The sequence below is a fragment of the Prionailurus bengalensis genome, chromosome X (genome assembly GCF_016509475.1).
Source record: "Prionailurus bengalensis isolate Pbe53 chromosome X, Fcat_Pben_1.1_paternal_pri, whole genome shotgun sequence".
In the NCBI taxonomy this organism is placed as follows: Eukaryota; Metazoa; Chordata; class Mammalia; order Carnivora; family Felidae; genus Prionailurus; species Prionailurus bengalensis.
Window position 1 is genome coordinate 99,978,266 of NC_057361.1, and position 144,179 is coordinate 100,122,444.

The 144,179-nt window shown below is 39.5% G+C and overlaps 1 protein-coding gene, 1 non-coding gene and 1 pseudogene across 2 annotated transcripts; all 3 read right to left on the reverse strand.

Moving 5' to 3' along the window:
• Positions 1–9,830: 9,830 nt before the first annotated feature.
• Positions 9,831–71,493, reverse strand: LOC122477136 (annotated as a pseudogene).
• Positions 71,494–123,067: 51,574 nt separating this feature from the next.
• Positions 123,068–123,171, reverse strand: LOC122478059. Its single transcript, XR_006295826.1, has one exon. It is a non-coding gene; the product is annotated as a U6 spliceosomal RNA (small nuclear RNA).
• Positions 123,172–123,942: 771 nt separating this feature from the next.
• LOC122477252 (non-histone chromosomal protein HMG-17-like) lies at positions 123,943–124,566 on the reverse strand. The gene has a single exon (XM_043570130.1). The coding sequence runs from the start codon at positions 124,549–124,551 to the stop codon at positions 124,072–124,074; it is 480 nt and encodes a 159-aa protein (XP_043426065.1). The 5' UTR covers positions 124,552–124,566; the 3' UTR covers positions 123,943–124,071.
• Between the last annotated feature and the right edge of the window lie 19,613 nt (positions 124,567–144,179).

Sequence of the window (144,179 nt, forward strand, 5' to 3'; positions counted from 1 at the left end):
GTGATATTAGCCACACTTCCTCTAGTCTTCTGTCTGAAGGTAGGAACTCTCAAATTTCCTGACATCCTGAACCTCAGAGCTGGAATTACTCATTTAGTGATTGAGTTGAGTGGTGAGGTGAGTTGAGTGGAGGGTGAAAAAGCCCCCCCCCCCACCTTTTTTTAGTGCAGAGCCAAACTTCTGTGGATTTTTAGATGACAATTCTAGCTAGGGAACATACTCTACCTTCTTTTTATTGCTTCACCCTAGAGAGGAAACAGTGTATCAATGGAGAAATCCAATTACAACTTCCTTTGCCATTTTTGTAATAAAAAGGACAGATTTCTCCCTAATTTATCTATGGAGACACACACATATAGGAGTAAGCAAACAAGTGAGTGAACAAGCAGTGTTTTTAAATTAAGGGGATTTACAATGGAACAGAATAGAAAACCCAGAAAAAACCCCACATATATAGTCAATTAATCTTTGACAAAGCAGGAAGGAATATCCAATTGGAAAAGGACAGTCTCTTCAACAAATGGTGTTTGGGAAACTGGATAGCAACATGCAAGAGAAAGAAACTGGACTACTTTCTTATACCATACACAAAAATAAATTCAACATGGATTAAAGATGTAAATGCGAGGGGCACCTGGGTGGCTCAGTCAGTTGAGTGTCTGACTTTAGCTCAGGTCATGATCTCGTGGTTCATGAGTTTGAGCCCCACATCGGGCTTGCTGTTGTTAGCCTATCAGTGCAGAGCCCTCTTTGAATCCTCTGTCCCCGTCTCTCTCTGCCCCTCCCCTGCTTACGTTCTTTCTCTCAAAAAATAAATAAAACGTTAAAAAATTATTAAATTTAATTTATTAAATTCTAATTTATTAAATTCTACATGTGAGACCTAAAACCATAAAAATCGTAGAAAAGAACATAGGCAGTAATGTCTTTGACATTAGCTGTAGCAAATTATTTCTAGCTATGTTTCCTGAGGCAAGGGAAACAAAAGCAAAAATCAACTATTGTGACTACATAAAAATAAAAATCTTCAGCACAGTGAAGGAAACAATCAACAAGACTAAAAGACAACCTACTGAGTGGGACAAAATATTTGCAAATGACATATCTGATAAAGGGTTAGTATCCAAAATATATAAAGAACTTATCAAACTCAACACCCAAAAAACTAATAATCCAATTAAAAAATGGGAAGAAGACATGAACAGACATTTCTACAAAGAAGACATACAGATGGCCAACAGACACATTAAAAAGATGTTTATCATCATTTACCATCCTGGGAATGCAGATCAAAACTACAATGAATCACCTCACACCTGTCAGGATGGCTAAAATCGGGGTGCCTGGGTGGCTCAGTCGTTTAAGCAGCCACCTTAGCCAGCTTAGGTCATGACCTCGTGGTTTGAGTTTGAGCCCTGCATTGGGCTCTGTGCTGACAGCTCAGAGCCTGGAGTCTGCTTCGGATTCTGTCTCCCTCTCTCTCTGACCATTCCCAGCTCACACTCACGCGCTCTCTCTCTCAAAAATAAATAAACATTATTAAAAAATAATAAAATAAAAAACCCTCTTAAAAAAGTAATGGCTAAAATCAACAACACAAGAAACAACAGGTGTTGGTGGGGATGTGGAGAAAAAGGAACCCTCTTTCACTGTTGGTGGGAACACAAACTGGTGCAGCCACTCTGGAAAACAGTATAGAGGTTCCTCAAAAAAAAAAAAACAAAAAAAAAAAACAAAAAAAAACAACTACCTTACAACCCAGGAATTACGCTATTAGGTATTTACCCAAGGAATACAAAAATACTAATTCAAAAGGATACATGCCCCCCTATGTTTGTAGTAGCATTATTTACAATTGCCAAGATATGGAAGCAGCCCAAGTGTCCATTGATTGATGAATGGATAAAGAAGATGTGGCATATATATACAATGGAATATTATTCAGCCATAAAAAGAATGAAATCTTGCCATTTGCAAGATGTGGATGGAGCTAGAGAGTATAATGTTAAGCAAAATAAGTCAGAGAAAGACAAAAACAATATGATCTCATTCATATGTCTAATTTAAGAAACAAATTAAGCAAGCAAAGAAAAAAAATGAGCTCTCTTGGTCAAGAAACAGACTCTTAATTATGGCGAAGAAACTGATGGTTACCTGAGGGGAGGAGGATGAAAGGATGGGTTAATTAGGTGATGGGGATTAAAAAGTAGATGTGTCCTGATGAGCACCACGTGTTGTATGGAAGTAGTGAATCACTATATTGTGGAATTAAAATAAAAATAAAAAAAAATTAAGGGTATTTAATTAGGAAACCACCAGATGTTACTCATTTTCCCTTAATGAAAATGTAACTCTGTGAACAGAGCTCAGTGACCTTGGTCTACTTTGTTAAAAACAATAATCATAATTTATTAGTATCCTCTGTTTTGGGAAAAAGAACATTTGGATTTCTCATAATACAGAATTTGAACTCATGTCTCTTTGATTCCAGATCCCAGTGAGTCTGGATTGAAGATCTAGCACTGGAGGGAACTGAAAAGGCATGAATGTTGAGGGTAGATAACTTAAGTAATAATTAAGCCTAGGTATATTAAATTCTCCCTTTCCTTCTTTCTTTTTTAATGTTTATTTTTGAGAGAGAGAGAATGTACACAGGCACTGGGAAAGCGGGGAGGCGGGAGGGGCAGAAAGAGAGGGAGACAGAGGATCCCAAGCGGGCTCCGTGCTGACAGCAGAAAGCCTGATGTGGGCTTGAAGTGATGAACCGTGGGATCATGACCTGAGCGAAGTCAGACGGTCAACTGGTTAAGTGAGCCACCCAGGCGCCCCTGGGCTAATGTTCTTATTAAAGATACCCTACAGAGTTCCCTCACCACTTCTGTCATGTGAGGATACAATGAGAAGTATGCGATGCAGAAGAGGACTCTCACCGACCTTACTGGCGCCCTGATCTCAGACTTCTAGCCTCTAGAACTGTGTTAAATAAATTCCAATGGTTTATAAGCTACCCAGTCTGTGATATTTTGTTATGGCAGGCTGAATGTTCTAAGACCGTTTCTTACAAATTCTATTTTTCTTTGGAATTAAAAATGGTCTTATATGTCGTTTAGTTTTCTAAGTAAATCATAAGCTAACTAGAGTTGTAAACTCAATACAAGAAGGCACAGGAGTTATTGGTCAATTCTATTTTTTTTCCCCTTGGGGATCAACCTCCTAGAGTTCCCTATCATGCTATTTCAGTCTGGACTGGTTGCTTTTTACTTCTGCTATACAGCTGTCATCTTAGAGTTTTCCTCACGATCATAAAAACACTTGATTTCTCTACTGGCTCTGTTTTCTGGATCCCATGGTACCATCTTTTTTAGGTTATTCCCCTCTTCTGGAGCTCATCCTTTATTTTTTGAGGCGTTTCATGTTCAAATATCTTTAGTCTTTCTTTACACTTGATTGATATGCATAAGTTATAGCATTTGAGGTAAAAAAAATTCATCTTCCCTCAGAAATTTGAAGGCATTTGTCCTCTTTTACTTCTAGTGTTGCTGTTGAGAAGCTCAATGTTATTCTTTTGTAATCCATTGTATGTTTCATGTTCTTTCTCTGTAGCCGCTTTTATTTTATTTATTTGTTTATTTTTGAGAGAGAGAGGGTGCATGCCCTTGCGTGAGTGGGGGAGGGGCAGAGATAGAGGGAGAGAGATTATATCACAAACAGGCTCTGTAGCACAGAGCCAGAGGCAGAGCTTGAACCCATGAAACTATGAGCTCATGTCCTGAGCCGAATTCAAGAATTCAATGCTTAACCAACTGAGCCACTCAGGAACTCCTGTCTTTGACAGATTTTAGAATCTTCTCTCCATTCTAGGTGTTTCAAACTTTCACAATGATGTGCCTTGTTGTGATCACTGATTGTGTTAGGTCTTTTAAGTCTGTGAAGACATGACCCTTAAATGTACAAATTTTCTTGATTTCTTTTTCTTCTCTTTTCTTCTTTTCTTCTTCCTTCCTTCCTTCCTTCCTTCCTTCCTTCCTTCCTTCCTTCTTTCTTTCTTTCTTTCTTTCTTTCTTTCTTTCTTTCTTTCTTTCTTTCTTTCTTTCTTTCTTTCTTTCTTTCTTTCTTTCTTTCTTTCTTTCTTTCAAGAAAGCACAAAGATGGGGAAGAGGGACAGACAGAGAGGGAGAGAGAGAATCCCAAACAGGCTCCATGCCCAGTGCAGAGAGCCTGACACAGGGCTCGATATCACGACCCGGGTATCACAACCTGAGCTGAAATCAAGAGTCAGATGCTAACTGAGCCACTCAGGCCCCTCTTGATTTCTTTAATATCCTTTTTAATTCCCTGTCTTCCTTGAAAGTACTGTTAATGTTTTGGAATGATCCTATATTTTATTATTTCTCTCCTACTGTCTATCTTTTTGTTTAATTTTTAGGAAAAATTTTCATCTTTCTCCCAGCCTGTATTTTTTATATCATATATATGTATATATACATACATACTCATATGTACATATTTACATATACACATATATTTATATATACATATATGTAACTTCTAAGACTTTTTTCTTATTGCCTGAATTTTCCTGTTCTTACGGCATCCTTTTTCTTGTTTCATAGATGCAACATCTCTCTAAAAATATTAATTATAGTTCTAAAAAATGTTTTCTTCTTTCTGTATTATCAGCTTCTTACAAAATTCTTTTGTTTGTTTGGATCTGTGTTTCATGTTAGAGGATGTCCTCAAATATATGTTGGTTCATGACTATACATTCATATTTAAGAGTGAGGCATTTATGAGGCACCTGTCTGGCTCGTTTAGAGGAGCGTGAAACTCTTGATCTCGGGGTCATGAGTTCAAGCCCCATGTTGTGCATAGATATTACTTAAATAAATAAAACTTTAAAAAAAGAGAGTGAGACATTTAAAGGTAATTGAGAAGTACTTCTGACCATGACGGAATAACTGGAATAGACTCTTGCCATAAACAACTAAAAACTTGTACAAAATTTATGAAATGACTGTTCTTTAGACTTTGGACAACAAGCAGTACAGGTCTGTGATCTCTGACAGAGTAGAAAAAAATCAGGTGATCTTGATGATCTAAGCTTTTTGCCTAGAGGCACTTTCCAGACATCAGCACAGGGAAAGGGTACCTAAGCAAAGTATGGAAATCTCTCTGAGTTGAGAAGCTAAAGATTGTGGTTTGAAGAGTCTGAGGCAGCTGGAATTTATAGTGCAGGGTACTTTGAAATTGAGCACGGTTGGAAAATTTATGCTTTGGCCATCAGTGTATGCTACAAATTAGTGTTTGTTTTTTTGTTTTGTTTTTGTTTTTGTTTTTGTTTTTGTTTATGCCTATGCCGCCAAAGTGCCTGTTGGTAAATGTCTGCCAGGATGCTGCTGGCAATATCCCCTGTCCATAAGTGTAGTTTGACCTAGAGAAATGGGACAGAAGAGAGTCCAGAAATAGACCTACATATATATTTTCAATCAATTTCTTTTTCTTTTCTTTTTTTCTTTTCTTTCTTTCTTTTTTTTAAGTAAGCTCTGCACCCAATGTCGGGCTCTAATTCACAACCCTGAGATCAAGAGTCACATGTTCTACTGACTGAGCCAGCCAGGCACCACATGTTCAATCAATTTTTGATTAAGCAGCCAAGGTAATTAACTAGAGAAAGGATAGCTATTACAGTAAATGGTACCAGAACAACTGGATAACCATGTGGAGGAAAAAAACCAGAATGTTGGCCATTACCTCATATGTCACACAAAACCTGCTCTAAATTGATTATGGAACTAACATAAAAAAACTAAAACTGTAACATTTCTAAAAGAATCTGTGGGAGGAAATTTTTGCAGCTTTGCACTAAATATAAAAGAAAAAAAACTTCTTTTCCTCAAAAAGAAAATTGGAAGGCGAGTCACAGGCAGGGAGAAATTATGTGCAAAACATACATCTGATAAAGGGGTTTTGTCCATAACATATGAAGAACTCTTACATCTTAATAAGACAAGTGATACAATATAAATGGGAAAAAAAAGATTTAAACAGACACTTCACAAAGGCATATATGCATAGCCAGTAAATACATTAAAAGAGGTTTAACATCATCAGTCAACAGAAAGATAAAAACAAAAAACACAGTGAGATGCCACTCTAAAGCTACTAGAATGGCTAAAATTTAAGTGACTGACAATCAGAGTTGGGGGAGGCTGTGGAATCGTTAGGACTTTATACACTGCTGAGGGTTGTGTAAAATGGTACAACTACTTTCAAAACAAGTTGGGCATTTTTTAATAAAGGTCACCATACTCTGGGGTGCCTGGCTGGCTCAGTTAGTAGAGTATATGACTCTTGATCTCAGGGTTGTAAGTTTGAGCCCCATGTTAGGCATAGAGTTTACTTGAAAAAAATAAATAAAACCCAGAATAAATTAAAGATAAAGTCAACATACTCTTTACTATGTTACCCAGGATTTTGGACTTTTACATCTATATTCTAAATAAAATAAAACCTATGTCCACCAAATAACTTTCACATGAATATTCATAGTAGCTTTATTTATTAAAATCCCATAATGAAAATCAGCCAAAATATGTATCAACACTTAACTGGAAAAAAATGTGGTATATTAATAAAATGGAATTTTACTCTGTAATAAAAGGAAGAAATTGACACATGAAACAACGTGAGTTAATTTCAAAACATTACATTGAGCAAAAGAAACCAGACACCAAAGAATACATATTATATGATTCTATTTAGATGAAATATTACAATAAGAAAAATTAATCTACAGTAACAGAAAGTAGATCAATGGTTGTCAGAGACCAGTGATAGGGTAGGGATTGACTGAAAATAGGCTAGAGGGAAATTTTTGTCATATGAAAATGTTCTTTATCTTGACTATGGTATATACTAGTGTACGTATTTGTCAAAACTCATTTAACTATATACCTAAGTGGATGCATTTAGAGCTATACTCCAATAAAGTTGACTTCAAAAGAAAGTAATGCTAATTTGAAGTTATTTATAGGTAAGTGGAATTTGTCTTTTTGTGTACCTCACTTTTGGGTGACAAGTTGATTTTTTTCTTGGGGGACGACCAAATGTCAGTAGCTCTTTCCAAAACAATATAGATTTTATAGAGTCAACTATTTTTTTGTGCAGTAATGTATTATTGTTTTATATATTTTCTTTTTTTAAAAATTTTTTTAACATTTATTTATTTTTGAGAGACAGAGAGAGACAGAGCACGAGCAGGGGAGGGACAGAATCCGAAGCAGGCTCCAGGCTCCGAGCTGTCAGCACAGAGCCTGATGCAGGGCTTGAACTCACAAACTGCGAGTTCATGACCTGAGCCGAAGTCGGGCGCTCAACCAACTGAGCCACCCAGGCGCCCCAGTTTTATATATTTTCTAATTACAGTTGATCCTTGAACCACATAGTTTTATCTGCACAGGTCCACTTATATGTAGATTTTTAAAAATAAATATACAGTACTGTAAATGTATTTTCCTTATGATTTTCTTAATAACATTTTGTTTTCCATAAATTACTTTTTTTCTAGATTACTTTATTGTAAGAATACAGTGTATAATACATATAATGTACAAAATAGGTGTTAACTGTTTATGTGAACAGTAAGGCTTCCAGTTAACAGGAGACAGTAGTTAAGGTTTTGGGGAATCAAATTATATATGGATTTTCAATTACATGGGGGGTTGGCACCCCTAACGCTTATGTTGTTCAAGGGTCAACTGTATATTTTATAATTATAAGCACAAGTGGTATACAACAGATTCAGGAACTAAAATAGTTGACTCTTAAGCATATAATTCAACTGGTGGAAACTAAAGCATGAGGAATCCTGCAGTGTAGTCTATGTGCTATGAACATTAGGCATTCTACAGGCATTAGTGTGTTTTGTAGACGACTGAGAGCTTCACTTAACCTCACTAGTTAATTAGAGTTTGGTTAAGAGCTAAAAAATCTAGGTAGCCATGGAGAAGTCTGCAACAGAGTCCAGCAGGAGATCAGTGTTGCAAGATTTTTGCCACTGGGATTTGAGTGGACTGAGATAAGTGACTGGTGTTGGGGAATAGAATTAAATATAAAATCTCTGCCAATCCAGTAAAATCTCTCCATAAAATGTAGAAAATAATGAAACAGTATTATTCTTTTTTTTTTTTTTAAATTTTTTTTTCCACGTTTTTATTTATTTTTGGGACAGAGAGAGACAGAGCATGAACGGGGGAGGGGCAGAGAGAGAGGGAGACACAGAATCGGAAACAGGCTCCAGGCTCCGAGCCATCAGCCCAGAGCCTGACGCGGGGCTCGAACTCCGGGACCGCGAGATCGTGACCTGGCTGAAGTCGGACGCTTAACCGACTGCGCCACCCAGGCGCCCCCGAAACAGTATTATTCTTAAAGGAAGATAAAAACAGATTGTGATGCATCACAGGTAATCTCTTAAAGAGATTGTAGAGACAAAAAAGATATCTCACCCTATTTACATAACCAGGCAAGTACAATCCATTATATACATGTTAGTTGTCTTTAACCAAAAGGAAAATAAAATTTCCCCTATCTTTTGGCAAGCAGGATGTTACAGCTTAAAGCTAAATTGCCACAGACAAGGAAGCGAGCCACCACCCTTCTTAATTTCCTTTTTCAAAGAGATGGGTCTTTGGTCCCCAAGAATGGTATTTCTGGGATGCGTAACTGGAAAGAAGCTTATTTACTATTTAAATAGATGTACATACATCTCAAAGAGGCAGAGATAGCATTTATAATCTCAAGTTTTCTGAAGGAAATGCTAAAAAAAGAGGGATAAAAGTTCTTTTTTTGCATTATGAAAAATTTTAAATATTTTAGATTTGTACATAATCTTATAATTTCCCCTTTGTTCCTATTTTTTAGTAAATCTGTAGTTTTCTAATTCTCGACATAGCCATTTCTACCTTTCTCTAGCAACAGTCTAAATATCTAGCAAGTCCATAGTATAATACAGGACAAAGCAATTACTAGTATTACAATAGGATGAATTCTAAAGGCTAGTATAGTATTTGCCTTGGAAAAAATGTTTAAGTATACTATATCAGTGGTAATTGATTAAAGCAGATTCTTGATTAACACAAGAGTGCACAAATATTCTCCTTCGTCATTAATTTTACAAACTGTTGTGATGTCTTTATAGTTTGTACTTTCAAATAATTAATTACTTGAAAAAAATTAGCTGAAGTATTAATTTGTAGTATTTTATGTAAATATGTAATATTACAAATATTAATTTGTAATAAATTCAAGCCTAATCAGTAATTTAACTGTGGAGCTTGATAAACTTATTTTTTAATTTAATTTTTTGTTAAAACGAAATTTCTCCTTTATTTACTTTAAAAAAATTTTTTTAATGTTTATTTATTTTTGAGAGAGAAAGAGAGAGACAGAGCATGAGTGGGGGAGGGGCAGAGAGAAAGGGAGACACAGAATCTGAAGCAGGCTCCAGGCTCTGAGTTGTCAGCACAGAGCCGGAGGCGGGGCTCGAACTCACGGACCAAAAGATCATGCCCTGAGCCAAAGTCAGATGCTCAACTGAGCCACCCAAGTGCCCCCGAATTTTCTCCTTTAAATTATATAAACAAATAAATAAAAAGACTGTGCCTTTTCATCAGTCATATAAATAACATTACAATTGAAGGATATTTAGGCCCTTTAGTAATTATTCCACCTTCCCAAATAATTTCTCCCAGATGTAAAACAAAGACTCTAATGGCCATTATCTAGTATTGATACAGCAAATACTCAGTGTCCAGGAAGGAACAAGTTGACACTCAGGGAATCAGAAAAGACTGTTTATTTTGGACCCGTGCCAGGCCAGTGGAGTCACCTCCAAAGGGTGAGCATCCAGCTAGGGTTTTGCTGATCTTTTGTACATATGTGCTTCCGGGATTGGTGGGGCTAGTACAGTCCAGCTTCTGGTTTCTGACAGCAGGCTGATACAAGAGGCAAACAAGATTGCAGAAGCCAAAAGCATGCAAGGGGAGTATCTGGCCTGGGACATCTGGCTGCCCCTTTTAATCTGCTTTTTTTTTTTTACCAGCTTTCCTTCTTAGTATCGAAGCCCTATTATAAGGCACTCAATGTAAGGTACAGATTCAACTTTGTAGGGGAGGAAAAATAACTTTCCCTCTACCCTTCTAGGTTCTTGACTGAGACCCTCCTGTAATAAAAGTCAGATTAATAAGAGAAAAACAAACAGAAGTTTGACAACATGTATACTACCTATATATATGGGAGATACTCAGGAAAACTGAGTAACTCCTGAAATGGCCCAAGATATCACCTCGAGTACTATCTCTAGCTAAAGACAAAAGAAGATATTGAAGGTGGGGGAAACCAGTTTGGGAGGTTATCATGCAAAACACAGTAAATGAGATTATGGTTGTTTTGCAGATTTAAGTCACTACCTTCTCCACTGATAAGAGTTTTTAGAGATTTAGTCATCTTCCTCTTCCTGGTACAGAGAGGGAGACACCCTTACAAATGGAGATTTCCCTTGTATATGTAAGTATTTTGTACAAAAGGGTAACTGGTTTTCAGAGCTTCTCCTATGTCTGCTATTTCTTTCTTAAAAATAACCAGTTAAAGGTAATCCTTATGTCAAAGAGGGATATTTTGGGGTAGCAAATTCTGCTCCCCTTCCACTTCCAGCATTTAGTGTACAAGGCTCTAATCATTTTAAGTGTTGAAAACAGGCCATTTTTCACCTCCATCCAAATCCCAAATCAGTAGTTATCCACGTATATTTAATGAACTATTATAATAATACAACAGGTATGTTTATTATATGTTTCTACTAGGACTAGAAAAAATTTGTATCCCAAAGTAGTTAACTGTCACATTAGATCTATCTTCTGTAGTTTCTATCCATAAATGCCAGATTTCTATTTTTCTATTAATCAGGTCCTTTTCTATACCACCCTTCTAATCAAACTAGTTAACAAAACATCTTTTTGTGTGTGTTAAATTTGGGGCATGAATATCTGGATTCGTATTAGTTTTACTTTGATATTATTAAAAAAACCTTAGTAATGAATATGGTCCTATTTTTATTCTGCCAATAATCAGATTTTTGAATTTATAAGCCCAGGCTGTGTCTATACTGGGAGTGTAATTTAAAGCTGATCAGAAATGTGTGACTTTAGGGATCATTATTGGGAGTAAAGAAAAAAAAGTAATGTAACAAATAATATGTTTGATTTCTAGTAAAATGTATTTCTTATAGTAACTTAAATAACTACTACTGTGAATAAGACACCAAGGCAGTCTGAGAATTATAGGAAGTTCATTAGAATACCCCCTTTCAGCTGAGTTCAGTACAAATATCAGTCACTCAAGAAAATTTAAGTTTCAAATCCCTTGTGAGAACCACAGTCTAGTCCTCCTGAGGAGCTGGCTTCACATGGGAGGCATGAATCCATCTGAGTCATCTTTTACTTTGAGAGCCATATGGGTGATCAGCAGCACCTCAAATGGTCTCTCCATGTGGTGGCTCCTCATCTTCCCTCCAGAACACTTTTATGTAAAATAAATTGCCCAGTCTTCTTCCATTAGGTCCCTCCAGGCCCTTCTGGCTTTATGTCTCAGGGTTTCTAAGGAAGAGAGAAGCCATTTTAAGTATTGAACATGATTATGAGAGAATTCAATTAAACAGACAGAGGAAGTGATTTCAGACACAAATTCACAGTCCTGATGTAGGGGAGGAAAATTTACTTCTACCCTTCAACATTCTTCCAGCTGGCCTAAGAATTAAATTGGCATGAGACAGATTAACAGAAGAAAAAAACTGAAGTTTAATTACATGTGCACAGGGGCCCAATAATGAAATTGAGACACAGAGAAGTCAACGCAGGCAGTTTTTATTCTTTTTAGACAAAAAGACAAATCTGTGAGGAATTGATAGGGCAAAGAAAACTTGACTTTGGGGGCTTCAATTAGGAAGGAATTCCAAAAAGAATTTGGGCTGTGGTAGTAAATTAGTAAAAAGTAACACGCGTTGTTTATACAGTCTTCCTGGCTCTAAATTTCTTATCTGTGGTGATACTGATGTCTCTTTACCTCCTGGTATAGGGAACGTACCTTTCACGTGGAGATTTATTTCTTGCTTTGTGGAGACAAAGGAGGGGTCAGAGAGTTCTTTTTGCACTGGCTGTCTCTTAATAACATTTATTTAAAATGATCAATATGCCGGAGCACCTGGGTGGCTCAGGTGGTTGAGCATCTCACTTTGGATTGAGTCATGACCTTGTGGTTCATGGGTTCGAGCCCTGCATTGGGCTCGCTGAAGTCAGTGTAGCACTCACTTCAGATCCTGTGTCCCCTTCTTTCTTTGTGCCTCTCCCACGTGTGCTCTCTGTCTCAACAGCAAACATATAAGTAAATAAATGAATGAATAAATAAATAATCAGTATACCAAAATGACACATTTTGGGGTGGTCTGTCCTTGGCCCGTTTACTGCCAAACATAAACTCAAAGAGATAACATTATTGTTTTCAAGAATCTCTCTATTTGTGACAAAGCTGGTGGTAATTCTGTAGGCCACTTTAACCCAGTAGATTGCTGAATCTTAGCCAATAAACTTAAGAGTTTGAGTCATCTATTGTACTTGCAGTATGATAGTTTTTAGGAATCTACATACATTTGCATAATTCCTGGACAACAGTGGACATAAAATGATTTCCTCTATCTGATTCCTCAGGGTCCCCAAAATGGTGATTATGTGCATTAAGAGAGCCTTTATCACTGCCTGAACATCTGCTTTTGAAGAGGGAAAGCCTAGGCCATTCAGACGTCATACATACCACAACTAGACAAAAATTTCTTACCTTTCATAGGTGTTAATTTTATGAAATCTAACTGCCATCAGGTTCCTGGTAAAGTTGGTCAGAGAAAAGTTTCTACACCTACCTTTGATGTGGTCTGTAAAGAATTCTGACAAATAATAAAACTCTTTAATATGTTTTGAATAATTTCATCTATTTGATAGGTGTAGTAAAAGTCTAGTGACTTTAAAAATCTCTCTTAGATGATTTTGACAACATAACAATAAACTAATCAAGGAAATAAAGACTGGTATAGGAATTATTTTGTTAGGTAATTTTTATAGTCCAGTCGAATTTTTTTTTAGCTCCTCCCATTTCAATCCATTTGTTCATTTCCCTTTGTGAAGTGTATTTTTGAAAATGAACAAAGGTTTTAGTTATTAAAAGTGGTGCTTCTAAGTTTGGAATCTGTCATGTTTTTACAGCAGCTTTTGTAGTTCTTTCAGCAAAATCATTGCCTTTAGAAATTTTGTCATTTTGCCCTGTGGAAGTTCTACAATGGATACTGATAATTTGAGTAGGCAGTTGTAAACCTTCTAACAAATCAGCTTTTAATTCTTCATGAGATATTTTAGTCTTCACTGAAGTCAACAATCCCCTATTTTTCTAAATTTGCCCTGTTGCATGACAGATACCAAACACATATTTATCATCAGTATATATATTTGCTTTGTGTCCAGAGCCAAGAATTTCAGCTCTAGTAACTGCTACTAACTTATCTGCTTTACCCAACTTAATCCCAGACAAAATACAGGCTTCCAAGATGTTATGATAAGTCACCAAAACATAAAAAGCCTTGAGTTGGCCACTTTTGTCCCAAGCATATGACCCATCAGGAAACGTTATGGAATCTGCATTTTGAAAAGGATTATCAGATATATCAGACTGGGGCCGAATGTTTTCTTTTATTACAGTTGTACAGTTATGATCATCTATTCAATTTCCTAATCTGGTAAACAAGTAGCAGGTTTAGGAAATTGCGTCTTGTGATCATTGTATTAGGATTGGATAATAATACTTATTCCTAGCCAGTCTGACAGTCTACCAACAAATGCTGGGGGTTATTCTTGTGAGATAAGTATCATCACATGTGAGATACTCAGGTAAATCAAGTGACCCAATGCAAAGACTTGAGCCTTTTCATTAAGTGTGGTGGCTGCCACCACAGCTCAGAAACATGCAGGCATTTTCAGGGTGCCATAGCATCCAGATTGGTCTATAGTCGAATCCCAGCTTTAGAAGTTAAAATTCTAGTAGTACCTTTATTTTTAGTACAAAACAAATGGAAAGGGTGGCCTTAAGCCCTTTTGAAGCCATAGTGTCAGTTTTACATTACTGGAATAACTAGGAAGTCATCTACATATTGAATAATTATACATCTTCCTGATGGGACAAATTTCTCTGTTTTCCTGTAAATGACTAGAAAAAATAGTAAGGGAGTCCCCCAAACCCTCTTGGAATTCTTTAACTTCATAAGACTTACTTATGACTCCTTCATAAGTAAAAGCAGACAAGAATATAGACTCATCCACTAGAAGAAAAGCAAAAAGCAAGCAAATACATAAATAAATAAAAGAAGAAAAAAAGGGCAATACAGATCAATTACAGTGAAAAACTTTGCAGACAATGGTACTAAGTCAGAATAGTTGCATGGTTAGGAACTACATAGGTTAAGGAACAGAAAATTTATTTACTTCTCAAAGATACTGTACAAATCTACATAGTAGTCAACCATCTTTATCAAATTTATCTTCCTTCTTTACTAAAGTACGCAACTATTATAGGGTGAATCCACTTTCAAAATTATGCCTCCTTTGCCTAATTTTATCTATTTATATTTTTAAATTAAAATTTTTTTCTCCTAATTTTATTTATGTATGTATGTATGTATGTATGTATGTATTTATTTATTTATTTATTTATTTTAACGTTTATTTATTTTTGAGACACAGAGAGACAGAGCATGAGCAGGGGAGGGTCAGAGAGAGAAGGAGACACAGAATCTGAAACAGGCTCCAGGCTCCAAGCTGTCAGCACAGTGCCCGATGTGAGGCTCGAACCCACGGACCGTGAGATCATGACCTGGGCCGAAGTCGGACACTCAACCGACTGAGCCGCCCAGGCGCCCCTCCTAATTTTAAAATATAACGAGTTTTATTCCTTCAAATTGAGCTCTAAACAAAGGATATTGTTTTACACATGGCCATGGCTTATCCTTTTGGTAAGCTAATTTTACTGGTTTTCTGTCTCAAATTAAACTAGTATCATTATTGCTAAATAATGGCCTAAAGTGATGCATCAATTTGTCTCAGCCCTGGCACATAGTAACCAAATCAGCTGACTTTTTCCAGTGGGGCTCAGCAAAACACTTCATCTGGAGCAGTGATTATGGTAGCCTTTATTTGCACGGTACAGTCGCTTCCCAGTAGGTTTATAAGAGAATCAGGAGAAAGTAAGAAAACATGTTTCTTAGAGGAAAAATCTGAATGGGAACCACTGAGGAAAAGGAACTATGAGACGGCTGACCTTGAAATAGCAACAACCTGTATTGCTGTAGCACCCAGATGCCAAATGAGAAATTTCCAAGTTAATTGCTGAATAAGTAGCACTGGAATCTATTAGAAAAGGTAAGGATAGGTTAACCTGAGAGAAAGTTATTGAAGCATATTACTCTCTAGTTCCCACCCCTAAGATCCTCCCAATCTACCAATTTTTGAGCCATTTGCCAATTATTTCCTAGCTGAAGGTTTTGTCCTTCTGGGTTTTCTTGATTGTCTTGTTGCAATTTTTGTACCCTCTAGAGTCACTTCTTACAATCTCTCTTCCAGTGTCCTGGCTTTTTGTGATATGATATGTAATTTTCCCTTCTTCCTTTGCTCCCTTCATAGGTTGACCAGAGTAGGGTTATTCCCTTTAGTAAATTATTTGAGCAGCTAACACTGTGGGTTTTCATTTTTTCTCTTCTTTGTCTTAGCTGCTGCTAAGATTTGAGTAACGGTCTGTCCTTTTGCCTTTTCAGTCTATCTGATTGCCTTTTCCCTGACTTGAGTTTGGATAGTGGGCAAGAGAGCCAGTACAGCCAAGATGAGTCAGTACTAGAGGGTGATTTTGATCTGCCCCCGCTTCCATACTTGTGAATGCTGAAAAAACAACAAATTGCTAATGGAAATCAACTGGGGACTCACTTAGTTCTGGGTATCTCTTGGCAGTGTCTCCCTGCTCATCATTAGCAGAAAAGCATTAAGTAACCCCTCTTGATGGGTTTCTAAAGCCCTTAGTTCTTCTACAGTTGTAAAGGGTGGCTGATAGCTTCCCTTGGCCACAATACCCATCTTGTGTGTCATTTTCTAGTCCTCAACATCTTTGCTCCATGACTTCAGTGAAGTTTGCTGATTGCAAAATTCCTTGCGGCAGCCAGTGCACATCCCCATATGGGGCTACAAACTGAAAAGCAGCTGTGGAGCACTTCTGTGAGTATTTCTGGGCACAGAAAAAGAAGTCTTTATTTTTTTATTTAAAAAACGTTTTAATGTTTCTTCATTTTTGAGAGACCGGGAGAGACAGAGCATGAGTGGAGGAGGGACAGAGAGAGAGAGGGACACAGAATCCAAAGCAGGCTCCAGGCTCTGAGCTGTCAGCACAGAGCCCGATGTGGGGCTTGAACCCATGAACCACGAGATCATGACCTGAGATCATGACCTGAGCCAAAGTTCGGCACTTAACCAACTGAGCCACACGGGCACCCCGAGAAAGAAGTGTTTAAATGACTAATAGTGAGATGCCTGGTTGGCTCAGTCAGTGGAACATGTGACACTTGACCTTGGGGTTGTGAATTTGAGCCCCACTTTGGGTGTAGAGAGTACTTAAAAACAAAATCTTAAAAAAAAAAAAAAAAGACTAATATCGGCTGGTGAGAAGGCAAGTGGATTACCTGGGAGGCCTGGAAAGCTTCTCAATGGCATCAGCTTCACAGGTGATCTGAATAGGAAGGGCAGGTTCTCCTTACACATGCATATCCTGGAGATATTGTGGATTTGGTTCAGAACACTGCAATAAAGGAAATATCATAATAAAGTGAGTCAAATAAGATTTTTGGTTTCCCAATGCATATAAAAGTTATGTTCACAATATACTGTAGTCCATTAAGTGCACAGTAGCATTGTGTCTAAAAAGACAATGTACATACCTTAATTTTAAAATACTTTACTGATAGAAAATGCTAACCATCATGTGAGCTTTCAGTGAGTTGGAATTTCTTCTGATCACAGATCACCATAAAAATCCAGTATTTCAAATTTTGCATTAATATGAGAATTACCAAAATGTGACACAGAGACACAAAGTGAGCAAATGCTCCTGGAAAAGCGGCACCAATAGGCTTGCTCAAAGAAGGGTTGCCCAAGCAAACCTTCAATTTGTAAAATATGCAGTATCTGTGAAGCACAATAAATAAAGCAAAGCACAATAAAATGAGGTATGCCTATAGAGTCAAAAATATAGGATTATGTAGCACTTTGGTTTCTTTTCTCATGTTGATATTTATCAGGCCTAACACCATTTTTAAAATTTTCCCATATGGCCAATGCAGCCACTCTCTTCTGTTACCTTCATACAGTGACATAGTCTTTCATCCAAATTCCTGATTATTTCTTGATCACATTTCTTTATTATACTCGCTTTCCTAGCTACATGTTGTGCATTTGATAAGGAACTCTTAGAGGTGGATTCCAGGGTTGAGACACGAAGTGGAATCAGGCTAGGACACCAGACATGCAAGCATGTGCCCTCAAACAGGGCAAATGATTAATTACCAGCTGGAGAAGTTGTGCCCTTATCTTTCCTTACAGGGAAATCTAATGAAGCGAACCACCAGCTAAAAGATCATTGCTGGGGCGCCTGGGTGGCTCAGTTGGTTAAGCGTCTGACTTTGGTTTCGGCTCCGGTCATGATCTCATGATTTGTGAGTTCAAGCCCTACATTGGGCTCCGAGCTGATGGCATGGATCCTGCTTGGGATTCTCTCTCTCCCTCTCTGCCCCTCCCCTGCTCATGCTGCCTCTCAAAATAAATAAATAAACTTAAAAAAATTAAAAAATAAAAGATTATTGCTTCCTTCTTCTCAGGACTCAATTTGATGTAGGGAAAGATTAAGAGATGCAGAGGGAGCTTGTACAACAAAGAAAAGAGGATGGTTCTATGAAAGAGTGCTTTAATTTTTCCATTTTCTCTTTCATTGGTCTCAATCTTTCTTTCTGTTTGTCAGATCACTTTCTACATTCTCTCAGTTGACAGTCATCCAGTAAATACCACTAATTCATATGCCTGGAATGAGGCACTTCTAAGAACCCCTGCAAATATGTCCATTTGTCCAAATCAAAGAAACCGTTCCCACCACTGTAAGACTGGATTCTTATATGTATGCCCATTCCAAATGTGACAGAGAGATAGATGTTAGCAATTTAAGAGAAAGCTCTGCATGTAACAATTCTGTCTTTCTATATTTTTCTGCCATCAAAGCTATTGGTGATCCTGATGGGATTTTAAAGCTGGTATCACCAATGCTTACTCAATAATAAATTCTTGAATTTGAGAGCGTAGTTCATCTGGCTAGTATTCCAAAATAGTGGAGAGCAAGAAAGGACACTTTTCTTAATTTAGGGTTTCTTACCTGACTGTTGTGGATTCACAAGACTTTCAGCTGATCCATCCAATTCAGGAATTGCCAGATGAATCCTTATTACCAAATTGTTGGGAAAATATAATTCAATATAACATTTCCTGCCAACCCAATAAAACTTCTCCATAAAATGTAAACAAGAATGGAATAGTTTTATTATTGAATAAGCATTAAACCAAACTGCAGTGTGTATCACAGGCAATCTGCTAAAGAGATTGTATTGACCCCCCCCCCCAATTAAACCTCTTACCCTTTTGTATACATGTTAACCCATGTTGGTGTTCATTTTCAATCTGCTTTTTTTGCCTAGGATAACTTCCTTGTTCTTCTTTCCTTCTACCTATATAAGTCATTTTATTTATTTTACTTATTTATTTACTTATTTACTTGTTTTTTTACTTATCTATCTATTTGAGAGAGCGTGCAAGCCAGGGAAAGGCACAAGGAGTGGAAGAATCTTAAGCAGACTCCACATCCAGTGAGGAGCTCAATGCAGGGCCTGATCTCATGACCCTGAGATCATGACCTGAGCTGAAATCAAGAGTTAGATGCTCAACCAACTGAACCACTCAGGCACCCCTAAGTCTTTCATTTTATATAGCTCATCAGAGTAATTCCTAGCTACAAAACTGGATACTACCTGATTTCCTTTTGCCCCAAATAAACCCTTACAAAGTTTAATATGCCTCAGTTTATCTTTTAAGTTTTTAATTTTTTTTTAGTAATCTCTATACCCAATGTGGGGCCTGAACTCACAACTCTGAGATAAAGAGTCACATGCTGTTCCAACTGAGCCAGCCAGACACCCCATTTATCTTTTAACACAGCAATGCCCCATTATGTGCCCCATTATAAATGGTACATTAGGTCAGGATTGGAGTAGCAAGAGGGATTTGATGCTGGGTTTGACAGATTAGGGCTAGTGCTACTTAGATACTTCTGATTTGTATGGCTTCTAAAATCCAGGGCAGGGGCGCCTGGGTGGCTCAGTTGGTTAAGCTGCCGACCTCGCTCAGGTCACAATCTCGCGGTCCGTGAGTTCGAGCCCCGCGTCGGGCTCTGTGCTGACAGCTCAGAGCCTGGAGCCTGTTTCAGATTCTGTGTCTCCCTCTCTCTGACCCTCCCCCGATCATGCTCTGTCTCTCTCTGTCTCAAAAATAAATAAACATTAAAAAAAAAATTTAAAAAAAAATCCAGGGCAGGGCTCAGCCTGCAGATAGTTTGGGCCATAGAGCCGCAGCTACATTAAAGAAAAAGCATTTTGGGCCTAGAAACAAGAGGATTAGAAGTTATAGAGAAATAGATTTGTGTATAAAGGCATAATTGTTTTTTAAAGTTTATTTATTTTTGAGAGGGAGAGCATGATCAAGGAAAGAGCAGAGAGAGGGAAAGGAGAGGAGAGGAGAGAGAGAGAGAGAGAGAAAGAAAGAAAGGAAGAAAGAAAGGAAGAAAGGAAGAAAGAAAGAATGAGAATATCTTAAGCAGGCTCCATGCTCAGCGAGGAGCCAGACTCAGGGCTTGATCCCACAACCACGAGACCATGACCTGCGCAGAAACCAAGGGTCAGAAGCTCAACCGACTGAGCCACCCAGGTGCCCCAAGGCATTATTGTTTCTTAAACCATATTGAAATTTACTCCTTTTAAGCCAGTTAAGAAAATATATCACAAGACAAACTAAGCATGTTTAACAATAACAACACTTTTGAGAGAAGAATGTTAATTTTCTCTTCTGGAAATAATATTGCAGATGGTCACTTGTGGGTCCACTTTACCACAGTAGAGGAGCAAAGTTGTTGAAGCATAGAAAGCTATGCTCAGCTGAGCCACTTTTCTGTACAATAGTAAAGTACTTGAAATCATTCCTGAGATCAAGGTTTAAAACCATTTTAGGAGACAAGACTTTAAGTGTTTTATAGCCACCTCTGTAAGAGGTCCTTTCCTGCCCCAAATGGTCAAAGCTTAATTAGAAGTTGGATAATACTTAAGTTTTTTTTCTCATATCTTCTGTTCAAAATATTATTATCATTGGTAATATGGTTTGTATCTTGTCTGATCTGGATGATACAGTCCAAAAAATAGGGCTTGAGAAGACAGACCCTACCCTCATGGAAGAACGGGTGGGTGGCCCTCTGGGTACAGGTCACATACCATGACTCATTTCCCCTAGTTTTATAAAGGAGGGCTCTTAGTTCCTTGATTTTCAGTGAATTGGAGTAAAGGGTGTGAATTACAATAGTGATGAGGGTGTGTACTTATAAGTGAACTACCCTGTTGAAAATGGTACGGGTCCTGGAGGAAGATATTTCATATAAGGTAGCATCTGGGCAATAATATGACTATGGGGAAGGCGATGGAGAAGAAGTCATTGGTAGACCTGAAGCCTGAATCAAGTCAGAAGTACCTGCAACCTGGGAAGGATGTGGCATTAGATGGCTTATTGGTGGTAGAGGTGAGAGTATGTACAGAATGTTGCTCTGAGGTATAATATGATGAGAGTTTAATGCCACTGGGTGACCCTGGTATTCAGGATGATGGTGAGTTCATGTATAGAAGCAGGAGGTGGCGGTTCTCAAGTATCTGAATTTGAGCCATTCTGAATAGGAACAGTTATTAAGTTGTTTTCTTGTTCAAATACAAAGGTTTCCTGACTCATGAAGGAGGTTGAGGTGAAGCTGTGTGTAATGAATTCTATTGGGTGAGCACAAATATCTTCTAGTGGGTGATTATATGGCTTGTGCAGCACATGTTGGAAAGGAGGTGGTGATATAATGCACTGCCCTGGAATATTGGTTCGTATGATGCTTGTCTGGAAACCTAATAAAATGATCAGAGATTTCATGTGGTGATGGGGCAATATGTGGGACGAACAGTTTCAAGTTAAGCACGGGCAGCAGGCTTTTCAGCTCTCATAAGGCAGTGGTTGATATGAGCCTCTAAATCTCTTTGAGACAAGTATGTTCTCTTGCATCCTTGAACAGTGCTGCACATGAATAGAGAGTCTTGTGTATGTTCCTCAATTCGCTCCACAAGATTACTACAGCCTGGACACATCTTATCGCCTTGTTTTCCATGTAAAATAGCACATGCATAGCAAAAAGCATGCTTGCATGGAATCAGTGCCCCATAGATTTTAATCAGTAATTTGGATTTGTCACAGAAATGAACTAGAGTATCATCCTTTTCACCCAAGATGTTTATTGGAAAGTCCCCCAAAATATCTTCATTAGATCTTTGCTCATTTCCAAACAATTTGCCCCCCTTGGAGCCATACCATTCCTCCTTGCTATGATGGACTCCTCTAGTGTACTCCATAATTTGGCTTGCAAGGCCTAAGGGGAATGGAAGTTAACGTCACTGACCCCGGAAGCGCATGCATGCTACCCTCTTCAGCCTATGAGGCAAGGTGGAAGTGCAAACGGGTTGCTTCAACTTTGACCTCTTCTTACCTACCCCCATTCCAGTAAGGGAGTTGGGCAGCAGAAAGAGCAAGTGGAGCAAGTGTATCAGAGCTGAGTTTGGTTAGGCTGCTGCTTGTTTTCTGCTTCAAGAAAAAGTAGCCTTTAACTGGAGAAAGAGGCTAATCTGGAATGGGAGTGGGGTGGGGAGAGAGCGCACAGGTGCACAGTAATATCTGAAGACATAGTCTTGAAGCAGGTGAGACAGCTCACCCTTAAAGGGTTGTTGGGTTTTTGTTGTTGTTGTTGTTGTTGTTGTTGTTGTTTTGATAATGCAAGTGCTTTCCTTTTTTGGGTGAAAGCCCGCCCATTATATGAAATGTTCAAATAGAGAGTGGTTAGCTCATTGTCAACATGCTGTAGCTCCGACTTCTCAAACTTTTCTGCCAAAGTACCCCTAATTATAGAGAAAAACAAATGTAACTGTGAGGGTGAGGGGGCAAAATTCTAAGTACCTCTGAAAGCAAGATATTTCTTTGAATAGTTGTACTTTACCTTAAAATTACATGAAGATAGCTTCCTGTTTTAGAATATTGGTTCATTTTAACAAAAAATATTGCTTTTAATTACTTAGTTAAATGACCTGAATCTCTCCCTGCTCCTAAAGTCTTTGAGTAAGTGATATCCCAGGAAGCTGTGCCAGGCAAGGTACGTACCAAATCCTGGTATATCTTGTGTATTTCCCCTCAGTGTTGGTGCACTAGTTCGTGGTGCACTGCACAGACTAACTTATTTATTGAGTACAGGGTTATCCATTAGGACTTAGAAATACTTTTTATACAGAATCCTTTATCATGGTATTTGTAGATAAGAATATTTATCTGTGAATAAAAGTTCAAAGTTAAAAGCCCCAACAAATTAGGGAGATGATTAGTCACATTTTAAAATGCTTTCCCATATCCCCAAATTTCTGATTTTGGTTCTTTAAATATTACATCCTCAAGGTATATTTGATATCCATTTATAGAGCATTAACACCTTGGAGAGAGACCTAAGTGAAATAAAAAATTCAAGACCAAATAATCAGAGATTACTCAAAAATGAATATGAAGCATTTGATAAATGATCGTATTCGTTAATGGAAAGATTAGGCTGGATTTACTGAAATGCCATTTGTGTCCATATTTTGGGGACTTACATCCATTGTAAAGTGAGGCTCACCCTCAGTGTGATAACTTCATTCCGTACTGTCCAGAATAATTGCGCTCATTTTCATTTACAGGGCAACTTTGCAAAGGAAGTGATGAACTACTATAACCAAATATGCCAAATATATGATTAAAAAATAATTAAAGGGTAGGTCAGAGCAGGAAATTGCCCTCATTAAGAGATTATCCATCTCTGCTGCAACACCAATGCGTAGTCAAAGCTGACCTTTGCCAAACAAAAAGACAAAGTCAGCAGGGATGTTGCACCAGGTTGAAAACGCTACAGAGAAAAGAAAAATAAAAGCCATAAAAATATATTTGATCGTCTACATTTAGATCCCGGAATTGCTGAAGCATACAGCCAGATCAGAATATTTTTTGCAATTATACTCCATGATTGATGCTGGGGATTTGGAGAAACTCTGAAATAATGGGGAGTTGGAAAATTTTCATATTTGCTGACGTATTTTATACAAGAAAACATATATAGCCACGTGGGACATTTTACCAGAAAGAGTGAGCAAGAGAGTGAGTGAACAATAGTAGTAGGGTGAAAAAGAATAAGGGACAATCCTCCCTTTTAATGTTGGAAAAGATTATGAAGCTTACAGGTGGTTAAAGAAGGAACCCTCTTTATCCATTTCATTATTGATGAATTCCTGAAAAGTTGCATGTAAGTAGGTACCAGTTTTCTCATCTTGACCTCTGGTGACTATTTTGTCTTTATTTTGAGTTTGTCACCTGTGGGCAGTGGTTATTGGTACCCAAGCCTTTGATTTCAAGGTACCCAAGCCTTCTTCAAATTAACTAATGCCATAGAAATACGTTAAGTATACAAGGGGACCTTGTGACTCAGTGTGCACCCTTCTTTCTGACTGCTTGGGATGAAGTGGTTTTCAATCCTTCTCTATAATGAGAAGGGCACATGTGTTCTGGGTGAAGTTGGAGTTGGGGAGGCCAGAGTTTTACGTCCTTAAGACTCTCCAGCTCTGGCACCCCTTTCATCCACTCAGTGGAACACAGTTTGAATACCACTCCTCTCAAAAAAAAATTGTATATATATATATATATATATATATATATATATACACATATATATATATATATACACACACACATATATATATATATATACACACACACATATATATATATACACACACACACACATATATGTATATATATATATATATAGAGAGAGAGAGAGAGAGAGAGAGCGCACACGCACACCACAGGGGAGTGGGGGAGGGTTAGAGAGAGTGGGAGAGAGAGACTCTCAAGCAGGCTTGGCATTGTCAGCACAAAGACCTGTGTGGGGCTTGAACTCATGAGCCACGAGATCATTACCTGAGCTGAAGTCAAGAGTCAGATGCTCAACTGACTGAGTTACCCAGGTGCCCCTCAAATAAATATTTTTTTCCTCTTTTTTTTTTTAAATGTATCACTTCTTTTTTTTCATGTTTATTTTTCTGAGTGAGAGAGAGAGAGAGAGAGAGAGAGAGAGCCTGCATGCATGTGGGGGAGGGGCATGGAGAATGGGAGACAAGAGTATCCAAAGTGGGCTCTGCACTGACAGCAGAGAGCCTGATGCAGGGCTCAAACTCACGAACCACGAGATCACGACCCGAGCCAAAGTCAGACACTTAACCCACTGAGCCACCAAGGGCCCCTGTTTTCTAAGCTGATATATAAAATAGATGAGCATTCACCTATCTATCATCTAGATTAAGAAATAGAGCACCAGTGTGCCTGAGTGGCTCAGTTGGTTAAGCATCTGACTTGGTTTCGGTTCGGGTCATGATCTCATGGTTTTGTGGGTTTGAGCCCCATGTTGGGCTTTGTGCTGGCATTGCAGAGCCTGCTTGGGATTCTCTCTCTCTTTCTCTCTCTGCTGCTCCTTCATTCATGTGCACGCGTGCTCTCTCTCTCAAAAGAAATAAACTTAAAAAAAAAAGAAATAGAGCACTTATCAGTGCATTTGAAAACTCTGCTACACTCCTCCCTTGTTATCACCCTCACAGGAGGAAAGCACTAAATTGTGTATTCATTGTTCTCTTGGTATTTTCACTTTGAAAAATCACACACACACACACACACACACACACACACACACATATGTCTTTATACAAAATATTAGCTATTTTTGCATGTTTCTCACTTTGTAGGTATGGGATAACACTGTGACTTTCTTTATTCCCTTAACATTATATTTCTAAGATCTTTTCATGTTAATGCACATATTTTATAAATTATCAGTACTGCATCCCATTGTATGACTCTATTATAAAATTTTTTTAACATTTTTTTTGTTTTTTGAGAGACAAAGAGAGACAGAGCATGAGCAGGGGAGGGGCAGAGAGAGAGAGGGAGTCACAGAATCCAAAGCAGGCTCCAGGCTCTGAGCTGTCAGCACAGAGCCCCACGTGGGGCTTGAACTCACGAGCAGTGAGATCATGACCTGAGCCGAAGTCGGACGCTTGACTGAGCCACCCAGGTGCCCCTGTATGACTCTATTATAATTTAAACATTCTCCTATTTTTTTTTTCAAAAATTTTTTTTCAACGTTTATTTATTTTTGGGACAGAGAGAGACAGAGCATGAACGGGGGAGGGGCAGAGAGAGAGGGAGACACAGAATCGGAAACAGGCTCCAGGCTCTGAGCCATCAGCCCAGAGCCCGACATGGGGCTCGAACTCCCGGACCGCGAGATCGTGACCTGGCTGAAGTCGGACGCTTAACTGACTGCGCCACCCAGGCACCCCTAAACATTCTCCTATTGATGAATATTTGTTTTTTTCTTATGCTTTGCAATTATAAGTGCTGCTTTGAAACATTGTTGTACATGTCTCTTGTACCTGTTTAAGAGTTTCTTTAGAGTATGTGTATAGGATTGAAGTACTGGATCATAGACAATGAGCATATTCAACTTTTCCAGTGTTCATATTAATTTATCAGTGGATTATAAAAGTTTTTGTTGCTCACCTTCACCAATACTTGTTATTAACAGCCTCTTAATTTATTACAGATTTAGTGCTTGTAAAATTTATGTTTTCTATTCTTTTTTTTAAGTTTATTTATTTATTTTAAGAGAGGGGGAGGGAAGGGGCAGAGAGAGAAGGAGAGGGAGAGAATCCCAAGGAGGCTTTGCACTGTCAGCACAGAGCCTGATGCAGGACTTGAAATCAGGAGCTGTGAGATCATGACCTGAGCCGAAGTCAGGAGTCGGATGCTTAACCTACTGAACCACCCAGGCACTCCGTATGGGCTTTATTAAAAATAATTTTTATTTTTTATTTTTTTATTAACTAAAAAATGTTTAATATTTCTTTATTTTTGAGAGAGAGCATGAGCTGGGGAGGGGGGCTAGATAGAGGATCCGTAAGATCATGAACTGAGGCAAAGTTGGACGCTTAAACAACTGAGCCACTCAGGTGCCCCTAGATTTTTTTTTTATTTTTAGGGGCTCCTGGTGGCTCCAGTTGAGCATTTGACTCTTGATTTTGGCTCAGGTCATGCTCACACAGTTTATGGGATTGAGCCCTGTGTCAGGTTCTGCATTGACAGCATGAAGCCTGCTTGGGATTCTCTCTCCCTGTCTCTCTGCCCTTCCCTCATTTGTTTGTACACACATACTTTCTATCTCAAAATAACAATAATAAAATAAACTTTGAAAAGAAAGATTTTTAAATTTTTATTTTAAAGTAATCTCTACGCCCATCGTGGGGCTGGAACTCACAATCCTGAGATCAAGAGTCACGTGCTCTGCCAGCTGAGCCTACCAGGTATCCCCAAATGTATGTTTTTATGTTGTGTTTTTCTGATTACAAGTGAGGTTGAGCAGTTTTTCATGTTTAAAAAAATATTTTTGACATTTATAGTTCCTCTTTTGTCAGATAATTGTTTATATCATTGGACCATTATTGAACAATTTGTATTTTTCTTTATTGATTTGTAGGAGTTCTTTATATATCTGATGCTAATTCTTTGCTAGTTCTATGACTTGAAGTTGTCTTCTCTAGCTTTGTAAGCTGCCTTTTAATTTCTTTATGGTAACTTGTGGGAAATAGAAGTTCTCAACTTTTTTTTGCAGTTTTTATTTATTTAAGTTCTCTCTATACCAAATGTGGGGCTTGAACTTATGACTTATAGCAAGAGTCACATGCTATACTGACTGAGCCAACCAGGTGCCCCAGGAGTTCTCAACTTTGATTTATTAGGCTTATCAGTCTTCTTCATTATGATTAGTGCTTTTCTAATATGCTTAAAATGTTTTCCCTACCCTGAGATCATAAAGGGTATTTGCCATGACAATTTTTGTTTTGCTTGGCCTTTCAAATGGAATCATCTTTAATGGATTTGCAATTGATTTTATATGTTGTAATGTCAGGATATGTTTTTTTCTTCCATATAAAAATCTGTGCAGGGGGGTGGGGGCATCTGGGTAGTTCAGCTGGTTGAGTGGCTGACTCTTGATGTTGGCCCAGGTCATGATCTTGCAGCTCATGGGTTCAAGCCCCGAGTCAAGCTTTGTGCTGACAGTGAGGAGCCTGCTTGGGATTCTCTCTCCCATTGTCTCTGCTCCTCCCCCCCCCCCACCCCCGCTGCCCCCACCACTGTTCTCTCTCTCAAAATAAATTAAAAAAACTTAAAAAACATAGTCATGTGGGGCACCTGGGTGGCTCAGTTGGGTAAGTGTTCAGCTCTTGGTTTTGGCTCAGGTCATGATCTTACAGTTTGTGAGTTTTAATCTCACATTGAGTTCTGCACTGGTAGTGCAGAGCCTGCTTGGGATTCTCTCTCTCTCCTTCTCTCTCTACTCCTCCCCCATTCTCTCTCTCTCTCTCTCTCTCTCTCTCTCTCTCTGTCTCTCAAACTAAATAAATGAACTTAAAAAAAATTGTTATGTGAAACTGAGTAAAGGAAACCTCATTTAAAATGGAGTTGGGAGGCCAGGAGGTGGAGCTCTCACAACATAACACTTTTTACAGCCCTTTGCAAACTCAACAGGAAGAGGTATACCTTGCATTCCTGCTAGGAAGAATTCTATATAGTACTTTACTTCTCCAGCAGGAGGAAAGATTTTCTTTTGGCCTGGCAACAGCCCAGCCAATGAGAAACTATCACAACTCAACCAATGAAAAGCCATTATACTTTAAACTCCCAGTGTAGTCCAATGGACCTTTTGTTCATAAAGACCCTCCCAACTCCTCCCTTTCCTTTGTAAAAGAATGTTGCCTGCCTTTAGGGTACCTGGCCGGCTCAGTCTGTGGAGTGTGCTGTTCTTGATCTCAGGGTCATGAGTTTGAGCTCCACATAGGAGGTAGAGATTACTTAAAGAAAAAACAAACATAAAAAAGAAAACAATGTTGCTCTCCTTTGTTCTCTGGACTTGCTTATGATTTTGCCTTAGCTTATACTGTCTGAGTTGCAATTCTCTGCTGTTCCCAAATAAAACCATTTTGCTGGTAAAATAACTGACAGTTTTATATTTTAAGGTTAACAGTCAGTTATCTAGAACAATTTATTAAATAATGCATTCTTTCCCTTCTGATTTTCAGTGGCTAACTCTGTCATATGTCACCTTTTCATATATATAGAAGTGTCTTTTTGGATTCCGTATTCTATTCCACTGGTCTATTTTCTTATTTCATCTTAATTACTGTGGCTTTATAAAGTTTTAGTGTTTTGGAGAGGGGAGCAAGTCTCCCCAAATTACTTTCCAGGATCACCTTGGCCTATTCTTGGCCTATTCTTGTCAAGATATTTTAGGTTGTGTGATATTAGATGCATGAAGGAGTTCTTTTGAAGTCAGGTATTTTCAAAGACCAGAAAAGCTGCTGCCTAAATTTACTGGCATCACTGTTGGTACTCTGTGAGATGAGGTACAGGGTTAACATAATTTTTGCTTCCTTTACTTTTATTTCTCTTTTTCTTTTTAAGTTTTTATTTAAATTCTAGTTAGTAAAAGAAAAAAAAAGAGGTTAGAGAGGGAGGGAGCCAAAACATAAGAGACTCTTAGAAACTGAGAACAAACTGAGGGTTGATGGGGGGTGGGAGGGAGGGGAGGGTGGGGGATGGGTATTGAGGAGGGCACCTGTTGGGATGAGCACTGGGTGTTGTATAGAAACCAATTTGACAATAAATTTCATATTAAAAAAAAAACAAAATAAATAAATAAAAATAAATTCTAGTTAGTTAACATATAGTGTAATATTGGTTTCAGGAATAGAATTTAGTGATTTGTCACTTACATATAATACCCAGTGTGTTTCCTTTACTTTTAAAACTAACTCCCTTGGGATCTTACCATTTTTGGGGATGGGCAGTATGGCATTGTGATAAAAAGCATGGCCTCTGCTGACAGGCATACTTATGGTTCAATTTTTGTTCTGCCTCTTATTACCTGTGTGACCTTAGGCATATTACTTAATTTTTCTGAGTCTTATTATTTTCAATCTTTAAATGGTAATATTAAGGGGCACCTGGGTGGTTCAGTTGGTTAAATCTCTGACCTCAGCTCGGGTCATGATCTCACCATTCGTGGGTTTGAGCCCCATGTTGGGCTCTGTGCTGACAGCTCAGAGCCTGGAGCCTGCTTTGGATTCTGTGTCTCCCTCTGTCTGCTCCTCCCCCACTCACACTCTGTCTGTCTGTCTTTCTCAAAAATAAATAAACATTAAAAAAAATTAAAATAAGTGGTAATGGTAATAATAATAGTAACAATAAAATAATATTATTTACCTAACATGTTAGTTTTTTATTGCTGCATCGCAGATTGCCACAAAATTAGTGCCTTAAAGCAACACAAATTTATTATACAGTTTTGTAGGTCAGAAGTCTGTTGAGGCTCTCACTAGACTAAAATCAAGCTTTCAGCAGGGTGATGCTCCTTCCTAGAGGCTCTAGGGGCGATTCTATTTCCTCATTCTTTCATATTGTTGGTAGAATTCAGTTCCTTGCAGCTGTTGGCCCAAGATCCCTGTTTTCTTGTTGGCTGTTGGCTGAGGGCCATTCCCAGCTTAGAGAGGTCACCTGCATTGTTTGGCTCATGACTCCCTTCCTCCATCTTCAAAGTCAACAATGGTGGGTTGACTCCTTCTCACTCTTCAAATCTTTCTTGCCTCTTTTCCAATCATATCACTCTTTGTCTGTCTGTGTGTTTGTCTTCCTCTTTTCTCTCTTATTCCAGGTTCGAAAAGTTTTCCACTTTTAAGGGCTCATATGATTATATTTTGCCCGCTCAGATGATCCAGGATAATCTCCCCATTTCAAGACCCTTAATTTTAACCAATGTTGCACATGGCTTTTTGTCATGCAAAGTAACATGTTCACAGGTCCTGAGGATTCAGATGTGGACATCTTTTGGGTGGGAGGGAAGACTGCATTATTATGCTTTTTTGTCTACTACACCTACCTCACATGATTCTTGTGAAGTGTGCATGAGCTAATGTATGTAAACAGCTCCATATAGATCTGACATGTAGTAAACAATACGTGTTCATTAATACTTGAACTATCTATTACTGGAAAAATGGGTTTTCCCCTTTGCTTTTTGTTGTTGTTGTTGTTTGTTTTTGTTTTTTTGGTATATTTATGTGGACTCCTCATATAATTTCTCTAAAAGAAGCTATGTAGGGACACCTGGGTGGCTCAGTCAGTTAAGCATCTGATTCTTGGTTTCTGCTCAGGTCATAATCTCAGGGTTTTGTGAGTTCAAGCCCCACGTCAGGCTCTGAGCTGTCAGCGTGGAGCCTGCTTGGGATTCTCTGTCTCTGTCTCATCCCTCCCCCACTTGTGCTGTCTCTCTCAAAATAAATAAGTTTAAAAAAAGCTATGTGATATTTTAAGCATACAGACTTACATAATTTTTTTAAATGTTTATTTATTTTTGAGAGATGGAGACAGAGAATGGTGGGGGGGGAGGGGCAGGGAGAGAGGGAAACAGAATTCAAAGCAGCCTCCAGGCTCTGAGCTGGCAGCACAGAGCCTGATGTGGGGCTCGAACCTATGAACTGTGAGATCATAACCTGAGCTGAAGTCAGACACTTAACTGACTGAGCCACCCAGGCACCCCAGACTTACATAATTTTTGAGAAGACTGGTACCCTACATAGCTGTAGTCGTTTGAATTGTGCTTACACACATACACACACACACACACACACACACAAAATCAAGTCCTAATTCCTGGTATCTGTGAGTGTGACTTTGTTTGGAATAGGGGCTTAGTAGATATAATGCAGTTAGGTTGAGGTTCTCCTACTGCTTTAGGGTGGGCCTCACACCCAGTGACTGTTATCTTCATAAGGGAAAGGAGAGGGGTATTTTGACACAGAGTCACAGAAAAGAATCACAAGGGGGAAAGGCCATATGATAATAGAGGCAGAGAATGGAGTATAAGCAGCCAAGGATGGCTGGAAATCACCAGAAGGTAGGAAGAGGCCAGGAAAGATTCTTCTCTCAAGCCTTCAGAAGGAGCATGGCCCTGATTTTGGATGTCCAGCTTCCAGTGCTGTGAGGGAATGACTTTCTTTTGTTTTCAGCCACCTAGTTTGTGGTATTTTGTTATGGCAGTTTAGGAGTATAATCCAACAGCTTACCATGTTTTCCCAAATTGGTTTTTATTTGAAGTAGCATATTAAACATTGTCTTGTTTATTTTCAGCATATAAGATACCTACATTCAAATATATGCACCAAAATACGGGCAGTACCCTAAAAAAGACTTGCTTGGTGTAGCTCTTAATAGTAGAATTAAGATCGTTTAGTGAAAGTTTTCAGGCAACTGATTTTTTTTTAGTTCAGCATATAGAGCTTTCTAACAGTTACAATAAGAGCATAGCAATAAGAGCTGTCCTAAAAGTCAGACCCTAGACCTTTGGTTGAGGTGGTAGAACTATTTTTTTATATTAATGCTTAAGATAAACATTCATTTTAAAGTTAGATATTGTCATGGTAAACCAGGAAGAAAAATTGTTTACATTGTAACAGAAAAGTCTGAACTGGTGCTTGCTTACTTAGACATATGTAAGAAAAATACAAAAAAGCTCTTACCAACATTTTCTGCGTGAAGTTCAAACAATTGGATGATCCGGAACAAAATGTCATTAAGTGATTAGTCTATAAGACTGCCTCTAAATCAATTGATAGATAAATTTTTGGAGGCACTTGGGTGGCTCATTCGGTTGAGCATCTGACTCTTGGTTTCGGCTTAGGTCACGATCTTGCATTTTGTGAGTATGAGCCCCATGTCTGACTCTGTGCTGATAGCATGGAGCCTGCTTGGTATTCTCTCTTTCTTCCTCTCTTTCTCTGCTCCTCTCCAGCTGGCTCTCTCTAAGAGATAAAGATGATGCCATCACTGCCCTAGTTGATTTTATACTCTTGCTGGGTTGTGTAGCAGACAGTTGCTGGGTGCATTTCTAGGATCCACTCTCTTCCTAATAATATTCACCTTTGCCTCCTGGTATCCTTCCCATTGACTCACAAGCCACTTGCTCCAGGCTACCTAATCGGGGTGAATTTTAGTGTTCTTCTTTGGAATGCTGGTAAGAAGTTCTGTGTATCCCTCTGGATATTAGTAAAAAAAAAATATGGTCTTGATTGTAGCCGGCAGCTATGTTATTGCCAGGATAGAATCCAGTTTTAGGATAAAGTTGACACTGAGGATGGCAAAACAGAAAGATGTGAGGAAATTGAGTCCTCAAAGGTATTCACTGAATTACTGGATCAAATATATATCTGGACGATTTAGTTAAGTGAGAAAATTCCTCTTTTTGTTTAAAGCTAGTTTGCATTGGTTTTTGTGTTTTTTTTCCAGCATAAAGTCTTATCTAATATGTTCATAAATCAACGGAAAAATGATAAATGACAATATATAATCAAGTGCTAGATATACTGAATACAAACCACCAGCAGCATTAGCATTACTGGAGAACTTGATAGAAGTGCAATGTTTCAGCCCCTGGCCCCACACTTACTGGCTTGGTGTGTCTGTGGGTGGCTTCCAGTAACCTGTGTTTTAACATGCCCTGCAGGGGATTCTGTTGCTGGCTAAAGTTTGAAAAACTGTACCCCAGAAGCTGAGAACAGAAAGGAAGACTTCACAGGGAAGGTAAGATGAACTAAATTCAAGAGCAAGATGGACCTTGGAAAAGAAGACTCATGAACCAACAAATAAAGGCACCGAGGTAGGAATGGATGTTATTTAATGGGGCATTATCTGGGTAGTTGTGACTCATAAAATAGTAAAGGATTAAAACTGCATGGATCTGAGGGTATCAGAGAGTTGGCAGCTGAGACTGAGTTTTTATTTTTTTCCCATTACTCTCATTTCTTCTGAACTCATTGAAAACCTGAACAACAGAATGCAATATTGGTATTCTCCATTGTAGGCAATATATGTTGAGATCAACCTGTTTGTAGTCTGGCTATAGAATATTCAGAGCATCAAGTCACAGGAAGAGAATGGTCTGGTCCTATTTGTATTTGTGTCAGGTAGACAAAGAAACCTCCTTCCTGGACTTCAAAAACTTGAAGGGAGTTACTTTTATCTTCTTGTCAAAATCTGACACTAGTAGGTCCACACCAACAGTGAGAATTTAACCCGCCATCGCTTTCCGAGATATTGAGTGGAATTCCTTGTCTTCCTTCTCCTTTCTTTCCATATTTTGTGGGAGAAGTTTCCACCTTAAATATTGATGTCACGGCCAAGGTTGTACATCACCCGCCCACACTGCCTGCTCTGTTTGATAATGTGTGCTTGGATGGAACTGTTTACATTCCACCCTTTTCCCTAAAGCGCTATAAGCCATGCATAATGATGTGGCCTGTGGAATTATGGAATAGGAGCTGACTTTGGCTCAGAGAGAGTGTTGGAAAATGAGAGACAAGCATTTTAAAGCTAACATGCTATTGACTACAAAAAACCAAACACTAGACCTTAAAGTCTAACTCTTTTCCAAACTTGTCTAGATCTGAGTTTATGGTGGTAGTGGGTAGGTGTGTAAGTGACAGTGGGGTTGAGGGAGGAGAGGAAGGGTTTTATTTTAACCTAAAGATGCAGATAAGATAACTTTTCCTTATTGACAGCCAGCTTTTTGCTAAGGAGTCAGAACAGTGAATAAGCATTTCTAAAGCAGAGGCACTGCTCAGTGTATTTAGTTATTATTTAATTAGTCTCGATAATGGGGCTTCATTTTAGAGAGAATTTAATTTAATGGCCTTGATATTGAATGACCTTGGTGTGGCAAAGACACTTGTCTCTGTGTATGTGTGTGTGTAAAATGCAAATAATGGAAGTGGCTTTGGAATTGGGCCAAAAACTCCTTAGCACCAGGCTAAGGTTACTTTAAATCTGCTTGCTTTGCAGGTCAGATTGAAGGATGCCTGAGACAAGCAATAAATTCTTCCCCTCTGCCACTTTGGGAGGACAAATCAGCTGATGAATCACCTCTTGTTTCTTCAGATAGACTGACCCGTCATTTGACTTGCTTTGAGGGTCCAAAGTTTAATTTTTTTCCCTTCTTGGGGGAGAAGGGAGTGACTGTGGGAAGCGAGTGTTCGAATCATGGGCCACTAGTGAGTTGCAGGGCTAGAGAAGTCAGTCATTTTGACCTCACTGCTTGTAGGATCAACTTGGAGCTATGCTATCTTATTCTCTGCTGGGGACAGTTTCTACAGGCAGATGGGTTTCCATGGGCAGAGACTGGTGGAGACTTGGATTTCCAATGCTTATTTCGGGAAAGGTGGTGCTTTGATAACCTTCACACAGGGCTGCTAATCGTTGTACTTTGTCCCATTTCTTCTAGCTTTGGGCTGTGAGGCTTTGGCTGTTGTGGAGATGAATATGTATATTGCTTCCCTTCCTTACTCTGGAGGTTTCAAGCTCTGGTATGTTTCTAATGGACCCTTTTAAATGCTGCACTTCTAGGTTCATTTTCAATCGATGAAATGCATTGCTGGCCTTCAGTGTGAGTTGTTTGAAGCTAAAGGAAGATATATAGTCTGACAAACTCTGCTGTGCCTTTTGTTGAAGTATTTAACAAGAGATAAGGCCCTACTATGGCCAACATACTCCGGAGACAACTGGCAGGTATGTACTACACATCTAAGTATTAGACATGGTGGGATAAAAGTGAAGATACCAAGATGTTAAACATCTCAATTAGGTCTGCATACACCTGGTTTAATGACTTTGTTATTTTGGGGGAAGGAAAATTTGCTCTAGTCTCTCAAGAGTCTACGGGCTGTTCTAAGAATCAAGTTGACATGAAAACAGATAAAAAAGAGGAAATCAGATTTAATTTGGTAGCTACTGGAAATCTACATAAACATGAGATTCCTGAGACAGTCAGACAAAATGAGGTATGTGTCGTCCTGAACTAAGGAGAAGGGGATAGTGTTCTGGGGCTTCAAAGGGAAGGAAATCCATTCAAAGGAAGATGGAAAAAGAGGAAATATTTGGTAAACAAATAATTGCCAGACCACACAGAAACAATGTGACATAAGAGAAGAATTTTAACAAACAGGTTTTGTTAGGTTTCTCCCTGTCTCCAACCCTCATTTCATGTTATAATTTCTTTTTAATTTTTTAATGTTCATTTATTTTTGAGAGAGAGAGAGAGAATAGGGGAGGGACAGAGAGAGAGGGAGACACAGAATCCGAAGCAGGCTCCAGGCTCTGAGCTGTCAGCACAGAGCCCGATGCAGGGCTCTAACTCATGAACCACAAGATCATGACCTGAGCTGAAGTCCGACACTTAAGCAACTGAGCCACCCAGATGCCCTTCATGTTGTAATTTTATGGTGATTGCTGTCTTCCTGGAACAGGTCATCCATCCAGATTATTTTAGGCAGTTGTGGGGAGGTCACAATTTCTTCCTGAGTCTTTTAGGCTTTGATTGTTTTCAGCTCAAAATAATCTGCATGCCAAGTAGCACGTCTTAAAGTGATTCTTTCTGAACCCTTACATTATTGTTTCTTTCGTGAAATTTATTGTTGTTTTTGTTGTTGCTGGTTTCTCTGTTGGTTCTTATGGAGTTCTCTTTGACTGCGGTTCTGCCTCTATATTTATCAGTGTGCCTTTGGGTAAGTCTTACTCCTCTTAGACTCACTTAACTCAACTGTAAAGTAGAGATACCACTTGATCTTCCTTACTCATAGGTTATTATAAGTGTAGCTCATGGTCCCAGTTTGAGTCTAAGGTAGTATTACCCCACTATTTGGACATGTCTGGGCACATCTAGAAGGACTATGAGACAGATTTTCTGGGAGTCAGTTGTTATACAGGGCCACAGAGTCTCTTGGAAAAGAACTAAGCAAAAAAGACTTCCGGCACACGAACTTGCCACAGGAGTACCACTAGGAAGCCACAGTAAAGAAATAGCAGTGTTTTGATAATAAGAGCCCAAAGCGAAATGATAGTTGGAACACTTCAGTCTAAGCAACAGATCAGAACGGCCAATATTGGAAATTTAGGGAAGTGTAGGGGATGAAAATTACCTTTAGGAAGAATAAGCAAAGAGCAGTGGCCAGAGAGACAATGACAGGCACTGGAAGACTGGACTTCAGGGTCCTTCTAATGATCAGGAGAGAGGGAGTATCTGTTACCATTCCTGGACCGTGAGGTTTAGTCTTAGTCATGGATGGTACTCTAGTTTCCCATTTTCTCTTCAATAATTCAGAGACCTTGATATGAAAAAGTTTTGTCAAAAGAAACTGATAGATGTGTACAAGTTCCTAAGGTAAATGGGTATCTCTTAGTTCACTCCTTTCCCAGAAGTTGTGTTCAGGGTGTAGGGATGTATGGTGACTGGCTGGCTAATGAGGGGTCATTGGTTATGGGCAGAGAGAAATGGAGCCAAAAGGGAATCCACTTATTTATTTATTTTTTGAAATTTTATTTTATTTATTTACTTTTTTCATATTTGGGGGAATCCACTTATACTTAGCTCTCCTCTGCACTGTGTTCTTTTTATTTTGTTATTTTTATATATTTTTCTTAGAGCATCTTTTTTTAAAAAATTTATTTATTTTTTAAAAATAATCTCTACACCCAACATGGGGCTTGAACCCACGACTCTTAGATCAAGAGTCTCATGGTTCTTGTGACTGTGCCAGCCAGGTGCCCCCTGTGTTTTTTTTTTCTTTCCATTTACAACGCTTTAGTGGGGCTCTGTTAGTGACCACCCCCCACAGGTTAGTGACCCCATGTTCTTTATAGAAGCATGCATGTGAGCAAGGAACTCACTGGGTTGATCCACAGGCTGAGATGTGAGGGCCTTGAATCAGAATGACCTATGAGAGGGGCGCCTGGGTGACTCAGTTGTTAAGCTTCCACCTCTTGATTTCAGCTCAGGTCATGATCTCACAGTTCTTGAGATCAAGCCCTGGGTCGAGCCCTGGGTGGAGCCCTGTGTTGGCCTCTGCATGACAGCATGGAGCCTGCTTGGTATTTTCTCTCTCCCTCTCCCTTTGGCCCTCCCCTGCTCGTACACACATGCATGCTGTCTCTGTCTCTCTCTCTTTCAAAATAAATAAATAAACTTTAAAAAATAAAAAAAGCACACCTGGGTGGCTCAGTTAGTTGAGGGTCCAACTCTTGGTTTCGGCTCAGGTCATGATCTCACAGTTTTGTGGGTTCGAGCCCCTGCATCAGGCTCTGCACTGACAGTGCAGAACCTGTTTGGGATTCTCTGTCTCCCCCTCTCTCTGCCCCTCCCTGACTCATGCTGCGTCTCTCTCTCAAAAAAGAAAAAAAAAAAGAATGACCTACAAGAATTTGGTGGTGAGCAATTTTACTGGCAATTTTACTTTAGCCTTGTTTTGTGGTGGGGCTGGGAACTTGACCTAATCAGCAAGGGGTCCTGAGTGTGGCATATGCTGCATGGACAGGAGCTTCTCTCTGGCAAAGAAGTTGGCTTTTGCTCTTAGGATAACTGAGGTACATGAGAACAGGCTTCTGCTTCACACAGTGGGATGAGTTGAGGAGGCAGGTAGGTATTAACCTGATTGGAAAGGAGGGTATAGAAAGGTTGACCATATATCACAATCTGCCAAGGATAAATTCAATATGCACCTGTAGTTCTGGTATAATTATTAAGAGAACCTTTTTTTACTCTTAAGTTCTTCTGGTTCGAATGGTAAATTATATGGCAAGGAGCTCGGGCGAGGTTTTTCTGTCCTTTTGAATTCTGCTGCTGCTCTGCTGGCTGGCCCTGCAACTGGCAATTATTGCACTTTTCCTGAGGCATCTGAAGATCCCCTTCTGTTAGGCCCTTCTTCTTCCATCTGCTCCCTTCCTCTTCTCCCTTTTACCATCCTGGGCTCTTGGGAAATTTTCTGTTTGTGGCTCTTTTTTTGACCTTGGGGATGATGTAGCCTGAATCTGCCTTGGACCAAGCTGCAGTGGCCCTGGTGCTGGGTTCATTTTTGTCCTTTTGCCATTTTTGGATTTGATGGCAAATGCAAACATGAGGAATTGCCTCTGTTCCACTGGGGAGTTAGTCTTGCACATCAGTTACATAATGTCTGTAAAGTCAAGGCTTTGTGAAATTCAGTACTACCCACCTGCTACCGTGGTCCTGGCCTCAGGGATGGTTAACCTGCAGTACAGAAAATGCTAATAGCATTTTTTTTTCTCTCAAAACAATGTGTACCATTGTCCCTGAAGGAAATGTAGAAAAATAAAAATAGAAAATAAAAGTTACTTGGAGAACATTCGGAAAGCCTAAGCATACCAACTTCTTTTGGTAGAGCTCAGTTAGCTAATGTCAGGCTTTGGCCTGCTCATATTCTTCCAACAGAGGACAGCGAAACCAATAGTCTTATGAAATCTATAGATTTCCTATTCACCTTCATATCATTCAGTTTTTATATCTCTAGGGTTTGAAGACAGTTAAACACATGAGCAATTTTATAGGTTTATCAGGGCACTGATGTCATCTGGGGAAAACGTACTTCACTTATGCATCATGTATGAAAAACAGAATCAGACACAAATCACAGAGAAATGCAGTTAATGTTTTATGAGTTCATAAATCTGGGGCTGTGACTAACACTGGGACCTCCAATGGAAACCTCCAGCCTTATAATTCAGCAGCTCCAAGGATTAATTTTATCACATAGAACTTGGGCTGGGAGCTAAAATACATCCACATGCAAATCCAGGCCATCGGGGATACCTGAACGCATTTCTGAATGAAGATTTGAGAGTGTGCACTGGTAAAATAACCTTGGAAGACTTTTGAGTTGTCATTTGCTAGTTGCACATATAGTGTGCAGTATCCAGGACAGTATACTTTCCGTTGACATCAATCCTCAATGTTTAATTATAGGAGAACTAGTGGTGTAATATTTAATTGCGATTGAGTCACTATCTCACATGATTATATAAATTTGTGTCCCTATTTTATAGATGAGCAGATTGAGGTCAAGCCATGTTAAATTGCTTAAGGTCATGAAGTCATGAAGTTGTAGAATTGGGTTTTCTGATTCCATGGCCACTTCTCCTCCTTAACATCACACTAAGTATAACAAGAGTTCCATAAAACTCATCCATGTTTACTTGCTCCTGTATACATATGGGCTTCATGGATAGTGACAGACACACCTAGCAAGATACAGGGATGTGGGGTGGTTGTGGGAGAGTGTCCCCATGTAATACATGTTGCATTCAGTAGGAAAGAATTTGACTAGAGTTGGAGCTTCCTGTCAACTACACAGCAATGCTAGAGGAAAATTTAGGCCCCCGTTTTCTATCTAATGGCCTGTTTTGCACAACTACAGTGGATTTCTTGCAGCCAAGGCTGAACTTATGTGGAAGCAGAGTTGACCACCCTTGTGGTGTGTGTGAGTTAAAGGGATTAGGGAACCTGGCTTCTCATCAACAGCAGTAGAGGTTTATTATTATTATTATTAATGTTTATTTTTGAGAGAGCATAGGTGGGGGAGGGGCAGAGAGAGAGAGAGAGAGAGAGAGAGAGAGAGAGGATCTCAAGTGGGCTCTGCACTGACAGCAGTGAGCCCGATGTGGGGCTCCAACTCATGAACCAGGAGATCATGACCTGAGCCCAAGTCGGATACTCAACTGACTGAGCCACCCAGGTGCCCCAGAGGTTTATTCTTAATTTAATTTTATTCACTTCTACTGAGATTTTTTTAACCTTTTGTTTTAAAATAATTGTAGACGATAGGAAATTATAAAAATAGTAGAGTCCCATATACTCTTTACTCTTTCTCTGAAGTTAATATCTTATGTATAGTGCAATATCAAAACCAGGAACTTGGCATTGGTATAATGTTAACTAGACTACAAGACTTACTCAATTTTTTTGAGTTTATATTTTTAATTTATTTTGAGAGAGAGATAGAGAGCATGCAGGGAAGGGGCAGAGAGAGGGAGACAGAATCCCCAGCAGGGTCTGCACTGTGAGCTCAGCGACTGATGTGGGACTTGAACCCATAAATCCTGAGCCAAAGTCAAGAGTCTGATGCTTAAGTGACTGAACCACCCAGGCGCCCCAGGCCTTATTCAAATTTTGCTAGTTTTTATCTACATATGCTTAAACGTGTGTGTGTGTGTGTGTGTGTGTGTGTAGTTCTCTGTCATTTTATCTCTAGGTTGTTCTTTTAGTTTATGGCTCTCATCCCTGTTGCAATACAGACTCTGCCACCTTGGAGAGGTGGTGTGTTGTGCCAGACAGAAAGGGCTTTGGAACCTGACAAGCTTGAGTATAAATCCTAATGCTGCTATTTTTTTTTCAAAAAATTTTTTTCAACGTTTATTTATTTTTTGGGACAGAGAGAGACAGAGCATGAACGGGGGAGAGGCAGAGAGAGAGGGAGACACAGAATCGGAAACAGGCTCCAGGCTCTGAGCCATCAGCCCAGAGAGCCTGATGCGGGGCTCGAACTCACGGACCGCGAGATCGTGACCTGGCTGAAGTCGGACGCTTAACCGACTGCGCCACCCAGGCGCCCCTATGCTGCTATTTTTTAGCTGTGTGAATGTGATTTTGGACAAATCATTTCATCTCTCTGGGCCTCAGTTTTTCCCTGTGTGAAACAGAGATAATAGTTCCTATTTCACATTTAATGATGGGTACATACACAAATACATATATACATACATACATATATACATAAGTGGGACAATATACATAAAGTGCTTGACCCAGTAAATATGCAAATCTTTCCCTTCCTCATTTCTCCTTCCGTGAGTGAGGTAGCACTTTTAAGCTGTTTTCAGTTCTGTATACCTGAGTCTTTCCTGAGAAGAGCAGATTTTAATGGGAGGAGGTGAGAAATGCATGAAAGTATTGGGAGTAGTGGTACCAGTGAAAGATTTCACCAATTTTATAATTTCTCCTGGAACTAATCCTGTTCCAGGTGTTCTGTGGGTTGTTCCTCTATCACATGAATGTTTGTAATATTCTTACCCCTGTACTTTTGCATCTGTCATAAATTAATCTAAAAAATATTTAAAAAATTTTTTTTTATTTTGAGAGAGAGCGTGTGCTCAAGTAAGGGAAGGGCAGAGAAAGAGAGAGAGAGAGAGAGAGAGAGAGAGAGAGAGAGAGAGAAAGAAAGAATCCCAAGCAGGCTCTGTGCTGTCAGTGCTGAGCCTGAAACGGGGCTTAATCCCCTGAACTGTGAGATGATGACCTGAGCCGAAATCAAAACTTGGATGGACACTTAACTGACTGAGCCACTCAGGCAACCCAATAATCTAAAATATTTAATAAACATCATAATCATCACTTCATTTCTGTCTTATCCAGAAATTCTACTCTTAACCATCTTACCATGAACTCGGAGTCACTGTGCTAAGGGGAAGTCTTGAGGGATTGATGATATAAAAGTCATACTTTTCTATAGATTTGACTATTAAACAGTCACTAAAGGATGTGGACGCTAGCCTGGATGTACAATAAGGGTGCGTCTGTTGCTTTTTTCTTGAGTGGAAGGGATGATCACAAAGATGGACAGAACTCTGAGACTGGGAGCCTGATTTTTTTTTTTAATGAAAGGAGAGGAAGGGTGCTAATGATTTTTTAAAAAAATACTTAAGGGTTTGATTCCTTTCATTTATGTTTTTAAAAATCAAGCCTATTGGGGTACCTGGGTGGCTCAGTTGGTTAAACGTCTGACTCTTGATTTCCTCTGAGGTCATGATCTCACAGTTTGTGAGATTAAGCCCCGGGTTGGGCTCTGTCCTGACAGCATGGAGCCTGCTTGGGATTCTCTCTCTTTCTCTCTCTCTCTGCCCCTACCCCACCCTCTCTCTCAAAATAAATAAATAAACTTAAAAAATAAAAGTCAGGATTTATTAATCTTTTCAAAGAACTGGTTTTTGGTTTTGTTGATTCTTTTTATTTTTTTTCTGTTTTCATTGACATTTGTATTTTATTTTCTTCCTTCTTCTTGCATTGGGTTTAATTTCTTTTTCTAGTTTTTTAAAAAAAACTTTTTTTAAATGCTTATTTATTTTTGAGAGAGATCGAGAGACAGAGCATGAATAGGGGAGGGATGGAGAGAGGGAGATACAGAATCTGAAGCAGGCTCCAGGCTCTGAGCTGTCAGCACAGAGCCCAGCGTGGGGCTTGAACTCATGAACTCCAAGATCATGACCTGAGCTGAAGTTGGACCCTTAACTAACTGAGCCGCCTGGCACCCCCTTTCTCTAGTCTTAAGGTGAAGTTTACATCATGGGTTTAATTTTATTTTTTAATTATAGTCATTCAAAGCTATAAATTTCATTCTAAACATGCTTTAGCTGCATCCCACACATTTTGACATGTGCATTTTGTTTAATGAGTTATTCAGAAGTTTGTTGTTTAATATCCAAATATTTGAGGATATCCCTGATTTTGTGTGTGTTGTTGTTAGTTATACTTTAGTACCTTTTCAGTCAGAAAATATACTATAAATGATTTCAATGTTTTTTAAAAAATGGAGGATATTTTTTGATCCAGAATATAGCCTATTTTGATAAATGTTCCCTGTGCAGTTTTGTGTTTGTTGAGTGGAGTGTTCAGGGGTGAGCACATTTTCAATTTTATTTTATTTTTTATTTTTAAAAAATTTTTTTTTTCATTTTCAACGTTTTTATTTATTTTTGGGACAGAGAGAGACAGAGCATGAACGGGGGAGGGGCAGAGAGAGAGGGAGACACAGGATCTGAAACAGGCTCCAGGCTCCGAGCCATCAGCCCAGAGCCTGACGCGGGGCTCGAACTCACGGACCGCGAGATCGTGACCTGGCTGAAGTCGGACGCTTAACTGACTGCGCCACCCAGTCGCCCCAGCACATTTTCAATTTTAAAAGATAATACCTAATTGTTTTCTAAAGCGGTTTTTTTAGGGGCACCTGGATGGCTCAGTTGGTTAAGTGTCCCACCCTTAATTTCTGCTCAGGTCATGATCTCGTGGTTTGTGAGACTGAGCCCCACTTCGGGCTCTGTGCTGATGGCCTGGAGCCTGCTTGGAATTCTCTCTCTCCCTCTCTCTCTCTGCCCCTCTCTGCTCTCTTTCTTTCAAAAATAAATAAATAAACTTAAATAAAGCATTTTTTTAAATTTTACATTTCCATCACAGTAGATGAAAGTTCCTATTCATCTGCATCTTTGCCAACACGTGGAGCTGTCGAAGTTCTCAATTTTTGCTTATTTTGAGTGTTTAAAATAGTATATCATTGTGGTTTTAATTTACATTTCCCTGCTTCCTAATGGAGTTAAGAATCTTTTCTGCTGGTTACTCAAAACTTTTGTTTCCTCTTCTGTGAAATGCTTGTTCATGAGCTTTCATATTGATTTGTAGGAGTTCTGTATCTTTTATGGATACTATTTCTTTATGTAATATATGATGCGCATATATTTTTCCGTTGTCCCACTTTCCTTATGGTGTCTTTTAATGAATAGAAATTCTTAATTTTAGGGGCACTTGGCTGACTCAGTCGGTGGAGCATGTGACTCTTGATCTCAGGGTTGTGAGTCCAAGCTTCATGTTGGGTGTGGAGCCTACTTAAAAAAATTCTTAATTTTAATATGCAATTTATTGAATCTTATTTTCATGATTAGTATTTCCCCCCCCTAATTTTATCACAAGTTTTTAATGGGCTACTTAATAGAATTCTAAATTTAATGCATTTGGTGCTTGACTTACACCAATGATTCTTTTTATTTTTTTTTTTTAAGCTTAAGGGGTGTGTAGCATGATGGTTTGATTTACATATACTGGGAAATGATTACCACAGTAGGTTTTGTTAACATCCATTATCTCATGTAGATACAATAAAAATAAATAAAAGAAAAAGATTCTTTTTGTGCTACTTTCTTAGCATTTCTCCTCTCTATCATATAGCGGTATTTACTATGGTCATCGTGGTGTACATGATACCCTTAGTATTTATTTATCTTATAACTGCAAGTTTGTACCTATTGTCCACCTTCCTCTAATGCCCCCCATGCCCCCAAATTTATGGTTAAGTACTTTTTGTGTTATAAGGTACCTTTCCTTAACTTGAGCATAAAAATATTCTATAATGGAACTGATTTTCTTCTGTTGGAACTGATTTCTATATCTGGTATGCATTAGATTCAGTGTCATCATTTTTCCCCTCTAGGGACACTCATTTGTTCTAGTATCATTTATTAGTTATTTATTTATCCTCTTTTCCTTACTCCTCTGCTATTTTTCCTTTATAAAATGTCAAATGTCTGGATTAGCCTGGTCTGGTTTCTGGGGTCTCTTTCCTCATTTCTCTTTATTGTATTTATTTATTTTTTCCTCTCTTTAATATGTTAATCTTATTTGTTAACATTATATAATCCTATATTAATATTATATAATATTATTGATATTTTTGGGGTGCCTGGGTGGCTCAGTCAAACATCTGACTCTTGATTTCGGCTCAGGTCATGATCTGGTTTGTGAGATCTAGCCCCATATCGGGCTCTGTGCTGATGGCCTGGATCCTGCTTGGGATTCTCTCCTTCTTCCTCTCTCTTTGCCCCTTCTCTGCTCAAAATAAATAAATAAACTTTAAAAATATATGTTATTGTTATATCAATATATCACATCAATATTTATTGTAAATATCAATATATGAATGATAGTTATTAACATTATATAATTATATAGTAATATTAATATAACCCACATTATTGTTATATATTATTATATAATATTTACTTTAATAATAAATACACTTTAGAATCAGAATTTTATTTATTTATTTTTAAGAAATATCCACACCCAAGATAGGGCTCAAACTCATGACTCTGACATCAAGAGTCACATACTCTTCTGACTAAACTGAACTAGCGAGGTGCCCCTAGAATCAGAATTGTATTATTTTATTTTGTTTTTAATTTATTTTAAAAAAATGTTTATTTACTTCTTTTAGAGAGAGACAGAGACAGTGTGAGCAGGCAAGGGGCAGAGAGAGGGAGACACAGAATCTGAAGCAGGCTCCAGGCTCTGAGCTGTCAGCACAGAGCCTGACACAGGGCTTCAGCTCATGAATTGTGAGATCATGACCTGAGCCAAAGTCAGACGCTTAACCATCTGAGCCACTCAGGTGCCCCTAGAATCAGAATTTTAAATTCCATAGACACAGACACACATACTTTCACACTTTCACTCAACAAATAGTGGGTTTTGTATTGAAATTGCATCGAATATATGGATCAAATTGAGAATTGATCTATTTATGACATTAAGTATGGGTTTTGAGGGGCGCCTGGGTGGCTCAGTCGGTTAAATGTCCAACTTTGGCTTAGGTCATGATCTCACTGTTCATGAGTTCGAGCTCCACATTGGGCTCTGTGCTGACAGCTTAGAGTCTGGAGCCTATTTCAGATTCTGTGTCTCCCTCTCTTTCTCTGCCCCTCCCCTGCTCACACTCTGCTTCTCTCTGTCTCCTTCTCTCTCAAAAATAAACATTAAAAAAAATTTTAAAAAGTATAGGTTTTGATCTCCAAAAATTCTTAAGAATATGAAAAATTATACTTCTATTTAGAATATAAAAGGACACAAGACTTCCGTACATATTGATCTGAATCTTATTTGTCAATAACTTTTTCTTTTTATATGTTTTCTTCTCTTTAGTTTTAGCTTTCTGAAATTTTAAGAGGCCATCTCTACTTTTCCCACTTTAAGTGATACTTGGTGACATCTGTCAATATAAAATGTTGTTCTTAAAAGTTCAGGGAAATTTCCTTCTATTCTTTTTGTTTCATTTCTTCTATTCTTTTATTCTGAAACTCATTTATTTCTTTTCTTAAAATTTTTAAAATTTATTTTAAGTAACCTTTCCACTCAGCTTAGGGCTTGAACTCATGACCTCAAGATCCAGAACCACAGGTTTCACTGACTGAACCAGCCAGGTGCCCCCCAGACTCATTTTAAATACATTCTTAGGGGGCTCCTGGGTGGCTCAGTGGGTTAAGAGTCGGACTTCAGCTCAGGTTCGTGGGTTCGAGCCCAGCATCAGGCTCTGTGCTGACAGCTCAGATTTTGGAGCCTGCTTTGGATTCTGTGTCTCCCTCTTTCCGCCCCTCCCCTGCTTGTGCTGTGTCTCTCTCTGTCTCTCAAATATAAATAAAAACATTTAAAAAATAATAAGCAAATGTATCCTCAGTCTTTCAATTCTCTTAACTCTTTTTCTCATAATTTCCATCTTCCTTTTTCCTCTATGTTCTTGGAGATTTCCTTAACTTCATTTTGCAGATTGATGGTTCCAGCCATGACCATATTATTATTCATCCTATCCGTAGATTTAAAAAAATATTTCTGGGGCCATCATAGTTTTAATGTACAAAACTCATTTTTCTTTGCTTTTCTTTTTGTGTATTAGAATGCACTTATTTATGGATGCTGTATTTTAAAAAATGCTTTGAGGATATTAAATATTTTTTTCTGACTTGTGCTGGGTCTATGACCACTGCTGGCCACTCCAGGTCTGGTGGTCTGTTTTCAGAGGCTGTGCACCCCCGGGTTCTAAAAGGCTTCCCAGGAGGGCTGCCTTGGTGAGCCTTGTGTGGTTTTGCAAAAGAGGTGCTTGGCCGCCTCTGCATTCTTTTGTTTTTTTAGTTTTCTTGGTGGCCATATGCAGAAGGAGAGGATATTAATTTTTTAAAATTTGTCTTGGGGCATCTGGCTGGCTCAGTCGGTAGAGCATGTGACTCTTAATCTCAGGGTTGTGAGTTCAAGCCCTATATTGGGTGTGGAGCTTACTTAAAAATGATAAAATTTGTATCTCTGAATTCTTTTTTTAAAATTATTGCAACTTTAGAACAGGCTTTAGTATCTGTTTCAGTTATTCATCTTTCCATCTTTTTTTTATAACAGATAAAAATATTTTCATATGTTCTTCCTTTTTTTTATGTTTCAAGTCTCTGAATTACTTATCTCAGCTTTCTTGTCTCCTATTTCTTTCTCCATTTTTTTTTTGTTGTTTTGGATCTTTTTGTTGATCTTGTTCCTTTTTCTTTGATGCTATCTTTTTCAGATGTCTGGCTGTCTTTAGTTGTCCATTCAGATCTATGAATAAAGGATTATATTGGTTAGTATAGTTACCTTTTCCCCCTTTGTCACGTAGATTTATCAATAAACGTTTTGAAAGGGATGGCTTGACTTGACTGATGGGCAGATCTTCCTATAGCATATGGGGTTAGGGATCAGTCAGGTACATTCACAATGGCTACACACAATTGCCAATATAAGGTGAGATTTACCAGAAGTGTGGTTGAAGTTTTTGAATGTGTATTATTCTTGAGTAGAAACAGTTTTCCTTTATTCACCTTTCCTTTTTTTTAATGTTTGTTTGTTTGTTTATTTATTTATTTATTTATTTTTTGAGAGAGAGAGAGACAGAACATAAGCTAGGGAGGGGCAGAGAGAGAGAGAGAGAGAGAGAGAGAGACAGAATCTGAAACAGGCCCCAGGCTCCTAGCTGATAGCAGAGAGCCTGATGTGGGACTTGAACTCATGAACTGTGAGATCATGACCTGAGCTCAAGTCAGACACTTAACTCACTGAGCCACCCAGGCATCCCTCACCTTTTCCTCCACCAACTATATTACCACGAGCTCTGTGCTATGTTGCTGAGAAGTTCTAACACCCATAGTAGAAGTGATCCCTACATTGACTACTTTTTAAAAGGTAAGATCTTTGGGCTTTATTTTAAGACAGTGGTTTTTATGGTGTGATCCCCAGACCAGTATCTTCAGCATCACCTGAAAACTTGGTAGAAATACAAATTCTCGGGCCCCATCCCAGACATAGTGAATAAGAAATCTGGGGAGATGAATCCCAGAAAGTTATGTTTTAACAACTTCTCCAGGTGATCCTGATATATACTCAAGTTTGAGAACCACTGTCCTAGGAGCAAAAGCTGCCATTGTCAGTTGTTCTTTTTATGTCTGGTGTGTGGGGGTGGTGTGGAACCTCCCTGGTCCAGGTGTTTTAAATGCAATTTTATTTTTTTATTAAAAAATTTTTTAATGTTTATTTTTGAGTGACAGAGAGAGGCAAAGCATGAGCAAGGGAGGGGCAGAGAGAGGGAGAGACGTCGGGGGGCGGGGGGGAGACACAGAATCTGAAGCAAGCTCCAGGCTTTGAGCTGTCAGCACAGAGCCTGATGCAGGGCTTGAGCTCATGAACCATGAGATCATAACCTGAGCCGAAGTTGGATGCTTAACTGACTGAGCCACCCAGGCGCCCCTCATCTCTGCCATTTTGAAGTGCACAGTTCAGTAGTGTTAAGTGCATTCCTATTGTCTGTAGCAGATCTTTACGATTTTTTCATCTTGTGACGCCAAAACTCTACCTGTGAAACACTAATTGCTTCTTCCCCCCATCCTTTGGTAATCATCTTTTGACTTCCTGTTTCTGTGATTTTGACTACTTTAGGTCATATGAGTGGAATCATGCCATACTTCTCTTTTTGTGGCTCATTTCACTTTGCATAATGTCCTTGAGGTTTATGTGTTGTAGTGTGTGACCAGATTTCCTTGTTTGAGGCCATGTAATATTCCATTGTATGTTTATACCAGATTTTGTCTATCCTGGTATGAGTTTTAATGTTGTTTAAATTAGATCTTTTCTAACCCAGGGCCCATTAGGAAATAAAATTGGCTTTTTGACTCTTTTCTATTTATTATGTAGAATTGTGTAAATTCATAGCCCTAGGTAATTATTAAACATTAGAACTATAGAACAAATAATGGCAGCATTGGGCTGAGCTTCAGAGATCATCTTGCCCTGTAGACCCACTTTACACAACAGGAATCAACAATTATAAAGGTGGAGTAGCTTGCCCTCATTCAGACAGCAAGTAATTTTTTTTTTAATTTTTAGAAGATTTTTATTTTTTAGTAATCTCTACACCCAACATGGGGCTCGAACCCATGACCCCGAGATCAAGAGTCGCACACTCCTCTGACTGAGCCAGCCAGGCACCCCTGGTAGCAAGTTATTTTAGAGCTGAGGCTAATACCTAGAGTGCACTGGTGGTTCTGTGTTTCTAGAGGGAGTGCAGAAGGAACAGAAGCAGCAGTATACCTTTCTGGCGTGAGCAGATTTAACTCAGGGATAACTCCATTTTTGAACTTTATTTCTTGGAATAGAGTATCTTCTACATTTACACTGTCCAACTTTCAGAAAATTGGGCTGTTAGAAGTCACAGAGGGAATTAGCAGCTGTTATAAGAAAAAGCAAAAGGATTGTTGCCAGACTTCCTAAATCTTGGCATATTTGAGAAAATGTCCCAATATGTTACATATGCTTATTCATGTGTAGAAACCTGTGGCTATAGTGCGTTGTCTATATAAATATGTTTTGCATTGTAAGTTGGTCCGAGTGCTGGATTGCACGTTTATTAGTCCCTGAGAACCCTTCTTCTGCTAGCTCTTTTTGCTTCATTTCTCCTGCTCTTTTGCACTTCTCATTCCTCTCTGCATAAAACTAAAAGGAGGTGGGGATCCTGGTCAGGGCTGTCAAGAATTTCATTCTAGTTCTTCTTCCAAACCCTGCCAATCCCTTCTAGCCTTAGTGACAATTACTTTTTGATCTCCGCTTTGTCCAGAGTTTTAAGATCAAACCATATAAGCCATGCTTCAGCAGAGTGGAAAAGTAAGTCCTATTTTAAGAACTGGGAAAGTACCAAAAAGTGAGTAGAGGACCAAATGACGAAGTCCACTGCCTCTCTCAAAGCTGGATAGGCACGGACTCTTGTCCTACAGAAACAATCAGTAAACTGAAATACATGTCCTGAAAAATCAATGTATGGGTACAGAGATATCAGTCAGATTGATTTCTTTCCTCACATTTTAGCGTTACCAACTTCTCAGAGAAATCGTGAGAGGAAAATAGAAGCCATGTATACTTGGTAGATGAACTCCTCATAGAGTTTTTTGTTTGGGGTTATAGTCATACCCTAACTCATAGGGTGAGTCATGGGGCACACTGAAGCAGCAAAACAAACCAATGAGGAAAGGGAAAAAAGATAGAATTTAATGGCCATAGAAAGATAGTGAAATATTTGCATTGATAAATTGGTGTATAAAACACCAATTGTTAATCATTCCTTTGGTTTAGGCAGTTTCTGATATGGAAAATGTTGGGGTTTGGAGCCAATGGCCAAGAAAGAATTCTTGAGATGTCTTTGGTGCAGAAAGGTGGTTTTATTGGGAACAGGACCCGTGGGTGGAAAGAGCTACACTGGGGTTGTGAGGGGTTACTGATTATATACTTTTCAAGTTGGGAGGGGGTTTGGGATAATGTAAGCCTCTAAGGAATTTGGAAGCCAAAGTTCCAGGACCTTGAGGGGCTAGCTGCTGTTAGGATAAGGTCATTTACTGCTATCTAGTAAAATCTTAGTCATGAGCCCCTTCAGATGTATATCAGTGGGCCATATGGTTGGAGTATGATTGCCAACATATTTGTTGGGGGGTAGAGAGAAAAAAAGTTTCCAAATGAATTTTTTTTTAATTTTAGAGGCAGAGAGCACAAGTGGGGGAGAGGGGCAGAGGAAGAGAGAATCCTAAGCAGGCTCCCGATGATGGGCTTGATCCCCACAACCCGGTGATCATGACCTAAGCCAAAATCAAGAGCTAGATGCTCAACTGACTGAGCCACCCAGGCACCCCTCCAAAGGAATTTTTTTTAATGTTTATTTTTGAAAGAGAGAATGTGTGAGCTTGAGCCAAGGAGGTGCAGAGAGAGAGGGGAACAGATGATCTGAAGTGGGCTCTGCGCTGACAGCAGAGAATCCTATGTAGGGCTGGAATTCATGAACCTTGAGATCTTGACCTGAGCCAAAGTTGGGTGCTCAACCGGTGGATCCACGCAGGTGCCCCTCCAAAGGAATTTTTAAATGTTAAGGTAGACTTAGAGGATTCTGGGGCGTTGGGTAAGATTGCCTATTGCCTTTAGCAAAGTGTCAACATGGAGGCAGCTGAGGTCCCAGGAGGTTACTCTGCCTATTTCAAGGACTTGTCAATGGGCTGTAAGTAGTATGGAATTTTTTTTTTTTGAGAGAGAGAGAGGACAAGTGAGCAAGGGCAGAGAGAGAGAGAGAGAGAGAGAGAGAAGAGAGAGAAGCAGGATTCACCCAAAGCAGGGTTCGAGCTTACTGGATGTGGGGCACTAGCTCACCTGATGTGGGACTCGGACTCACAAACCATGGGATGCTTAATGACTGAGCCACCCAGGCACCCAGTAGTAGGGAAATTTAACTTTTTTTCTTTTGCCTTTGTTCCCCACATCAGTTTCTAAGCCTTTTTTTAAGTGGATAAACTGATTTGTCAAATGAAAACTTATATGAAATCCTAATATAAAATAAAGGGAAAGAAAAAAACAGGTGAAAATAAAGCTAGTCTGGTTGAAGCATCTCCACAAGGCACAATTTGGAAAACACCCAATCAAGACATTCAAGACTCCTTTGAAATGTAGTAATATTACCTGGGAGTTATACCTATCAAGCTATTGAATAATAACAGTTTGGGGAAAATTAAATCACTTCTGCAATACTGTATTAACTTCTGGGAGTTATACTTTAAGAGGGACATAGAAAACCTGAGAGTCGTTGAATAGGATTTCCAGAATTCAGGGTTTCATAGTGGAACTGGGTTTTTGAATCAGAGATCTTTAATTCAAGTTTGCCTCTGCTATATAGTACCTGTGTGACCTTGGGCAATTCATTTCTCTGAGGCATAATTTTCTTTCTTTTTTTTTTTTAGAGTATTTATTTATTTATTTTGAGAGAGAGAGAAAGTGCAGGCAGGGGAGGAGGGGCAGAGAGAGAGAGAGAGGGAGAGAGTAAGAATCCCAAGCAGGCTCTGCACTGCCAGCACGGAGCCTGATGTGGGGCTCGAATAACGGACCCTGAGATCAGGACCTGAGCTGAAATCATTAGTGGGATGCTTAACTGAGTAAGCCACCCAGGCGCCCCCTCAGGCATAATTTTCTTATCTGTGAGGGGGTCCAGACTAGGTCATTCCCACATATGCATTTTTAGCTTGAGGATTCTTTTGAACTGATTATTTTTTACATTTTTTAAAAAAGTAAACTCTACCCCCAACGTGGCTCTTGAAGTCATGACCCTGAGATCAAGAGTCTTATGTGCTTTACTGACTGAGCCAGCCAAGTGCCTGAGCTGATTATTTTTTAAAAAGAATAGTCACAGGAGAATCTCTTCAAACCAAGTAGGAGTTGCCCTTTTAGATGCATTTACATTTACAAGGGAAATCTCAATTTGTAAGGGTATCTTCCTCTCTCTTCCTGGAAGAGGGGGAGGGATGAGTCAATCTCTAGAAACTCTTCTTAATGGAGGAGGCAAGGACTCAAATCTGTGTAACAACTATACCCTCAGGTTTACTGTGTTTTGCCTGCTAGCCTCCCTGTAACTGGCTTGCCCATCCCCTAAACATCTTCTTTTGTCTTTAACTAGAGATGGTATTTAAGGTGGTTAATGACTTGGGCCATTTTGGGGAGTTATTCAGTTTTCCTGGGTCTCTTCTATGTGTACAGGAAGTTTATTTGCTATTAAACTTCCATTTGCTTTTCTCCAGTGAATTTGTCTTTTGTTACAGGTGGTTGGGGGTGTCTCAGCCAGAAACCTAGAAGGGTAAAGGGAAAATTATTTTTCCTCTTCTACATCTGCTTGTGCCTTCGAGTCTGGTCATTATGGATTGCATTAATGGGCTCCCCTTCCTGCTGGCTTTTGATTGGTTTTAATCAATGGGAGGTACCAACAGGCAGTTGGAGAGTGGAAGAAAAGAGAGGATGGGCAAATATTCCAGACCTTTTTCCTGAAGTAGTTTGGAATTGGCTTTGTTCCTCTACTGAATACCTCAGTGGTAGCTTTCTCCTGAAGTTCTCTGCAGGTTCTGGTTGCTCCTGCCTCCCCTGCACCTTTAGGCAAATGTGGTGTTAAATTAGGTTCCCGGTCTCTCTTCCTAGCCCTGGAATACTTCACTTCCCTTTGCCCTTTTTCCTTAATTTTCCCTACAACATTAGAAATAGTCCTCTTATTAAATTGTCCTTTGAGTATGCCATCTCTTTCCCGATTGGGGGGAACCGTGATATATTCGGTATTAAAAAAATTACCCCATTATTGAAATGTGTTTGCATCTTTGGAAAATATTCCCTGGAAGAAGTATGGGTATGTTGTTTCCTCAGGAACATTTGTTATGTGAATAAGACTGTGGCATTGGTATTTAACTCTCCATTGACTCTTACATTTACCTCTGGGCTTTGGGCTTTCCTTACTTTTTACTGTTTGTGGGCTCCTAAGAATTATGGAGTTTGATTGTGCGCTGTATACACCCAAGATTCACTACTATAGGATTTAGCTACTATAAGGTCAGTCCAGTCAGTGGTTTACTCAGCCTGAGGCTAAGGAAGCCATGGCCAAAGTTTTGTCCTTGTGAGGGACAGTTACCTCATGTTTTGAAGTTAAAGTTTTTTTTTAAATTTATGTTATGTTTATTTATTTTTGAGGGGGGGGGGAGGGAGGGAGAGAGAGAGAGAATGAGCAGGGGAGGAGGGGCAGAGAGAGGCTGAGAGAATCTGAAGCAGGCTCCAGGCTCTGAGCTGTCAGAACAGAGCCTAACCTGGGGCTCGAACTCATGAACTGTGAGATCATGACCCGAGCAAAGTCAGACGCTTAACCAACTGAGCCACCCAGGCACCCCAATGTTTATTCAGTTTTGAGAGAGAGAGAGAGAGAGAGAGAGAGAGAGCGCAAGCGAGAGAGCATTAGGGTGCAATCGGGGAAGGGGCAGAGAGAGAGGAGAGACAGAGAATCTGAAGCAGGCTCTGTACTCTCAGCGCCAAGCCCCATGTAGGGTTCCAACATACGAACCATGAGATCATGACCTGAGCCAAAGTTGGGTGCTCACCAACTGAGCCACCCAGGTGCCCCATGAAGTCTTAGATGGTGCTTGCAACCTTGGTCACAAATGATTATTTTTGAGGGTCAGTTAAGGCAAAATGGCTGGCTCTGATGAAGCAGCAAAATAGTTCATTCTATTAATCTTGGGTCAGTTGTGTCCTCTTTTTTAGGAAGAGCAGTAATCCTGTCTACGAAATGGCAAAGAGCCAACTCAAGTACTAGCCAGACTAATTCTTCTCAAAGAATTTTTATATCCTGTTTTTGGGAGGTGCAACTTGTTACCTTTCCTTTCTGACTTGGTTGTCGGGATATATTTGCTATATATTAAAAACTCAATCGCAGGGGTGCTTGGGTGGCTCAGTCAATTGAGTGTTCCATTCTTAATTTCAGCTCAGGTCATGATCTCAGGGTTGTGGGATTGAGCCCCTCGATGGGCTCCCCACTGAGTGTGGAGTCTGTCCCTGTCCCTGTCCCTCTCCCCCTCCCCTCCCCCTCCCACTCTCCCTCTCCCCTTCCCCTTCCCCCTCTCCCTCTCTCTCCCCCTTTCCCTCTCTCCCCCTCTCCCCCTCTCGCCTTCTTCCTCTCTCCCTCTGCCCCCCTCCCCTGCTCCTGTGTGCTCTCTCTTTCTCTAAATAAAAAATTGAAAAAAAAACCCTCAATTGCAGTAATATCTCATTTTTAGTTTTTTAAATGTTTATTCATTTTTGAGAGAGAGAGCATCAGTGGGGGAGTGGCAGGGAGAGAGGGGGACAGAGGATCCAAAGCAGGCTCTGCGAGCCCAATGCAGTGCTCAGACACACAAACCTTGAGATCGTGACCTGAGCTGAAGTCGGACATGCAACTGACTGAACCACCCAGGTGTCTCTCATTTTTAGTTTCTGTTATAACTCCCTTTCTCATTAATTTGTTTACTCTTTATTGAACTATTAGGTGGATATTTATATATTTTACTGAAGGTATTTTAAATTCATTAGGAAATAGGAAGTATAAGTACTTGGGAGAAGCTTTAATGAGATAGTTCCAAGAATATGGAAAAATAAGGGGAACAGTTTGTCCTCTGAAATCAACATGTAAGTCCAGGTTCATCTATACAACCACCTGAGAGAAGATGGCTTAGAGACCAGAATTAGTGATACATTGTATTCATAGATCTAAATAAAGACCATATCAATTAAGAAAAGAATGTATTCATTGCAGTAAGCATAGAAAAAGGAGACTTAGAGAGGCACATGCTAGCTGTGTCCACCCAAGCCTGCTCAAGGCAAGACAGCCTGATCCAATTTACTTCTGGTACCTTGACCTATTGAGAATATTTGAATGAGTTGGATACATCAGGCTATCCTGATGATTTCAAGCATTTGATCAATTTGATTATTAATCCCTTTTATAATTTCAAGCTCTTTAAATAACATTCTGACTATGATGTGGCTTTCTGTACACCATAACTACAGGGAGAAAAATTCACTATTCATATAAACCATGAATAATCTGGTGCCTGTAACAGTTAATTGTCAGTGTAAAGTTAAAAAAAAACAAACAACTTTTTATTACGATTTGGCCTTACATGTGGTGTGTCTCCAGGGAGAAACTTCACTTGTCATGCTGACTTGGTTACTCCAGTCCATGTGAGGGTCATATTTTGCTTTGTCAAGAAATGAATTGTCATTTCGAGGTCAGTTTTAGTCAGGGAAGCTTAATTAGCATGCATGCATTGCTGAGAGGTAGATTTGCTCTTGGTGACACAATATCTGACTTGAGAGGTTGCAAGGCAGAGGGCCAAACTCAGGACCATGGTTAATTCGCCCACATAATCAGCACCCTCCTGTGAGGCCTCCTGTGTAGGCGTTGTTCCAGAATGGCATGCTCTGTAGCTGAAAGTGAGCATGCTTTTCTTTTATAAAATTATTGGGCTTCTAAATAGTCTCTTATTCAAGGTTTGTCTGCCTAGGATTTATGTATAGGCTTCATTGCAAGCCAGTGGCAAAATGTGATCACATGAACTTCTTTTTAAATTTTTTTCTATGAAGTGTACGATTCACACAAAAGAATATATGTAAGATATATGAAAGTTACTAATCATCATAATAAAACAACTCTAAGCTACTACCTTACCAGAGAACTAGCCAGTTGCAAATACTGTTGAAACTCCCATGTGTTCTTCCCTGATACCTTATCACTGTTGTGTCTCAGAAGGCACTACTGTCCTGTATGCTACATTTAGCATTTCTCTTGAATTCCTTTAGAGCTTTACCATCCATGTAGATATCTCTAAACAATGTATTGCTTATTTTTTGCTAAGGTTTGAGTTTCATAAAAATTGTGTCAGGCTGTATGTATTTTTCTGGGACATACTCTTTTTATACTTTAAATTATAGTCTAAGGTTATTCTATGCTGCATGTATCTGTACTTGATTCATTTTCACTGCAGTATAATATTCCATTATATGACTCTATTACACTTTGTTCTTTTCCCTGTCAATGAACATTAAGAACATTGTTATGAATATTGGTAGAAGTGTGAGATAGCTCTAGGGCAAATACCTAGGAATAGAATTGCTGTACAGTAGGGTATGCATGTCTTCTACTTTTCCAGATAACGAAAAATTTTTTTATTCTGAAGTTATTTAACATATTTATATTTCCAGGCATGTAGGAGACCTTTGCTTGTACTGCATTCTGGCTAACACTTGGTATTATGAAACTCTTATTTATCCTTTATTTTAGTAAGTAAATTATATTAGCTCATTGTGATTTTACTTTTCGTTCTTTGGTTCCTAATGAATTCAAGTACTTTTTTACATGTTTATTGGCCATTCATGTTTTACCTTTTTATATTGTATATTGCTTGTTAGTTTATTTTTATGAGTTACAAATATAATCTTGTACAAGTACTTTGTTGGTTATCTATGTGACGGATGTCTTTCTCTAGTTTGTGGCTTTTTTTTTTTAAAGTTTATTTATTTTGAGAGAGAGAGAGAGAGAGAGAGAGAGAGAGAGCAAGCAGGGGAGGGTCACAGGGAGAGAATCCCAAGCAGGTTCCATGCTGTCATCGTGGAGCCTGACACGGCGCTCGATCTCACCACAATGAGACCTGAGCTGATATTAAAAGTTGGCAGCTTAACCGACCGAGCCACCCAGGCACCCCTGTGGCTTGTTGTTTTATGGGGACCTTTGATCATCAGAATTTATTGATTTAGTGTGTTCATGTTTTTCAATCTTCTTTGATGATTTAAGCTTTTTGAGTCTTCTTTAAGAAATCTGAGGTGCCTGGCTAGCTCAGTCAATAGAGCACACAACTCTTGATCTCGAGGTTATGAGTTTGAGCCCCACATTGGCGTAGAGTTTACTTTTTTAAAAAAAGGAAGAAATCCTTCCCTGAGACTAACATTTAATGCTCGAATTACCATTGTTTGGACTCCCATTGACCTATCTTGACCTTAGTAGCCCTTCTCCTCTACATATCTGGGAGTTCTTGAAAGTCAGCAGTGAATATGTTCAAAATCTATCTGCCTTTTACTGTTACCACATTGCAATTGCCATGCTGTTTTTCTTCTTTTCCACCCTCCCCTCTAGCCAATAGCCACTGCCCTCAGAGTGATTTAGTAGCAGCTCATTGTAGCTTGTATTGGGGTTATCCCTTTATTTTGTTTCTAAATTTTTTTTATTTAGGTTTATTTTGAGAGAGACAGAGACAGTGTGAGTGGGGGAGGGTCAGAGAGAGAGAGGGAGAGAGAAGCCCAAACAGACTTTGCGCTGCCAGCGCAGAGCCCATGTGGGGCTACGAGATCATGACCTGAGCCAAAATCAAGAGTCAGATGGTTAACCAACTGAGCCATGCAGGGCCTTCAGAAGATTATCAGCATTGGGTGCCATCTTCCAAAAGTTCCATTCCTTGGGGTGTCAGAGAGATGCTGGGGCTTTTTGTGGAAGTCGGAAGAATGTGTTGTCTTTGCAGTTATATGTCACAGTTCCTTAGGCACCAAAGACATACTGCTCCACACAAAGTCCCAAAACATCTCCTAATAAAAACAAAAGAAAATTAATAAAAAATCAAAGTTCATGCTCATTTCTATAATCATAATTGGCTGTTCAGGTATAATACTAATTCTGTCATACACAGTGTAGCAGCATTTTTTACCCACCCTTACATCACATAAAACATCAGAAACAGAGTCCTTGCTCAACCACAAACAACAATTTATACTTCAAAACCAAAACACTTAACATGTGCATTTAATTCATTTGCTTTTCACAGCCTTTCTTCTAGTGTGAGGTGAAGAAATGATCAGATCTACATCCTCTTCTTGGCATGGTTTTGTTATCCCAATTTCCTGAGAGAAATATTTGGACAAAAATACCAATTTCAAGTTTCTCTGAACAAAAGATAATTTTCATAGACAATCCAATATAAATTCATATTAAAATATTCTTTAACTCTGCACAGTCCAGCTAAAGATACACCCAATGTATTAAGCAGTGCAGTTGACATTTTAGTCTGTAGTCTCTGTATGCAAGTTAATAATGACTACACATTTTTCCCCCAAGGATAAAATGGACAGTCTGTTGAAAAGCTGAACTGAAATCTTTACGTCTAGAGAGAGAGAGAGAGCTTCTTGGAGTCCTTGAAGTGACAGAAACTTCTATCTACCCCTTTTATTCATCAGAGATTTCAAAAAATATCTTAAGGCCTGAATTTCAGGCCACACACTTCATTTCCATTAGTAATGTGGATACTAAAGTATAAAAGAACCACCCCAGGGGCAAAATGGTGGAATAAACAGTGTGGGAAAGGAGATGATCTGAGTTGGAATAGATTTCCCCTTAGCCATTTTGGTTAAATGTTTATGGAAGATTAAAGATGACTTTCAAATTTTTTGCCCTTTCTCCAGCAAGTGATGGTGTCTATTGCCGCTATACTTGAATCTGGGCCTGATAGTCCCTGTTTGGCTAATAAAGTGTGGTGGAAGTGATGCTGTTCCAGTTCTGGGTCTAGCCAGTAAGGACTGGCAGTTTCCATTTTGGTTTTATGGAGCACTGAGACACCATGTACCAGGTCTCAGGACCCGGGTGAGAGACCCTGTGGAGTAGCCTTGAGACTTCATAGACAGAGCAGGGTAGCCCACCGATACCCGTCTTCCAGCTTTCCTTGGCAGGGCACCACGAATATGAGTAAAGCTACCAGTTGCACGTCACTAAGTGACTCCAGTTCATGTCACATGCAACAGAAGAACCATCCTGTCAAGATTTGCTGAATTCCCTAGCACGTAGTCATGAGATACAATAAAATGGTTGTTGTTTTAAGTCGTTGAGTTTGAGGATAGTTTGTTATGAAGCAAACTGGTAACTGGAACATGGTTGTTACCATGTGAGAAAGGGTTCACAACTCAAATCAGGATCATTTGTATTTGTGATTCAGTACATCCAGGCAGGAGTGTTAAGTGTATATTGTTCTCATAAAATTTGATGTAATCATTTGTTTTTTTTAAATGTTTATTTTTGAGAGAGCACAAGCAGGAGAGGGGCAGACAGAGAGAGACAGAAGGTCCAATGCTGGCTTCATGCTGACAGCAGCAATCCAGACGTGGGGCTCGAAGTCACCAAGCGTGAAATCGTGACCTGAGCTCAAGTCCAATGCTCAACCAAATGAGCCACCCAGGTGCCCCTGGTATGGTCATTCTTAACATATTTTATTCATTTGATAAGTTCTGAGTTAAGTTCTCTAGGCATTGTTTAATATAACCTGGATAAGGCTAATCCACCCACTAAGAAATCCACCCCCTAAGAAAAGCTTTGGCAGCATTGTTTTTAATAATGTTTTTGAAGAGGTAACAAAAAGGGATGAAAATTATAATACAGAATGAAACCTCTTTAAATTCTCATTTCCCACTCTCTTCCAATATCTCACACTGTACAGCACACAGATTGTTCCTTCCTTTTGACTAATGCGAATAATGATGCTATGAACACTGGTGTAAAGTATCTGAGTCCCTGTTTTCAATTCTTTTGGTTATATACCTACGAGTGGATTACTGAGGCATATGAAGCACTAGCCTATTTTCCACAGTGGCTACACCATTTTACATTCTCACGAGCAATGTATAAAGGTTCCAGTTTCTCCATATCTTCACCAATGCTTGTTGATTTTCCTTTTCTTCAAAATTATAGCCATCCCAGTAAATGTGAAGTAATCTTCAATGAGATGGTTTTGATTTGCATTTCCCTACTGACTGATGACATTAAGCATCTTTTTATATGCTTATTGGTCATGTATATCTTCTTTAGATAAATGTTTATTAATGTTCTTTGCCCATTAAAAATTTTTTTGGGAGGGTGTCTGGGTGGCTCAGTCGGGTAAGTGTTTAGCTCTTTAGTTTTGGTTTGGGTCATGATCTCATGGTTTGTGGGATCGAGCCCCACGTAGCGCGCTGCACTGACAGTGTGGACCCTGTTTGGTATTGATATTCTCTCTCTCTGTACCTTCCCCACATGCAACCTTTCTCTCTCTCAAAATAAATAAGTAAACATTAAACATTTTTTTTGTTTTTTTTTTGTTGTTGAGTTTTAAGGGTTATTTATATATTCTGGATATTAAATTGTTGCTAGCCATATGGCTTGCAAATATATTCTCCCATTCTGGGGATTTTTTTTCACTCTCTTGATACTGTCCTTTGCACAAAAGTTTTAACTTTAGGGAAGTCTATTTTTTCTTTTGTTCTGTGTGTTTTCTGTTGTTACATTTAAGAAACCATTATCAACTCAAGATCACACAGACTTGCTTGTATATTTTCTTCTAAGAGTTTTATGATTTTAGGTCTTAAATTTTGGTGTATTTTATTCATTTGAGTTAATTTTTGTATACAGTTTAAGATAAAGGTTCAACTCTGTTCTGTGGCACGTGAACATCTAGTTTCCCCAGCAGTATGTGTTGAAGAGACTATCCTTTCTCAGCACCCCTGTTGAAAATCAGTTGAACCATACATGTGAGGGTTTGTTTCCAGGCTGTCAATTCAATTTCATTGGTCTATATATCTATCCTTATGCCAGTACCACGCTGGTTTGAGTACTGTAGGATTTTTTTAATTTTGAGAGAGAGTGAGAGAGAGAGAGAGTGCCAGCAGGGAGGGGACAGAGAAAGAGGGAGACAAAGGATCTGAAGGAAGCCCTGCACTGACAGCAGAGAGCTCAACGTGGAGCTTGAACTCATGAACCATGAGATCATGACCTGAGCTGAAGTTGGATGCTTAACCAACTGAGCTACTCTGGTGCCTCATAGTATTTTATTGAGGATTTTGCATCTATATTTGTAAAAGATTTTGTTCTGTAGTTTTTCATAGTGTGTGGCTTCAATGTTAGATAAAATGCTGGACTCAGAGTGCCCCTTTCAAATGTTTGGAAGATTTTGAGCCACCTGGGTGACTCAGTCAGTTAAGCATCTGACTTTGGCTCAGGTCATGAACTTGCAGTTAGTGAGTTCAAGCCCCACATCAGGCTCTGTGCTGACCGCTCAGAGCCTGGAGTCTGCTTTGGATTCTTTGTCTCCCTCTCTCTCTGTTCCTCCCCTGCTCAAACTCTGTCTCTTTCTCTCTCAAAAATAAAGGTTTAAAAAAAATGTTTGGAAGATATTAAGAAGGACTGGTGTAATTTTTATTTTTATTTTTTATTAAAAAAAATTTTTTTAACGTTTATTCATTCCTGAGACAGAGAGAGACAGAGCATGAATGGGGGAAGGTCAGAGAGAGAGGGAGACACAGAATCTGAAACAGGCTTCAGGCTCTGAGCTGTCAGCACAGAGCCCGACGCGGGGCTCGAACTCACATACCGTGAGATCATGACCTGGCTGAAGTCGGACGCCCAACCGACTGAGCCACCCAGGCGCCCCAGGACTGGTGTAATTTTTCTTTTTAAAAGAAGTTTATTTTATTTATTTTGAGAGAGAAGGAAAGAGAGAGAGGGAGAGAGGGGAGAGAATGAGTGGGAGAGGGGCAGAGAGAGAGAAGGAGAGAGAGAGAATCCCAAGCAGGCTCTGCACTGTCTGTGCAGAGCCCCATGTGGGGCTCAAACTCATGAATCATGAGATCATGACCCAAGCTGAAATCGAGAGTCAGAAGCGTAATTCAATTGAGCCACCCAGGCCTTCTGGTATAATTTTTCTTTCAGCATTTGGTAGTTTTAGCAGTGAATCCAACTTCTTCTGGGCTTTTCTTTTTTGGAAGATTTTTGATTACTAATTTAATTTACTTATTTATAATAAGTGCCTCATATTTTCTTTTTCTTCTTGAGTCACTTTTGATAGTTTGTGTGTCTTTAGAAATTTGTCCATTCATCTAGGTTGCAAATTAGTTGACATACAATTGATCATGGTATTGTCTTATATTTTTTTATTTTTGTAAGGTTGGTAGAAATGCCCCCATTTGCATTATTTGATTTTAGTTATTTGCATATTCTCTCTTTTATTCTTGGTCAGTCTGTTTAAAAGTTTGTCAATTTTATTGACATTTTCAGAGAATCAACTTTTGGTTTTATTCCATTTTTCTGTTTTCTGTATCTTTTTTCTGCTCAAAATTTTATTATTTCCTTCCCACTCATAGTTTTGGGTTTATTGGCTGTGAGAGCTTTCCTCTTTTTTTAAATGTAGACATTTACAGCTATAAATTTTCCTGAGTATTGCTTTTAGTGTATCCCATAAATTTTAGTATGGTATACGTTTGTTTTCACTGATATTAAATTTTTTTCTAATTTCCCTTGTGATTTCTTATTTGACTCATTGGGTTAAGAATGTATTGTTTACCCACCCTACAATTAAAAAAAGAAAGAATGTATTGTTTAATTCCTCCCTATTTTTGAGTTACCGGTACAGTTTTCCTTTTGTTCATGATTTCTAGCTTCATTCAACTGTGATCAGAGAAGATACTTTGTACAGTTTAACTATTTAAAAATTTATTGAGGATTGCTTTGTATTCTGTTGTCTATACAGAATAGAAAATATTTCTATACATATAGAAAATATGTATTCTGTGTTTGTTGGTAGTGTTATATATGTTATATATATATATATATATATATATAATATATATATGTTATATATGTTAGCTCCAGCTGTTTAATAGTGTTATTCAAATCCACTATATTTTTATTGATCTATTTGTTCCACCAATTATTAAAAGCATCTCACTGAAGTCTCCAACTATTGTTTCTCCCTTTCTGTCAGTGTTTGCTTCATATTTTTAGGGCTCTGTTTTTAGGTACATATATGTTTATAATTCTTGTATCTTCTGAATGGATCGACCCTTTCATTGTTCTAAAACATCCTTTTATGTTTCTTTTAACAAGTTTGACTTTAGCATTTATTTTGTCCAGGGGCGCCTGGGTGGCTCAGCTGGTTAAGCATGTGAATTCTGCTCAGGCTGTGATCTCCTGGTTCGTGAGTTCGAGCCCTGTGTGGGGCTCGGTGCTGACAGCTCAGAGCCTGGAGCCTGCTTTGGATTCTGTGTCCCCCTCACTCTCTGCCCCTCCCCCACTCATGCTCTGTCTCTCTGTCTCTCAAAAATAAACAAAAAAAATTTTTTAAGGTTTATTTTGCCTGATGTTAGTATAGACATTTCAGTTCTCTTTTGTTAGTAGTTGCTATCTCTTTTCCATCCTTTCCCTTTCAACTTATTTGTTTCTTTTTACCTAAAGTGAGTCTCATGTGATAGCATATGAGATACTGTTTTTTTTTTTATCCATTATTCCACTCTCTACTTTTTATTTTTTATTTTTTTTTAACGTTTTTTATTTTATTTTTGGGACAGAGAGAGACAGAGCATGAACGGGGGAGGGGCAGAGAGAGAGGGAGACACAGAATCGGAAGCAGGCTCCAGGCTCCGAGCCATCAGCCCAGAGCCTGACGCGGGGCTCGAACCCACGGACCGCGAGATCGTGACCTGGCTGAAGTCGGATGCTCAACCGACTGCGCCACCCAGGTGCCCCCACTCTCTACTTTTTAATTGGAGATTTTAATCTACCTTTCAAATAATTTTTTTAATATTTATTTATTTTTGATAGAGAGTGTGTGTGAGTGGGTTAGGGGAAGAGAGGGAGGGAGACACAGAATCCAAACTAGGCTCCAAGCTCTGAGCTGTCAGCACAGAGCTTGATATGGGGCTTGAACCCACAACTGCAAGATCATGGCCTGAGCCGAAGTTGGACGCTTAACTGACTGAGCCACCTACGTGTCCCTTTTTAAAATTTAAAAATTTTTAATTCTTTTGTAATCTGTTTTTAAAGCATTACTGATATGCCAGGACTTCTCACATTTTCTTATTTATATTCTATATCTTATGCATCAATTTTGTTCATCCTTTACTCTGTTACTGCCATGTTTTGTGTTTAATTGATTTTTTCCCAGTGTGTCATGTTGATTCCCTTGTCATTTCCTTTTCTGTTTACTTTTTCATTATTTTCTTAGTGTTTATCCTTAGTATTTCAAATAACATCTTAAATTTATAACAATCTAGTATCATAAGCTCCATCCCTCCTTGTTGTCATTGTGTAACAAATTTTATTTTTGTATATTATATTGCTGTTAGCATAGATTTATAGTTTTTACTTTATACATTTGTCTTTTAGATTGTATAGGAAACTAAAAGAGGAGTTAGAAACCAAATATGCATTACTACTGGATTTATATTTGCCTATGCAGTTACCTTTGCCAGTGTTCTTTATTTCCTCATATTCCTTTAAATTACTGTCCGGTGTCCTTATTTCTTCTTCTATGGCCAATCTGTGAGCAACAACCTGTCTCAGCTTTTGTTTATCTGGGAATATTTAATTTGCTTTTCATTTTGGAAGAATAATTAAGCAAGATAAATAATTTTTGGTTGCCAGTTTTTTTTAATTCTTTCCTTCCTTTATTTTGTATAATTAAAAAATTTTTTAATGTTTATTTATTTTTGAGAGAAAGAGAGATAGAGCGTAAGCAGGGGAGGGGGAGAGAGAGAGGGAGACACAGAATCTGAAGCAGGCTCCAGGCTCCAAGCTGTCAGCACAGAGCCCTAAGTGGGGCTTGAACTCATGAACAGTGAGATCATGACCTGAACTGAAGTCGATGCTTAACTGACTGAGCCACCCAGGCACCCCTATTTATTTTTTTTAAAGTTTGTTTTTTAGTAATCTATACACCCAACAAAGGGCTCAAAATCACTACCCTGAGATCAACAGTTGCATGCTCTTATGACTGAGCCAAGCAGGCATCCCCATTCCTTCCCTTAAGTATGTTTTCTCACTGCTTATTGTCTATGATTTCTGAGGAGAAATTGATTGTTAATCAATTGATGTTCCCTTGTCTGTAATGAGTCACTTTTCTTGCTCTCAAGCTTTTCTCTTTGTCTTTTGACAGTTTGTTTAAAATGTATCTTGGTGTGGATCTCTTTAAATTTATCCTACTTGAGAAACAAAAAATAAAAGGAGGTTCCTGGCTGGCTGCGCTGGTGGAATTTGCGACTCTTGATCTTGCTTGGGGTTGTGAGTTCGAGCCCTGAGGTAGCCATAGAGATTATGTAAAAAAACAAAAAAAAAACCCAAAAAAACTCCATCCTACTTGGAGTTTGTTGAGCTTCCTCAGTGTGTAAATTCACATATTTCATTAGATTTTGGAAGTTTTCAGAGGCATTATTCTTTCAGATATTCCCTCTGCCTCTTTCTCCTTTCCTCTGGGCCTCCTAATATGCATATTGGTACATTTGATGGTGTCCCACAGGTCTCTTTGGTTCTCTTAATTTTTATTCATTCTTCTTTTACCTCTTCAGACTAGATGATTTTAATTGCCCTACCTTCAGGTTCACTGATTATTTCTTATGACTAATCAAGTCTTCTCTTAAAGCTCTCTTACAAATATTGTGATTAAATGATTTTACTTTTCAGCTCCAGAATTTCTGCTTGGTTACTTTTTATAATTTTTATTTTTTTTTATTGATGTGCTCTATTTGGTAAGACAGAGTTCTTCTGGGGTTTCCTTTAGCTCTTTCAGCATAGTCAAGACTGTTGATTTTTTTTTTTTAATTTTAAGTTTTTGAGATTTTATTTTTTATTTTTATTTTATTTCTTAAAATTTATTTATTTTGGGAGAGAGAGAGAGAGAGAGAGAGAAAATGAACATGACCCAGGAAGGGCAGAGAGAGATGGAGAGAAAGAGAGAATCCCAAGCAGGCTATATGCTAACAGCATAGAGCCCGATGTGGGGTTCAGTCTCATGAACGGAGAGATCATGACCTGAGCCAATATCAAGAGTCAGATGCTTAACTGAACTACCCAGGTCCCCCAAGATTTTATTTTTAAGTTATCTCTACATACAATGTGGGGCTTAAACTCACAACCCCAGGATGAAGAGTTGCCTGCTCTACCAACTGAGCCATCCATCCATCCCAAGACATTGATTTAAAGTTTTTGTCAAGACATCCAATAAGCTTGGAAGGTGTGGATGCAGCATCAGTAACATAAAATGCCATGAGGCTCTCTTACCAGGTTTTAGTCACCTTTTTCTTGTTAAAATGTTTGCTTGGTTGCTCTATACTTTGTTTTTCTGCAGTTCTGATAGTTAATTCTGATAATTTTTGTCAGCTTTTTAGGTGTTTGTTGTAGAGGGATGGGCCCTTGGGATCGCCTACTCCACCATTTTCACTGATGTCACCCCCACTATGTGTTATTATAGTTAATATCTTGTTAATTATAATGAGCAAAACAGTCATAAGTGGCCTTAAAGTGACTGAATTATATCTGGGCATGGACCATGTTACACTAAGCCACAGAATAATAGTCAATATAGAGGAAGCATCAAAAATCAAGTAATCTAATCCTAGTGGAAGGCTCTTTACACTATACTAAATTATCCTCATGGCCAGCTAGAAAGGTTCTGAGTATAGGTTGGAGGAGTCATCTGTGTTTTACTTTCAGATTATTAGTAAATACTTTCATGCCTTATTTTTCAGAGAGCTGTCCCTAAGTAGCCAACAGCCATCTGATCACTTATCATTCTAACTTCTGTTACAAGGCTGTGAGGCCACCTTTCATACTTGACATGAAGGTAGTCTGTTTCATTTCATCTGTAGCAAAATTATTTTGCCCCCCACTTTTTCCTTGTAGATTGTTACTTTATAAAGTACATCATTATCTTTTCCGTCCGTGACTAATAAGAATGCCAGACCTTCATTTTGGGCTTGGGCACAGTTTCCTGTCCTCTCCTGATGCATTATTCCAACTAGAGTTCTCTCTTCCAGAATCTCTAGTGGTTCATTTTTTCCCTTTTGGTAGAAATTACATTTTGTTTACTTCCCCTTAGTCCAAGTAATTACATAGTATGCAAAATGAGTATGCAGAGATCAATTAAAATATTCTCTTAGTTTAGGGCTACTGACTTGTCCAAGGTCTAGGTAGAAAAGTGAATAGATACACGTCATTTCAGATATTCTACCTTTTGCCCCCATAAGTATGTTCATACTCCCCAGGCTGTATGTCTGGACTATTAGTTTATAAAAATTTGAGATCTATGGATCACCTTGGTGAATGAGTCAGATGGGACTCTTTGTCAGTTTATTTTTCCTTCGAAAAATAACCTTTGATGAGAGCTAATGTTCAGTGTGCTCTTTCTTGTTACTTGTTTCTTTGATGTATTGGGAAATTTGGCTAAGAACATTTGACTTAGCCTTAATGGAAAGAAGGTAAATTGGATATAGCTTCTGATGATTTTGTGTGTGTGTGTGTGTGACAGAGAAAGATTTCATTTTTTTGGTGTCTTAAAATTAAAAAAAAATTTTTTTAAGTTTATTTATTTTGAGAGTGAGAGTGAGAGCAAGAGCGAGAGAGAGCATGCAGGGGAGGGGCAGAGAGAGAGGGAGAGAGAGAATCCCAGGCAGGCTCTGTGCTGTCAATGCAGAGCCCCATGTGGGGCTGAAACTCATGAACTGTGAGATCATGACCTGAGCTGAAACCAAGAGTCAGACCCTTAACTGACTGAGCCACCCAGGTGTCCCATTTTTGGTGTCTTTAATGAGGAACTGAGTTGAGTGTTTTTAATGAAAAGGTAATAGCAAAAAAAAAAAAAAAAAAAGAAATCTCAGGTAGTTATTAATAGGAACTTGGAGTATGTTTAGGTGTAGACATTCTGCTAATGTGTGCTATGAAGGCTGAGAAAGAATCTTATAGGAGAACATTCTATTTTGTTACTAATGTGGCTGTTGAAACTTCTTTCTTGTAATTCATTTGAAAGCCTTGTAACTCTGGATAGAGCTCCCTGGCTTTTTGTTATTCCTGCTATCTAGATAGGTGATTAGCTATCTGCAGTACTTCACTTTTCTGTGCTTTCAGACAAAGGGCTGAAGAGTTTATAGAGCCATCTTCCATACTGTGGCACTTTGCCTGAGGCTAGTTCAAGGCAAATTTAACAACTGTATTGATAATAATAGACAAAAATAATAATAGCTTTTAGTTATCAAGACACACCAGGTGACAATTACATTTTATACACTATTTCTAAATCTTGCAACATTGATATTTTTATCTCCACTGTATATAGGAGGAAACTTGAGGAACTCTGAGGGGAGATAACTTGCCCCAGGTTACACGGCAACTGGTTCAAGCCCAGGTCTCCCTGAATGCAAAGCATTCTCTCTCTGCACTGTGCCTCAGTAGTTTTCTAGTTTGTTTCTAGTTTGTTGTGGTTTCTAGTTTGTTGTGGCTACCATACATGCTTTGTTTCTGTTCCTTGTTTTCAGATAGCTTATTGTTCGAACATCTGCCATATGCCAGGCATTGTGCTGGCTACATATTAAGACTGAAGCAGCCTTGCGAAGTAAATATTAGTATCCTCGTTTTATAGACGATATCGATTTGCCATTATGCCTCTACCAAAAGGAAACTTGCTCTTTTTAACAGTTACCTCTTGCCCCAGCTGACCCTTCCTTCCCCATCCTCATTATAACTTCGCAGATGCATGTTCCAGGTGATTCCATCATCTTGTTCGTACATGCTCGACTGGTGTTAATGATTTCCTATGTTACCTTTCTGACTAGTTAGCACTCCCTGGGAGACCCATAGACTTCCTGCACACTCAAAGTGTGGACTTCCCCCATGCTTGGTGTTTCTCAGCTGTGTGGAGATTTATAGCATGTGTAACATTTACCTGGGCCTGTATCAAGTCACCTCCATGGGACTCATGGACAAGGGGACTGGCTTAATGTGCTCAGGCTGCTACAACAAAATACTAAAGACTGGGTGGCGTAAAGACCAGACACTTATATCTCACAGTTTTGGAGGCTGGGAAGTCCAAGATCAAGGTGCTGGTGTGGTTGAGTTCGGATGAGAGTTCTCATGCTAACTTGCAGATGGCTGCCTTCTCACTGTATCTTGAATGACAGGAAGAAGAAGAAGAGGAAATAACCTCTATGGTGTCTCTTCTTTTAAGGGCACTAATCCGATTTTGGGGGCCCACTCTCATTACTTCATCTGAACCTAGATATTTCCCAAAGGCCCCACCTCCTAATACCATCATATTAGAGGTTAAGGCTTCATGATATTAATTTTGGGAGGACACATTCAGTCCATAACAGAGAACCAACACAAATAAATATGCAGAATCTTATGCTGCTTGCTGTGCTGTGAGCGGTAAAGCCCTCCACTATCTCTGACCTAGGAGTCTTTCATCTTCTGTTCGGATCTATGAATCAGTATGTTTTATCTGTAAAACATAGGATAAAATCTAGGGTAAAATCCTAGACCACTCACAGTTCTTGACAACTACTCTATCCAAGGTTTTTTAGTCTAGCTTATGGGGAAAGGCTTTGTTCCTAGCCCTGTGTGACTGTTGGCTACTGTTCCCTCCAATCCTTTCAGGTGGTTCTTTGCCCACCCGTGGTTAGTTTCCTTGCATGCATGTTCTGATCAGTACTCTGCTGAATACTCCAGGGGGACACTGTTGACTCCCGGGTTCTCTCTGCTGCTATATCCTCTCTGATCATCTGCCTTGCAAATTCTAGTCTTCTGGTTCTTCCTGTACTCTGCGTTTCTTCCCCTGTAACCCAAGAGATCCATGAAGCATCTCCTCTGGTTTCCTTTTCTGCATCCTGTATGCATCCTAAAAACTCTTTACAGGAAGTAAAGTGGTATAGTCATTGTTTTAGACATTGCTATTCTTTGTTTCTTGGTGTCCTAGGTCTCACAAACTCTTGTTTTTGACTGTGTCCATTTTTTAGGTTGTTTCAGGTGACTGGATAATCAGTTCCTGTTACTCTATCTTGACCTGAAGTGGAAATTGAATCTTTTTTTTTTTAATTTTTTTCAACGTTTATTTATTTTTGGGACAGAGAGAGACAGAGCATGAACGGGGGAGGGGCAGAGAGAGGGAGACACAGAATCGGAAACAGGCTCCAGGCTCCGAGCTGTCAGCCCAGAGCCTGACGCGGGCTCGAACTCCCGGACCGCGAGATCGTGACCTGGCTGAAGTCGGCCGCTTAACCGACTGTGCCACCCAGGCACCCCGAATCTTTGTTTTTTGAAAGTGGATCTGATGTTTAGAAATAGCCCAAAGAAAGGGATAAGTAACTCAGAATGAATAAGGCTGGTCATCAAGTTGGCTAATTCCTTGCAACCCCCACCTCCAAAAAAGATAAAGTAAACAACCTACTTTTTTTGTGTGTGGTTTAGAATTATTTTTATAAAGAGTAGAAGAGTTTTAGTGGACTTCTTCCACTCTCCCCTATTCCTCTAGGCACTGTAACCTATGGAGAACTAAAAGTTCTGGAAAAGAATTAGGGTTCTGTTTTGACCATCATTTACTCTTGCTCAATGCCACAATTTCCTAGACATTATATGACTCGTCCCTTTTTGGAGTCTCTTATCTTCTCACTCTCAATGCCAAGACTGAGGCTGAGGTTCTTGTATCCTTTGGTCTGGGTTATCATACCGTATTGCTAACTTGTCTTTTCCTTTTTCTGTCCTTCATGTTAAGGCCAGAGTAACTTTCTGAAAGAAACAAAAACAATAGATCTGACAATGGATCATTTTGCCCCTCAGAATCATGCTCCTTTAAATATAGAATGTCTAGCCTTCTTTTGGTGCTCACAATTTGCCTATATAAATTCACTTTATTTTACATAACACAGTCTCTACCATCCACAGAATCATAATCCTCAAATGACAGTGTTGTAAGGTATTCTAACCTCAAACCAAGTGGGACAGTTCTGCCTTTCTTTTATTTTTTTAAAAACATTTTTGTAATGTTTATTTATTTTTGAGAGAGAGAAAGCACAAGTGGGGGAGGGGCAAAGAGAAGGGGACAGGAGATCTGAAGGGGGCTCTGTGCTGACAGCCTGATATGGGGCTTCAATTCACGAACTGTGAGATCATGACCTGAGCCTGGGATGGGTGCTTAACCGCCTGAGTCACCCAGGCATCCCAGCTCTGCCTTTCTTGTACAGGTCTAGCTCCGTCCCCTCTTGGTGTCCCTGTTTATGCTCTGTTCTTTTTAGAAATATCCCATTTTGCCTGCCTTTGGAAACATTTCTCAAATAACAACTGCTTCATAAGGCCTCCCCAGAGACCTCCAATTTGAATAAATTCCTTTGTTTCTTATTTTCCCCTAACATGTTGGTCGCACCTATATTAGAGCACTTACCAGACTCTGCTTTGGTTTACTTAGGTAAATGCCTGTTTCCTTCAGTGGATGGTGAGTCCCTGGAGTGCAGGTACTTACTGCCTTATTTCTTTCCATATTCATCATAGGATCTACCCAGGGCCTTATAACTGTATGTTCTGAATAAATATTTATTGGATTGAATTTTTTTAAATTAGGAAATGTTAGCACATAACAATAAATCAATAATACTTTCATTTACTGACATTTGTAATCTGGTCTGATCTCAGTGAAATTCCAAGTAAAGAATTTGTCTTTGGGCTCTCTGAGGACCTTGCTCTTTTCTTATGGCCAGTCGGTACCCAGAACTTTTATTTTGTTCCCTGAATGCCTACCTACCCTAGGCAATACCCTCTGACCCTCTGAGAGTAGCTTCAAATCTAGTTACGTCCCTGATTTATCTGGAGGAGTTTTAAATTAAAAAAAAATCCATTTCCTGGGTTCCATTTCATAACTACTGAGTTGAAATCTCTGGGGGTGGGCCTCAGGAATTTGCATCTGGTGCTTGGTGACACTAAAGCAGAGCCAGACATGAGACCCACTGCTCTATACTCTTGGGTCTAGATCATTCCCTATACTGACCCTCCTGTCAGAATTTATTTACTCTGAGTCTTCGGCTTTTGGGACCCTGGTTTCAGCTAGCTGGAATTTTGGAAAGTGGTTTGATGTATTTTCTAACTCCTCCTTACTAAGTCATTAATATCTTATTTCTCTCAAGGGCATTTACTTTTTAATAGGGTTCTCTCAAAGACAATGTGGAAATCATTGCCTCTAAGAAATGGCAACATTTAGAGTTTTTAGTTGGAAAAAGAGTTGATCCCTTTAAAGAACAGTAATTTTGAAGTTGCTGTGGGAAGCAGGTAAGGATTATAGAAAATGCAGAATTTTGTTACATTATTTCTCTGTTAATTGCTTGTGCATCAAAATTGGGACAGGGTTGGACGATATAATTAGAGAGCAATATCTCTCCATCATGCTACAGGGAACACAGGAAAGACAGGGAAAAATCAAAGCCCCAGTGGGCTTTGATACCTTTTTAAATGGTTGTAAAGCGGTCACAATCAGGATTTTAGAAAAAAAATTAAAAAATTTCCTAAAAGGGAGAGAAGATAATTCAAATGTTTCCTAAGAGGATACAAAGGAAACCAGTAAGGAAGCAGTTTATTTCCAGTTAAAAATCAAAGGGTATCACATAGTGCCATAGTTCCTATTTCTTTCAAAACTTAATTTAATCTATTATGATATTCCTTTAAAAAAAATCTGTTACTGTATTTCTTGGATTCTTTTTTTTTAAAACAACATGTTGTTAGTACATAATCACTGTTTAAAAAATGTTTAGAGAGAGAGAGAACACACGCATGGATGGGGGAGGGGCAGAGAGAGAGAGAGAGAGAGAGAGAGAGAGAGAGAGAGAGAAAATCCTAAGCAGGCTCCATGCTACCAGTGCAGGACCCAACACGGGGCTTGATCCCACTAACCATGAGATCATGACCTGAGCCGAAATCAAGAGCCAGACAGACTCTTAACGACTGAGTGACCCAGGTGTCCCTCACTATTTTTATATGAAGTTCTGTTTTCATGTCTGAAAATAAGTACTAGATGGTTGGAGTTTCAGCTAGTCATGCTTAAGGCCAAAGTATGAATAGGAAACTTGTAGGACTCTAATCCAGTTCGCTCCAAATTTATTTGATCACCCCTGTCAATAAATATATGGATGCCAAATAGGAATTTATTTACAAAGTAGTACATATAAAACAGATGTAATGTATTACAAACATGATAAAATAAAAAGAAATAGAAATTAAAATAGATTATATGTAGAAATTTTAATATTCTCTTCCCAAGCCCTAGTAGATAGATGGTTTCCAGTATTTGTGGAGTACCTACAAACCACTTTTTTAAACAAATTTTTTTTGATGTTTTATTTGTTTTTGAGAGAGAGAGAGTGAGCGTGGGGGGGTTGCAGAAAGAGAGGGAGACACAGAATCCGAAGCAGGCTCCAGGCTCTGAGCTTTTATCAGAGAGCCTGATGCGGTGCTTGAACTCAGAAACTGAGATCATGACCTGAGCCAAAGTCGTATGCTTAACCAATTGAGCCACCCAGGTGCCCCCCTACAAACCATGTTTGATACCGCTACTCTTTCCTTTTTGTTCTCAAACTTGGGTCGAGCATTAGAAACACCTTGGGGTATTTGAAAGGTGGTTGGATTCTTGTGCCCTACGCCCTCCCCCAGGTCTATTGACTTAGGATCTCTATGGCTAGAACTTGGGAGCCTCTATTTTGAAAATGCTGTCCCAGGCAATTCTGATGCCCGGTCATACTTGGAAATAATGATCTCACACCAAAGGTCACCTAGTGGCATTTGTTCTCTAGGACTGTGATTCTCAACCTTGACTACCTACTGGCATTTCCCAGGCAACTTTAAAAATGCTGATTCCTGGGTCCCACCATAGTCGGTCTGAGGTATGACGTTGGCATTGGGATTTTAAAGCTCCCCCAGAGATTCTAATGTGCAGCCAAAGTTGAGAGCCACTGCTGTAGTGAAGAGGATAAAACAGGGCCTGAGAAGCTGTATTAGGATATTTTGGTTACAGGTTATACAAACTCATGCTAGCTTAAGCAAAAAGGAATGTATTGGTTTACCCAAAATGTCCCAGGGGGTGTCTGATTTCAGACATGTCTGGATTTAGGGCCTTAAGCAATGCAGTCAGGGATCTCACTCTCTCTTTATATCTCTTGACTCTCCTTTCCTTTATATGGTTACATTCTTGGGTAAGCTTTCTCCATATGGCTTAAAATATGGCCACAGCAGCTTTGGATTTATATGATCCTTATAGTTTGTAGTCTTGGAGAAAGAAAAAAACCCAAAACTGTTCACTCTCATAGTTTACATATCAACGCTTAGAGGAGACTCTCACTCTAGCTTGCTTCAGGTACCTAAGTCTGAAGTAATCACAGTGGCCAAATAGATGAAGTGGGATGAGTCACATGCCAGTTCACCTGGTCTGGAGAGTTGAGCTTATGAGATGACGGTCTCACTTAAAGCTCATGGAATGAATTTCCCATAGGAAGGGATGTTTGGTTACAAGAAGACTGGGGGAAGTAATATTATGCTAGCCAGATGATAGCACAATCCACTACAGAAGTGGACTTTGAAATTTTAATCCTGTTTTGATGGTACTAATGGCACTGGTTGGGATATTCATAGAGTCACAATGCCCTATGACAAAAGGAAGGTCTAAGGGTAAAGACCCTCTATAAGGTTAGTCTTGCCTGGAATCAAGCTATAGATTCTTATGTAAGCCAAGAAACTGTTTCCCTTTCCAATGAAGTGTTAACTGAATCCTACTTTATGAATTGGCTAATTTTTCTTCCCTCCTGTGCATATTAACCACTCAGATCTTACAAAGAGCTAAATTTTTCCTGGTCAGAGACTGTGTTTGATGAAAATCTTAAGCCCCATGAACGAGTCACCCAACTGCTTAACATTCAGTTGAAGAGAAATCCCTTTTTAGGTTGTTGGTTTACAGATTGATAAGACATTGCTCTTGCTACAGTGCTCAAGGTAGTGAAATTTGCAGAGCTATTATAATTCTGATATTGTCAGAATTGGAACTGTGTGAGGGCCCCGCTCAGGGTCCCTCTCTGAGACCATGCAATATATTCGCAGTTGAAACCCTGGCCCTGAAAATCTGATTGTCAATTGGGAAAAGCACTTTTAGAGTTCACTTCCTCTGTAATTGGTTAACACTCTTCTTTCTCCATGGAATCAAGTAATAGAAAAATAAATGCAGAGTAAATAGAATTTCATGCTTGTGCAAGCCACTGGCAAAATCATCCTTGGGTCATGCAGGAAGAGATGTTCTGTGCAGAGGAAAATTGTCTGGAAGGGAAACATTTTATATCAATCTCCTTTCTCTTATTTACCCTATTTGAAGTTCTGGTTTTAAAATGCTGATTCTTTGCAGAGAGATGTATTGGGAAGGAGGAGACTTTGCACCTGTCCTGGAGATCAGGTGAGCAATTGTAGTACTATCAAATGAGTGATTTATTCTGTGTAGATTTTGAATACTAGAAAACTCCTCCAAGGTTACTTAAATACAAAGAAGAGTACATTAAAACCAGACTATTCTCTAGAGTGTCTACTAATTTTACCTTTTGGGCAGAATAGCAGAGTCGACAAAGTTTGCCTTAGCAGGCAAATTACCTCAACTCTGTTGGGTCTGTGTAGAGTGTGTGTGTGTGTGTGTGTGTGTGTGTGTGTGTGTGTGTGTGCCCGTGTGTGTGCACGCGCGCACACGCAGGGGTACTCTTTCTCACACACACTCCACCTTATGCTTACTGTCTCACCCTATTACTCTTCCTGCTGTGTTGTATTACTTTTCCATTGCTCCTCTAACAACTTATCACAGACTTAGTGGCTTAAACAATACAAATTTGTTATCTTACAGTTCTGGAGGTCCCAGGTCCAAAATGGGTCTCACTGGATTAAAAATCAAGGTGTCCAAGGGCGCCTGGGTGGCGCAGTCGGTTAAGCGTCCGACTTCAGCCAGGTCACGATCTCGCAGTCCGTGAGTTCGAGCCCCGCGTCGGGCTCTTGGCTGATGGCTCAGAGCCTGGAGCCTATTTCCGATTCTGTGTCTCCCTCTCTCTCTGCCCCTCCCCCGTTCATGCTCTGTCTCTCTCTGTCCCAAAAATAAATAAACATTGAAAAAAAAATTAAAAAAAAAAATCAAGGTGTCCACAGGGCTGAATTCCTTCCTGGGTGGCTCTAGGGGAGAATCTGTTTCCTTTCCTTTCCCAGCTTCTAGAGGCTTCATTCCTTGACTTGTGACTCCATGCTCCATATTCAAAGCCAGCAATGACTAGTCGAATCTTTCTCATGTGGCATCACTGAACTATTTTCCTGCCTTCCTCTTCTACTATTCAGGACCCTTTTTATTATATTGGACCCACCCAACTAATCCAAGATAATCTCTGTTTTTATAAAGTCACCTAATTAGCAACCTTAATTCCATCTGCAGCCTTAGTTCCTTTTTGCTGTATAGCCTAACATGTTCTCAGATTTTGAGGGTTAGGATGTGGACATCTTTGCAGTGGTGGGTAGGAGTGGGGGGGGGAGCATTATTCTGTTACCATACATGTCCAGTGCTCCAGTGCATTGGCTGTGCATTGGCTGCCCAGAATTCCTGACACTCAAGTAGGACTGTTACTTCCTGAAGATCTTGGAGTGTAATTTTTAAACAGGAACACCAGAAGAGGAGGCAGAAGGTTTGAGTTGGAAAACAGCCTCTCCACTTATGGGTTGTGTAACCTTGCGCAATTCTTGGAACCTCAGCTTCCTCATCCATGCCCTTTTCCCTTTTCCCTTATCAAAGCTTACCTATTCTGTAGCAGGAAAACTACTCCAAGCTAAGACACTGATAAGTGATAATGATTTCATGCATTGCTTCTCACTTCTTTCCAACCCAATACACATAATACCCTCCCAAGTACTGTTTATAAATATAACATGAATTCACCGGGAAGGAAATCATTGTATTAGGTGTGCAGTAAAAGTGAATGGATTAGGCTGCTAACTTCCTCTTATTTATTTTATTAAAAAAAAGTTTTTAAGTTTACTTGTTTTGAGGGGGGAGGGAGAGAATGAATGGGGCAGGGACAGAGAGAGAGGGAGAGAGAATTCCAAGTGGGATCTATGCTGACAATGGGGCTCGAACCCACAAACTGTGAGATCATGACCTGAGCTGAAACTGAGAGTTGGACACTTAACCAACTGAGCCACCCAGGCGTCCCTACTAACTACCTTTTAAAGCTGGCTTTGTTCCTGAACATTTAAGAAGAAGGAATCTACAGGATGATCAGAGGGCCTGGCTTACCTCAGGATATTCTCAGTTTATGTCAGTTGCCTTGTTTTATTCTTGAATGCCCTGATTTGAATGATAAATTATATGATCACTGTATTTATTTGGCACTTGTCAATGTCATGAGTATATTTGTAAAATTCTCCTTCTACCTTGGACTTTCAATGAAACTAGGGGCATTTTAATTACTTTGGTAGTTTCTCCTCTAGTCAGCCTAGAATCTGCTTACCATGGCTTCTGGGTAGCTGTTTCTGACTGACTGTAATTCTGTATTTTACATTTGAGCCATCATTAATTTTCCAAGTAAAGTTTGTTGACTATCTGTTATGAACTGCATTGTATCCTTTGCCCAATATGTATGTTGAAGCCCTAACCAATGATTTGACTCTATTTGGAGATAGGGCCTTTAAAGAGGTAATTAACATTAAATGAAGTCCTGCGGGTGGGTTCCTAATCCAATAGGACTGGTGTCATTTTATGGAGAGGGAGAGACTTGAGGGATGTACATTCACAGTGAAAAGGCCATGTGAGGACCCAGAAACACAACCGCTATCTGCAAGCCAAAGAGAGAGGCCTCTGGAGAAACCAAACCTGCCAACACCGCTATTAGATTTCCAGCTTCTAAAACTGTGAGAAATAAATTTCTGTTCTCTTGCGTTAGCCTGAGCAGACTCGTATATCATCTATATAAGAAGCAGTTAAAGGTCTTGTTAAAATGCAGTTACCTGAGTGCTGTTTCAAATTTAATTAGAATCTCTATGGGTGGGGCTCAGGGAAGCTCTGTGTTTTCCTCAGGTGACTTATATACACTAACTTTGAGAACCACTGAAATAGGGGCCTCAGGGTACTAAAAGAGGGGAGAGGTTTTTATTCATATGTCTATATCATGTTAAGTTTTTGTTCTCTCTTCAGGGACTTTCTACCTGGGTGTTAGCAGAAAATAACAGGGATTGAATATACAAGTTATGTTTGAGATATCTGGAGGTGTCAATGAAAATTCCAGAAAGTCTGGAGGCTATGGGGACTATATGTGAATGATGAACCAAAGAAGAGAGGAAAATATTATTTTAGGGGAAGTATAAAACTAACCCATAATTGGCTCTTTATAAAGGTCATTGGGAATTAGCCATTGAAGCTGTATTTGACCATTGCTCACCTCTCCCCTTCTTCCTACTCTGGAGCTAGTGAATAATACAGGGACATAGTGCTTTGCCCCTTTCCTTGAGGGCACTTAAGAAGCTTTGGCTTTCAGGTCTTTGTCTCTCAACCAACCTGCCTCTAATAGAAGCATTTGGCCCCCAGAGATTAAATCCCATCTCAGTGGAGGCTAGATTAGGGACAAGGCAGCTAAGAGAAATGGATTCAATTGATAAACATTCTATTCTATAAAGCTTGAGATGTTCATGCCTCAGAAGTTAGGTTACAATCTTAATGTCAGACCTACTTGTAATTAGCATGAATTTCTGCCTATTCCTTGGTCTGTATAAGTTCAAAGCCTTCCCCTGGATCCCTAAAAGTTCAGATTTCCTCCAAATAACCTACTTATAGAAAGTATTTCTGTAATTTTTTTTTTTTTTTTTTTTTTTTAGAGAAAGAGAGAAAGTGCAGCTGAGAGTGCATGCAAGCAGGGCAGGGGCAGATGGCGAAGGAGAGAGAATCTTAAGCAGGCTCCATGCTCAGCTTTGAGCCCAATGTGTGGCTTGAACCCATGACCATGAGATGATGACATGAGCCGAAAGCAAGATTTGGATGCTTAACCAACTGAGCCACCCAGGCGCCCCAAAATCCAGTATTTAAATTCGGGTCTGACTCTTAACTTTATGTTATTTTTGCTAGACCACCATATATACCTCTGAATCTGGAGTCTTGGGTACAAAGTTCTTTTTTTTTTTTTTATTTTTTTATTTTATTTATTTATTTTTTTAGGTCGTTTTATTTATTTATTTATTTATTTTTCTGAAATTTATTGACAAATTGGTTTCCATACAACACCCAGTGCTCATCCCAAAAGGTGCCCTCCTCAATACCCATCACCCACCCTCTCCTCCCTCCCACCCCCCATCAACCCTCAGTTTGTTCTCAGTTTTTAACAGTTTCTTATGCTTTGGCTCTCTCCCATTCTAACCTCTTTTTTTTTTTTTTCCTTCCCCTCCCCCATGGGTTCCTGTTAAGTTTCTCAGGATCCACATAAGAGTGAGACCATATGGTATCTGTCTTTCTCTGTATGGCTTATTTCACTTAGCATCACACTCTCCAGTTCCATCCACGTTGCTACAAAAGGCCATATTTCATTTTTTCTCATTGCCATGTAATATTCCATTGTGTATATAAACCACAATTTCTTTATCCATTCATCAGTTGATGGACATTTAGGCTCTTTCCATAATTTGGCTATTGTTGAGAGTGCTGCTATGAACATTGGTGTACAAGTGGCCCTATGCATCAGTGCTCCTGTATCCCTTGGATAAATTCCTAGCAGTGCTATTGCTGGGTCATAGGGTAGGTCTATTTTTAATTTTCTGAGGAACCTCCACACTGCTTTCCAGAGCGGCTGCACCAATTTGCATTCCCACCAACAGTGCAAGAGGGTTCCCGTTTCTCCACATCCTCTCCAGCATCTATAGTCTCCTGATTTGTTCATTTTGGCCACTCTGACTGGCGTGAGGTGATACCTGAGTGTGGTTTTGATTTGTATTTCCCTGATAAGGAGCGACGCTGAACATCTTTTCATGTGCCTGTTGGCCATCCGGATGTCTTCTTTAGAGAAGTGTCTATTCATGTTTTCTGCCCATTTCTTCACTGGGTTATTTGTTTTTCGGGTGTGGAGTTTGGTGAGCTCTTGATAGATTTTGGATACTAGCCCTTTGTCCGATATGTCATTTGCGAATATCTTTTCCCATTCCGTTGGTTGCCTTTTAGTTTTGTTGGTTGTTTCCTTTGCTGTGCAGAAGCTTTTTATCTTCATAAGGTCCCAGTAATTCACTTTTGCTTTTAATTCCCTTGCCTTTGGGGATGTGTCGAGTAAGAGATTGCTACGGCTGAGGTCAGAGAGGTCTTTTCCTGCTTTCTCCTCTAAGGTTTTGATGGTTTCCTGTCTCACATTTAGGTCCTTTATCCATTTTGAGTTTATTTTTGTGAATGGTGTGAGAAAGTGGTCTAGTTTCAACCTTCTGCATGTTGCTGTCCAGTTCTCCCAGCACCATTTGTTAAAGAGGCTGTCTTTTTTCCATTGGATGTTCTTTCCTGCTTTGTCAAAGATGAGTTGGCCATACGTTTGTGGGTCTAGTTCTGGGGTTTCTATTCTATTCCATTGGTCTATGTGTCTGTTTTGGTGCCAATACCATGCTGTCTTGATGATGACAGCTTTGTAGTAGAGGCTAAAGTCTGGGATTGTGATGCCTCCTGCTTTGGTCTTCTTCTTCAAAATTCCTTTGGCTATTCGGGGCCTTTTGTGGTTCCATATGAATTTTAGGATTGCTTGTTCTAGTTTCGAGAAGAATGCTGGTGCAATTTTGATTGGGATTGCATTGAATGTGTAGATAGCTTTGGGTAGTATTGACATTTTGACAATATTTATTTTTCCAATCCATGAGCAGGGAATGTCTTTCCATTTCTTTAAATCTTCTTCAATTTCCTTCAGAAGCTTTCTATAGTTTTCAGCATACAGATCCTTTATATCTTTGGTTAGATTTATTCCTAGGTATTTTATGCTTCTTGGTGCAATTGTGAATGGGATCAGTTTCTTTATTTGTCTTTCTGTTGCTTCATTGTTAGTGTATAAGAATGCAACTGATTTCTGTACATTGATTTTGTATCCTGCAACTTTGCTGAATTCCTGTATCAGTTCTAGCAGACTTTTGGTGGAGTCTATCGGATTTTCCATGTATAATATCATGTCATCTGCAAAAAGCGAAAGCTTGACTTCATCTTTGCCAATTTTGATGCCTTTGATTTCCTTTTGTTGTCTGATTGCTGATGCTAGAACTTCCAGCACTATGTTAAACAGCAGCGGTGAGAGTGGGCATCCCTGTCGTGTTCCTGATCTCAGGGAAAAAGCTTTCAGTTTTTCCCCGTTGAGGATGATGTTAGCTGTGGGCTTTTCATAAATGGCTTTTATGATCTTTAAGTATGTTCCTTCTATCCCGACTTTCTCAAGGGTTTTTATTAAGAAAGGGTGCTGGATTTTGTCGAAGGCCTTTTCTGCATCGATTGACAGGATCATATGGTTCTTCTCTCTTTTTTTGTTAATGTGATGTATCACGTTGATTGATTTGCGAATGTTGAACCAGCCCTGCATCCCAGGAATGAATCCCACTTGATCATGGTGAATAATTCTTTTTATATGCCGTTGAATTCGATTTGCTAGTATCTTATTGAGAATTTTTGCATCCATATTCATCAGGGATATTGGCCTGTAGTTCTCTTTTTTTACTGGGTCTCTGTCTGGTTTAGGAATCAAAGTAATACTGGCTTCATAGAATGAGTCTGGAAGTTTTCCTTCCCTTTCTATTTCTTGGAATAGCTTGAGAAGGATAGGTATTATGTCTGCTTTAAACGTCTGGTAGAACTCCCCTGGGAAGCCATCTGGTCCTGGACTCTTATTTGTTGGGAGATTTTTGATAACCGATTCAATTTCTTCGCTGGTTATGGGTCTGTTCAAGCTTTCTATTTCCTCCTGATTGAGTTTTGGAAGCGTGTGGGTGTTCAGGAATTCGTCCATTTCTTCCAGGTTGTCCAATTTGTTGGCATATAAGTTTTCATAGTATTCCCTGATAATTGTTTGTATCTCTGAGGGATTGGTTGTAATAATTCCATTTTCATTCATGATTTTATCTATTTGGGTCATCTCCCTTTTCTTTTTGAGAAGCCTGGCTAGAGGTTTGTCAATTTTGTTTATTTTTTCAAAAAACCAACTCTTGGTTTCGTTGATCTGCTCTACAGTTTTTTTAGTTTCTATATTGTTTATTTCTGCTCTGATCTTTATTATTTCTCTTCTTCTGCTGGGCTTAGGCTGCCTTTGCTGTTCTGCTTCTAGTTCCTTTAGGTGTGCTGTTAGATTTTGTATTTGGGATTTTTCTTGTTTCTTGAGATAGGCCTGGATTGCAATGTATTTTCCTCTCAGGACTGCCTTTGCTGCGTCCCAAAGCGTTTGGATTGTTGTATTTTCATTTTCGTTTGTTTCCATATATTTTTTAATTTCTTCTCTAATTGCCTGGTTGACCCACTCATTCGTTAGTAGGGTGTTCTTTAACCTCCATGCTTTTGGAGGTTTTCCAGACTTTTTCCTGTGGTTGATTTCAAGCTTCATGGCATTGTGGTCTGAAAGTAAGCATGGTATAATTTCAATTCTTGTAAACTTATGAAGGGCTGTTTTGTGACCCAGTATATGATCTATCTTGGAGAATGTTCCATGTGCACTCGAGAAGAAAGTATATTCTGTTGCTTTGGGATGCAGAGTTCTAAATATATCTGTCAAGTCCATCTGATCCAATGTCTCATTCAGGGCCCTTGTTTCTTTATTGACCGTGTGTCTAGATGATCTATCCATTTCTGTAAGTGGTGTATTAAAGTCCCCTGCAATTACCACATTCTTATCAATAAGGTTGCTTATGTTTATGAGTAATTGTTTTATATATTTGGGGGCTCCGGTATTCGGCGCATAGACATTGATAATTGTTAGCTCTTCCTGATGGATAGACCCTGTAACTATTATATAATGTCCTTCTTCATCTCTTGTTACAGCCTTTAATTTAAAGTCTAGTTTGTCTGATATAAGTATGGCTACTCCAGCTTTCTTTTGGCTTCCAGTCGCATGATAAATAGTTCTCCATCCCCTCACTCTCAATCTAAAGGTGTCCTCAGGTCTAAAATGAGTCTCTTGTAGACAGCAAATAGATGGGTCTTGTTTTTTTATCCATTCTGATACCCTATGTCTTTTGGTTGGCGCATTTAATCCATTTACATTCAGTGTTATTATAGAAAGATACGGGTTTAGAGTCATTGTGATGTCTGTATGTTTTATGCTTATAGTGATGTCTCTGGGACTTTGTCTCACAGGGTCCCCCTTAGGATCTCTTGTAGGGCTGGTTTAGTGGTGACAAATTCCTTCAGTTTTTGTTTGTTTGGGAAGACCTTTATCTCTCCTTCTATTCTAAATGACAGACTTGCTGGGTAAAGGATTCTTGGCTGCATATTTTTTCTGTCTAGCACCCTGAAAATCTCGTGCCAATTCTTTCTGGCCTGCCAAGTTTCAAAAGAGAGATCAGTCACGAGTCTTATAGGTCTCCCTTTATATGTGAGGGCACGTTTACCCCTTGCTGCTTTCAGAATTTTCTCTTTATCCTTGTATTTTGCCAGTTTCACTATGATATGTCGTGCAGTTACGACTGAAGGGAGTTCAAGTTACGATTCAAGTTACGTCTGAAGGGAGTTCTCTGTGCCTCTTGGATTTCAATGCCTTTTTCCTTCCCCAGTTCAGGGAAGTTCTCAGCTATGATTTCTTCAAGTACCCCTTCAGCACCTTTCCCTCTCTCTTCCTCCTCTGGGATACCAATTATGCGTATATTATTTCTTTTTAGTGTATCACTTAATTCTCTAATTTTCCCCTCATACTCCTGGATTTTTTTATCTCTCTTTTTCTCAGCTTCCTCTTTTTCCATAACTTTATCTTCTAGTTCACCTATTCTCTCCTCTGCCTCTTCAAGCCGAGCTGTGGTGGTTTCCATTTTGTTATGCATTTCGTTTAAAGCGTTTTTCAGCTCCTCGTGACTGTTCCTTAGTCCCTTGATCTCTGTAGCAAGAGATTCTCTGCTGTCCTGTATACTGTTTTCAAGCCCAGCGATTAATTTTATGACTATTATTCTAAATTCACTTTCTGTTATATTATTTAAATCCTTTTTGATCAGCTCATTAGCTGTTGTTATTTCCTGGAGATTCTTCTGAGGGGAGTTCTTCCGCTTGGTCATTTTGGATAGTCCCTGGCGTGGTGAGGACCTGCAGGGCACTTCCCCTGTGCTGTGGTGTATACCTGGAGTTGGTGGGCGGGGCCGCAGTCAGAGCTGATGTCTGCCCCCAGCCCACCGCTGGGGCCACAGTCAGACTGGTGTGTGCCTTCTCTTCCCCTGTCCTAGGGGCGGGATTCACTGTGGGGTGGTGTGGCTCGTCTGGGCTACTTGCACCCTGCCAGGCTTGTGATGCTGGGGATCTGGCGTATTAGCTGCGGTGGGTAGGCAAGGTGCTCGGGGGCAGGAGGGGCAGGCTTAGATCGCTTCTCCTTAGGTGATCCACTTCAGGAGGGGCCCTGTGGCAGCGGGAGGGAGTCAGATCCGCTGCCGGAGGTTTGGCTTCGCCGAAGCGCAGAGTTGGGTGTTTGCGCGGAGCGAGCAAGTTCCCTGGCAGGAACCAGTTCCCTTTGGGATTTCGGCTGGGGGATGGGCGGGGGAAATGGCGCTGGCGAGCGCCTTTTTTCCCCACCAAACTGAGTTCTGTTGTCAGGGGGCTCAGCAGCTCTCCCTCCCTTTGTCCTCCAGCCTTCCCGCTTCCCGAGCAGAGCTGTTAATTTCTGACCTCCCAGACGCTAAGTCGCGCTTGCTGTCGGAACACAGTCCGCCCGACCCCTCCGCTTTTGCAAGCCCGACTCGGGGGCTCTGCTTGGCCGGCGAGCCGCCCCTCCGCCCCGGCTCCCTCCCGCCAGTCTGTGGAGCGCGCACCGCCTCGCCGCCCTTCCTACCCTCTTCCGTGGGCCTCTCGTCTGCGTTTGGCTCCGGCGACTCTGTTCTGCTAATCCTCTGGCGGTTTTCTGGGTTATTTAGGCAGGTGTAGATGGAATCTAAGTGATCAGCAGGACGTGCGGTGAGCCCAGCGTCCTCCTAAGCCGCCATCTTGCCGCAACCTCTGGAGGGTCCTTTTCTACAAAGTTCTAATAGTTTTTGTGCCCACAGAAGTCGTGTTCTCTCTGAGTTTTAGTTCCTTATCTATAAAACAGGGACTCTGGATTAAATGGTTTTTAAAGGCCTTTTGAGCACAGACATGATGTTCAGTCACTTCTCTGTACCTCACTTGACAAATAAAACTGGAAGCTATAGCATGTCTTAGTTAAGGCAGGACCTCATTAAGATATGGATCATGGGTTTTTATTGTCCTATCCCTAACTTATGTATGATTTATTTATTTCTATTGGAGAGTGACTGGTTTTAGATAGATACATAATGTCCAGAATTTTTTGAAAAGTAGAATTAATTTACTTTGGATTTTATTTTCGAAATTTTGAAATATTTTTCAACTTTACCCTGAAATGGGAAGGCTGGATGGTCTTTGCAATGCCAATGATTTATATGGCAACCTTGCCCTTGGTTTTATAAGAAGCAGTATAAGGGATGTTCAGATCAGCAAGTCTCTTATCTTTAACTGTAGCTATCAGTCCCAAACTGTGAATGCTGTTTTTCACACTAAGCATCACAGCTGGAAATGCTGCCATCTCTTCTAATGGCTGTGCTGGTAAAGTAGGGAGGACCAAAGACAGATACCCATTGTCATGATAAATACTCAGACGAGGCTTCATCACCACAGTGGCCAGTGGTAGAGGTGATTGTGTAGCTTTAGGAAGCTTATATGTAGTGAACAAAAGTCACTGTTGGGGCGCCTGGGTAGCTCATTCGTTTAGTGTTCGACTCTTGGTTTTGGCTCAGGTGATGATCTCACAGTTTGTGAGTTTGAGCCCTGCATTAGGCTCTGTGCTAGTGTGGAGCTTGCTTGGGATTCTCTCTCCCTCTCTCTCTGCTCCTCCCCCACTTGCACTGTCTTTCTCTCTTTCAAAATAAATAAATAAAACTTAAAAAAAAGTCACTGTATAAGATGCCATTGAATCATGGGTTTGGTGGAAAGATATTGGCCAAGTTACTATCCATGTGAAGAGAAGGAGATAGGAGTGTGGCATGCAGAATCCTATTTGGATTTGTTTGAAAGAGTAAAACGAGGAATTTCTCAGGAGAGATGCTAGGGATCTGCTAGATGTGCTTTATAGTACAGCATTCAATTACTTGGGTTATGCCATCCTCGTCTGGCTAAACCTCTTCTTCCAAAAAAACCAAACAAACAATGATCTACATACCACTTATATTTACAGTGCTTTATATGCATTTTTTCATTTCATCATCACAACAACCCTGGATCGGTGGGTAGGTAGATATTATTGTCCAGATTGTACAGGTGAAGAACATGAGGCTCGCTGAGGTTAAATGACTTTCCCAAGGTCACACAACTGGTAAGTATCTGGAGTAGAATGTGAGCTTGGGTAGTCCTCTTCTTCCTATTCCCTTTTCCTTTACCTACTCTGCTTACACTGTACCCACTCAGCCTGAATATCTAGTGATTACCTTGTGGAATCATTTGTGAAATAGCTTCCAAGAGGGTTAATACCAGTGGGCTAAATAAATAAATAACAGTAGACTTATCAGATCTCATTAACTGGTCAAGTAATTAAGTATTCATTGAATTCTTACTTGTATGGGCACTGGGGATACAGTGTTGCAGAATAATCCTTGCCCTCATGAAGCATAGACTCTAATTGCTGGTGCTGTGTGCGATAGTAGCCATTAGCTAAGTGTAACAATTTAAACTTAAATTAATTAAAATTAAATGCAATTAAAAACTCAGTGTCTTGGTCACACTAGCTACATTGCAAGTTCTCAGTAGTGACCTTCAGCTCGCGGCCAATGGACTAGATACCAAAGATAGAGAACACTTCCGTTATCAGAGCAAGTTCTACCTGACAGTACTTAGGCAATTAACAACAATTGTGTTGAGTGAAAAAAGAGGACAATGTGTTAAGTTATTTAATGGGTGGCTTTAAGTCTGGGAGGCTTTCCTGAGGAAGGTGACATTTGAGCTGAGCTTTTGGTCAGAAATAGCTAAGCCAATATTCCTAGGTAATGATTCGTCTACAGTGAGGTAAAGTAATTCTCTTAGAATTACAGTGGTGAGGTGGATTTGTTCAGCTTGTCAGGGTATAAAGACACCTACCTTCTGCCCTCAATGGACCCAGCCTTGGCCGTACAAGAGAATAGACAAGAGGAAGGTACAGAGCTGTCTCACATCTGTGCCTGTTAGAGTCAGGGCAATGGAACCCGAGGCCGTGAATCACTGCAAGTGAGGACCTGTGTTCATCTTTGGTGCTCTGGGAAACAGGTAATATAACTTTGCTTGAAATATTTTGGGGCCTAGGCGTCAATATTGAGTTTGATGAAACAGTGATCTGATTCAGGATATTCTGGGCAAAGTCAGAGAAAAAGAGTGAGCAGGGAAGAAGGTGTTTGTGCTTGGGAGAATGTGCCGTGTCCAGAGCTACATGCTCCACCAGCCTCTTCCAGCCTGCACTGGAGAGGTAAAAAGGTATTTAGATACTCCTGCAGCTACAGGCAGGAAGTTCAGCTCAAGTTCATAAGCTGGCCAAGATACAACCTGTGTGGCAAGTTAGTATATCTTCGAATTAATTAGAATGGACTGTGATCCCATGTTGTCATCGATCTCTAACTCATCATTTGTCATCTATCTCTATCACCTATCATTATCATCTATTACATATCTGTATCTATTCTCCAGAAGTCCTAGGCATAATTTCCAATGCTGTACAGTTCCCAGTTCCTTCCTTTCTGTGTGTTCCACTCAGGCTCAGATTCTTTTTCTGACTGGGGCACCATGGAGCAAGGTGTGGGAAGGCCGGCTGTTTTTCCAATATCAGCATCACAAGCTAGGAATATTTCATGTTTAATTTGCAGTGAGAGAAACAGAATCTCCAGAAGATGAATTTGACTTGACTGATAGTCATGTCAGTAAAAACTGCCAATAAAAACTATCTCTTGGGTGTCCTAGAAATGGCCAAAAAGTCAGGATGATTGTATGAACTAGTCAACTCTTAACCAGTTATATTGGTGTCATGCAGATGTCACAGTACTGGGAATTGGAATGACTCAGTTCTCCAAATGCTTCCCAATTTTTAAATCCCAGAAACAGCTATGTCAGCTTCTGCACATCTGCCTGCTGTTTGTCACACTTGCATATTAAAGTGCTTTTTAAATGCATCTCATTGCTACTGTTTTTTTTGGGGGGGTGGGGTGGAGTGGGGATTGTTTCTGGAGATGCTAGTCTCTTGAATAAGTACTGCTTCCTCTTCTTTCTTTTAGCATCCTGCTTGCAGCTGCCCCTTAGAGACCTTGACTCACTAGTTATGGCTGGAATCCAGGTCCTGTCTCTTTCAGTTTTCGTTGCGTGTACTGAGCTTTGTCAGAGCCATTCTGTGTTTGATTTATCTTCTGCCAGGATGGTGGCTCCATATTCAGTCTGTGTGCCAAGTGCTTCTGAGGCAGTGTTTCCAAACCAGATAATTTAATTTCTCCATTTTCAGAAAGGAAAGAGCAAGCCACCTTATTAACTGGAGATGTGCTTATTTGGTACCGTGTGGGGGCTGACATTATCCTCCTGAATCTTCGGAAACTCATCTTGTTCCTGAGGTTTAATTCTCCTTAAAATCTCTCTGCAACTCTCCCACCCCAACCTCCACACACGTCCTCAGAAACAGACATACATACATACTCGCAAGTCCAATCTAGTAGTTCTTTGAGGCTCACTTTAAGTCTCATCCTCTCCATGGGCTCTTCTCCAGTTAGGGAGAATGTAATACCTGCATTTTATTTTCTCCTCTCCTGCAGTACATAATGTCTGCAACACACAATTTAATACTTGCCTATTCTATCTTGCACTACTTCTCCAGTTGGAGAGGAAATTCTTAGAGGGCTCAGTCCATGTTTTAAAATTCTTCTCCTGGTGATTATTCATCTACTCAATGAACATTTATTGAATGCTTAATATATTAGTCCTGTGCTAGGTACTGGAGCTTTGAGGATAACGATGAACACATAGTGCCTGCCTTCAAGGAGTGCCCAGCCTAGTAGGGGAGATAACCATGTAAGTGCAATAGTGTATTCTAGGTGCTATATGATAAAAGTCAAAATAGAGTACAAGGAAAGCATAAAGGTATGAGTAGGGGCTGATTCTACTCGAAGCAGAAACGACATCATAATAGAGATGATTGATCCAGCTTAGTTTTCAGCATGGTCCATTTCTACTTGGGAGAGAAGAAGAATATTCGAAACGAGTGAGAGCATCAAAAGAAAAGTCGCAGAGGCTTGTGAAAGCATGAGACATTAGAGAAACTATAAGTGGTTTGGCATGACTAGAAAGCAGTTGGGTGGAGGTGGGTAGAGCAAGTAGTGAGAGAGAGAACTGGAACAGTATTAGGGGCCAGAATATGGGGCCTTGTCACATTAAAGGCATTGAACTTTAGGCCACAGGCAATGGCGAGCCACTGTAGAATTTTGTATGGAGGAGTTACATGGTCTGATCAGTGATTGAAAAAGATGACTCTGATAGATGGCATGGAAGCTGATTAGGAGGTTGAGATAATGAGGGTTTGACAGAGTGAGTACCATGGCAATAGGAATTGAGAGGCAACACAGGTTTTAAAGGTGGTAGGCAGCCAGATTGATAGGATTTAGTGATCATTTAGAGTACAAGAGCCAGAGACAGGGAGGAGAATTGTAGACTAACTCTTAGGTTTCTGGTTTGGACCACTGTGGTGGGGGGCGGGGGGCGGGGCGGGGGAGTGGTAGCACCATTCACTGAGGTGGGAGAAAGAGAAAAGTAAGCCCATTCTCTCATGGCTCTCTACCCCTCCCCCCTACAATCCCATGTGGGTGCACCGTAGATGCTCAAACATGCTGAGTGTTTATTTAATTTTAGTCTATTAATAGAGAGGAGGGGCGCCTGAGTGGCTCAGTTGGTTAAGCATCTGACTCTTGATTTCGGCTCAGGTTATGATCTCACGGTTCGTGAGTTCAAGCCCTGTGAGGGGCTCTGTGCTGACAGTGCGGAGCCTGCTTGGGATTCTCGCTCTTTGTCCCTTGCATGCTCTCTCACTCTCTCTCAAAAACAAACAAACAAACAAACAAACAAACAAACAAGAAAACAAACATTAAGAAGAAATCATTAAAAAAAAACAGAGAGGAGAAGGTCTTACCTTTTCTCTGTGTCCTACCTTAGCTTATATAAGATACTTCCTGAAGTGGAAAGGATCTAAGTTTCATGACCTCTTTGTTGCTGCTACTTTTGACTCTTCTCTCTGTTGCTATGATCTATTTTTGCATTTCTGTGTCTCTGATGCAGGTTCTGGACTCACTCCTCAGCTTGCCTTCCTTGTTAGTGCTGCATATCTTTGATCCTTGTCTGTACGTACGATTTAATCACAATCACTCACATTTGAATGATGATTTGGAGTTTATAAGGCATGTTCTGATATACTGTATGTGCTTTGATACCTATTACTCTACTGTGAAGTAGGCAGTGAAGTAGCTTTAATTGCCTATTTCATAGAGAAAGGAATTTAGACAGTGGTGCTAGGACCTGTCAAGGATCACAGATCTAGTAAGTGGTATAACTGGGACTCTCGATCACCTCCATATCCATTGTACTTTCATTACACAATCTCCATCCATGCCTTGCTCTCTGGTACCCACGTGCTTCCAGACTTCTCATGGCCTGATTTCTGTCCCCTGCCATGTTCTGATCTCCAGTGCTTATCTGTGCCTCAAGTCCACTGTGACCTTCTGCTTTCAGTGACCTCCCTTGCTTAGACCTATGCTTTGCCCTGTATATTCATTTCTGTTTTAGCTTTCTCAGTCTGGGAATCTTGCCCTGTCTCAGTAATCCTTGTACCCATAGTCCTGGCAGTGACACAGCAAGACTTGCAGATGGATTTGTGGCACTAGAACTTTTCTTCCTAAGAGCATAAAGGAACACCCACTGCCATTCTGTTGGAAGAAAACCTGACCTGAAGCAATACTGGCCTTTGGACTGTGTTACTTGCAAAATATTTAATTGGCGGATATGGGCAATGAAAGGTGACAAGACGAGGCGAGTTTTCCAACCCACAGCCTGTGTCGTCTCTAACACATTTCTCATTTAGGGTTCTCAGTGGGCTATGTTGCCTGAACTTTAGTCTCCTTGGGACTACATGAATCTCCTGACTCAAATGTTTGGACTGACCATTTGGACCAATTTTCATTTATGTGGTAGCAAAAGAGCTTTCAGCAGCATACAAATTGTTGGTAGGTGCCTTCTCCTCACTCCTGAAATGGTTTAAAAGGTGGCCCTGTGTACCTGAGCTTCTGTGGACTCAGTGGGAGTCAGGGTTGCTTAGGCTTCCTTAGCACTTAAGTGTTTTTTCTTTTTAAGATTTTTATTTATTTATTTTATTTATAGAGAGAGACAGTATGAGTGGGGGAGAGGAGCAGAGGGGTGGAGAGAGAGAATCCCAAGCAGGCTCCACGCTCAGCACAGAGCCTGACACAGGGCTCGATCCCACGACCCTGGGATCATGACCTGAGCTGAAATCAAGAGCTGGACACTCAACCGACTGAGCCACCCAGGCATCCAGCACTTAAGTGTTTTTTTTAAAATGTTTATTTATTTTTGAAAGACAGAGACTGAGCATGAGTTGGGGAAGGGCAGAGAGAAAGGGATGCACAGAATCTGAAGCAGGCTCCAGGCTCTGAGCTGTCCGCACAGAGCCCAATGCAGGGCTTGAACCCACAAACTATGAGATCATGACCTGAGCCGAAGTGAGACACTTAACCGACTGAGCCACCCAGGTACCCCAAATGTTTTTTTTAATGTTTATTTATTTTTGAGAGACAGAGAGAGGGAGAGAGGGAGGGAGGGGAGAGAAAGGCGGGGCAGAGGATCCAAAGCAGGCTCTGTGCTGACAGCAGTGAGCCTGATGTGGGGCTCGAACCCATGAACTGTGAGATAATGAACAGAGCCCAAATCAGACTCTCAACCAGGTGAGCCATCCAGGTATCCCTTAAGCATTTTATAGTTGATTAACAACTACTTGTGACAATCCTGCCACATAACAGGGATGTTCTGTACAGACTCCTTTCACTTGAGCCTACCATGTAGTTGGGAAGAGAAGCCTTAACATTTTTTCTACTGTGCCCGAGTAGAGCATAGCAGTCATAAATCTATGCTAAGAAATTTGGGATAGAAAATGAGATATAGGATTGGCTACTTAAAGAAGCTTCCTAAAAGATGACATTTGAATTGAGCCTTAGAGAATGGATAAGATTTTGATTGTAGAGTGTGTGTGAGTCAGTGTTAGTGTTGATATTCTGGCATGGCAAAATGGCATGATAGAAACCCCATATTTAATTCTTTTTCAGAGTATTTCTCTCCATCTCAGGTGACAACTTTAGGAAGGGGCTTATCAAAGCAGGCTTTTTATACCATGTTACGTCTTGCCCAGTTCTACAGTTCACTTCTTTTGCAGCATGATTTTAGGCTGTGATGTGAACTTAGCTCTGGAGACTCCTTTTCCAAGTCAGATTTCCACTCCAGGTGAAAACTGAGTTTGTACTTTTGAGATAATTGTTCTAAGGAGGCAGTGCTGCTAAAATACAGGCTAGAATAGAAAAGTTAACTTTGTGTAGCTGTGAGATGCAATTTTCTCTGTTCTTCCTTGGCAAAGATGATGCTGTGACTGGGGAGCCGTCTCAGAGTGACAGATCTGTGTGGGCTGAAGCCCCAGTTTGATCATGAGGGGGCGGGAGATGGAAATTTCTTTCTCTTCTCTATGATGGTTTCTGATGCAGGCAACTCTAAGTTCTGGGAGCTATTGTTGGGGGCATGATGTATGCCTCGTTTTTCAGTGGAACATTATGGAGCAAATAGCATCTGAAACATGTTCTTGCAAGGAGGGCAGAGGGCAGGATGTGCTAAAGCAGGGGAAATAATTTATTGGATAAAACAGATTTCTTGGAGCTGTGGCCTGCAGAAATATTGCATCCAATATCAAACCCAATTGCCTTACTCTGTGTTCTACTTTTCCAAAGATTTTCCTAGATGTTAGGGTGAATTGAGGTAAGATTCTGTTTCTCCATTGGAGGGGAGGGGAATGTTAAACAACAATGGGCTGAGATGGTTGGCCTTTGGCCAACTGTGAACTTGGCAAACTATGTCTGTTAGTTTCCCACCTTCCTATTAGTTTTCCCTCTTCTCTCTTGGTATTCTCCCCTGGGGAATCTAGACTCCCCCTCTGTTAAGTCTATATTGAGACCCCAGGAGTCACTTGTAGGGAGAGGGGCATATGCCTGGGATGCAGGGATGTGGCTCTGTCTCAAGAACAGTAAGCAGCAGCCTAAGCATGCTATCCTGAGGATGTAGCAATTTCTTGTTCATTATGGGCTGTTGTGTATGCCCAAGGATAGGAATTAAGGTACTTACTCATTAGCAGGAATTTGTGCTCCTCCTGAGGAGCCATCTGTTCTGCTGAATGGACAAGGTGCAGACATATTTTGAAAGGATAGGAAAATAATGAAAGTAGAGATTAAGAAAAGTGATCTTAAGGAGTTTGGGATGGATTCAATAGGGGAGATACTAGTATCTACAAGGTAAATAATTACTAACAATTATTGAGACCTTACTATATGCCAATCATTTTATATAAGGTTCTCTTCTAATTCTTATGATAAGCCTATGAGGTACTGGCTATTATTCACTGCTAAATTAAGGTAAAATTGTCCAAGGTCACAGAGCTGGTAAGTGATTGAACTAAGATCGATTGTTTTTTTTTATTGTAAAAATATGTAACATAAAACTTACCATCTTAACCATCTTGAACCAGGATTTATTTCTCATTTTATTTTTAAAATCATTTAGTGGGGCACCTGGATCACTCAGTTGGTTAAGCGACCAACTTCAGCTCAGGTCATGATCTTGTGGTTCATGAGTTCAAGCTGTGCTGACAGCTCAGAGCCTGGAGCCTGCTTTGGATTCTCTTTCTCCCTCTGTCCCCCACCCCCCCCCCCCAACTCACACTCTGTCTCTGTCTCTCTCTCTCAAAAATAAATTTTAAAAACCATGAAAAAATAATTAAAATTATCATTTAGTGTACGTGTCCTTTTTTGGTGTGCACTTCTATATGTGTTTTAACACGTATACAGATTCATGAAGCTCTCACTGCAATGAGGATATGGGACAGTTACATCTCCCCTGAAAACTCCATCCTGCTGTTCCTGCACATACCCTCTGCCCCTTTCTAACCCCTGGAAAGCAGTGATCAAGTTTTCATCATTGGGGTGCCTGGATGGCTCAGATAGTTAAGCATCTTGCTCTTGATTTTGACTCTTGCATTTTGTGAGTTCAAGCTCTGCATGGGGCTCTGCGCTAATAGCGCAGATTCTGCTTGGGATTCTCTGTCTCCCTCTCTCTGCCCTTCCCCCACTCACGTGTGTGTGTGTGTGTGTGTGTGTGTGTGTGTGTGTATGCATGCTCATGCACGTGCGCATGTGCTCTCTCAAAAATAAACATTAAAGATTTATAATTTTTCTTCACCATAGATTTGTCTTTTCCAGAAAGTCATATACATGGAATCATATAGTGTGTAACCTTTTGAAACTGGCTTCTTTCACTCACCAAAATTCTCTGGAAATTCATTCAAGTTTTTGCATGCTCATTCTTTTTTATTGCTGAGTAGTATTCCATTGTCTGGATGTACCACAGTTTGTTTATCTATTCATCTGTTAATGGCCATTTGGGTTGCTTCTGATTTGGGACAGTTATGAGAAGAACCTCTATAAATATTCATGTGGAGGTTATACTATGAATACCTATTTTTTATTCTTTCTTTTGAACACCTGTTTTCTTTAGGGTAAATACCTAGGAGTGGGATAGCTGGGTCATACAGTTAGGTATATGTTTAACTGTGTAAGAAATGGTCAAATCATTTTTCAGAGAGGCCCTACAACTGTGCATTCCTACAGGCAGTATATGAGAGTTACAGTTGATTGCCTCCTCACCAACCCCCATTTACTGCCAAAGACCATTCGCCTTTTTGTTTCTGTGAATATGACTACTGTAGATATCTCATATAAGTGGAATTTTACAGTATATGTTTTTTTGTGACTGACTTATTTCGCTTAGCATAATAGCCTTAAGATCTGTACTGTAGCATGTGTCAGAATTTACCTCCTTTTTAAGGCCAAATAATATTCTATTTTATGTACACACCACATTTTGTTTATCTTTTCATGTGTTGATGGCCACTTCAGGTTTGTACACCTTTTGGCAACTCTGGATAATGCTGTGAACATGGGTGTATTATAACTCCTTGAGATCTGCAGCACCATTTTTTCTTGAAAAGACTATATTTTCCCCACTAAATAGCATTTTCGCCTTTTATAAAAATAAATTTGCCATATGTGTGTAGATCTAATTCTAGACTATTATCTTCTGTTGATCTGTTTATCCTTTTGCCAATACCAAGCAATCTTGGTTATTGTACTTTTATAATATGTTTTAAATTTGGGTTGTGTGTCAACTTAGTTCTTTTTTCAAAATATTCTTGGCTACTCTAGGTTTTTTGTTTGTTTTTTACCTTGCCACATAGTTTTAGAATCAGCTTGTCTTTATCCACAAAAGTCCTAATGGGATTGAATTAAACTTATCACTTAGGGGAGAATTGATATCTAAACTATATTGAGTCATTGAATCCATGAAAACACTGTATCTCCACATTTGTTTAGGTTTTTGTTGATTTCATTCATTAAAATTTTGAAGTTTTCAGTATTCATATCCTGAACATTTTTTGGGGGGTTTGTACTTTAGTGGCTCATGTTTTGGAGCTATTTTAAATGGAATTAAAAACAATTACAGTTTCCAATTATACATTGCTAATCTATAGAAATGTGATTGATTTTTTCTTGACTGACCTTTTTACAGTCTTATTAAACTTACTAGGACAGTTTTTTTGGTGTTGTTGCTTTTAGATTGTTTGGAATTTAGTACTGAGACAAGTATGTTGTTAGCAAATAGGGATTGTTTACTTTATTCCTTTCCAGTTAGTGTGCAGGTTATTTTCATTCCCTTATCGTACTGCTTAGGATATGAGCAAGGGCATCCTTGCCTTATTCCTGATCATAAGAGGGAAAACATTTAATTTCTCTCCATTAGGTGCTGCAATGTTAGCTGTACATTTTGTACATGCCTTTTATCGGGTTGAAGAAATTACCTTCTACTCCTAGTTTGCTGTGTTTTAAAAAAATCACATTTTAATAATGAATTTTGTCAAATGCTTTTTCTGCATGCATTGATATGGCAATGTGATTTTCTACTTTAAGCCATTTAATATGTTGGATTACATTGATTACTTTTATTTTATTAAAATAATGTTTATTTATTTATACTGAGGTGACAAGGGGCAGACAGAGAGGGAGAGAGAGAATCCTAAGCAAGCTCTGCACTGTTAGCATAGGGTCTGACATGGGTTCAGTCTCACATACTGTGAGATAATGACCTCAGCTGAAATCAAGAGTCAGACATTTAACCAACTGAGCCACCCCGGAGCCCCTACATTAATTTTAGAACCTTGAATCAGACTTGTGTTCCTGGTATAAACCCTATTTGGTTATATTTTTATATGTTGCCTGATTGAATTTTCTAATTTTGTGGAGGAATTTTTATATTTATATTCATGAGGCATATTAATGTGTAGTTCTCTTTTCTTGTACTATTGCCTGGTTTTGATATCAGGATAATGTTCATCTCATAAAATGAGTTGGGAAGTATTCCTTTCTCCTCTATTTTCTAGTGGAGGCTGTGTAGATTGGCATTGTTTCTTCTTTAAATGTTTGGTAGACTTTGACAGTGAAACCACCTGGGCCTGGAGATACCATTTTTTGACAAGTTTGAAAACCACATATTCAGTTTCTTCAATAATTATAGGACTGTTTAGATTATCTCATCATCTTGAGTTGAGTTTTGACAGTGTGTGAGTTCTGATGAATTGGTTAATTTTATCTAAGATTCCAAATTTAGGTACATAGAATTGTTCATAGTTTGGCTTTGTTAGACTTCTAATATTTGTGAGACCTGTAGTAATATCCCTCTTTTACTCTTGATGTTAATATTTGTTTTCTCTTTTTTTCTGTTAGTTGTGCTAGACATTTATTGTTTTTACTGATCTTAGAGAATTATCAAAAAACATCAAGACCTAGGACAAAAGACATAAACTAATCTAATGAGAGATGATCAAGTCTTTTAAACAGAAGCTATAAATTTTGTAGAGAGAATAAGTAAATGGGAGGAATAATATGTGTATGGTTTTTCAAAGTCTGTTTTAAAGATGTCCGTTTTCCCTAAGATGATCTATAGATTGAAGGAAAATCTAATCATCCCAGTTCATTTGTTTGCTTCTTTCTTTCTCTCTCTCTCTCTCTCTCTCTCTCTCTTTCTTTTCTTTCTTTCTTTCTTTCTTTCTTTCTTTCTTTCTTTCTTTCTTTCTTTCTTGAAAATTTGAGGGGAAGGCAGACTTTTAAAAAAAATTTTAATGTTTATTTTTGAGAGAGACAGAGCATGAGCAGGGGAGGGGCAGAGAGAGAGAGGGAAATATAGAATCTGAAGCAGGCTCCAGGCTCTGTCTGAGCTGTCAGCACAGAGCCCGATGTGGGGCTCTGTGAGATCATGACCTGAGCTGAAGTTGAATGCTTAACTGACTGAGCCACCAAGGCGCCCCTGAGTTCTTTTTTTAAATGTTTGTTTATTTTTGAGAGAGAGAGGGAGGGAGGGAGGGAGGGATAGAGAGAGAAGGAGACAGAGAATCCCAAGCAGGCTCAGCACTGTCAGCATGGAGCCCAACCTAGAGCTCGAACTCATGAACCATGAGATCATGACTTAGCCGAAATCAAGAGTTGGATGCTTCACCAACTGAGCCACTGAGGTATCCCCCAGTTCTTTTTTTTTAATTGAAATTGATAAGCTATTCCTTTTCAAAAAATTTTTTTAATGTTTATTTTTGAGAGAGACAGAGACAGAATGTGAGTGGGTTAGGGGCAGAGAGAGAGGGAGACACAGAATCTGAAGCAAGTGATAAACTATTTCTAAAATTTATGTAGAAATATTAATACTGTAAGGTAATTAAGAAAAAATATTGAAGAGTGCAGGAACTTATGCCATCAGATATCTAGGTGTATAAAGCCTTATGGCTCCAGTAAAACATAGTGTGGTATTGGTCAAGAATGGAGAAGTAGAACAGAAAACATGAGTCTATTTGTCTATGAGACTCTTGTCTCAGAGATATGAGTCTATAGAAGATAAAACAGAGTCCAGAAACAAACTCACATATATAGGGAACTTTGACATATGACTGAGTTAGAATGGAGATCACTGGGTTATAGAGAGACTATTAAATAAACGAAGCAGGAAGCATTGGTTATTCAAAATGGAAACAATATGAATTACTATCTTTCATGTGGTATATGAATGTTAACTTCAGAAGAATTTGTAAGTTAAATGTGAAAAGCAAAACTAAATTTTTTTAATAAAAAACATGAGTGAACATTTTTTTGACCTTGGTAACAAACTATTTTTTAAATGTGACATAAAGCACAATCAACAAACTAATAAGCCTGATAAATCACATTCAATTATAAATTTTTCTTAATGAAAAGACAACTTGTCAAAAGTGAAAAGATAAGGTGTAGACTCTGAAATTATTTGCAACACATTAAATGAATACATTGTTGGTATCAATAATATGTAAAGAACTTATAAAAATCATTAAAGAAAAGATAACCTGGGGCGCCTGGGTGGCGCAGTCAGTTAAGCGTCCAACTTCAGCCAGGTCACAATCTCGCGGTCCGGGAGTTCGAGCCCCGCGTCGGGCTCTGGGCTGATGATGGCTCAGAGCCTGGAGCCTGTTTCCGATTCTGTGTCTCCTTCTCTCTCTGCCCCTCCCCCGTTCATGCTCTGTCTCTCTCTGTCCCAAAAATAAATAAACGTCGAAAAAAAATTAAAAAAAAAAAAAAGAAAAGATAACCTAATAGAAAAATGGACAAAAGACATAAATTTTGTAGATGAGGAAATAAATAAGGAAATAATATATGAGCTACTAAATGTCTTTGATTATTAGAAAATTCAAATCAAGACATGAAAGAATATTTTTTACCACTCATTTGAAAACTATTAAGAAGTTTGACATTGCCAGGGTGCCTGGATGGCTCATTCAGTTAAGTGTCTGACTTTGACTCAGGTCACAATCCTCGCGGTTCATGAGTTTGAGCCCTGCATCCGGCTCTGCACTGACAGCTCAGAGCTTGGAGACTGCTTCTCTATGTCTCCCTCTCTCTCTACTCCTCCCCTACTCATGCGCTCTCTCTCTCTCTCAAAAATGAATAAAAACATTAAAAAAATTACAAAAAAAGGAGGTTTGACATTGTCAAATGTTGAAGAAGAGGAGGATAAACAGTATAATCTGTATGTTGATTCTGGAATTATAAATTGGTATAATTGTTTCAGAAAACAAATTGGTATTATCTTGTAAAGTTGAATATTCACATTTGCTGCTGTGGCAATTCCACTCCTAGATATATTCCCAAGAGAAATGTTAATAACTGTAAACCAGGAGTCATATCCACAAATATTCGCAGCAGCATTTATTATAAGAGTAAAAAAACAAACTGGAAGTAACCAAATCCTCATCAACAGGAGAATGGTAAAATTGTGATATATTGACAGAGTAGAATATTATAAGGTATTAAAAATAAATAAACTACAACAAGTAATAGCCTAGACAAATCTTAATAATATAAAGTGGAGTAAAAGATGTAAATCTTACAAGATACCTTATATTGTATCATCACCTTTAAAGTGCAAATCCATGAAAGATCAAATATATTGCTTACATATAAGCATGTATGCATACACACATACAGGAGATAAAATTAAAGAGAAAGTAAGAAAATGGTAAACATAATCATAAAATTTAGAATGGTGTTATCAGTAAGAGACAGGAGACTAGGATGGGGAGAAGTGGATTGGTGTAGATTATTGCTAGTGTTCTAGTTCTTAGTTTGAGTTAGTGGGATCATGGGTATATGATGTTATTAAAATAACGAATCCATAAGTAAATAAAACTGCCTGCATGAAGCAGTCATGACAGTAAGTTTTGATTAAGGATCCGTTTTTGTGCATCCTAGATGCTCCAAACAAATGAACTTTAGATTAGTGGGATTAAGCAATAAGCACATTTTGTAGAAGATTTCCACTATATTGTTTAGTGGTGAAAATGTGGAGTTAATTATTCTCTACATATTTTACTTAAGCTTTGAAAAAACATCTGTTGACAACTACTAAGATTACTAATAAAAGGGGCACATGGGTGGCTCAGTTGGTTGAATGTCTGATTCTTGATTTCGGCTCAGGTCATGATTCCAGGATCATGGGATCAAGCCCCAGGTCAGGCTCTGCAATGAGCATGGAGCCTGCTTGAGATTCTCTCTTCCCCTACCCGTCTCCCTCTCTCACACTTTTTCTCTCTCTCTCAAATAATTATGATGATGATGATGATAAATGAAATTACTACAAAATGGTAACTACAGTGAAATGTAGTTAAAGTGTACACTGCTATTTGAGTAGTGGCTAAAATAGCCAAGGTAACAGGTAGGCAATATAAGTACCCTGAGAACCCTACTGGGCCAGTCTTTGCAATGGAATGGCTGGCTGTGTGATCGCAGTGGTTTATTTAAGGACTCAAGTGCCTCATAGGTGCTCTGGCTCAGAGAAGGAGAAACCATATACATATATAAATATATAAATTCTCTGAAAACTCTTCACCTGCCATGTAGATAGGAACCAAAAAGTTAACCCAAACATTTAATTTGGCATTGAACAATGCAGCTGCTGTTCCAGGTTTTTCCCTGACAATAGAAATTTGATCTTTTGGGGGCACCTGGGTGGCTCAGTTGGTTAAGCACCTGACTTAGGCTCAGGTCATTATATTACAGTTTGTGGGTTCGAGCCCCACGTTGGGCTCTGTGCTGACAGCTCAGAGCCTGGAGCCTGCTTCGGATTCTGGGTCTCCCTCTCTCTCTCTGCCCCTCCCCTGCTCGTGCTCTGTCTCTCTCTCTCAAAAAAATAAAGTAAAAATAACTTTAGAAATTTGACCTTTTGGTGAAAGCTTAATGGTAAGACCATACATTCATGGAGCGTTGTCTCAAAGATATACAGTTCCCCAGGATCACTCCTCCTGAAACGATTTTGGAGATCCAGAAACAGCGTCAATTAGGAGCTTGGAGGGAATGAAGGGTCTCAGAAACTGTTCCAGAAGTACTGTATCAGAATCTGCATTTTAACAGGATTCCTTTAGGTGTTTTGTATGCATGTTAATATTTGGGAAAGAGTTCAGAGCAGAGGTCATTACCTAAAGGGCCTCAACAGGGGCTGGATTTCAGGAAGTCTGTATGCTCACTGGAAAAAATTTTTTTGATGTTGCATTTTATTTTTATTATTTTTTAAATATAATTTATTATCAAATTGGATAACATACAGTGTGTAAAGTGTACTCTTGGTTTTGGGGGTAGATATTATGTAAAATTTTGAGTTTGTATGAATGAATATTTTTTCTAGGTCATAGTATATATTTTACTCCTGGATCAGGTTAGACCTTTGGAAAGCTGTGTATTTAGTTCCCATGCTTTGGCTAATTGTTTCATAGGGCATGCTTTAGTTTTGTATCTCATTTACTTGCCCTGAAGAGCACTGTGAAATGCAGCTCTTGAAATTCATTGTATTTATTGCTGGATACTAGTGAGACTATTATAGCACCATGCAGGTGGTTCCAAGGCCTGACTGCACAAAAGAATCATCTTAGGTGTTTGTAAACTACTGATCTGAGGTGCTGCCTGGGAATAAGTATTGTTATAACAAGTAGTTATGGTGATTTTGGTGAAACAGATCCACCTAGTAGTAGTTTGGGAAGTTTTACACTATCTCATGTTTCTTCCCTAAAATCCACAGGGATTTCATTTCTTATATCTTTAGTAGCAGGAAAAACTTTATTTCTTTTTGGTAACTGAGATGCAGTTATGTGAATATGAATAGTATATGAGTTAACATGTATCCCACATTAACTTATGAAAACCACACTTGTGACCTACTTTTGATAATATTCTAGAATCTTCTGTTTTACACTTTTGTGTTTGTAAAAATTTTGTGTTACCTCTGCCTTTGTTTTACTTTGGATTTTCCCCTTCACTTTAATCTTTTCACTTATTGTATGCCAATTCTGTATTTTTTAGTTTCTTTCACTTCCTTTGAATGAGGTAGAGTATAAATTAAAATGTAAACAAACAAGTAGATATTTGAATAATTATTTATTGGACCTAAGTAAACCTACTCACTGTTAAATTTTTGTTTCCTTGGAAGAAAGACAGTGGACTTTTCTGTAAAGTCCGTTGTTTTTTTTCCATTTTCTGTGTTTGGTTCTGAAGGGTGTCTTACGTTCTATCATTCAGTTTATACTAAAACGGATTAGTTTTGAAATAGTGGCCCACACATGCAAGTCAAAACCACAATGAAGTAGGACTGCACTTCTGCTAGGGTGGCTGTAAAAGAAAAGACAGATGAGTGTTGGTGAAGATGTGGAGAAATAGAACCCTTATACAATGCTGTTGGAAATGTAAAATGGAATGGCTACTTTGGAAAATAGTCTGGCAGTTCCTCAAAATGTTAAGCATAGAGTTAGTAGGCAATTCTAAGAGAAATGGAAACATGTCCACATAAAAAATTATACATGCATATTTAGAGCAGCATCATTCATAAGAGCCAATAAGTGATAATGAGCCAAATGTCCATCAAATGGTAATGGCTAAGCAAAATATATATTCATATAATAGAATATTATTTGACCAGAACACAGAGTGAAATATTGATACATGCTACAACATGGATGAACTGTGGACATTATGGCAGATGAAACAAACCAGACACAAAACGCCACGTATTATGATTCCATTTATAGGAAGTATCCAGAATAGGAAAATCTATATAGACAGAAAGTAGATTAGGGGCACCTGGGTGGTCCAGTTGGTTAAGTGTTTGACTCTTGATTTCGGCTCAGGTCATGATTTCATTGTTTCGTGAGATCACGTCCTCGCATTGGGCTCTGTGCTGACAGCACACAGCCTGCTTAGGATTCTCTCTCTCCTCCCTTTGCCCCTCCCTACTCACTCACTCTCTCTCTCTCTCTTTGTCTCTCTCTCTCTAAAAATAAATAAATAAATAAACCTTAAAATTTATTTAAAAACTTAGAAAGTAGATTAGTATTTGCCAGGAACTAGGTTTGTTTTTGGGGTGATAAAAACTTTTGTAATTAGATACTGGTGATTGAGGCACAACTCTGTGTATATAGTAAAAATTATTACATTGTATACTTTAAACGAATAATTATATGGTATGTGAATTACATCTCAATAAAGGTCTTTAATAAATAGTGGTCCACAACCCTTTTGCTAGCAAGCATGCCTTTTCTTGTTACCCATTATTACCTGCTTCTCTTTTTTCCCCCATGGTTATCATGGTTTGACCATTTTTTCATGCTACAAGTAGCATTTATTCACTCATTAATTACTGTTCTCATTTTTTTTCATTCATAGGCACACATATTATTAAATATTTTTGTTCATTATTAAATAACCATTGTTTCCAAATGGAGCTTATATGATTGCTGTTAAAGATAAGAAACAAATTACTTGGCAATCAGAAGGAATGAACTCTTGCCATTTGCAACAACGTGGATATAACTACAGGGTATTATGCTAAGTGAAATAAAGCAGAGAAATGCAGATATCATATGACTTCACTCATATGAGGGATTTAAGATACAAAACAGATAAACATAAAGGAAGGGAAGCAAAACGAATATAAAAACAGGGAAGGGGGCAAAACATAAGAAACTCTTAAATGCACAGTACAAACTGAGGGTTCTTGGAGGGTTTATGGGTAGGGGGATGGGCTAAATGGGTAAGGGGCATTAAGGAAGACAGCTGTTGGGATGAGCACTGGGTGTTATACATGGGGAATGAATCACTGGAATCTACTCCCAAAAACATTATTGTACTATATGCTAACTAACTTGGATGTAAATTAAAAATAAATAAATAAATAAATAAATAAAGCAAAATCTTTATTAAAGAAGATAAGAAACTTGATGTTTTTATAAATCTGTTTAGTCTTTTTGTGGGGGAAATGTATGATACATATCAGGTTGTTGAAAGTAGTAAAAGAGATCCCAGACTTTTTATTACTGTTATGGTTCGCTGGGTGTCAAGAGCCCTTAGGTTATGAATCATAACCTTAAAAAATTATTATAAAATATTTGTTATTTGTTTTTTAATTTATTTTGAGAGAGAGAGAGAGAGAGAGAGAGAGAGAGAGAGGCAGAGAGAGGGAGAGATAATTCCAAGCAGTCCCTGCACTAATAGTGCAGACACAGGTCTCGATCTCATGGACCATGAGATCATGACCTGAGCGGAAATCCAGAGTCAGATGCTTAGCTGACTGAACCACTCAGGCACCCCAACAATGACTCTAAATTCAGGGGATAATTTAAATTAAAAAATGCAACAATGAGCTAGGTATTAGGAGATTTTCATTCTAGGTATAGTTGTGTCAGTAACCAACTCTATGACCTTGTTCAGGTCAAATATATTTTTTGTTGGCTTTTATTTTCTCATCATTAATGTTGGCACCTTTTCACCTTGAAGAGTTATGAGAATCACAGGATCAACATTGACTGAACACCTACTATGTGCTAGACCATTTCCATAGACCTATATTCCTTCATTTAATCCTCAAAACAACCCTATTGCGTAGGTATTGTTCTTGCCCACTATACATATGAGGAAATGAAGCACAGTGGGTTTCCATAGTTTACTTAAGATACATCTGAAATGGAACTTAAACTTGATCTTTTTGACTTCAGAGCCCAAATTTGTAATTATTTAATCTATATTACTTAGTATAGGACATCGTGTTGTAGGAACAAACCGTGAATCTTAGGGATTAAAGTTACAAAAGTTAACTTCTTGTCTTTGCTATATGTTTTTGGTTGCTTGAGGGTCTGATTCATGTCATCATCAGTCCAGGCCCCAGGCTGACAGAGTCACTGCCATCCCTAGCATTGCTGGCTGCCTTGCCTTGAGAGAAAGAGTGTGTGATACATTACGTTATACATGGCTCTTAAACTTCCACCCAGAAGTGACACATGTGACTTCCACTTGGGCATTGTTGACCAAAGCTAGTCACATGGCCATACGCTAACTTGTATATGTGTGTAGGAAAAGCAGTCCCACTATGTGGGAAGGAGGAGAAATATAAATATTTGCTGAGCAGCGCTAATGACTACCACAGTTTTCAAACGTGTTTATTGATATAACACTATTGTTATTATGACTGTGAATATTGTTCTCACCTAAGAAGCACTGAAGCGTTATTACGACTGAATATTGTTCTCACCTAAGAACCAGTGAGATAGATATATGTTCACATTTTTTGGAACAGCCTCTTTTATAAGTCATACCGTAAAGTCTGCATATGCTACAATTTACAATTAAAAAAATAATATTCAAACAAAACAATAAAATGAATGAATAAGAATCTGAGCTGTTTAAACTGATACATTTTAATGTAGCTTTCTTGTCATAAAAGGGTAAGGTTTTTACCTTCCTGAAATATATTAGAAGAAAAAAATGACACTAGAAGGGATGAAAGTTACAATAAATGCGGTTATATATAAATTGAAATGAATGCCATAAACACTTAAAGAGGTCTGCTATGCCTTTTGGGCGTGGCTGATTTCAGAGTAATTTCATGCCTGTGATGGTTGCAATACCTAACACAGCCATTTATAATTTTCAAAGTGCTCTTACAGAATTAAATGAACTAATGCATATGAAAGAGCTTTCTGTAAACGGTAAACACTTTGCAAATTTGACTATTTTTCTTTTTATTATTGTCACATGATCGCATTTGATCCTTACAATTACCTGTGAGGTAGAGCCAACCCCAAACTGTGTTTGCTACTGTTGTTTTCATTGTCCTTCTTTACAGTGGAGGAAACTCAGAAGTATTAAACTAGTCTCTGTGATTCTGTGGTTAGTAAACAGAGGACTTGGGGCTAGAACTTCAGTCTGTAACTCTTTGGTCACTCCCCTTCCCACACACAGTGCTGCCTCTTCAGTCAAATTCTTGTGTGTAACTTACATGCAGCCGGGAGAAATTAAAAATTACTCACTTGAAAGAGAAAAGATAATTCCCAATTTCCCAAGACACAGCTGGCATTGTGCGTGCAAACAAGCCGAGGGGACAGAATCTACTACCTTCTGATAAGGAACTCTGGAAAGGATGGAATCGTTCTAAGGCCTTACATTAGTGGTGAGAAAATGGTCTTTCCAAGGGGCCAATTAGTGGGTTGGTAGCCTGAAGTATTTCACAGGATGTCATAGCTCAAGGAGGCTGAGGAAAGGTAGTTATGCCTGCCTTGAAGAACTGTGCAAAGTAGGTTAGCAGCATTGCTTCCATTTTTGTGAAAGAGAATGCCTTTCTAATTTTAGAGTCTTTTAAGAGATGGGTAGGCTTTTGTGTAGGGGAAGCTTTTCTCAGTGCTCATTTCGAGAGGTGCCTGTGAAATCACTTTATATCCTGTTTGGAAAAGGAAGACAATGTGGTGGAAATGAAAAATGAGTTTGCGTAAAAAGTTATCTTTCCCAGAAGAGACGGCGGAAATAGGGCTCCACAGCCATACTTATTACTTTTTCCCTAAGTTACAGAGATGTGTATTATCAGTTCAATGCAGGTATTGGGTTCCTTTAACTGTAATGTGTCTCCTGAAGTTATACAGTAAGGAGTATTTATTTAGCAGATCATTCCAGAAGGGACAAAGGCTTTCTTTTAACTCCTGGAGAGTGTTGGATATTCCCTAACTTCTCAATATCTCCAATGTAATTTATTTTGTAAATTCCAATTTTCAGAGCATTAAAATGTAGTTTATAAAATGACCTTTTCATTTATTTAAAACATTTTTTTAATGTTTATTTTTGAGAGAGAGAGAGACAGACAGACAGACAGAGTATGAGTGGGGTAGAGGCAGAGAGAGGGGGAGGCACAGAATCTGAAGCAGGCTCAAGGCTCTGAGCTGTCATTGCAGAGCCTGATGCAGGGCTCGAACCCACGAATCTTGAGATCATGACCTAAGCCGAAGTCAGATGCTTAACCGACTGAGCCACCCAGGTACCCCTGATCTTTTATTTTTTAATCCATTTTTTCTCTGGTAAAACAGCAAATATTCCAAATGCAAATGCCCCCATAAAGAAAAGAAGGGTTCCCCCAAGGACCTGAGGTCTCTTTAGGTGTAGGTAATTGTGTGTAGCTTTAAGTAACTGAGGTTGAATTTTATCCTAAGAAGCCACTTATGAAACTTTGTTTTAACTGCAGAATTTACATATATTTTAAAATGAAGAATTCTGTCTATAAAGATGAAGGCTTAGAGAAATCTGGGATCTAAGATTGTAAAATTACCAACTAGTCTGGTTGTCAAGTCCTAGAAGGATTACATTATAATTTTTTAATGTTTATTTTATTTTTGAGAGACAGACAGTGTGAGGGGGGAAGGGGCAGAGAGAGAGGGAGACCCAGAATCTGAAGCAGGCTCCAGGCTCTAAGCTTTCAGCACAGAACCCAACGTGGGGCTCGAACTCACGAACCAAGAGATCATGACCTGAGCCTAAGTCGGACGCTTAATCCACTGAGCCACCCAGGCACCCGTAGGATTATATTAGATTAGAATTGAAGGTGGTCTTTTCAGGACTAACGACAATGAGACTCTCCTGAATTGGGAGTGTGCTTAAGACTTCCATCACCTTGAGGCACGTGGGTGGCTCAGTCTGTTGAGCGTCCGACTTCGGCGCAGGTAATGATCTCACAGCTCTTGAGTTCAGGCCCTGTGTTGGATTCTGTGCTGACAGCTCAGAGCCTGGAGGCTGCTTCGGATTCTGGGTCTCCCTCTCTCTCTGCCCCTCCCCCACTCACGCTCTGTCTCTCTCAAAAATAAATAAACATTAAAAAACAAGAGAGACTTCCATTACCTCCAGAGAGACTGCAAATCTAAGGAGGGAACTGAATAATCCTAATGAGTATTTAACTTATGGAGTCCCATTTAATCCTCATAAACTACTATGGAGAGTTCATATTTTATAGAAGAGATAGCAAGATCAGATAGAAGTTTGTCAGTGGGCCTACAGCCACATAGCTACATGCAAATATAGATTTAAATCCAAATCTATGAGTCTCTCAAACCTTATTTCACTATATCTTTGTAGGTTCAAAAAGACCTTAGGTGGGATGCCTGGGTGGCTCAGTCAGTTGAGTGTCTGACTTCGGCTCAGGTCATGATATCACCATTTGTGAGTTCGAGCCCTGCATCTAGCTAGCTGCTGTCAGCACAGAGCCTGCTTCAGATCCTCTGTCCCCACCTGTCTCTGCCCCATCCCGCTTGTGCTCTCTCTCTCAAAATTGAATAAAATGTTAAAAAAAAAAGACCTTAGTTAAAGTCTTAGTAGATAGAGTTATATGGAGTTACTAAGAGAAACCAAAGCTATCAAAGCTTTCACTAATACTTCAGACTATTACCAAGGACAACTAGACCCTCTTACCTTGAGGCTCAAACACAGAGTTTAAAGCTAAAATAGATGGCTTAAAACTGAGGTTGCATTCATGCCAAGCTCCCTTGTAGGCCAGTTAGCAATAGCTGACTTTGAGTTAGACACACTTCCATGGTCCAATCAGCTAATGTTAGAGTGGCAGTGTAAATCACTGCAATCTTTGGGACACGTGTGACCTATAAGAACACTTCTGTTTATTTTGTTCATCTGGTATTTGTGATAGACATGTAAGAGTCCTGCCCTGTACACGTCAATGTATAGAAGGGACCTAGTTAGGACAGATTTGTCATTTATTAGTATTGGCCAAACTGCTTCCAGGTTCAAATAATATTTATATCCATTAATATCTGGCTTGAATGGAATTCTGTAATTTAGCAAGTAATTTCATTATATGGTACTTTCCTTTTTGTTTGTCTTTTCATGAGAATATGGATCTTGTTTGTGTTGTATACTATGGCAACACTAACTCCTAGAACAGGTGCTTTGCGTAGAGGTCAGTAAATGTTTGTTTAGTGAACATAAACATAGGCCTACAATGATTCTTGCCAATCTGTTTCCCTGCTTAGTTCCTTTGCCTGTTTACCACATGAGTTATTTTTTCTTCAATTCTTCACTCTCCTTGAACCTCTAATCTTTTCGGTAAAACGTGCCCTCTCCTACATTGAAGAAAAGATGGAAGGCATCAGATGGGAATTTCTTCCACCATTGTCTCCAAACCCACAAAGTTTTACTTGCTTCCATCTTTTCTTAATCCAGTGGGCAAAATGGGGTGGGAGTAAAAGTTGCTCTGTTCCTTGCAGACTCAGGCTAACATAGGCTCTTTCCTCTTCAACATGGGGTTTCCAGTGTTTTCCTGGGCGTAGGGCTATCCAGTCAGCAGAGGAAGGAAGGGAGAGAAGATGATACTTAGAAAGTTTGTATGGGTCAGATCTGGAAATGGACCAGCACCTAGACACATGGCGACTTCTAACCATCCAGGAGTCTGAGAAATGCATTCTTTTTGCACGCCCTACAAGAAAGGAAATGGCAAACGTTTAGCCAGTCTATCTCATCCTATTTGGTTTGTTTTATCTACTATGTTTTTACCTTCACCTTCTAGATTGGCTCATTCCATCAGATTTTTAAAGCATGATTAAGTTTCTCCCAATTTTTAAAATAAACAACAACAACAATAGCACTTTCTTTGCATCCCCCAATGTATTCGTTTCCTAGGGCTATTGTAACAAAGTACCACAAACTGGATGGCTTAAAACAACATAAATTTATTCTCTCACCTTTCTGGAGGATGGAATTCTGAAATCAAGATGTTGACAGGGCCATGCTCCCTCTGAGACACTTCTCTAGCTAGACCTCTTCCTTACCTCTTCATAGTTTTTGGTGGTGGCCACTTTGATCCTTGGTGTTCTTTCACTTGGAGCTATATCACCGATCTTTCCTCTTTTCTCATGGCATTCTCCCTGTGTGTGTCTGTCTTCACATGGCATTTGATTTTCTTATAAGGACACCCTTATTTTGGATTAAGGGCTTATCGTACTCCATGAACTGATCTTAACTAATTATATCTGCAGTGACTATTTCCAAATAAGGTCACCTTCTGAGGTACTCAGGATTAGGACTTTAGCATATCTTTTTGAGGGACACAAGTCAATCCATAACACCTCTCTCAATTGCCCTCTATAATTCTCCTCTTTTCTTCTCCTGCAATTATAGTTACCACATGTCACCGTGCAAAGTTATTACAATATTATTGACTCCATTCCCTTTTCTGTACTTCACATCCTTGTGACCTGTTTATTTTTTTACCTGGAAGTTTGTGCTTCTTAATCCCCTTCTACTATTTCACCCATTCCCCCTTCCCCTCCTCTCTGTCAGCAGCCTGTTTGTTCTCTATATTTATGAACCTATTATTTGGTTTGTTTTAATTTTCAGATATCACACAGAAGTGAAATCATATGGTGTTTGTCTTTCTCTGACTTATTTCACTTAACATTATGCCCTCTAGCTCCATCCATGTTGTTGTGAATAGCAGGATCTCATTCTTTCTTATGGCTGAGTAATACTCCTTTGTGTACATATACTACAACTTTATCCATTCATCTATTGATAGACATTTAGGTTACTTCATTCTCCTCCCCTTAATTCCACACTTGGGGAATGAATTCTCTGTACTCACTGTCTTTACTTTTCAGACCTTAATGCACTTAAATAAGCTGTTTTATTTTAAAGATTTTTTTAAATCTTTATTTATTTTTGAGAGAGACAGAGACAGAGCAAGAGTGGGGGGAGGGGCAGAGAGAGAGGGAGACACAGAATCTGAAACAGGCTCCAGGCTCTGAGCTGTCAGCACAGAGCCCGACGCGGGGCTCGAACTCATGGACTGTGAGATCATGACCTGAGACGAAGTCGGATGCTTAACCGACAGAGCCACCCAGGCGCCCCTTAAATAAGCTGTTTTTATCATCATTCATATAAATATACTTTTACTATTTTCCTTGTACGATGTCCAGTAGATACTTTTCTGTTTATCTTACTTATCCTCGTAGAAACATTTGACATTGCTGGCCACTCCCTTCTCAAACCTATGACTTTGGTGAAACTTCATGCCTATTTAAGTTCATCTCTTAAATGTAGGTGTTTTTGTAGTTTTGTTCAGACCCTCTTCTCACACCATGTAATTTTTCAATCTCCTCTATCCTGATGGCTTAAATTACTCTGTATATGCAGATGATTTTGAAATCTCTGTCTTCAGCTTTTACCTCTTTCCTGAGTGTCACACTCTTCTTAAATGCCTTCCCAGTAGCTCAACTTGGATGGTCCGAGGTAATTCAAAGCTGAAGTCATCTTTTTTCAACAACACCTGATCTCTCTTAATTTTAGTGTTTGTAAGCATTTTAATCCAATCCATTTTACTTTGATTTAAGGAGTGGGTTAGGGGTGCATGTTTCTCATATTTCAAATAATTGGCCAGTTGATGCAAACTATTTATTGAAGAATCCTTCTTTATCAACCTGAGATGCCACTTTTATATCAACCAATTTTTATATTTTGGTTAGATCTATTTTCGTTCTATTCTCTCTCAGTGATCTATGTATCTAGTTTTTCTTTATTAACAAATAGTTTTAATTATTGAACTACATAATATATTTTAGTAGACGATGACCTTGCTCTCAAACATTTGACCTATCTCCCTCCCTTTTTTTAATGTTTATTTTTGAGACAGATCTAGACAAAGTGCAAGGGGAAAGAGGCAGAGAGAGAGGGAGACACAGAATCCAAAGCAGGCTCCAGGCTCTGAGCTGTCAGCACAGAGCCCGATGTGGGGCTCAAACCCAAGAACCGTGAGATCATGGCCTGAGCTCAAGTTGGATGTTTAACTGCCTGAGCCACCCAGGAGCCCCAACCAATCTCCCCTTTATTCATCTGGTTTCTCATTGTGAGTAGAAACCTCTTGTGCTACATGATTTTCATGAATGCCACACAGTATCCCATTTTTTTCTGCTTATTGTGGTTTTAGTACTTTCCTGGACACTGGGGTGTTAATTCTAACTGTAGCCTTGGAGGAAGTAGAGAGTGGCTTCTGCCAAAGCCTCCATTCTTTCAGCCTAATCAGTTAGAAATGCTCTGTGGCTGCTGCTCTGGAGGGGATGGAAATTTGCAATTATCATATTACCAGCTCTGTAATCCAGCATGCTGCATCTCTGTCTCTCACCCTCAGAAATTTCTAAGAGTATCAGCAACGTAATTTCACCCTTTGTTCCTAAGGGGGAGAATACAAAGACTATTGTAATTCGACTGGGAGCCTTAGGGAACAGGTTGTGTGTGTAGAGTGCCACCATGGGGTGTTCCTTTAAAAATTTTCTGTATAATTTATTTCCATGGCTGATCTGTTGGGATTTCTTGTATATCCTGCCTTTTTAGGAGAAAGTAACTCAACTAAAATCTCTTAAAATATTTTTATGTATGTGTAGAGTGTAACAATTTTTATTCTTCTGTTAGCAAAAGCAAACTGATCTTTTTAGCCCCAGTCTTTGCACCCTCCAAGTCATACTCTTCACTATAGCCATTGTGATTTGACTCCTTTGTCTCTATCTCCAGTGCAGGCTTTTGGGCTGAGCTACTGACTCATGTGTACAGCTATTTATGTGACATCTTTTGGATGCTTCAAAATGAAACTCATAATTGTTCCTCTGAAACTGACTTTCCTTCCAGAATTTCTTCTTTTGGTAAATGACCACCCACTTCCAGAAAGGCACTAAACGGTTGCAGTCATTTCCTTGACTGTTGTAACTCCTAATTGGCCTTCTTGCTCTCCAAACTATTTTCTACCCAGCAGTTGAAAGAGCTTCATAAAATACAAATCTTAGGACATCAGATTCTTGCTTACATCTCTTTAGTGTCCTCACATTGCTGTTGGAATAAATATAAATCATCTCAACATGCCCTGAAAACCCTGAGTAGTCTGTCTACGTCTATACTTCTCCTCTTTCTTCTCTCCCCATGTCCTGTCCACTAACAGTCATGGATACTTGGCCTTTAGATATGTTCTGAATGTATCTATATATCCATCTCTAGTGCTACCATTTTTCTAATGCCTCCATTTCAAGCCACCATTTTTACCTCATGTTCAGTTTTTCAGTGAATAACTGTTTTTCCGGATTCTACTCTTGTCTTCTTACAATGCTGCTCTACACCATTGTCATGATAATCTATTAAACATAGACATGCCTGTAGACACTCTTGACTATAGCCATTGTGACTTGACTCCCTTGTCTCTGTCTCCAATCTAGGCTTTTGGGCCCGTGTAACTGCTCTGCTTATAACCCCTTTCAAATATAGCATAAAACACCATCTTTTTACTATAGCACACACGGCCCTCCACGATCTGGCTTTTATCCCTCCAATTTTCAGCCATGACCCAATATTCATTTGTCTTGTGCTGCAGCTTTAACAATAATTAGGATGACAATAATAATAATCCCCAATAGTACTGGCAGTTACCAATTATTAAGCATCTTTAATGTACCAGCTCTTTAACTATCTCTAATTCTGAAAATAATTTTTCTATTTAGATATTATAGAACCATTGCTCTAGATTCATTATTAATTGAGATGCTGGCTCTTGCTTTGAAATAAAAATATTCTTTATAATGTTAAGTGATTATCCTTCTATTTCAAGTTTACTAAGATTTTATGAGGAATACAACTTAGAATGAAGTAAATACCTTTTGATAGCCACTAAGAGGGTTATATAGATATTTTTCATTGTTGTATTGATGTGGGATATATTGTGATGGTACATTGCTATTATTAAGGGAATTTGAGGAATTAATCTTCCTTGGTGCCATGGGATTTTTTTTTAAGTTTTTATTTATTTATTTCAAGAGAGGGAGAGAGTAAGTGAGGCAGAGAGAGAGGGAAAGAGAGAATCCCAAGCAGGCTCTGTGCTGTCAGTGCAGAGCCTGACACGAGTCTTGAACTCACAAGCCCTGAGCTGAAATCAAGAGTCAGATGCTTAACTGACTGAGTCACCCAGGCGCCTGGTGTCATGAGATTTTAATCTTAATATATTGCTATATTTGATTGACTAGTATTTTATTTAGCATTTTTAGATATATTCATAATTGAGATGGGTCACTACCTTATTGTATGAATGTGTGTGCATGCACATACATATGAGTGTTGTCTTTATCAGTTTTTAAAAATTTTTTATGTATTTATTTTTTGAAGAGAGAGAGAGATTGTGAGCAGGAGAGAAGCAGAGAGAGGGAGACAGAGGTTCTGAAGGGCTCGAACCCACAAACCGTGAGATCATGACCTGAGTTGAAGGCAGACACTTAACCGACTGAGCCACACTGGAGCCCCTGTCTTTATCAGTTTTGACATCAGGGTTGTGCTACCCTCATAAAACAAATTGGTAAACTTCTAATTGCTTGTCATATATCAGTCTCTGTCATTAGATTATAAGCTCCATGAGGTAAAGAACCATGTTTAGAAATAATTCTAGCACAGTACATAGCACAATAAAATCAATATATAGTTATTTGCTAAATGTTTGAGTGAATCTTCATTCTCTAGGTGGGAAGCTGAGGATCAGAGTAATCAACTTGCCCTGGGCCATACATTTAGTAAATGGCAGAGCTGATCCTAAGAATGTATAAATAGAATCTAATGGCCTAGACTCATGTAGGAAGGTAGCATGCATGGGCTGGAAACTTGACTTTGTGGTTAGAATTTTATTAAAAAAATTTTTTTTTAATGTTTATTTATTTTTGAGACAGAGAGAGACAGAGCATGAACGGGGGAGGGGCAGAGAGAGAGGGGGACACAGAATCGGAAGCAGGCTCCAGGCTCTGAGCCATCAGCCCAGAGCCCGACGCGGGGCTCGAACTCACGGACCGTGAGATCGTGACCTGAGCTGAAGTCGGACGCTTAACCGACTGAGCCACCCAGGCGCCCCGGTGGTTAGAATTTTAAAACTGGCAAATTGTGACACCTGGGTGGCTCAGTCAGTTAAGCGTCCAACTTTGGCTCAGGTCATGATCTCACGGTTTGTGAGTTCGAGCCCCACATTGGACTCTGTGCTCACAGCTCAGAGCCTGGAGCCTGCTTCGGATTCTATGTCTCCCTCTCTCTCTCTGACCCTCCCCCGCTCATGCTCTGTCTCTCCCTCTCTCTAAAAACTAAAAATAAACATTAAAAAATGGCAAATCAAATGTCAGTGTCCTCCAATAACTGTTGTCCCTCATCTTGGTTTAGACTTTTGACTCTGGAGTCTATGCAACTTCTGCCTTATCATGCTGTCTCTCAAACCGCTTGGAATTCTTCATATATGCAGGTTCACTACATAATGTATTGTCCAAACTGGGACAATTTTGAGGATGAAAAGGGCTGCTATTTATAATTCTGCCTGGGTAACAGAAGTAAACTGGGAGTGTCTTGGGTACCAGGCTGTATGGTTTTCTAACCCATACATACATAATGTGTTGTGTCTCTTGTATACATCTCTTTGCCCTTGTTCCCCTGCTTGAAAGGTTTCCTTCTTTGTCTAGCCTGCTCTTACTAATTTTTCAAATGCTTCCTGCTTTGTGAAGCCTTTCTGCTTAGTCTCCTCCTTTCCCCCAGACTCAGTCAAGTGTTCTAACATTATGTTTTCAGTGCTTTGTGATTATTCCCTTCTAGGATTTATTGTACTCTCCTAACCATGTGTGTTTAGTGGTCTGTTTTTCTGTTAGACTATGAGTTTCCTGAGGGCAAGGACCATGTCTTTCTTTTCTCCTGGTGCCTGATAGTGCTTGGTGTGTTGTAAGCACTTAGTAAGTATTTGTTGAATACATGAATGCATAAATAAATGAATGACCAGTAAAATATAATTGTTTTCCCCATACCAGAGGACTGTTATCTTTTGTCAAGGAAATGGAGCACGAAAATATGTTCATGCTTTACACTTGACATACGTGACTCAGCTCTTTCCACTGTCCGCCCTTTAGGAAACATTAGGGCAGGAACAGATGGCCTCACTGTGTGTTGTGAGGTGTGTTAAATGAGGGCCTAAACTATACAGCTTCCACTGGTGCGCCACACTGCCTCGAATGTCGCCATCCCAGCCATTCCTTCGGGAGGAATACTGTCTTCAAATGGCCACTTCTAAAATTGTACATGTATTATCTGAGAGGAGTAGCCCTCTAAATGACCACTTTTTCCCCTACCCACTTGGATTTTGCTGGGAATAGGATATATAGTATATGGAATGAGTGAATCTGGCTTGCAATGAGAGAGGTGTGGGTGGAATTTTCCTTGTTTGTAATTATTTATCTGTCCATGTGTCTGAAATCTTTCCCCCCACTGTGATGTGAGCTCCATTAAGGCCTTCTGTCTCCTTTGGTTTACTCAGTACCCAGTGTAGCACCTGACTTGTAGTAGGTGTTCTGTAATATTTGTTGACTAAATGATTCTATTTTCATGTTTACTTTGTACATATTTATGCACCTTATATCATTGAACACCATTTGTTTACTTACATGTTGTCAGACCCTGCTTTTTAATCCTCATTAGAGCTGAGGTACATTAAACCTCCGGGTTCAACCTGCACAGTCCAGCCCAGCCTCAAAACTGACCACTGTGGGTACTGTATCACCAACTGGAGCTCTAATTTGTTTTGCTTCCCAAGCCTGGTAATGAGAGGGCAAGAGAGGGCCAAGAGAGGGCCGAGAGAGAGCACACAGGCCACACGTCAGAACTCTGGGTGCTTAAGGAGTCTCAGCCTTCTTGCTAACTTATGAATTTCAGATAACCATGATTGGTTCTTGCTGATTTCCTTTCTCCACCTTCATGGGATTGGATTGTGCTTCTTATATCCTGAGATTCTGGTTATGGTTCTCTTATCACAAGACTGAATTATAATTCTCAGTTTAGAGTATCAGTTTCTGTCAGGTACCTTTTTTTGTTCATTGCTATACTTCTGATACCCAGAAGCAATAGCTTGGCACAGAGTAGGTTTTAGTTCATTAACCTTGAATGAATGAGTGATGGAGCCCTTTTCAGAGAAGGCATGACTGCTTTTGCAGGGGGTGGTCTTGGGCAGTAGTAGTAATAGCTCTCATAGCTACCATTTATTGTTTGACTATTCTGTGCCAAATGTTGTCTTAAAAATGTTGCCTTAAAATTTTTTTTAATTGGCATCATGATGTTATGAAGCAGGTGTTCTTGTCACCATTTTACTGATTACTAAACTGAGGCTTAGAGAAGTTAGCAGCATGACTAAAGTCACATAGTAAGTGGTAGAACAAATCCATATTGTTGATTCTCGAGACATCAAACTTTCCATTTTATCATACAAGAGAGCACTGCACAGGTGGTAGTAGGGTGACGATTTAGGGGACATAGATGGGTTAGGGATGTGGTATGGGTACTAAAGATAGACTCCATTGCTTGACATATTTGCCACGTACTGGCTCTGTTGCCCTTTGAAACTGAAGTTGTGCTATGACCGGAAGAGTCAGGCTGTCCATCTCTGAGAAGTCTATGGTTCAATAAGTACTGAAAGCAGAGAGGGCACTAAGATGGGCAGACATCGGTGTCTGTGCTGGGAGGTGGTTGTCTGTTGTTCACTACTGCTCTCTGCAAGCCGGTCAGGGTGCTGGGAATTAGAGCTTACATAGGGTTGTAAACTGAGGGAGATAGTTTTTTTTAATGTTTATTTATTTTGAGAGAGAGAGAGAGAAAGAGAGAGAGAGAGAGAAAGAGAGAGGTTGAGTGAGTGGATAAAGGGGCAGAGGGAGAGAGGGAGAAAGAGAGAATCCCAAGCAGGCTTTGTGCTGGGCTTGAACTCATGAACCATGAGATCATGACCTGAGCTGAAACCAAGAGTCGGGATGCTTAACTGACTGAGCCACTCAGGCTCCCCAGCTGAGGGAAAATGGTTTAATTAATTTTGGATTATCTGCTTGGTTCCCCAAGAAAAAAACCTCAGATTAATTCATAATATGAAATTTGTTGTTCCTCTCTTCCTTTTCCTTTCTTTTTTTTTCTTTCCCTTCCCTTTTCTTTTTGCCTCTCCCTCTTTCTCTCAGCAATAAATAAGTTGAAAACCTTTTTGGATAATTGATTTTATTTGGCCGAATCTGAATGGGAAGTGAGCCAAAATACAAAGGTAATTGTGTTAGAATTTTAAATAAAATCTCTGATACTCAAATGAAATGCTGAATTGTGGGGTTGATCAATTCACATACCTGGCTTGTGCGAGCTTTCACAGATTTTGAGGTGGTGGACACTACAAATTAACTGGCAGTTTATCAACATTCTAGCCTCTTGCTTTTTACCTAGGAGGGTAATACATTTCAAGGAAGAGTGGTGCAACCTACTGTGAGTGGAAATTGCTGGTAGTGCTTAGAGTAGTGGGAAGCCAATAACCTCTAGTCCAAGGGCAAGTACCTGGGGGCAATCAGTTCATTGACCGGACTGGTGATGAACTTGTCAGATTTTGAATGTGTTTTCCAAAATTAATGGACATTTGCCTTTTCCAAAGGGATGGAAAGGGAAAAGAGTTAGAATTACAAAGGAGCTGGCATATGTTATTTCAAAGGTTTAACTTCCCAAAATGGAAGTAGTTACTTGGTAGCAAGTAACAATTTTCATTCTCTTTGTGCATCAAAAGATGCCTCATTAACACCAGAGGTACTCCTTGTGATCCAATCAGATGGATCATTTTATGCTTAATCTACTCATTCTTGCCTTTGTCTGTTTGTGCTGATCTTTGCCTGGATTACCTTTCTGTCTATGTCAGTCTTCACCATTCTCTATTTTCTCCTTTTTCTCTTTTTTTTCCTCCTCCACCTCATCTTTCTCTTTCCCTTTTTCCTCTAACCCTCCTTCTCTTCTTAATAATGACAAAATACCAAGGATTAAAAAAGCTTTGGTTTGCAATTAATGATTACTTAAAGAATTGCCACACAGTGCCTATACACACTGAATAGAAGTTACCTGAATGATCTCTTTTGAGACATTTTTTTCTTTTATAATCTTATGCATAAGGAGTCTGTATAACAATAGTTTAAGACCCCAAATGTCAGATACTGGTTAAGTGATTTCCAACCACAAACAAGAAGGATTATTCCAGAAAAATGAAAAAAATTAAATTTGTGCAGTGTAGGGGAACATATAGATAATGTGTAACTGGTACACACAGGGACTTGTGGCCACCCTACCTAATATGACTTGCACTGTGTTATTTTCTTTAATCTTCATTATCTTGATTAATTCTCACAACCACCCAATGTGGAAGATATTATTATCTTCATTCTAAAACACATGGGGACACTGAGATTCAGAAAGGTTAAGTAACTTGCTCAGAGTTAAGTAGCTAAGGAATAGTGGAGTTGGGATTTGAACTCATGTCAGCATTGCTCCAAGGACCAATTCACATTCTTCCCTCTAGTCCTCAAGATGCAACTCATTAAAGTCCACTTTGAGAACTCTAGCTCTGTAAGTTGGTTAATAATCTGAACTCATAATCACAGTCTGAACTAACAATTCTAAAACTTGACTATATGTTTTCATAAGTTATCCTTTGTTTCATGTGAATAAGCTTGAGACTTAAGCTTCTTTTATATACAACGCTGAGCATACAATAGGTACATTGGGCATACAATTCATCTTGAAGCAGAGGGAAAGTCAAGCTGTGGTTCTGAACATAGAAATTCCAGGAATAAGGAGTATTTGTTTACTTAAAGTCTAAACAACTGGATGAGACCTAAAGCCAATCCAAATAAGTGTTATATATAGTTTGTTTGGGAAGAGTTGGGGTGAGACACTGCAAGAAGGTAATTTGGTGATTTTTTTTCTTTTTGCTTCACTGATTGACCAGTTAATGTTGTAGCGCAGCGTCTCATACACACAAGAGTTTTGACTATGTTGGGTGAATCCTCAGTCAATAATCAATCATAAAGTACATTAGACAATATCTAGATAATTAAAGTTGGCTTTATAGAGGAGCCACATTCTATAAGTTGGTCCTGTGAAGTGGATGTTGATACAAACTCTCTCATTGCTCTTTATTGTTTCAGATGTGCTTTGTCTTCGACTGGCAATGATGTATAAGATGTGGACTTTTAAGTTTTTCTCTTACTTCCTGTCGATTACAGTTGGCTTCTTTAAGATGACCTAAATATTGAAATGAGAGAGGAACTATTTGTCTTTTGAAATCATTGACAAAAAGATTTCTATGCACAGTTTGCCTTTAATACATTAACTAGGATTAAATTTGGGGCACCTGGGTTGCTAGCTCAGCCTGTTGAGTATCTGACTTTTGATCTCAGTTCAGGTGATGATCTCATAGTTGATGTTCTGCTCTGACAGCACAGAGCCTGCTTGAGATTCTCTCTCTCCCCTCTCCCCCTCCCCCTCCCCCACATATGCACGCATGTGTTCTCTCTCGAAATAAGTAAATAAACTTAAAAAAATAACTAGGATTGAATGTATAAAATTTCCACTGATATGTAGGTATAAAATATGTAAAAATATGTCTATATTTCTAATCAAATGTATTATATGAAGGAAGGTATAATTAATCTATCAGCTACCCATAAATATATTGAGTTCTAGTATTGAAAGGATCCTTTGGTGAAGGCTTTGTGAAATGAAATGATCATCTGTTATTTATGGGCATTTGTCCCTTGGAGTTTTGCTCCATTGAGTTTTTAGTAAAGTGGAGATTGCCTCTATGCAGGGTTTTTCAACCTTGGTACTATTAATAATTTGGGCCAAAGAATTCTTTTTTTAGATTTCTTTAATCTTTATTTATTTTTGAGAGAGAGGGAGAGACAGAGCATGAACAGGGGAGGGCAGAGAGAGAGGGAGACACAGAATCTGAAGCAGGCTCCAGGCTCTGAGCTGTCAGCACAGAGCCTGGTGCAGAGCTCGAACCCATGGACTCCAAGACCGTGACCTGAGTCGAAGTCGAATGCTTAACCAACTGAGCCACCCAGGTGCCCTGGACCAGAGAATTATTTGTTGTAGAGGCCTGTTTTGTGCATTGTAGGATGTTTAGCATTGTCCCTCGACTAAACCCCCTAGAAGCCAGTACCATTCCCCTACCCCCTTTTTTGATGACAACCAAAAATGTCTCCAGAGATTGCTAAGTGTCTCCTGCAAGACAAAATTGTCCCTGGTTGAGAACTACTGAACTATGTAGGTCTTGAATATTAAGAAATAGTTCTATATTAGAATAAGCATAGCAATGCTTATATAACACTTATTTGTGGCCAGTGTTTTGCACATATAATTCATTTAATCCTTATAGCTCTGTAAAGTAGATACTATTATTATCCCATCTTTGAAATAGGGTAATGGAGGCACAGAGTGGGTTAAGTAGTTTGTTAAAGATTGCAGTGCCAGGATTTGAATTCAGGCTGGGTGGCATCAGCATGTGTCCTCTGAAATACACTGTACTATCTGTACAATGGAATGGCCAGAGAACAGAATTTTTTTTCTGGACAAATGATATTTGTGTTCTGGCCTAGTTATCCACATTGCATATCCAGGGGGATGTTGCCCATGGTCAGCTGTGGGCCTGCTGCTGTGAAAGACTTCAGATAAACGCTAAAGTATTATAGTTTAAAAAAATTTTTTTTTAAGTTTTTATTTTTTGAGGGGCACCTGGGTGACTCAGTTCATTGAGTGTCTGACTTCAGCTCAGGTCACGATCTCACAGTTTATGAGTTTGAGGCCTGTGTTGGACTCTGTACTGATAGCTTGGAGCATGGAACCTGCTTTGGATTCTGTGTCTTGCTTTCTCTCTCTGCCCCTCCCTTGCTTGTGTGCCCTCTCTCTCTCTCTCTCTCTCTCTCTCTCTCTCTCTCTCTCTCTCTCTGTCAAAAATAAACAAACATTAAAAAATACTTTTTGCGTGTCATCCTTGCACAGGGGCCATGCTAATCTTCTCTGTATCGTTCCAATTTTAGTATATGTGCTGCCGAAGCAAGCACTAAAAAATACTTTTTAAAGTAATCTCTATACCCAACATGGGGCTCAAACTCATGACCCCAAGATCCAAGAGTTGTATGCTCTTCTGACTGAGCCAGGTAGGTGCCCCTCAATTTTTTTTTCTCAAACCAAAGTGTATCCAGCTTTATTAAAGATACTTCTCATAAACAATCATGGTATTTCAGGCAGGACATGGGCAGACATTTGGTAACAGTATACAACAACTTTCAAACTCCCTTCTTCAATGGACTACCAAAATCAGGAGGCCACTATAAAACCCAGTGAAGTTTTCGTTTGATGCTCTGAACAGGGAAAGTTTAGACTGAGGGTTGACATTTCACATTTGCATGTTGTTTAACAACTTTTTACAAGCCAGCCCCGAATTTCAGGAAATGAAAATGGCAGAATTACCAATCTGAAGCTCCACAAACTAAAATAGGAACCCTTTTGAGGGATGCCATCTCAATGGTGACACTAACGTCCAGATTGCTTTACATACTGGGAACCATTTCTTGGGGTCAGGTTCCAACAGGTCTCTGGGTTTAAGGGAGATAAGCTTATGTTGAAGGCAGAGGAGAAGAGGACATAAAAATGAATTTTAGTTTTTCCACACCACAAGGCGTTTGTGCCAAAGTGACTAATGTGTGTCAACATCAAGGAATCCCTCCTCCTGGGAACCAAGGAGAAGTTTCTCAGAACTAGAAGGGGATGGTGTTTTTCCCCTTGTATCAGTCTAGCTTCAGAGATATTCTACTACTGATGTATGCCCTTCCCCCAAAACAACACTGAAACGTTCTGTGTGCTAACAACATAGCTTAAAAAAAGTAAAACAAAATTCTGCAGTTTTATAAAACTTGATAAAAAATAGTATTTCAAACTGTACAGTCACCAGAAGTACACAGTTACCCATAATGCACACACTTGGCATCTCCAGCACCTTTCTGCGCCTGGTCTCTTGTGGCACCTCCATTTTCTGCATCAGCTCTCCCCTTGTTCCCTTTGGGTACCTTCTTCCCCTTCTTTGCAGGGGCCTTTTTAGGTTTGGACTCTGGCTTTGCAGGAGCAGGTTTAGCAGATAACCTTGCGGATCTTCTCTGTGGCTCATCCTTCACCTTGGCTTTATCTCCTTTAGCATCCCCTTCAGCCTCTCTCATGGGCATGGTGGTGACGGTGGTGGGACATAGGTGCTGGACGTGGGGATGCAGTGGCGGATGGGCTTTGGTCGGTCCGGGGGTCATTCTCACCTCTACTTCTTCATATGGCTCCTCAACATTTTTATACCAAACATTTATACGCCCACTCTTTTGGTCACTAACTACTGTTGATTGAGTGAAAATGCTATTTGACAGACCGAATATAGCATATGTGCAGGCAAGGCCCATCTTATGCTGACTCTAGAGTCAATCCACTGATGGTGGATTGTATTTCAGCAGTTTTATGAAAATTAATGAAATTTTAGCTGATCTTAGTAGATTCACCTTGCCCAGAACTTGATTACCTGGCCTGAATGAAGAGAGGGTAGTTCCACAATTCCACTGTATTCTCGGTGGGCAGTTAATGCAAAATTTTCAGGTATGAACTTTGGATAGTTTGCAGATCAAGGAGATACTGAAAACATAAACCAGGGCTCTCCTTGGATGAATAATAGGTGGCATTAAAAGACTATTATTTGATCTCTTGCTTTTGACATTGGGTCTAATTATTCTACTAGTAGATGGTACCAGATCCTTGTTCAGTCTTAGCCTAAATGAGAACACGTGGCTTGGGTAAGACAGTTATATATTTTAATTCACTACATTTCTTCCTTCATTTATTCACCATTTATTAAGAGTTATTATAGTACAGTTTTTAACACTACTGACCCTCAAATCAAATTTTACCTATGATGCATATTAGTTGTATGATCTGGGGCAAATTACTTAATCTTTCCAAGCCTTAGTTTCTTGTTTGTAAAACTGAGATATTGTGTCTAATATTTACCTCAACATGATTGCTTTGAGTATTAAATCAAATAATGTATGTAAAGTCCTTGCAAAGTAAAATAAAGTCCTTGCAAAGTAGCATATATTCAATAAGTGTTAGCTATTACTAGTATTATGTACCTATTATGTCACTGTGTCTGTCTCCTAGGGAGAGGAAACAAGAACGTAAATAGTTAAAACACAAGGTAGAAGGTCATATGTCATGAAAGGAGGAAAATTAAAATGCTCTGGTAGTTCAGAAGAGATAAGAGTCCTGGATGAAGCAGCAAGGAAGGAATCATGGAGGAAGTAACACCTAAGTTGAGCCTTGAAGGAAGGATAGAATGAAGGCATGCAGTTGTGAGAACACTATTTCTAGAGTCAGCTATAAATACCCACTGCGACTGGACTGCAAATGATGAGTCATCCTTTTCTTCTTCTTAATCCCAGTAATATGCAGAAAGGAAATCCACAGTGGTAGCAAATTCTTGCCACCAGTGTTCCTTCCCCTCATTTTCTATGGAGAACACAGAAGGACAGTCTTGTTTCCTGCTGCAGTAATAGAGGCACTAAGTTCAAGGTCATGTAGTCAGCTTTAAATTAGACTGTTGTGCATGAACTCTCTAAGTAATCAAGCACCATGTACATTTTTTTTAGGCATTTACTCTAACCTAATCTCATGTGGTGCTTTGGGGGTACAGAAGTAGTATGCCCTTGAAGAAACTATGGTCACAATGGGAAATATGATATAAATACAGTAAATAGTTTATAAAATAATATAGAATCTAATATTCAGGTATGTGGTGTGAACTTTTTATCTAATATAAGTTGTGAAAAAAAAGATTGATCCAATGAACTTCAGATGATTTTGTAAAGATGGCTTTATGGGATAGGAATTTGAGTTTTTGGATTGATGTAGGGGAGGGGAGAAGAGAGCAGTTCAGATGGGAAATTTTTTAGCAATGCTAGTAATTTATGAATGAGAATTCATGAAGATAACACCTTTTAACTTATGGATTAGAATTTCAGTGATGTCTGCATCTCTTCAACTGCATGATACTTACAGAGCTGTGTTTGGGTCTGTCCTGTCCTAATGCCCCCACTCCAGGTGATTTATAAACCATGCATATATGTGGGACACTTTCTCAGACTCCTGCTCTTGTTGATGCCTTCCACCATCCAGAAACTGTGCGTACGTGAGCTAAATGAATGTCACGTCATTGACAGGAATAATTCTCCATTTGTAGACGTTTTGAGGAAATGAATAATTTTGGCTCATTTCAAAAAGGGGTCTTTCAAAGTCAGCACATTCTCTGACATTCTTCTCCCTTCTTCCCCTTTCATGTGTGAACCCCACTGATTTCTTAGGAAGATGCCCTGGTTGTCATGGTGAAAACTACGCTAATTGGGTTCCTCTAGTTGATGTTCTGTCAAGCTCACTGCCCCACTGAAGATCTGGAATAGAGCACTTAACTTTTTCCTTCTCAAAGAACGTGTTCCCAGCAAGTCAGCTGCCTCAGCAGAAAATGGAAGGTATTTGAAATGTCCAGTATGTTATCCAAATATTTCACCCTTCATGGGGCCAGACATGCACAGTTTCACTTTCATTTGGTATCTTCTTTCCACAGAGAGTACTGATGGAAACTCAGCTGGAGATTTTTAACTGTGTTAAGTGGTTTGGGGGAATTTGTAAAAAGTGAAAGCGTGTGGACTGATCATCAATTTGAGAAAGGAGACCTGAGTCCAGGGCAGGGCTGGTCCGAAGTAAACTGAAGTAGTCCTTTTTTGTAGTTGTCTTGCCCTGTTTCCCCCCCTGCTAGAAGGAATAAAGGAAGGAAAAAGGAAGGCCAGCAAGCCTAGTGCCTCCATCACAAGTTGTCATCTCAAGTTGAGACAGTTCCTGATAGCCCTTCTCTCCCAGTCTTTTAAATCAAAGGGTAGCTATCTGGTGTATCAATTTCTCAGGGTATTTTCTTTGCTTGAGGACTTATAGGAAAATCTGAACTATGGTTTTCATGGCTCTGAATGATTTAACATATCACTTACGTAACTTACCATTTGAAATTGCCCTTGATGACCATTGGGATAGATATTTTGGTATTCCTTCTATGACATCAGGCAAACTGTTGCCATCATCTACATATTGGTTTAATTTTCCTAGACCTTCTTGGTAGTATTGACTCACTGAGAAATTGTGAGTATACTGTGTAGCTCTATGTTTCTGTTTTTGAGGTTGATTCTTCTGACTTTGGAGGAGCACATGCCTAGGTTGTGTGAGGTTAAGGGTTCCCCTAGGTCTTTTTGTCCTTTTACCATCTCCTGGAATACTTTGTGATGTTTCAAACTCATCTGAAGACCTATCATTCCATCTGTCTCTTTAAATGCACTTTTAACTGTCACTGGTCCCTTATACCTCAGTGTGAATGGGTGTGGGAGAAGGTTTGGGGCACTGGTCACCTGAGGGAACAAGGAGAGGAAACACCACGGAGGAAAAACCTGCCCATTGGGTATTTGGGGCTAGGAAAACAACTTGCCTTTTCAACAATTTTACCTCAGGCTGGTAGTGGGAATAATAATGATAATTATCATCAGCAGCAAGTGGTGCCCAATTAAGTGCCTAATTGGGCATGATGCTGTACTTAGACAACTTCACAGACCTATCCGTTTCTGCAGAGCTTGAGACAAACACACTGTTACAGAGACTGGGTTGTTCAATTGTAATATCAAGTCAGTTGGTGCAAAATGTGTGGTTCACATTGCACATAGGCTAAAGATCAGTTCATTTGGAGGGAATATGGGGGCAGTGAGATTGAAAGTAGGAAGGTAAATGGAACCTGAATATTATTTTGGCTTTACTCCTCATCAACTATTGAGAAATGTTTAGGCTCTTTCCTGATTCAGAAAGTAATATCACAGATTCTTTGATGATAAAGAAAGCCCTTGCTAGGCATCAAGAACATTTTTCACACTATCAGAGATCACTGTTTACCCTTGGAAATGGGGATGGAAAAGGAGAGGGGTGGATGGGGACTCACACCAGAATGACCCCGGATGATGGTTTTGTATGGCTTTATAGAATATAAATATATGCTAAGATTTGCATGCTTACTGAGTTCCAGGTGTTGTGTGAAGTATCCTACATAAACTATGTCATTTAATCCTGCTAACAACGACTACCTACATGAAGAAATAGAGGAATAGAGAGTATAATGAAGTTGCTCCAAATGACACAGCTATACAGATTACCCCTCCCAGTACACCCATATTGTATTGCATTTCTGTGATAGTTTTGTCTTATCATAGTCAATCTCTCTGTGCAAAAGGTCAATGCAGTTAGTTGAGGACTCCACTTAATTGGATTCTGGTTAGTTGAGGTTTGGCTCTTTCAAAGGAGGTTGTAGATGGTTCAGCTCAGGCACAAATTAGCCACTTACTGTCCACCAAATAATTACATCTCATGGTAGTGTATTGCTAGAGATTGAAGAGTCTAATATTTATACACCAAAGAAACCTGATATATCAAAGGAGAGGCCTGAGTTAAGTAGTTCAGAGGGCCTGGAACTCTGTTGAATTCAAGCTGTTCTTATAGTTCCATTATTGTTAGATCCCTTCCTTCCCAACAACCCACAAGCTGCCCAGCCATGAAGGCTTGTTTACATAGGGTTCCTTTAATTTAAAGGGAAAAAGAGCTTTGCAGCTTGTAGGGTGGAGGTGAAGCCTGCCTGTGCTGTAGTTCCTACAGTTTGCCCTTACATGTTTCCATAGAAACAGAATTGTTGCTTGAACTAAAAATTCTTAGAGTTGTTTGAAACTTGAGCTAACTTTATCAGAACTGAGGGAGAGATTCCTGGCTTTCCATTCTACTGGCAATTAGTGGAGTCTATGTGTTTAGAGGGGAAAGAAGGCACTCAAGGACTCTTTAGAGTCAGATTTGCATGAACCCTAGATACAAGTGGAGAGAGAGATAACCGCGTATGTGAATCCCCTCTAATTCTTTTCCAACTCGTCTTTCCATTTAGCTCAGCCATCTTGCCCCAGAGCATAGGATCATTTTGGAGGCAAGAGTAGTTAAGAGCATGGACTCTAGAGTCAGGCTAATTTGGGTTTGACTTCTGGCCCCATACTTATCACCTTATGTGAACTTGGGCAAATAATGTAAGTCGTTAGATCCTCAGATCCTCATCTGTAAAATGAGGGGTAAAACCGGTACTTGCTTAATAGAAATAATGTTAAGGTATTGTGCCTGAAACACGGTAAACATTCAATAAGTGGTAGATTTTGAAAAAGTTACTTGTCCTCCCCCAGAAACCTTGCTGATCTCTCCTAATCCGTCACACCTTTGAATACCTTTACTTTTCTTTTTTTTTAAGTTAATTTATTTTGAGAGAGAGAGCAAGCAAGCAAGCAAGCAAGGAGGGGCAGAGGCATGGGGGGTGGAGAGAATCTCAAGCAGACTCTGCACTGTCTGGGTGGAGCCCGATGCAGTGCTTGAACTCATGAACCGGAAGATCATGACCTGAGCCAAAGTCGGATGCTTAACCGACTGAGCCACCCAGGTGCCCCTTTGAAGACCTTTTCGTGAACCACATCTCATGTCATCTGCGTTGATGTCACTTTGCTTGCCACTTTTGAGGTTGTTGTCAGTTGAGGTCTAGTTTTGTTTTGTTTTTTATGGTTGCCTTTCAGATCACCTAGATTGTAACCACTTGAGGACACAGGTGGGCTCTTGCCTGGTACAAAGCTGAGCACCCAGGATATACTAGTTAAATATTTGTGGGAGTAAAGATTGGGCTTTGGGCTTCACCAACTTATCCAGAGACTATTTTGGAGTTGACTTTTTGTCTCCACTGGAGTCCAGGTAGCCACTCTCTTTCTTAGCTTTTGCTGTCCCTACTAATAATACAATCTGGTAAAACATATCTAATGTGCCCAATTTAATAGGTTCCATCTCTAAGGACTGATGAAGATTGAAAGAATGTTCTCATACAGCCTAAGGCTTCTTTGCCTGTAGTGGTCCAGTGTCGGTGGCTCATTTTATTTGGGGAAACACTGTATGAAGTTTGGTCAGCCTCAAAGACAGCCACTGGGGCCTCTTACTGGGTGTGAACTGGCAATGACTACAGCCAAGCAGAGCTGAGCTAGGGCTAAGATCAGCTTCATTTTAAGATTCTCCGATCGATCACCATTGGGTGGTGGTATCGCTCAGACTGGAGTTGTTAACCTTCAGCCTGGGCTACTTTTCTCAGATATTTTGCAGTTCAATATCATATCTAAGGTGAAAAATCACTTATGAGACAGTGCTCAAGTGGTGAGCAGCTTGTAGGTAGCCTGCTGGAGCAAAAAGGGCCATAGTAAGGCATTATTAAGGGAAAATCAAATGTTTACCGGGGCTTTGCAAAATATAGGGGGAAATGAAAAGAGGGCTTCTGTGATAAATGAACAAAGAGCTTGATTTGCCTCATTTCTAAACTTCTCTATCACTCTAGTCACATAGCAGACGTTATTCAAACTCGAATTATTTTTGCCACTCTGAATAAAGGAGGAATCCAAGGAGGGTCTTTGGGAGATTTTCGGGTGAGAGCCACATCTCAGGGAATGGGTAATTTTGCCGTCGTTACCACTTTGGTTGGCATCTAGGTGCCAAGTTGGTTGAATATTTTCCATGAAGAAAAAGACTCCCTCCAGCCTGCAGAGGTATCTGCAGCTCCACCAGGAACCAAGGGCAGGCTCCAGACCCTGGTTGGAAGGCAGAGGAGAGGAAGGAGGGAAGTGTGTGAGAAGGGAGGTGAAGAGGAGAAAGGCAGAGGGGACAGCATCTGAGCTTATTGAGTCAGCCTGTTAATTGTGTTTCCTACAGCTGGCCCTGCATCTCTTTAATCCATTCTCCACACAGCCACCGTTGATTTTCCTAAGCATAAATCTGATTGTCTCATTCCCTTGCTTAAAACCCTTCAGTGTTTCCTATTAAGCTGAGCATCAAGTCCAAGCTCCCTGACATGATGTACAAGTCCCTTCACAATCTGTTTCTTACCACGATCTATCTCCCCTCTACCTACTTTCTATATCACACTTGATGCGACAATAATATTGAATGGCTTACAGATCTTTCTACCTCTCCCCGCCCCTGCTACACTCTTATATACACAAAAGGCTGCCCCATGTCCTTGCTTATGCAAATCCTTCTGCATGGAACACTGTTTCCATCTTTCTTTCCTAATTTCTGTTTTTACTTCAAGACACAGCTCAGATATCACCTCCTCTAAGAAGAATTTTCCAAGCCCTTCAGGCTAGGTTTCTCTTCTGAGTTCATGACACCTGTGTACACTTACTCCATTATGTTGAAATTTGTTTACATGTGTGTCTTCCCCACTAGACTGAGAGCTTCTTGGAGGATGGGACTAAAGGCATTCAATATTTCAGATGGTGGTGAGTGATAGGCAGTGGTCTTATGTACCTGTCAGAAGTAGCCATGGTTTGGGCTTCCTTCCTGTTCAGTCAGTAGATGCCTGCTTTCTCACTGGCTTACATATTTGCAAAAAGTCGTCCATGCAATTATTCATTAGATTCCTGGCTCTAGGAAATGTTTGCAGTTTAAATGGGTGTTTATAGTGCCTTCTCTTTAGGGAACAATGGAATTTCAGGTACGAAGGCAGGCTAATGTAGAGACATTTTCCCTGGCCCTTGGACCACATGGTGTAGGCAGCAATCCATTAAGCCAATGTTTAGGGTCAACCCTCAACCCAGTGAACCCTGATCACCATAGTAATCTGTTAATACTCAGTTAATTTGTCTTTTAGAAAAACAAAATGTAGACATGTTGATTCTGAGGCTCTAGCTAGAGTGTGAGCTCCTTGAGGAGGGAGACTGTCTCCAACTTGTCTGGGCTTTCTCAGAGGGCTTTATACTATGGGAGAGGCTCTCAGGGGGTTCTGGCCAATCCTCTGATTTATGGGGGGTGGGTTTCTCTTCTTGCATTATGCCTAAACCGGCATGGAGGCAACACTTTGATACAGCTCAACCCCACTTGCTTGTCCTGTGCTTCAAATCCCAGGGTGCTATCTCTACTAAGACTTAAATAAAAGTTAGTGCAAGGGAAGGGAAGGATAGATGGATGGATGGATGGATGGACCATCAAACTTGGCTGCTCTCATCACACTATCATTTTTCAGAAATGTTAAATTATTCTTATTGAAAAATTTAAAAAAAATGAAGGAATCATATCTCATAGTATCTGTTGGAAAATGTGCTTTAAGTAGCAAGATCCAGTCTGTCCTTACTGGAGAAATGCCAGTTCTAGTGATGGGAAAGATTTTCTCAGACCATCTGTCAGTTATAGCAATCTGTGTTTAACCCTTTCTGTACCAGCAGAAAAGAATTCACTAATCTAGTAAGTAGCTGCATTGGGTGCTCTGGGAGATAAGACCTGGTACCTGCTTTCAAGGGGCTTAAAATTTGAGGAGAGACGAGAGCTACAGGATGGTGTATAAAGCCGGCCAAATGTACTACAGGAGGCATCTGAAGGCAGGGGGAGAGGGCAGGAATTCTGGGCCCTGTGGGTAGAGGGACTTGCATGTTTAATGCCAATAGAGGTGGAGAAGACCAGCATAAGTCTGTACAATGGGAATAGTCTGGTGTTCTAGGAATATAGGATATGGTAATAAAAGTAGATTATTTGACGGTCAGATGAAGGAGTCATTTGACTGTCAGAGTAAGAGGTTGGCTTTTTATTCTATAGACAATGGGTTGTCAGTGGCAGGTTTTGTAGTGATCAATACCTTGTTCAGAGCTATGTGTAAGGAGGATTATTTGGACAGCTTACGAAGTATGGGTTAAGTACTGAGCTATTTTCTCCAACCTCAGGGGAGGTAGAAATGGATTCATGGCTTCTGCTATTCAAGATTTGTTGCATTGGGTTTTAGAGACTTAGAACTATATTTTTATTTTATTAGTTGCTAGTAGATTGATAGTCCAGAGGTCATCGCTCAGGGTAAGAGAGCTAGCTAGCCCAGGGCGCCTGGGTGGCTCAGTCAGTTAATCGTCTGACTTTGGCTCAGGTCATGATCCCACAGTTAGTGAGTTTGAGCCCTGCATGGGGCTCTCTGCTGTCAGCACAGAGCCTGCTTCAGATCTTCTGTCTCCCTCTCTTTTTCTTTCTGCCCTTCTCCCACTTACTCTTTCTCTCTCTCTCTCTCTCTCTCTCTCTCTCTCTCTCTCTCTCTCAAATAAACATTAAAAAAAAGAGAGAGAGCTAGCCCAGGTGGCTTGGGAGGGTGCATTTTTCTGGTGGACCTTGAACCTGTGTGAGCTTAATGGATTTTGAGTTAAACCTGGGCCACGTTTTCAATATTAGTGTGATGTTCTTCTTTATCTTGTGAGTGTACATGTATGGGTGTGTGTTGTTTTGATTTTTTTTTGAGTCTTTTGACTCCATTTTTTTGTATCTCATGGAATAGAACAGGTGGAGATTGGGAGTAGTGGTGGGGAGAATGTGGGGTCATATCTGATACCTGTATTTTCATTCTCCAGTTTCTTTCTTGGCCTAACGCTTAAGAAGCTCATGTTATGGGGTACATTTTTGGTTGGAGTCGCCCTAATGTTTATCCAAGTGTGGCTTTCTTTGGCCACCTGTAACAGAATTCACCAAAGGAGGAAACTGGTTAAAAATGCAGGTTTAGGGCCCTGCCCTGGATTGCCTGAATCAGAGACCAAGTATCTGTTTATTTCATAAGTGACCTAGGTGATTCAGATGCATGCTCAGGCTTGAGGACCACTCAAATAGGAAAAGATTAAAAGCCAAAAAAACTGAGTTGTGAATGTAAAAGGGAGATCATAAGGTAGAAAAAAGGTAGATCATAAGTCATCAAAGGGAGTTTTGGAAAGTCTAGAAAACTTGGCTTTTTGCAGTTTTTCTTTTAGTTTGTCAAGCTAGGAAAGTTTAGGTCAAAGAAGAGAAACTTGTGGTAAGAGGATATTCCTATTCTGGAATGGTCTTTCTTCTTTGTCTCTCCCTGTACAAATCTGACGAGTTCTTCAAGGGTCACCTCCCCTCATATATTTCAGGATCATTCCAGCCCCTGATGACTCTTGTGGTTTTCAGAGCTGTCTTTCACTTCCTAGTTGTTCCTTACTTTTCCCTTTTAGCTCTGGGGCCTCTTGTGTGTTGTTAGCTTGGGGCCTCTCGATGTACTGACAGCTTGCCATTGAATTTGTGGGGACTTTGCCCTTGAATTTGGATCTGGGATTTACCTGCTTCTTGCCTTTTGATGTTGTCTCACCAACTCATCTCTAAACTCCTTAGAGGCTGCAGCTTATTCTTCTTTACACACTGATTGTGTAGCATCTGATACCATACTTGTCACCCAGTAGGAGCACGATCAATGCTTGCAGAGTGAATGAGAGATTTCAGAGGACATGATGTAGCTTTGCTTGAGAAAACACAAATACCAAAGCTCTGTTGAATAAAGGGGAAAGTGAACCTAAACCACATGCTTATGTTCACTAAAATAGTCAAGTACTTAAAAATGAAGTGTGCAAAGTTCTCTGTCTTCTCAGGAGCTTTGAAAGAATTGCAGCGAGTCCAAATTCTTTATTTTCATTTATGAGACACCCATTTCCATAACTCGCCTTCCATTTTCAACACTTTCTTTCAATTCCAACTATGACTCAGGCTTGCTTTTTATTTCTGGCAGCATGTTGTCTTTTAACTGGGGAGTGAAAAAGAACTTGGAACAATGACTTTCAAACTTCCCTAGTCCTTCGATAACAGTCCTTCTTAAGTGCTGAGGGATAGCCAGTGGTGCATTCACTGATTACATCATCCATTATCCTGGTCCTGCCATGGGATCTTTTTCCTCCTTTTGGGATTTGATAACTGACCCTGTTGGATTTAATTTGTCAAAATGCGTCTTCCCCAATTCTTCCTTCCCCCTCTTTCTTTCTTTGAAGCCACAGTTTCCCTGATTTTAGAGTGTGGGGGACTAGGGATGGGTGGGAGTTGATGCCTGCCTGGGCTTTTTAAGTACCAACAGCAACATTATTTCTATATTTTTTGTTCTGCCACTGAAAATGCCTCAGCCCACACATAACTAGTTCTCATTCTCTTCTTGTTCCCCCGCCCACAGCATCCTCCTGCTCCCCCTCAAATGCCTGCCCCCCTTCTCGGTGGCTACTTTCCTTCACAGTTCCAGAATGGTTTCATTCATCACTGTCACAGTTCCTGTCGATGGTAAACTCTACCATCTTATCTGCGGCCACCAGTAAATGAGTTTGCATTTAATATTTTAAAGAGTTTTCTTTGTTTCTGACATTTCTCCACCCACTGATACTTGCACTTCTGTGGCTTGCTGTCACCTTTTTCTCTGCCAGTTGGTTGGCAGGAACCAATCTCCCCCAGAAAATGCAAGAGGATCATCCTGTCACTCAGGAAATCTGTTTAATTTTCATCTGACATTGGTTACAAGTGCTCACTTTCTTCTCTGGGCGAGGAAGGCAGACTTAAGAAGAGGAGGAACAATTTAAGAATTTGGCAGAGGAGGCTGAAAGTTGAAAATGATTGGGCTGGACGCTGGGAAATTTTGGATTTGAATTCCTGCCTTGGGCTGACCTGCTGTCAGTTGTGTGTAAATTACTTACTCTATCCGTGTCCTCTCCTGTCCTATGGGAATGATGTTAATTTCTAAGCTGGCAATGGAGGACAGGAGCAATGGATACAATATTTGGAAAATAAAAAGAGCTTTGACAATAATGACACTGCTTGCTGAAAGCTTGGTGTGTGCAAGGGTGGTAGATTGTTTGCACACATGATCTGTGCTCCTGAAGACAACATTGAGTAATTTGAGGCTCAGAGATCTTCAGTATCTTGCTCGAGACCACATGGCTTATAAACAGTGTAACAAAGATTTGAACACTGTTCCGTCTGTCTCCAGAGTTTACACTCTCAGGATTTTGTTATGCAAGTTCAGGGTGGCACTGGGCATAATTGGGTGTTCTCAGTGATTTGTGTCCCCTCTTGCCTTGTTTTCCCTTAAGATTTCCACTAATATGGGGCTGATGCATGACTAGGAGTGTCTGGGTTTGGATTTCAGCTCAGCCGTTTATTAACTATGTAAATTTGGGCCACTTATTTTAACCTCTTTGTGCCTATTGTGTCTGTGAAATGGGGATGATAAAGGATGAAAACCGCTTCTACCCCATAGATTTGTTGTGGGGCTTAGCAAGTTAATACATATGCAGTACTTTTGCTGAACACATTGCAAATCCTCAATGATCATAGCTATCACCATCATCAGCCACAGCAGTATTTCCTCACAGTGATTCTCCCCGGACCGGTTCCGTGTGGCTGGTTGGCCATGTTCCAGATGTCTTCTTCCTTATTAAACAAACAAACTCTTTGTTCTATGTATTCTTTTCAGAGAGTATTACTCTGTACCTTCCAAGGTGACTGATCTTTCTAAGGTGAATTAACTTGTTCTGGAGTATGATATGTTACATTTGATTTGAGGTTTCTGATCATACAGTTCTTTAACCCCAAGAGGTAAAATCATTTAGTATAGATTTTAAATTGTGAACCTGAATGGGATAAGGTGCAGGGTGGGTTGTGGTGTGGTTAGGACTAGAGCATGTTTTATTCAAATACATCAGGGCCACTTTTAGATCTTTTATGCATACATTTAGCTTCCTGGTAAAATTTTGTTGGAATTATAATAATAGCAAACACTTATATAGTAAGTACTTTGTGCCTGACATTGTTCTCAACACTAAAGATTATTTCATTTAATCCTCAAGACAACGTATGAAGTAGACATTATCCTCATTTTTCAGAAGAAATTCAAGCACAGAAAAGTAACTAGCTCAAGGCTAAATAACTAGTAGTAAGTGGCTGAATTGGGATTCAAGCCCAGGCTGTACTGTTAGCTACCACACTGAATTGCTTCTGTTTGAAGAAATGGTGTCTTTTTTTTTTAAGTAAGTTTGAAAACCAACTGATCTTTAATAATGAAAATTTAGGGCATTGATTTATGGTGAGAAGGTTAGGTGATGTCAGAAAGCGGTTGCTCTGAGACTGTATTTTTGTTTGAACATTTAATTTACTCTTTAGTAACTGATGCTGTAATTTTCAAGCAGTATTCTTCCACCAGGTAGGAGAAGAGAGTTATAAGTCCTATGATTCATTAAGACTTGAGGCAGAAATCAAAATGTCTACACGTCCTTCTTAAAATACTCTTATTAGCACAAAAACGCAAATAATATGAATCTTAATCTTTAAAGAGTTCCTTATGGGACAAAATCACAATGATATATAGCCTCTACAAACCATGTTGTGCAAACAAAATGGTTGAAAGAATTAACGTTGTTTCACCTACAGAACAGAGACTTATGGAGATGAGAGAAGTGTTTTCAGAAATTGGAGCATCAAATGATTGTCACGAGGAAGTTGGACTTGGGTTGCTCTCTTTTTGACTGAAGGGCTGAGCTAAAACTAATCTCTAAAAGTTATAGGGAAAGTAGATTTTGGCTCTGTATAAGGGAGGCTTTTGAAAAATAGCTCTTACTTAATGTAGCAAACTTCCTAATGAGTGCTCTACTATGACTGCAATATACTTTGGAAAATAAGACTTTCTGAGAGCTGCTTATTAGGGAGGCCTTCATAGATATCTCTTCTTAGCTATTATTAAGTATTGCTCTTTTTCAATCTGTTAAAATTCGGTCCTAGGAGACAGTGGTCTCTTCTGTACACACATATACCCTTTATTGGGTTCTTCTTAAGTCTCAGCTCTGTTGTATTTGAGATTTGGATCACTACTCACAAACCTTTTTTTGTGGTTAATGGCTGCCACTCTCTTTGTAGGCAGCCTCTCATGTGTTTTACCCTTTGCCTTCAGACTTAACTTGGAAAACCCAAGAGACTTGATCTTAAGACCTTGAGAGCACTAGAAATCTCCCATACCTCCACAAGAAGGGAGAGCATCTAATTGTCTTGGCTGGTTGACTGAGTTTCCTGGCATCCCAGCATTTTTCATGAGCAACTTTCTTAACATGGAGGGAGATTGGATTATAAAATGACAGAATCGGGGTGCCTGGGTGGCTCAGTCGGTTAAGTGTTCGACTTCGGCTCAGGTCATGATCTTGCAGTTTGTGAGTTCAAACCCTGTGTTGGGCTCTGTGCTGACAGCTCAGAGCCTGGAGCCTGGTTAGGATTGTGTGTCTCCGTCTCTCTCTCTCTCTGCCCCTCCCCCACTTGCACTGTCTCTCTCTCTCTCTCTCTGTCTCTCTCTCTGTCTCTCTCTCTCTCTCTGTCTCTCAAAAATAAACATTAAAAAATATAAAACAAATAAAATGACAGAATCTTGTAAAACAGAAAATGGAACAGAATCTGCAAAAAAGTTTTAAAGTTTTTATTTAAATTTCAGCTAACAAACAGTGTAAAATTAGTTTCAGGTGTACAATATAGGAATTCAACACTTCCATATATCACCTGGTGCCCATTACAACAAATGCAGTCCTTAGTCCCCATCATCTATTTAACCCATCCCCCTCCCACGCTTCCTTCTGGTAACCATCAGTTTGTTTTCTATAGTTAGAGTCTGCTTCTTGGTTTGCTTCCCTCTCTCTTCTCTTCCACTTTGCTCATTTATTTTGTTTCAGAAATTCCACATATGATTGAAGTCATATGATATTTGTCTTTCTCTGACCGACTTAGCATAATAATCTCTAGCTCCATCCACATCATGCCATTTCATTCTTTTTTATGGCTGAATAGTATTCCATTATATATATAATTGGTACAATGTATATTATATATAATATATAATGGGCATATATTATATATGTATGTACATGCATACACATCTTTATCCATTCATCAGTCGATGGACATTTGGACTCTCTCCATAATTTGGCTATTGTAGATAATGCTGCTATCTAGATAAGGGTACACATATCCCTTTGAATCAGTATTTTTGTATTCGTTGAGTAAATACCCAGTAGTGCAATTCTGGTTCATAGGGTAGTTCTATTTTTAACTTTTTGAGGAACCTCCATACTGTTTTCCAGAGTGGCTGCACCAGTTTGCATTCCCACCAGCAGTGCATGAGGGTTCTTTTTTCTCCACATCCTCACCAACACCTATTGTTTCTTGTGTTGTTGATTTTAGCCATTCTGACAGGCGTGAGGTGATATCTGGTTGTGGTTTTCATTTGCATTTTTCTGATGAGCATCTTTCCATGTGTCTCTTGGCCATCTGTTTATCTTCTTTGGAAAAATGCTTATTCATGTCCAGGATCTGAAAAAAATTGTTTAGTGTTTTATTTTTATTTTTGAGAGAGAGAGCACAAGCAGGGGAGGGGCAGAGAGAGAGAGGGGGACGGAGGACACAAAGTGGGCTCTGTGCTGACAGCAGTGAGCCCAATGCAGCGCCTGAAATCACAAACCATGAGATCATGACCTGAGCCAATGTCTGATGCTCAACCAACTGAGCCACCCAGACGACTCAGAATCTGAAATTTTTAAAATCACAGGGTGGACCTTGGAGTAGCCCGTAATAATGTCGAGGTATTTTCCTTTTTTGACCCTTCCTGTTTGGAACCTTTAGGGAAAAGATTTTATCTTGGGAAGCATAGTGTTAACTTTTGTTTCTTTTGGAGAGAAAACTCCAGTAAGAGCTCTTGAAATATGTTTTTCAAGATAATTCTGAGACAGAGTTGAAGTTAAAGATGCTATTTCATCTGTGGTCTGTCCTGGTCATATGAACTATTCCATCAATTTATAATTTATCAAATTTTAGTATCCCATGACAGATAGAAGACCACTTTCATGAAATGCTTAGGAACAGATGATATATCTTGTGTGTCACTCTTAAATATAGTAAGATTTTAAACTATTTAAAAATTTTTTTAATGTTTATTTTTGAGAGAGAGAGAGAGAGAGACAGAGTGTGAGTGGGGGAGGGGTAGAGAGAGAAGGAGACACAGAATCCTTAGCAGGCTCCAGGCTCCAAGCTGTCAGCACAGAGCCTGTCGCAGGGCTTGAACTCCGAGACCGTGAGATCATGACCTGAGCCGAAGTTGGATGCTTAACCGACTGAGCCATCCAGGTGCCCCAATTTTAAACAATTTAGAAATCACTTTTGGAAGTATGCAATCGTTTATTGGTTGAAAAACTTTCAATAATTCTATTTTATTAAAAGTCAAGCCAAGGGGTGCCTGGATGGCTTAGTTGGTTAAGCATCTGACTCTTGGTTTTGGCTCAGGTCATGATTTCACGGTTCGTGGGTTTGAGCCCCACATCAGTCTTTGTGCTGATAGCACGGAGCCTGCTTGGGATTCTCTATCTCCCTCTCTCTCTTCCTCTCCTCTGCTTGTGTGTTCATTCAAAATAAATAAATAAACTTAAAAAAAAAAAAGTCAAGCCAGGACCTCCCCCAACCAATCCTCAGTTTTCTGTTAAATATTTTCTTCTTATCTCATATGCATGGCTAAATATTATGTCTCTCCAGATTCCTTTTAGGAAGGAGGAGGAGATGTATCATCAGTTTTTTTTTGACTAAGCACACTAATGAGTCATGAATAATAAAGACAAATTAATTCTCAAAGCAGACTCCCCATTTTTATTGAGGGTTCACCCTAACTATAAAACTTTACATGGAGCTGTTAAGCATCTGTCTATCTTTCCTACTTGTAGTTCACCTCTTTTGTTTCCCTAGTCTGGAAGGTAAGGCAGCCAAGAACCAGTTAGGGAAAAAGCAGCCTGGAGGCCAATATCTGATTGGCTTACTAGCTGATATTAATATCTTAATATATGATGGGCTCAGTCCTTCATCAATGCATGAAAAATAACTGAAGAATCATACAGAGAAGTGCTTTTAGGGAAAGATGATTTTTTTTAATCACTGGTTGCAAACTGAGGTTTGGATAATACAGGAGGTGGAGTTATAATAGCTGCTAGAAGTGGTATTCCATTTTTTTAGAAAAAAAAATATTTTGAGAGATACAGAGACAGCACGAGTAGGGTAGGAGCAGAGAGAGAGGGAGACAGGGGATCCAAAACGGGCTCTGTGCTGACAGCAGAGAGCCTGATGCAGGGCTCTGACTCACAAACTGTCAGAACATGACCTGAGTTGCAGTCGGATGCTTAACTGACTGGGCCACCCAGGTGCCCCTGGTATTCCATTTTTTACATGTCAATAGAGAGAAGCCAACTGCCTCTGGACTATTTTCACTTTTTCCTGCACCTGTGATAAGGAAGCCTCTGTTAACCTGAATTCTGGGGTGTAGGAAGAAGGAAAGTGTGGAAGGTTATGATTAGTGGAATTTTTCACGATCACTTGTAAATTCTGTTTCTCTCTCTCGTTTGGTTGAAACTATTTCTAAAACATTTGAATAAGAATAACTGCTATTAATTGGGGCTCAACTTAGTGCTTACCTTATAACTACCCTGGGAGATAGGTGGTAAATAGATTATCCTGATTATACAGAGGAGAAATCTGGAATTTGGAGAGCTTAAGTACATTTTCTAAGGTCATTCATTAAGAAAATAGAATAACAGTGGTCTGAAACAAAAAGCTTTTGCTCTTGTTCAGTCCATTTTACTCCTTGAGGATCATGTTAAATGTTAGGGTTCCCTTTTGGTGTCAAGAACTATCTAAGTAGTGGAATTACTGCTTCCTGTTTGTCACTCCACAATCAAGTCCTTGATTTTATCCTTCATAAGGACTGTTCATAGAGGTTTGGTTGCTTTCTAAATGATGCAGGAGTCCAGGTTATTATTGCTGGGGTATTACAGTCTAATAGGAACAGGATACAGTTACCCATTTTAATATTGAAAAAGAAATCACTGTGCTTTGTCACTTGACAAGAGCTAACCCCTGCGCATGTATGACAGTACTTCTGGAGTCTTGCAAGTTCCTCTTTACAAAGGCTCAATGAATACTTAAAGCAAAACACCATTTCAGGGATGCTTTAAACATTAAATTAAAATTATTTCATTAAGAAATTAAGACCTGATTCAGGAAATACCATGAGTATACTCAGAATCTTCCTAATCCTTAGCCAATCTCGTACTTTTTTGTACAATGTATGATGTATCTCGATTCTAGATGCATTTTGATGGACATAGTAGAAATGTTCTCAAGAATTCACTAGTTAACTAGTGAATGCCAGTTTGGCCAATTGAATTATTGTTACCTGGTGCTTGTGGAGCTGTTATAAAAATCCTGTGATTCATCCTTTTCAAAGTAAAGCCAATACGGCACCCCCACCCCCGCCATATTGAGTTGTTTGAATTTTTGCCTATTGAACAACATAAGATGTAGCAGATCAACACACACAAACCAGGGGGCGGGGGTCCTCACTTTATTGTAATGGGATTTTAACTTTATTTCAGACTCCAGCCAAGGGGGTTGTAGAGGGAAAAAGAGCTATTTTCCGGAAGAGGCTGGCCTTTCCTCAGCAATGGGAACAGTACAGCTTGTCTGTTTTCTTCTTAATGAGAAATGGCAGGTGAAATAACTTTTGGTGTGTTGAATTTCTGATAAATACCATGGGGATTCTGACTGTAATTCAGTTAGGTCAGGCCCGTGAAGCATTTTATGGGAAAAAAATAGTGCAGAGTGCCTGAGAAGAATGTGTTGGATGAGGAGATGTTTAAGACATGGTTTAGAGGGAAAATCTCAAGGAGAATCTTGTAGTAACAAACTGTAGGCAGTTGCTCTTTCTTTGCTGGAGCCATGCAGTTTGGTGGTGATCTTTGGTAATTGTGGGCCAAGACCAAATCCGTAATCAACTGTCTATAATTGTAGGGGCATTCAGGTTTTCATTTTGGTTTTCATAGCCATATCATATATGTATGTATTGAGAAAATAAAAGATAAAAACTAAAATTAAATTTACGGTGTTTTACACTGAGAAAAATGCATAATTAATAAAGGGGTCCTGGATGCAGAACCATGTAATAATACTCGTAACTTTCAAGCAATTTGTCGATATTAATTTCCACAATGGAAGAGGTAAGTGAATATTATTTTCATAGATAGGCATAACCTGGCAAAATGTCACAAAGGGATCTAGATGTATGTTTCAGAATTGTTTTTTGGTCCTTTGGGAACATCTGGTAAAGCATCAGCATTAGCTAATGTGTTTACCGAGGAAAAATCAACCAGTAAATTTCCTCGTCAAAGTGAACTGTTTAAGGGAAATAGAGGATCAGTATTCTACAAAGCAGTTCCTTAAGAACACAAGTATGTCTATTGAAATGTGTTAGTAGTTTATTCAAGCCACGTGTCTAGCACCAAGTCTACAAACTATAGTTTGTGAGGCAAATATGGCCACCACCTGTTTTTGTGAATAAAGTTTTTTATTGGACCAGTCACATCATTTTTAAAAAATGTATTATCTATGGCTATTTTCACGTAGCAGCATAGTCAGGTAGTTTCAGTAGACACAGTATGACCTGAAATGCTTAATATTTATAGTTACTCTCTAACTATAGAAAAACTTTACTGATCACTGCTATATAGTATTTCAAAGAAGGATCCATGCTGAGACAGCATTCATTTGCTCACCCTTGTAATTATGAATGCATTATTTCTTAGATAAGAAATTATATTCCTTTACAATATAGTAGACCCTTGAAAAGCAAGTTTTGAACTGTGTGGGTCCACTTATATGTGGACTTCTTTTGATAAATACAGTGCAGTACTATATAAATGTATTTTTTTTGCCTTATGATTTTCTTAATAATATTTTCTTTTCTCTAGCATACTTTATTGTAAGAATACAACATGATATATATATTAAATACAAAATATGTGTTAATTGGCTATTTCTGTTTGGTAAGGCTTCCAGTCTACTGTGGGCTATTAGCAGTTAAGTTTTGGAGAGACAAAAGTTATATAGGAGACAACATGGATTGTCTCCACATTTTGGCTATTGTGAATATGGTTCAGTGAACATTGGTATGCAAATATCTGTTCAGTCAGTTACCAAATTAAGAGATAGAATGATCAGATAAGAGGGGCACCTGGGTAGCTCAGTCAGTTGAGTGTTGGACTTTGGC

Excerpts from the sequence above, each read along its gene's own strand:
- LOC122477252 (XM_043570130.1), bottom strand. The coding sequence starts at position 124,551 with ATGGGCCTTGCCTGCACATATGCTATATTCGGTCTGTCAAATAGCATT.